The following is a 144,179-nucleotide window of genomic DNA, read 5'->3' as shown; positions in this document are numbered from 1 at the left end:
GTCCATAAAATGTGCAAATCCATGGAGAAAGACATCTTGAAATGGGAAATGGTACATTATGTCAGGCAAATCGACACAAATATACTTGCAACTGACAAAAGATTTGTGGGGTATAAATAATGCAAAATAACCTGAACAAAACAAGGGATGAGGGAATTGAAGGTGCCTCCCACTGAAGGTGAATGGAGCGGCATTGCACAAGTTCGAACGCCACTCCATTCAATCACCTCCTCAAGGCGGGGGAAGCATAAGTGATAAAATAGCTCTTCAAAATAAGACAAGTTTCACTGCATTCCACAAGGAAAATACTGAAACTATTTAGACTACAGTAGAACTTGCTGCGTACTTGGAATCTGGACCTTGTGAATCTCCTATCAAATACGAATGTAATGTACAGTCCAGTCTAATAACCCACCAACCAATCTATTACCTCCGAGGCGTGTTTACTTGTGTCTGAAGTGATATGTCATTAGTTACATTTATATGGTTTGTAGAACAGCAGTGTGGGAAAAACAAGGTATTTGTTAAACCAGTATGCAGATGTAGCAGAGCTGAATCTGTAATTTAAAGCACCCTTCTGCTTTTTCATTCATAAATTCATAAATCCCACTTCAAGGAAGCAATGGCTCTGATTCATTCTCGAGTACTGGTCAGCCAATCAATGCAGCGCTCAATGAACCAATGCGATGGCTGTAATTGGTTCATCGAGTGCTGCATTGATTGGCTGAGCAGTGGTCGAAGAACCAATCACTGTTGTGGAGGTGGGATTTATGAATTAGCTAATCAATGCCGTGGGTCAGCATGTCAGATCTCTGGAGAGCAGTGGGAGGGACCTGGACCAAGCCTGCTAGGTAAGTATAATAAGACATCCACCAAAAATAAGACCTAGCGCCTCTTTTGGGGCAAAATTTATATAAGACAGTGTCTTATTTTGGGGGAAATACAGTATGTGCACTTCATTTTTTGTAATTCTATCAATTTTAAGTTACTTTGTAAGAAAGTACAGGATCCTTCTTAAATGGTGTGGCCACAGTCGGTTGACTGAAAAGATATCAATCTGAAGTTGCTTTGGAAATCTAGGTCTTTATGTAAGTGATATGGATTTAGTAATATGTTATCGTTGGTGCTGCCACATCCAGTGCCTATGGCCCCCTGCACACGGGCTCTCAGCGAGACCCGCACAGATATGTTAGTGAAGAGCCACCGGCCCCGCTCTGTGCATGAGTCGGCTGGCCGGCAGCCGGCACATCACACAGCTTCAGAGACGCTGGGAGCGGGTGAGCCGCAGGTCTCTGCAGAGACACGGGTCTGCATCCCGCTATGAGAATTCTCACAGCAGGCTCCAACCTGGCCGTCTGAAGGCGGCCTATGTAACATATTATAAATGAGATCTGGAATCTGATTAGTCTTCTTTCCGCCAATTTGGATAAACACCAGTTTGACCACATACCATTTATAATATAGTTTGTCTCCCAGAGCGCCCTCTCAGGCACCAGAGCTCAGATGTGACTTTTTTCTATGTGGTCTATAAACTACACCCCTACCACTTGCTAGTACAGCTGTCATCTCACTTCTGTAGCTGTATACACGTAACAGTCATATAATTTGTGCCTAAACCAGCACTAGATCCATTTAAAGGAAAGCTGAACTCTTTGAGAAAAAGTTTCTCTGCTTCTCCTGAGAGTATTAAATCCTGTTTTTGGTGCAGATGATATGTCGCTTACATGGCGCCATAATGTAGAAGTGTAGATGAACACTCACATAAAGTCAGATCTGTCTCAATAGCAGGGTTATTAACAAGCCAAAAATTTTGTGGACAGTCCATAAAAATAGGCAACTTTCTTCAAGTGTCCATGAAAAAAAAAAGGTGCACCTGCGACTATTTTTGAGGCTGGTGGTCATGAGCAGGTTATCATGACTGTAATTATCGTAATTTTACAGCTCACAGTAAATGCGGGTAATGAGTTCATATCCGTGTCTAACCAATAAACATGTATCACTTATAATCTTTAGCATTTAGTGTGGTTTACCATTGTGTCTACAAAAACTGGTGGCTGACTGTAGGTTTTGAAAAAGTTACCCAAAAAAACAAGAAGAATTTAGGTTCCCAACCCTGCTCGATAGCCTTGTATTGGCATTCATGTCTACGTTCAACATGAAGAAAAGGGAATTCATCATCTTTGTGCCAACAAGTCTTCCCCTCCCTCTCTGTACTAACAATGTGGCAGATTACTGCACACTGACTCCAGGTTTACAAGCCCACAGATTGAGTCATATTTGACTTGGCACTGTATTTATACCTCACACTAACAATCTCCTGTCACTTCCAACTTAAAACTAGTCCCATAGACATGGATTCCTTAACTACGACACAACATAAACACTTTTTCATCTACGGTATGTATGGCTCTGCTCAAAGATACTGGGTACGTTCCGATAAGTGTAAATAGGGAAGTAAAGTCCTTATCTTTTTATTCATGTACAATGCATTTCAACTGCATATATTGTACCTGACAAAAACCCTTAGACGAACTTGAAATAAAAATAAAAGTACCGCATCATATCCAACCTCCTTGAGCAATGCCATGAGACCAAACTCAACATACAGAGAATTACGTTCTTAACAATGGATTTTAATTACAAACAATACCACGTCTCTTGGGACCCAATAAACAGGATGATCAGTAAGTAGTGGGGCCACCATGTTGGATGATACTGTCGTTAATGTGACCTGGCATCAATTCAGTGAGTTCTTGAATGTTGATCTATGTTAGTGTTGACCATGTGGCATAGACCATAGTCCACAGTTTGCCTTCATTCCGACAATGTGGGAGAGCATTCACTCAACATCCAAACAGCTCTCAATTAGAAGGAGATCTGGAAACTGTATTGGGCAAGGAATCACCTGGACACCTTGCAAAGCAAGCCTACTGATATTCGCTTTGTAGGGTCACATGTTATTCTGCTGGAAAATAGCATTGGGTATGCTCTGAAGACACGGTGGTACTACAGGCGGTAGCATCTCGTCAACATAACAGTGTGCAGTCAATACATGCCTGATGCATACTAGAGGGGATCAGCTGTTGATGTTGATGACACCCCAACCTGTGATTTCATATTGATGAGCTGGTTGGTGCTCCAAAATTAGCTCAATTATCACATTGCCTTCAGACCCTTTGCTAAAACGGAATATCCATTTGTCACTGAACACCACAGTATGCCAAATGTCACGCCAGATAGCTTCGAAGTGACACCACTTCAAGTGTTCATGACAATGGTGCAATGTGAGTGGCAGTCTTTGCAACTTATTGTTTAACCGCACACCTCCCTCCGCCAATCTTCCAAAAACTTTCATTGTTGATACTGGAGCATCCAAATCTGCCTGTAAACTCCACAGAATACCACCAGCTGTGGATTGTGAAACCTCTACAGTGTGACCTGTGACATTTGTCTAAGTGATCCAGTGCCATTTTTCTGACCACTGTCTCCAAATTCAACCGACAGTGGTGACATCTCGTTGAGTTTCTGTCATGATATGACGCAAAGCCCAACCAGCTGTACGTAGCCCTACAATAAGCCATTTAGGACTGTTCTATTAGGCCGCCTGCAGACGGGCGGAAATTCCGCGGCGGGATTCCCCACAGAATTTCCACCCATACACGCCTGCATAGGATTGCATTACAATACGCAATCCTATGCAGACGGGCGCGGTTTGTCTGCACGAAATCCCGCACAGAAAACAAACCGCGGCATTCTCTAATTCTGTGCGGGGCACATGAAAGAGCCGGAGCTGCGGGAAGCGGGTGAGTTCTGCGCTGCTCTCTGCAGGCGCTTGCAGGTGCTTGGATTCTCGCAGCCGGATCCGACCCGGCCGTCTGCAGGTGGCCTAGTAAAAAGTTCACAAAAACAATAACGATACCCCCTTACATAAACATACCATGCAAATTGTGTAATGTTAAGCCAAAATTTCATGGTGTCAATTTTCTCTTCTTTCACGCAGTTCCTCCTATATGAAGTATCACACGTTCAGTTGAGTGCATACAGCTTGCTTAGACCCAAAAAGAATTTACTGTCTTACAGATCACGCTGCCTGTCTTCTCTTTCCCTTTTTCATATCTACAAGGTATCAGAAGTCCAAGAAGTGGAGGAACAAATTTGACTGGGTAGAAGAATAAGAGAGCAAAAAAGTCCTTGGTGAAATTGCATCTGGTCAACCTGGACAAATATTTTAGGAAGCTCTATTAATCGACAAACCGGTTGAACACTTCTATCGTCTACTGTAATCTTTAGGTTTTTCAGCCCGATAATTACAGTCTTCCATAAGTTTAATTACATTTAGTTCTGTTGTCTTGGAACAGATCTCTTAGTCAGAGGTCAATTGCAGGTGAGCAAGTCCATATAGACATGCAACTCTGCATTCTAAGGAAGCCCAATGTAAGTCCTTGAGTTTCTAGTGAGGCTGTTTTAGTGTCCCTACTGTTTTTCTATCTTTTAGTAGCAAATGGCCTTCGTATTTCCAAAGCTTACAAAGTTCTTATCCACCATTTGTTGAGTATACGAACCGCGTAAATACACTGATCAGTCAACAATGTAAAGCTCATAAAGAGTAAATCCTTTAATAACTAGAAAGCCGTGTACACAGTATTTGAAAACCTAGTTTTGCATGATTGACTCATGCTTCAACCAAGCAAAGGATTGTGTGGGTGAGGCTATCAACTCTTAGACGTAGCTGCAGAGAGGAACACGTGCAAGGTGGCTGTGGAGTAAAAGTTACTGTCCGACAAAACTATTAGCCTTGGGAAAGGAGTTGGAGGGGAAGGCACTTTTAAATGTTCTGAAGATAAAGGCGACATTACTCGTTGAGGCTTGTCCTGGATTGAGAAAGAATCTGCTGCAACTTCCTGGTTAAAAATGCTCGCCCGTAGAGGTAAGGACTGTAATTTTAACAGGACTCTAACGAGGTAAGAAGACTTGCAAAGTTGTAAGCGTTCAGTAGGATAATCCCGAAGGGGAATGGTAAACATAGGTGGGACAGTCCATGGGTCAAACAAACAGATGGGGCCATGTAGCACTTGCCAGGTAGAGGGCATCTTTTTGAATGAGCAGTAGAATATGTATAGGGCTAATTTCTAGAGATGGTGATCGTTATACTCCTTGGTAATATCATCTATAACAAACTTACTGATGAACTGACTTTTAATCAAAGGCCATTTAGGAATACTCTAGGATAGAGGACCACCTATATCTGTAATAGCCAACGCACTGAAGCTTTTTCTGCCACCTATTGGTGATTTGAGGCTATATACTGTATGATGCTGCAAAGATTTTGTACAAAAGGCAATGCATGTATCGTAATAAGCCCATCAGCAAATTACAAAGTTATCTTACAGATTGGGACCTGTTGGCTGGTATATATTGGAGGGCAATATCTGATAGAGGGAAGGCGTGAAGCAAGTATGTGTTTTTGTACGATAATAACCAATTTTTAAGTTTTTAAGTTTTCTTATAACTGCGGTTAATACAAGATAGCAGTAGAGGATTAGATAGGAGGAAGAGGGAGCGGGACTTGGCTATGTGTTAATATATCACAGCGTCAGACATGTCATTGTGAGGCTGCATTTATATATTAACCATTTTCCATGCGATTTTCATATGTAGTTTGCATCCGTTTTACATCTGTTTTTCACTGCTCTGCATTCTGCTTTTTTTATGTGGTCCCTATAGCAATATGCGTATTAACGTTCCCATAGGAAGTAATTGAAAATTCTTGAAGAATTGTACAAAAATAGGATATGCAGTGACTTTTCCAACAACGGCTATCGATCCCAGAGAAAAATTGCTTGTGTGAATTAACCCATTCAAATGACTGGATTCTTTTTCCAGCAGGAAAATCACCCTTGTGAATACAGACTTAGGGTGCGTTCACACAAGCGTGTTTTTGTGCATACATACGCACGCACAAGAACACGCTTCTATTTGCAACAATGCATTCCCTATGGTGTGTTCACATGTCCGTACTTTGCAGGTGCGTGCCTGCAAAGATAGGACATGCGTGCCCCATAGGGAATGCACGCATTGTTTGAACGCACCCTTATGCATAAAAAAATGCAGCTCGAAACTATATGGTTTTCATGCTCTATTCAGTAGTTTGGACTTAATGTTTAATTATTGACTTTAATGGGCAAAACTGAGATGTAAAAAATCATGTAGTGCAGCAAAAAATACACGTATTTAATTGTATTCTTGCTACATGCTTACTTCATATTCTATCAGTTTGAGAACATGTGAACATGCTCTAAGACGCTTGTTCCTCGCTTTCATAAACTAATTTCAGTAACTTTTTAAATATATTACATATCTTGTACTGAACCAAAAGTTATAGCCTGTATTCTTGAGTCCAGAGCTGCATTCACAATTCTTCTCTCAAGTTAAGCAATGGAAGATATGTCTGTCAGCCATTTGCCTCCCTTTGGAGATAACGCCGATGCTGTATTCACATAGTTGATATTCCTATCCAAGTTCTTTCCGATTCCGAGATGGACAGAAGTTGCACGGGAAAAGAACCCAACCGATAGTCCGAGTTTGAAAAAAAATCACTGCCTGTCGTATTCTGGTACAATTCTCAGATAACAAAAATACATATAAACGTGCGTTGTCCCGCACAAGGACAGGGCGCTTATATGCTATCCAATGCCGGTTGTGCCCAAGAATCTTGGGCGCAACTCGCTCTCAGCTGTGTGAATATGGCCTGAGAGGGAGTTAAGTGACTGTGCGGCGAACAATTATCTTAAAGGGAACCTGTCACTAGGATTTTACCACCTAATCCGCCAATACAACTGTACTATGTGTAGGTAGGAATGTTGACAATGTATTTTTTTTATATTGTAGTACTTTATACTTCCGTAATCACAATCTAAACTTGTCCAACCAATGAGGCAAAGATGAGTCCACTTTGCCTATCCTAGCCAAGATAAGCCTGGCGTATTCAGGCGTCTCTCCTGTTCCAACTACTCTTCTCCATTATTGACAGCCACTGTAAATCATTGTGTGTGAGATGTGGCACAGGTATAACTGAGGATCCCCCAAAATTTCCTAGATCCATCATGCATTTGCTGGCTGTGACGCAGAGTGGCTTCTATAACACTGCTGAGACCTCCTCCTCCACTGAGGCATGCGTGATGGACCAAGGAAGACGGCCAGGATCGTCAGCTACTCCTATGCCACATCTCGTAAGGTGCAGGTGTGGGATTTGCAGCACTATTCTGCAGAAAGCGGGGCCAGATGTATTGATCAGACAAAAGTAAAGCATTCAAACTGATGCCATCTTGCTCATTGCCATACACGGTGAGACAATTTGGATCATGATTTATAGACAATGGAAAGGTACTACAGTATAGGAAAAAAACATTGTCAACATGCCCAACCCCCACGTAGTATGGCAGTTTAGGTGGTAAAATCCTAGTGGAAGTTTCCCTTTAAACATGGTCTATTTCTGCATCAACATTTGAAGCAGAAACAATGTCCCTCATCTAGTCAATGGCCAACTAGAGTTGTAGGATAATATAGCAATCTTGCTTTAGAAATAACGACTGTCACTCCAATTAAAAATGGACAGCCAAAGCCAAAAAGTATTAACAAATCTTGAAAAACTCAAAAAATCTGAATTTTCATGTTTTGTATATTTTCCAACTTTTTCTTCAATTTCAGGTATGCTCACAGTAAGCGAGGCCGCATCGCTTGGCGAGACCCAGGCCCATTTCAAGGCTATGAAACCTTGGTGGGATGTTCTCATGGATTATCTCCTTATAATTATGCTTATGAATTGTTTCTTCTCTGCCTCACTACTTATCATCACGGATAAAGTTGTCTGTATGCCACAAGCTAAAAAGCTTCCCAGGAATGTGTCAAATGACTTTAGTGAAGCTGGCATGGCCACACAACCTACTCCAAATAGGCCAAAAAGAATTGGCTACTTGACCAACTTAGACTACCAGCAGTATAGGTATGTGAGTGCTGTTTGCTACCACAAAGTCGTACCTTGGCAGTCCAAGTATTTTCCTTACTTAGCCCTTATCAATACTTTGATACTACTGGTGAGCAGTAATTTCTGGTTCAAGTATCCCAAAACATCTTCTAAGATTGAGCTTTTCCTATCTATCCTGGCAAAATGTTTTGACTCTCCATGGACCACTAAAACACTTGAAGAAACTAGTGACCAACCACCTCCAGAACATCACCGTCAAAAATCCAGCACTTTCCGTTCTATGGAATATTCCCCCAGGACACCATTGATAACTGAAATGCCATTTTCACATGTACCACTTGCAGTGTCGGCAATCTTGGATAAAAAGGAGGGAGAGCAAGCTAAGGCTTTATTTGAGCGGATACGTCATTTTCGAGCTCACGCGGAGGACTCAGATATTGTGCATAGAGTTTATGTCGGTCAAACTTTTTTCAAAGTGGTTGAAGTAGCAATAATCCTTGGGTACTCACTCAGTTTGGTAGGTTCATTTAGCTTCCGCCATGTTTGTAAACCAGGCATACACAATCTCATGGGATATTCTGAATTCAAGTGCACACACAACATGGCTTTCATACTAGAAAAACTTCTGTTGACCTATATTTTGCTTGTTTGTATCTATGCTTTCCTGACTGCTTATGCATCTTTTTGGTTATTTACTAATTCACTCAAGGTATACTCCTTTGAAAAAAATAGTGAAGGAGCTGGCTTTGGTGAAATCCCAGATGTGAAAAATGATTTTGCCTTCATGTTACACATGGTAGACCGCTATGACACGTTGTACTCAAGGAGATTCTCCGTGTTTCTCTCAGCTGTAAGTGAAGGAAGGCTCAGAGAGCTAGTACTTAATTCTGAGTGGCCAGCAGAGAAACTGAGACAGATGGTCCACAAGGACACCAATGGACGCTTTGAGCTTCAACTCTCCATGATCCCTGTAATACCAAAAGATGTTTACGAATTGAGTGAGATTCAGGTTCTCAAGATAGAGCTGATCTCGTCTGCAAAGCTTGTAGGAGCAGTATCTCAACTCAAATATCTCTCGGAGCTCCATATCAGTCACTGCTCAGTCAAAATGGACCGAGATGCCTTCTCTTACATTCGCGAGCGATTAAAAGTGCTCTATGTTAAATTCACAGACATGGAAGAACTTCCATCTTGGATGTACTCTTTAAAGAATTTAAATCAACTCCATCTTTCCGGCAACCTCAACTGCTCCAACAATAAGTCCATTCACCTACAATCTCTATGTGGACTGTCTGGACTTCAGTCTCTTTCTTTGACAACTAACTTGTCTCATCTACCTTCAGCAGTGGTGGATGTGGCGGGGCAGCTGACAAGTTTTAGTATACAGAATGGAGACACTGAGCTTGGGTCCCTGGGTCAACTAAAAAAGATGAACCACTTACAGGTGCTTAAACTTTGCCACTGCAAGATCTCAAAAACCCCTGGTGCACTTCTTGGCTTACCAAGTTTGCAATGTATTGATTTAACAGCCAATCATCTGAAGTATGTGGATGAACTAGGAACCCTTCACCGTCTTCGAAGCCTTAGTATCTTAAGATTATGCCACAATGCCATCTGCCGTCTTCCACCATCTATTGAGCTTCTACGTAACTTGGAAGAGCTCTCCATATCCCATAACCATCTGGAGAACTTACCAGTTTCTCTTTTTAATCTTGTTAGGTTAAGACACTTAGATGTAAGCTATAATCGCATCAGACTTATCCCCCCTGAAGTTGGTCACTTAACACGTTTAGAAACACTAGCAATGATATATAATCAAATCTCTTCCCTACCACGTCAGTTGTTCCGTTGCGCTAGACTCAGGTGCCTCTATGTTAGTTTTAACAAACTTAGCAGTCTACCACCTGAGATTGGACAGCTACCTCTCCTGTCCAGCTTGGACCTTATGGGCAACAACTTGACTGCCTTGCCAGAGGAGATTGCAAATTGTTTACAGCTGAAGAAAGGGGGGCTTAATGTGGAAGAACACATATTGGGAACATTAGCTCCAGAACTAAGGAGAACATTGTTGTAAATGATAATGATTCATCCCTTAATGGTCTTATGTCCACCACAAACATCACATAAGTGTCAACAGTATATTACCCAACTGTCAGAATTATTACAGAGAGAAAACAGATGCCCTAATTGACAGCTTTATGGGAATAAAAAAGGAACCCAGCCATAGCCTATGGACAAGGGTGGTGTTTCACGAAAAAAGAAAGCCTAATTTTTCTAACCCGTTTTAAATGGAAGATACTGAAAACAGCTCTTATTAAAAGCATGCATGGATAGGGGGTTCTCATAAACCCCCTTCCTTAATTTAGGGCAGTGTTTCCCAACTCCAGTCCTCTGGGCACCCCAACAGGTCATGTTTTCGGGATTTCCTCAGTTTTGCACAGGTGATGTAATTATTGTCGGTGCCTCAGACAATGCTACAAATGTTCTCTCTATAGGATATCCTGAAAACATGACCTATTAGGGGGTCTGTGAGGACTGGAGTTTGGGAAACACTGGTTTAGGGGAACAACATGGTAGACACTAGTAAGGCTTTATGTACAATCTCCTACATAGCAGTAATATGGCACCATACAAATTTGAGCTCTTTCTGTATGTCTGTACTCACATTTTGTTGTATGCCCCACTGGAAGTTGTATTACAGAGATATTATCCTCTATATTATTTCCAGGTGTAAATATCCAGATAATATGGTGCTGCCGGAAAGTACCATACAACCGCATAGGTAAGGATCCATATACTGCTGTACTGACTCCATGCAAACATGGCTTTGCCAGGTGCATAAAACCTAACTGTAAGAACTCTAACCCTTTCCAATCCAATTTTGGATTCAGGGTTTCCTAAAAGGCTTTCTCTTTTTGCTGTTATGCAGCAATGTCATCTGCTGGCTAAAGCCAATGTGTGTGTGCTCCAGAGAGGCTCCGACAGTGGAGTGGCTGGCAATAGATGGTGAGAATACCCAGTCAGACATCATCTGACATTGGAGCTGTACAAGCTTCAATCAGAATGAAGGAAGGCGTCAAACAGTGGATTGGAAAGGGTTAAAGGGAGTTCATCAGCTCGAAAATGCTTTCCAAACTTCAAACACCATGTGATAGAGCAGGAGGAGCTGAGCAGATTGATATAAAGCTTTACAGGGAAAGATTCAATATTACTTGTGTTTTATTCATTTATATCTCTGCACATTCTTAGCTGAACAGTCCAATAGGAGGAGCTATCAGTGACTGACAGCTGTGTATAAGTGTACATACAGTGAAGGAAGTCAATCACTGATAGGACTGCCCATTGGACTGTTCAGCTCAGAATAAGCAAAGGTTTTAATGAATAAAATACAATTTATACAGATGTTTCCCCCCATAAAACTAGACATTAATCTGCTCAGCTCCTCCTGCTCTATAACATCAGGCCAGCAGTTTGGACAGCATGCTCCAGCTGACAGATTGCCTTTAAGGCTGGGTCCACATGTAGTTGAAGAAGTCTGCCACTCATTACAGCACAAACCCAAGTGCTTCTGCAGCATTTGCTACATGCGGATTCAACACAGATTTCAATCTTGTACATTAAAGGGGTGAAATTCACAGTGAGAAATGCATGACATGTTGCGGATTTGAAAATCTGCAGCATGCTTCTATTCAGATTTTTTTTCCATACATATTTTTGGGGCAATTCTTCAGTTTTGAGATAAATGGGGAAATTGAAATACAGAAGGAAATAAGGGGTAAAATCTAAGTGCTAATGACAGTTGTAAAATGTCCATACGTATTTTTAAAATGGTCTACATATAAAGTATTGTAATTTGCTACAAATATGCATCACTTAGGTTGGAATCAGTTTTTGTTGCAGATTTTTGAGCCCAAACCGGAGGTGGATCCAGCAGATAGAAGTCCTTCCCTTATAGTTCCCATTCCGTTATAATCCACATCTGGCTTTGGCTCAAAAAACTGCATAAAAAACTGTGTGTGCAATTACAGCCACACAGGTCAATCTTCAAACATTAGTCAATGAGTGACACATTGACTTGCATGGTAGCCGTGTAGAAACACGTTAGAAGCAGTGTGTTGGTGGAAAACGGAAACTATTGACAATGGCTCTAAAGCGCGCATCTACACTTTCTGGAATGATTTTCAACACATTTTTGGCTGTATGGTTTTTATAGGTGAGACTTCCACAGTGTGTAACTGCTCTCTAAGGGACCTTTCACACCGGCGGAATAATTAGAATTTGCTGCTGTGGAATTCTGCGCCTCAATCCACAACTGCGGATTTTGATGCAAAATTGCAGACTGATTAAAGCCATTTTCTTTCAGCATCAAAATCCGCACTGAGCCGTGGGGATATTGGTGTGGAATTTATTGTGACTTGTGGTGCGCAATATTCCGCCGATACAAAAGGTCTCTAAGGCTGGCTGCTGCCATATGCTATAATATATACAGTGAATACCTTCATACATATAACATCCAATGAAGCATTTTTGATGGATACATACCAAATCTAATGTGAAAAAGGTCTGTATTAGGCCTCTTTCACACGGGCAACAGCGATAGTGCTGCGAGAAAATCGCAGTGATATCGCATCTGTGATCTGCAATATAGTGATTTTGTGTCACCACAAATAGTGCAGAGGGGCGGAGAGGAGGAAGAGAGGGGGCGGCAGCTCAGTTCCTGCTCCTGGCTCTTCCATCCTCCCCACCCTGCAACTGAGGATGACGTATACCGGCTCGGCGTGAAAACCGAGCCGATATACGTTCGTGGGAATGCACCCTCATACTGTGGAACAAATCTACAGTGGCCAACTCCACACCTAAACATCAACTAGATTGTAAGCTCCTGTGGGTAGGGACCGCTCTCCTTTTGTCTAAAGATCTCTCTCGCCTTTAAGGCCTCGTTAACACGAGCGTGGTTTTGGCGCATTATAAGCGCGTGAAAGAATTGCAGCTATACTGCACTAAAAATCGTGTGAACAGGTGATTTCCAGCAATTAAGTCTCAAGCTTAATTAGCTGTGAAATTGCCGTTCCCACGATCGAGAGCTGCGTGGTGTGTGTTATCTAGCTCCCATGGGAGTCTATGAAAATTCCTGCACATCACGCACCAAAGATAGATCAGGTCCTATCTATTCTCGCACCACGGACCTTAGATGTGAGCTTTGCAGTCGCAGGTACTATCTTTGTTAGATGCAGGTTTTTTTGCGCGTCTAAAATCTCTTCATCTGAACGGTTCTATAGGAAACCATTGGTTCTTTTAGACGCAATCTTTTCATGTGCCTATGATGCGCTAAAACCACGCTCGTGTGAATGAGGCCTCAAACACAGACAGAGCTGCGCTGATTATGGCCGGCACCTTGACTTGTCAGTTCAATCGCTATGATGAGTCCAGGTGCCGGCTGCAATCAGCGGTTCTTTGCCTGTGTTTGGCAGGGAAAGAATGTTGCCATGTATTAGTAACCTAATAGTTTGTTCATTTGTTTCAATTTTTTTTCATTTTAGTTAATTGTTACTTCCACAATTGCAAGGCATTGCTAAATATGTTGCTGCAATACAAACAACAATCATATTTGAGAACCATTTATACTTTATGGAACTCAAAGAGATTCTTTTGCAGAGGTTTCACTGTATAATCTACATTACTATCAGTCCTTTTACATGGGTGTCAATGATCGCTCCTCTACTTCCACTCACTGAATGGAGGTAGAGGGTCCCGGAGAGCTCTTCCAGCAGCCCGCTTCCTTTAAGAGTTAACAGGCAGTTGTTCATAGCTGACCGACTGCCTGTTTACATGGGCCAATTATAGACGGGCTTTTGTGCCAACATAAACTAAACGGCGAATAAATTATCATTTGCTATTGAATCGTAGGCCTTGTATACATTAAGCAATTATAAGGCGTATTAATTTTTACATTGTTGGATTACTCCCAGAGTAATCAGTGACATCATAAAGTGAATCTTGTGACCTGCTGGAGTGCGAAGTGCTCATGAGCCCTTAGAAAGGGCACCTAGAAGGTGTTTGAGCACAATTATAAGGCCATCCATGCTCCTCTGGGAAATATACATAATTCTCAGTCATTGTTACAAGGCTTGTTAAAAGCACTGACATTGGCTTGCAGTAATGCTGCCTTCCAATAGGTGGTGCTGTAGAGGCATTGTTCTGTTCTGCACTCTGAGCATGCGCAAAAAGTAAAAATGAATGTACCTATAGTTCAGTTTTATACAATCCAGCGATTAACTGATAATCAATCCGTGTAAAAGGGCCCTTAATAATATACATAAGGCAGGGTTCACACAGGGTGGATTCCCAGCCCACCACGGGAATTCCGCGGGACAGCTGCAACTTCAAAAAGAGCCACACCATTTCGCCGCAGGTTTTGGAGCGATTTGGCCGCTGGCATTCCGCTGCGGCCTTGCTTCTCTCTATGGGAAAAGAAAAAAAAAAGAATTGATATGCTGCAGCTGTCAATTCCGCACCACAGCGCCGGATCCGCCCGGATTTTCACGACGGATTGGCCGCCCCGTGTGGATGAGATTTTTGACAAATCTTGTCCAAATGGCTGGCTAATCCCGGGATTAGCGGCCGCAGGCAGATTCGCCACAGCGAAATTCCACACTGAAATTCCACGGCAAATCCGCCCCGTGTGAACCTAGCCTAGGGCTGCCTGTCCACGGACAATAGTTCATTGCGTTGCCTGCAGCGATAATGCGGCCGCGGGTAACGCAGTGAACGCTTTCCATAGCATGACTTTGGAAAGCGTAGCCCCCTGTCCACGAGCGGAGAATCTCCACTAGCGGGATTCAAATTGCAGCATGTCAGATAGGCTCACCGCAGAGAGCTGACAGCTCTCCCCCTGCGGCAGAATATGGCTAGCGATATTCCGTCACGGTCATGGACAGGGCCTAAGTGTAAAATCTACTTAACTTTGTAAAAGTATTGTGTTACTTATCTTGTACTGATCCTGCTTCACGGTTTGTATTATAACCCAGAGCTGTACTCAGAATTCTGCTGACTGCTGGTAACAGTCAGAAAGCATCTCTAAAGCGCCGTTTTCATTTGTGTTCATAGTTGTTCTGCTCCGTCATAAGGTTACAGCATCATAAATAAAGGAAGTCTCGGATGCGGCACTTTGCTGATGTGAACAGTGCTCAAAGGACCCCATTGACTAGAACGGGCCATCTAGCTTCCTTTATGTCACCTGGTAATTTACTGAATAAAATAATGCAACAGGCTGCACTATTTTGTTAGGCTTTTTGAACCAAATCCGTGGGTTGGAGGCTCCGAATGGATGCGGATGTGAACATAGCCTAACACAGTTGGACATTTAGATTTTCCTAGGCCTGTGGAGAAATCCCAGCTCTGGATGCTAACATAGGCTGTAACCTGAGTCCAGTTCAAGAGAATTAAAACAAAGTTATACAGATTATTGTACATATTGATACTATATGTAAACTGCAAAATAGTTTTCATCATGAGCGAAGGCTTTACCGTAGCAAAGGACAAAATGACTTTCTGTTAATGTTTGGCGCTATAGGCCTCATTTATCAAAGTGTCTACATGAAAAACGGACCAATAGCAACCACTCAGAGTTCAGCTTGCATTTCTGAAACTGTGCTATGATTGGTTGCTATGGGATGTAAAGACAGTTTTTTTATTCAGACACTTTTAATGAATGAAGTCCATTATATTTATTCTTGCACACACTGGGTGCACTTTTTCTTATGTTTTGTATCTATGTATATATGTCTCTTTTTTGGTATATAAAGAACCTTTTTTACTCCTTTCTGTTTGAGTTTGCAATCATTACTTCCAGGGTTATGAGAAATTAAAGAGACCATCAGCTACTTTTAGTCCTAGAAGCTAAGCGGTACTGTTGTATTATGACTCTACCGGAAATTAGGGGTGGAGACATAATACAGCTGGGTTGACATGCAGGGTGACTCCCCCAGCCTATGATTGGCTCCTTCCGCTGTCCTCTTGGCTCAGAAGTGTTGGCGGCCTTTCCATGCTGCCCTTTCATCTCTGAAGTGCCGTGCACAGCTCGATCGCTGGCCTGCTGCCGGCAATACTGTCTTCCCCCCTGCCCAACCCAGTTGCCGGCAACACTGTCCTCCCCCCTGCTGATGCACCGCTGACCGCTGTGGGACAGCCCGTGCTGCGCTCTCTGGAGCTTCAGCGGATGCCGCCGCTGACGGCTACTCCGCTCCCCTGCCTGCTCCCAGCTGTCAGGGGCGCCGATGCCGACAGGCAGCTAGAAACACTCCCAGGGGAGCGGACTATCCATGAGCGTTCACATTTCGGCAATGCAGCATCGGGGGGAGTACAGTGTGCTCGGTGGTGGTGGGGCGATCTCGTCACTTCAGCAGTGGGGAAGAACAGTGTTGCAGGCAGCGGGGTGGCCAGGGCAGACGACAGTCTGCACAGCAAATCCCAGCTGACAGGGCAGCGGGCGACAGGCAATCAGAAAAAGGGTCCGTCAACACAGCTGCATTATGTCCCCCCCCAACTTCCGGTGGAGACATAATACAATAGTACCAAGCTAAGTTTACGAGCTAAAAGTAGGTGACCTGCTGAGTCCAGGGGTGTAAGTGTTATCCTTACCTCACCCATCATTCCCCTCATGTCAGTACTGGAAGCCGCCGCTCAGTGCATTGAGTGTCGCTGCTGAGTAGTCCACAGAATTTTACAAGTTAATTCCACCTCTAAAAACTGCATCATAATCTGTGTCTTTCTGGTGCGGATCCACGGTGCATTTAGCCCTGTCAATGGGCAAAATCTGCGTGCGGAACTCCAACACGGAAAATCTTGTTTACACGTCAAGAAGTGACATGTCACTTCTTGACATGTAAATGTTTGTTTCCCTGTCAGAATTCCACATGCAGATTTTGCCCATTGATGGGGTTAAATCCCCATCCATGTGCTGTACAATGTGTGGGACACCGCACATTTCAATGCACTACTCTTGTACTACTCTTCACACGAAAATAGGACATGCTGCAATTTTTCTGTCTCACGCGAGAAAAAATGAGGTCTGTTTTCTTCTGAGTTTTCAATGTTTGCTATGCACAAAACTCATGCAAATACATCAACCGTGTAAATATGGCCTAAGGCCAGTGATATTCGAAAGTATAGGGCCAAGCGCACACTTGACATATGTGCAAATTGTGCTGAGAGGTGTGCAGCCTTTATACGGACCGCCCACACATTGACATGTATTTCCATGTGTAATTGTCTTCCGTAACAAGAATAGGTCATATGATGAGTTTTTTCACACGGTACATAAGTCCTCATGAAAAAATGGCAGTGTGCATAGCCCCATAGGCTATAACGCGTGCGTGTTCTGAACGTGAATTAACATGAACAGCACATGGACCCAAATACACTAGGACCGCTTTTACGCACCCATAATAGGTCAGGTGTCCCAGCCTGGCTGTGAGTCTCCTATCCCAAACTACAAGTATCATAGATTCCTATAATGCTCAGAAATCGGATCAGGAGACCCACGGTCAGAAAGAGACGCCCATCCATATATGGACACATAAATGTGGCCATAATACGCTTGTGTGTCACCAGCCTTATGTCAGCCAACGTTGGGAATTTGGGGCAGAATTGATAGCTTTCATTATACATGTTTCAAACAGATTTTTTGATTTTTAAGAAAACAGAAGTTATGGCACAATCTATCACAAATAAAAAAACCCATCCCACCAGGACTGCTGTTTGAGAACTGTAGAGAAAAAAAAAGTATAGAAACATAACAGAACAAGTAATAGTCACGTGTCACATGGATATACCTCCAATGACATCATAGATCATAACAGACATGAAATCTGCAGGAGAACATCCTGCACCAGTCTCCAACAAATATGCCACCTTTCGTTGTAGGTTACGGTGGTGACAGGGGCGTAACTATAGAGGATGCAGGGGATGCGGTTGCACCCGGGCCCAGGAGCCCTAGGGGGCCCATAAGGCCTCTCTTCTCCATATAGGGAGCCCAGTACTATGAGTAAAGCATTATAGTTGGGGGCCCCGTTACAGGTTTTGCATTGGGGCCCAGGAGCTTCAAGTTACGCCTCTGGGTAGTGATGTTCTCTGGTCAAAATGACTCTCTCTAGACGTCTCATTACAGGTATACATTATAAAGTAAATCAAATATATTGATGTAATTCCCTTCAGAGTCTGTTCTTATGGCATTTAGCTCCCCATTCAACATAATACAAATAATTCTGCATATTATGGCAGGAATAGAAAGAGTAGAACTTGGACTGCATTGGAGTGCACCATGAATAGAGACAGCTCTGGTTATTTACAGTAAAAGCAAAAAGTGATCTCTGGAGGTTCCCAAGACTGACCCAATTAGTCTACAGACCCTAAACAAGAATGTTTTGACAATAGACATATCTGCCGCTTGTGCAGCCTCTGAAATAGGTATCGGGCAAATTTGGAGAAAGGTTATAGGGTTGTGTGGAAAACAAAGACCAAGTCCTTTGGAGGACTTCAGAGACGTCTCTGTTAAACAGACTCGCCAGTCAGTTGTATTAAGTAGAACACTGTGGTGGTTAGCTATAGAGTGGAGAAAGAGTGCAAGGGACATTGGGGTGATCCATTGTATCCAACTCTACTGTGCGGGGATGGTTGACCAATCTAGTTAGAGAACTTAAGATAAATCGGTTTCTGTAGTGTTGAGGGATCACATGGCTACTAAAATAGAAAGAGTCTGGAAGAGGTAAAGTACATCAGGTAACTGTCACATACCTTGCAGGAGATATTGTGAATACACTTATTTGCAACCAATTTGGCTTAGGGCTAAATTCAAGAGCAGAGTCTAAGGGACTCTTTGGTTTTCACCCTTTAACTCCTAAAGCTAAACAGTTGATACTAGGACACAGTAAAAAATAGCATGCAGAGGACAAGGACAGATGGGCCAAGATCACGGCAAGCAACGGTGGATGGGAAAAGTCATGGCAAGCAGCAGATTCGTAGACAGGGTCAGAAGCTAGCAGTGTCACCAAACTACTAGAACACCAGGTTTACTCCCGCCTTATAAGCTATCTATCAGAAAACTCTCTTCTCGACCCCCTACAGTCCGGCTTCCACCCCCAATACTCAACAGAAACCGCCCTTACAAAAGTGTCAAATGACCTCCTGACAGCCAAATCAAGGGGTGACTACTCTCTATTGATCCTCCTCGATCTCTCCGCAGCATTTGACACTGTTGACCACAAACTCCTCCTCAGTATGCTTCGCTCCATCAGACTAAAGGACACTGCTCTCTCCTGGTTCTCCTCCTACCTATCTGACCACTCCTTCAGTGCCTCCCCTCCTCTTCCCCTTGCTGTTGGGGTCCCCCAGGGATCAGTCCTTGGTCCCCTCCTTTTCTCCATGTACACAGCCCCTATTGGACAAACCATCACCAGATTTGGCCTCCAATACCACCTCTACGCTGACGACACCCAGCTATACACATCTTCCCGTGACTTCTCTGCACCTTTCCTTCAAAACATCACTGACTGTCAGTCCGCTGTCTCTTAGACTGACAGTCTAATCTCTTCTCTCTACCTAAAACTGAACCTCTCAAAAATTGACCTACTGGTGTTTATACTAACCGACCTCATCCTGACATTTCCATCTCAGTGTGTGCCACCTTCATAACTGCCTCTACCTTGGGATCATATTCGACTCTGATCTCTCCTTTACCTCCGACATCCAATCTGTGGCCCGAACATGTCAGCTGCACCTTAAGAACATCACAAGAATCCGCCCTTTCCTCACCTTGAACACGATAAAAACGCTCACTGTTGCCCTCATCCACTCTCACCTTGACTTTTGCAACTTGCTGCTGATCAGCCTCCCCTGCGCCAGACTCTACCCCCTCCAATCCATTCTGAATGCGGCTGCCAGGCTAATTTTCCTGTCCAGCCGCTACTCGGACACCACTGCACTGGCTGCCTGTCAAATACAGAATTAAATTTAAACTCACTACCTTTACCCATAAAGCTCTCCATAGCACAGCAGCACTCTATATTGCCTCCATCATCTCAATCCATCACCCAGCCCAGGCCCTCCGCTCTGTTAACAAAATCAGACTGAGTGGCATTTTAATTCGAACCTCTCGTTCCCACCTCCAAGACTTTTCCAGAGCAGCACCGGTCCTGGTACGTGCTATCCAAAACTATCCGTGAAATCCCTGATTTCCTGATTCACAGAACTTCAGGCGTGCTCTAAAAACACACCTCTTTAGGGAGGCATAGCATATCCCCTAAACCAAACCCCTCTGTACTCCACCTGATAACATGCTCCCTGTCCTAGTGACTGCAACCCTGCTAGCCCCCATCAACTGCCCCCTGCAGTCACACCGATTCAGCCACCACACGGCTTAATGTCTCACCATTGTTTGTGTATAGCGTCCCACACTCTCTTCTTCACCATATTGTGCACATCTCCTGCCCCTTTACCATCTGCATCACCCCATTACTTGTAGTATGCAAGCTTGTTGGAGCAGGACCCTCACCCCTACTGTTTCCATCAACTGATTATTTAATAGAGTTGAGCGAACATACTCTGCCGAGCTTGATGCTCATTCGAGTATTAGCGTACGCGATTGTGCTCGTTACTCGAACGAGCATCAAGCTGTGTTCGACCCCGCCCCAGTTTTTGGCTCCTCCCCACTGTGACGTGCCTGTTTTGGCCCCTCCCCGCCGCGACGCAGTGCTCGTCATTGGCAAATTTTTTGTCTGGCAGGCATCTCTATTATTTAACCGTGGTTTTTGTATTTTTTTGTACTTTTGTCCTTCTGTATCCCCCTGTTTTTGTAAGCGCTGCGTAATATGTGTGGTGCTATATAAAGATTATTATTATCAGTGTCACCACCAGATTGGCAGATCACCTTTGCGCATCCTAAAGGAACTTACTGTTCAGGCAAAGGAAGGCAGAGAAGGGTCCATAAAGGGTTATTCCCAGAAATTACATTAAAAGGGTTTTCCAGGACTAAAATATTGAAATCATAGCAGGGTGGGCCCTTCTCCAAAACGCAGATGGATACACTGACGATTATCACTTTGCCCCAGATAGAATCAGGACTGGTCACTAAACACAACTGTTCTCCATTCATGTGTCCAGTTGCAACTAACAATATTCCTGGTTAGTTGTTGCTGGCAGTGAAATCAGGTTAATGGAACTGCATGGTGGTCCGAGAATGCAACCCAGCTTCAAGCCATTGGTGTACAATTGTTTGTGGTGTGCCTCTGACTTCAGCCACTGCTCGAATCTATATGGAAGTTGCCCGGCCATCAGCAACTGCCATCTACACAATTTGGTGGTCTTCGTGTTGTGTTGTCCTTCTGCGTGGACCTATGCCAAGTCTACTAGTACTGGAGCCTTCCAGCGCCCACTGAGTAACCACTCTCCATACTGACATTGCGCTATGGCTCATCCTTCCTGAGATTTCATGGTATGATGCCCCCATTTCGAACATGCCAATTATACGACCTCTCTCATTTGGGTGTACGGAGTTCAAAAACTCTACGATTTGGCAAATCTGGTCACCGGCAATCTGGAGACAAAAAAAGGATGGCAGACATTTGGATTTTGCTGCAGGCTCAGACTGGCCTACAGGTGAATCCCCTGGTGGGTCCTGAGCATGGCATGTGCACCCAACCCCTCTCATGGCATAGTATACTTGCTGCACTACATACAGATAGGTAGTATATCGGCCAGCCTGTACATTCGTGTAATAAAGCGTCTAGTTTACCTATTTATATAGATGTATGGGTTGGCTGAAATGATATCTAGATGTATAGGGAGGCCGGCCACTAGCCTCCCATCCTGGGCCCTGCCCTCCTTAGCTGTACAGTGGGCCCCCAGAATTAATTTTACTAGTGGGCCATAGGCTCCCCAGTCTAAATGCACCCTCAATAGAGCCTTAGGGCTCCTTCCCACTGGCGATCGCGGCAAAATCACGCCTTTTTTTCCTCGCAAATTTTGAGCGTCAGCACTGCTTTTTCTTGCAAAAACATCACTGTCACTTGCGATTTTCCTGCACCTTTTTTACACGTGGTTTTACGTGGATTTTTTTTACGCGATAGGCCTTTCTAATGTTAAAAACGTATCGCGCGAAAATTGCCAATTTGTGCTTTGCGATGCGATAAAAAGGAAAACATGGGAGATTAAAAAAACACAGAACGCAGAAAAATAGGACATGCTGCGATTTTTTTCCTCTCGCAATATCGCATTAGTGAAAACATTGCAAATGTGACGGGAACCATTGAAAATCATTGGTTTCCTAATTCTGCGTCTTCACTCACTCTCGCATTGCGCGATTTTATCGCCACTGTGAAGGCGCCCTTGGGGTGAACACCCACTTGCATTTTTTTAACGCTGCGATATTGCTGCATTTTTTTAACGTGATTGTCAACGGGACTTTCTAATGTTAAAAACATATCGCACGAAAATTGCAAAGCACCAACTTGCAATGCGTTTTTAACATTATAAAGTCCCATTAACAATGGTGTTAAAAACACGCTAGTCGGTGTTCACCCTACTGGGTAAAAAAAAAAAAAAACTGTGAAAATGGTGCTAATCATATTAAAAGAGTGGAGCAGTTCTATTCCCAACTTTGGCAAATTATATAAACTATTACAAGTCCCTCAGGTGCCTATGGAGCCGCAGACAGCGTGCCCATTCACGACGCATGCGCAGTACCGGTTGACCGTCTCCTTGCACTATTACACCTGGCTGGAAACGCATGCGCACTAGCTCCCGAGCGCGGCATTCTGTGCGCACGCGCATTGCCAGCTGTCAGCCTGAAACTCCGGCGATGTCAAGTTGTCGCTTGTCAGTCCGGCCACGCATGCGCAGACGCATCTGGCAGTCTTTCCCCGCGCACGCGCACTGCGCTGTTTGTTTATTATTAGTGCGCGGAGGGAAGATGGCGGCGTCCTCCCTAGAACAGAAACTCTCTCGGCTGGAGGCGAAGCTCAAGCAGGAAAACCAAGAAGCTAGGAGGGTGATCGAGCTGGATATCGTCCCGCAGCGTGCCCGGCCTAGTAAGACGGATGGGGGAGGTGGATGGGGAGAACAGAGAGTGATGGGCCTGAGTGATGGGGGAGGGGTGCTGGTTATTATAGTATGGTGGGGGGGTAGGAGGGGCTCAGTGGGTATAATGTACAGCGTAAAGGGGTCATGTGACTTTCCTGCCATTCACGTAGTCCGGCTTAAATCCGGAAATGTTGCAGTCGCTACGAATTTCCTTGTAAGACTGCGCCAATGTAGTGAATTTGGTCACTTTGAAGTACGGAATATAATACGACCGCAACGCGTCTGTCGCCAAACCTTATGGGTGCTTTCGTGTTCCGCCGTGTGAGGGCTCATTCATGTGGATTTTCTATACTGCGTGGATACGTACAGCGCCGGATCCGTAAACGGTATATTCCGGTGGGCGGCTTTCTTAATGGTCAACGATGTTGAATGTAAAAAAAAAAATTGCGTTGTGCCCCGTGTTTACGGACCAAAATCACCCATGAGTGTAAGAAAACAGCACGACCGCATTCACGTGTGCCCCTTTTTTTTTGCGCATGTCGCCAGGAGACCATGAAAACCCCCCAAAAATGACATGATTGATCGGGCCGCTGTTCGTGGTTTTTTTTGGGGGGGTGCGTGAAAAGGGTTGTCATATGAATGGCATGCAGACGCGGCCCGCGTGTACACACACGGTGAAGTGCGTCCGTGACGGCAGACGCCCGCGTGAAGGAGCCCGGAGAAACGTATGACTGCGGCAGCTTGCTGGCCACTTAAAATGGTCATGTGACAGAAAAGCGCACAAAGCGCTTGATCACGTGACTTGATTCCTGACCATAGTCGCAGCTCCAGTCTCGGGCCGGGCGCACACGGGCGGATTGGATTCCGGCTGTGACCCTCGCTAAACTGTACTGCGGAGTCTCGCCAGCGGTCATGCGCAGAACGTTTTTTTTTTTCGTGTTTGTTTTTGTATTTCCCGTGCCGTCGCTCACCGTTAACGCAGGTATCCGCAGCCCGTATACAATGTTAATTGCGCATGGGCTTCGGGTCGGAAGTGTCCACTGACGTCGCTTGAGGCCGTCCGCGCAGATTCCGCGGCAAAATGGAGCATGCTGCGGTTTTTCTTCTGCTGGTGGAATAAGCAATTTGTATCCGCAAGTGTACATGAAAATGCGTGCCTTTCCATTCCGGCATTTTACCGCCGATCCCCCGCAATACACATCCGTCGTAAGGACGGCGTTTTTGCTACGGGTTTTTACAGGAGAAACGTAAAGTTAAATGATTTTCACTTGTGAAAACTCAACCGCATTAAAAAAGCGTAAGTTCTTCTGCCACAACCCGATGGCGAATGTGTGAACACAACTACGTGCAGAAGATCCGCGGCGGTGACCGTAGCGGCACAGAGGAGGAGATGTTGCTAAATGTCGTCCACGCGCTGCGAACAAATGTGCGTCGCGTATATTGACCCGTAGTGCACGGCATGGCGGTATACACCGCTGGCTTACGTTGGAGAGTGTACCCTTGACAGCACGGCGGGGGTGACATTCACTGCGAATCGGAAACAAAAGCCGCACGTAGATTCTGCCGCACGTTTGGACCGCGTTTTTCACAGCGGAGAACCAGCAAAATATTCTACGTGAAGCGAGTAAGCTGGCGCCGAATTTTTATGCAGTCTGAAACGAAGCGACAAATGAAAAGCAAACACGTCGTGCGCCGTGGCTTTTGGACGCTGTGATTATCGCGCATTCTTGTTCTTTTAAACGAATTTTGCCGACAATCGTTTCGTGCAAACGGCCATTAGGCCTCACGCAGAAGAAGCGATTTTCAATCCACGTTGCGTGTCTGAATGGCCAGTGCTGATCACATGGACAGCTCTGGCCAATCCGAGAGAAGGTATAGTGCATTAGTAGTCTAACACTACCAGTGCTCTGTGGGGATTAGGTAGTTTGAAGATCGTCGGCCATCTTGGTTCACCCAAAACAGAACTTGTGGATCGGAGGGATGAGGGAGAAGAACTGCAGATAATATATCCCCCTCCAGTCCTGGGATGGAATTATGTTCTTAAACCGGAGGGTCGCTTTAGCTTTAACCCCTGTTGAATGGGGATAATCCTCTTAACCCTTTCCAATTCACTGTCTGACCTCTGAAGACATTGTGATTTAAGGCTGTACAGCTCCGATGTTGGAAGACGTCCGTCGGGGTTCTCTTACTGTATATTGCCAGCCTCTCTGCTGTCGGAGCCTATCCAACGTGTCACCTCATGCAGTACTGGCTTCAGCCAGCATATAGCGCCGTTGTATAACGGCAGAAAAAGAGTAAGCCCCCTAGGAAAACCAGGATACAAATTGGATTGGAAAGGGTTAAGCATCTGCAGGTCCTATATAGTAATGGCAGATCTGTCTTGTCAACATGTAGCTTCACTTTAGAAGTGTGTGTTATGGCTTCCGTGGTGGTTTTGTAGTTTCCTGATGGCACATAATGTGGGCTTCCTACAGTGATGGTGGCATTTGTTTCTTCATTGGAGTATATTGATATCCAACTGAGCAACATGCAGCTAATTTTGCCGGAGACTCGGGTGCCCATCAGTGGTACACAGGTAGGCATGTATCCATTTTGGTGCCCACATCCAGTGGCTTACCTGTGGTGTTGCTACTGGAGGGGTGCATCCTCCATGGACACATCGAATGTGGTGACCCACCTTGGTATAGGGCGTTTACAGTCATAGCCGTAACATTAGCTTGGGCAGTGGCTGGGGTCGGAGGAGAGTTTGGATAGTGAGTCTGGAGGAACATGTCCTAGACAACGCCTCTAACAGAGAGGGGTCACCGTGGCGACACCCAACCCCTATAATCCAGATATTGTTGGGGGTCCTGCTATATAGTAGTGGTCAGTTTTATTACATAGACTATGTGTTTTATCGTTTGAGCTCTGATCTTTGGTGCCTTCAAACTGTTGCCCTCTTGGTAAATAAATCCATTATACGTGCCGATGCTTTCTCACTTTCACCTGTGCGAAAAATCTTTTAGGCAGAAGAGCATGGCCTTACTGACAGCTGTAAAGTTCAGAGTAGACGGCATATTGACCAATTCTTTCGTTTTCCTTATCTGTGAAGTCATGCCCATTTCACATATCCTTCTTCTTTCTAGGTTGGTGTAGCACTTTGTCCAATATATGGCTGCACATGGAAGAACACGTAGCGAGACATCCATCCACAACCCTTTGAAGAAAGTGTTAGGAGAAACTAGCACATGCACGGTGGCGTTCTTCAGGGGTTGTGGATGGACGGCTCATCACATGTTCCACCATGTGTCGCCATATAATGTATGAAGCAATGCGCCGACCGGACTAGAAGGATATGTGAAAAAGGACAGATGAGGAAACCTGAGGAGAGCTTCTAGAACAAATGTATTGGTAAGGTGACTCTTCTGAAGCCTACAGTACAGTTGTACATCGCTCACCGAGAGCGGCCAACACCGTTAAATACAAAGATATTCGGCAAGAGGTTAGTATGAAAATGCGAGAGGTTTCTCGCTCCTTCTGATTCCATCGCGTCCAGGAAAAGGTTGACCAAAAACTGGGGTCTAAGAGTATGCCAACATCTCCAGCCTCCACCGGTCAGAAGCAAGTTCCCGTTAGCGGCAACCTCAGAGAACTTGGCAGCGATTGGACCGGATGACTGCTATAATTGTACCCCAGCTATACGGAATGGTTCAGCTAGCGACGTGGGCCGTTCACGTGTTTTTTTATAAAATCTCGGTCACAACAGTGGAACATCTGGTTGCTGTGACCATCAAAACCACGCAAATGCTTTCTGGGAATTCCCCGTTTAGTTGGAAACAAAACGCCAGAAAATGAGCGACCGCCCCAAGAATCAATATTTCAACCAGTACAGTACATGCCGCGTCTCTAGGGTTCTTGTACTGTCCGAATACTGTGCTTTTATATGCACAGAGTACGATGAGGACCTTTAGGGGTACTATGATGAGGACCTTAACTGTCAGCCAAACGGGAGGAGTTGCAAATTTGTAGCATGCCCTCAAATTGGCCCATTTATTGTATTTTTTTCCCAGAAGATCTCTTTGGTGTTTTTGCATTGTGATATGGATATTCTTCCTGTTCAGATCCATATTCTTGTCTATAGAGGGCAGTTAGTGTAGTGATGCCAGTAAAGTACCTGATCACTGCTAGTCACTTCCCTTCCCGCAATCTCGTTAGTAGTTGATATAAACTATGTGGCTAGGCGGGGTGAGAAGGGCAATGATCGTTGGAGTTTTTCTCTTTCTCGGTAAAGTAGATATGAAATCTGTACTCCGCCTTGAGCTATGATGGAGTTGGGTTGCAGAATAAAACATTGACTGCCAATAATAAGTATGAGTAAAATTGCTAGTGAAAGTTTTTTTTTTTTCCCCCAGGATTAAGATATTGATGTGCTACCCTCAGGATAGGTTATCAATTTCAGATCAGTGGGGGTCTATCTCTCTAAGCCCCCCATGATCAGCTGATTGAGCTCAGCTCAGCACCTCAGCCTCTTTTCAGGTCTGTGATGTCGCATGCATCGGTCACATGACATAAAAGGTCCTCTTACACTAGCCGATTATATCGTTTGAATGAGCCAACGACGTATCTGCCTGTGTGAACGAGAATAGTTCAGTCTTTCACGTTCACTGTACTAAGTGAATGAGAGGAACTGAATGATTGCTGTTCAAACCGAACGATGGGTCAACGAGCCAACGCTGATTTTTATGCCTGTAGAAACTGAACGATTCTTGTTCGTTACCTCGCGTTTAGATGGAATGATTATTGTTTGCTTTTGCTTGTTTGAATGATTTTGTGAACAATAATCATTCCATCTAAAAGTACCTTAACCCCTTAAGTACCAAGCGCTGTAAATTTACAGATTTTGATCCAAGGCTTTAATCCCGCCCGATTGCAGAGACAGAGGCTTTAATTTCTGCGATCAAGTAGAAGCAGATCGGGTTATCAGCTGTTGGTAACGCTGAGAACCCAAAGGAGAAGGGAGAAGCGGTTTTTAACCACTTCGGCCTACTCCTTTCCTGGGTACATAGTGCTCAATGAGTGCTATGTACTTAAAAGTAAAGATGTTTTTTCCACTATGTGACCTAGCGATCACGTCACGGCCGGGTGCCCCAATTACAGCAGAGCTGCAGGGTCCTTGCAGGCCCTGATCAGCTCTGCCAGTGACTATTGTCACAACAAGGTATGTTTTCCCCTGTAACTAGGGCTCCTATGGATGCCCCAGCTACAGTGGAAAAGTGTCAAATAATTTTTAAAAAAAGTGAATGTCCCCCAAAGGTCTTATATGATGTCATGGGTGTCATAGAGGGTGAAAAAAAAATTACAGAATAAAATAAAAATATATACCGTACATAAAGAAGAAAATAACCCAAAATCGCTGCCATATGCGCCCTGTAATCCAAAACCATGCATGCTATGTATGAAAACATCCGAAACACAGAATCCATTCCCATACTTTATTTTAGCGTAAAATTATTTAATTTATTTTTTAGGTTTTTACCCCCAATAAAACTAAAAAATGGGAAAAAGTGAAAAAAGATCCTTAAAAAAATAGCTTATGTCACAGAAAAAGCAAAAAAGCAAAAATAATTTTGACTAAAGGAAAAAAATAGGGCAGTAAAACCACCACATAGGTAAAATCCCTAAAAAGTGCCTGGTCCTTTTAGGTACAAAACAGCCGGGTCCTTAAGGGGTTAAGAGCAGCTCGCCAATATTCAAGTGAATGGGATTGAGCTGCTATGTAATGTACCATGTTGTGCCCGCCAAGCAGTTGAGTGGCTGCAGCGCTCGCCTGAGCCCCACGGCCACTGCAGCCAGCTGATTGGTCGGCGTCTGCCACTTGGGACCACCACTAATGTGATATTGATTACTTATCCTGAGAGTAGGTCAACAATATCTTGGTCTCGGAAATTCCATTTTAAAAAGTATTACATTTAGTTTTTTGATGGTGGTGGCACTACACAAGCTTATTTAGTGGAGATCTTGGGTATTATCTTAGATTTGGATTCCAGAAAATATACCCATTGCAGTCTGGCCAGTCTGACCAGAAATGCTCCTTTTGCTGTAACCAGAGCGGCCGTATAAATGAGATGACCGAGGCCATGCTAAGGAAGATACTTGCCAAACTGAATATTGACAAGCCATCTGGCCTGATTTAGGAGTGCTCTTTCATGTTTTTGACTCCTCCATGATAACCTGGTGACGTGTGATATCCTACAATGTATATAACCAGGTGGATCATGATAACACCTGAGCATCATGCAGGTCGGGAGATCCCCCAAGATATGTGGCAACCCCAACAAGCGTCTTGGATTACACCCAACGAGAGCAAACCTAAGCCTTGGAGATGTTCTTCTGCCCTGCTTCCTCCAGAGCATGCCACCTAATATCATTATCATCCATCTGGTCATCGGCCTTGTAGGATAACACATTCGTGACGTGGTGGTGTGCTCTTGAGAACCTCCGGAGTACCTACCTCTCCCGATCCCATGAAAGTAACGTATAGGGAAAGTAACGTATAGGCCAAAGGTACACAACCGGATTTCCGGTCCATGCACTTTTCGAGTCTACAACTGACTAGACTCCCAATGGCGCCCGGACCCATAGTTTTCTGTCTGCTAACTCGCATATCATTTATTTTGAGGACTCAACCTTTGGCCTTAGTGGGATTGCAGTTTCTCACCAAGGCTTTGTATAGGTTTAGTTGAGGGGGAATGTGGGATCTGGAGGGTAGGACAAGGGTTAGTATGGAGGAAGGTGGTGACTTTGAACGTGAATGAAACTTGTGTGGCATTATTGGGATGACCATCAGTATAGCCTGAAGACTTTGATCATATGTCTTCACCTCCTTCATTATCTCTGGACCTTTTCTTGCCATCAAGGCTATACTCTTATGTTCCTCATTTCATACAATGTATCCCATGTATTCACCCCTCTGTTCACCTGACCCTTCTGTTCTCTGTCCTCTTTCCCGTTGTCTCCTTTTTTTTCTTTTTCTCCTAGGTTGCTTTGTATTTTATGTTGATTTTTGTTTTTCCCGTATTTTTTCCCCCCAGTTATTCTCATCACTCTAAGCCCCACGCCCGCTCCATCCCAGAGAGCAGGTACCGGATCGTCCTTATCAGCTCTTCACTTGCTCCAGGCCCAGCTAACCTTCCCCTTCTTCATATATGTCACTCTTTAACACTGCTTTTTTTTTTTGTTTGATTTTTTTTTTTCTCCATGTTTCTCTCCTCTTTCTGCCCCTTTTTGTATACATTTGATCTGTTCTCCCCACCCCATTCCCTCCGCTGCTCAGGCTTGGCATTGCTCTACCACCTGTCTTTGTGCATGGGAGGGGGAATGTTGCATGCAGTGTGGACACAGCATGTAGGCTTTGTATGGAGCATGAGCTCAAAGAACCTAACTATCAGAGGCAAGGCGGGAAAGGGTTAATAAATGAGCAAGTATTGAGATTTATGCAGGGTACATTGCATGGGGTGTAACAGGACTAATGGGGTGCACCAGAAAAGGGGAAAGAAGGGTACACTAGGAGTGGTACACATGGGTAACAGGGACATTTTGCTGTTGCTCAATGCTTAACTCCATTGGCCAGTCTTTCTCCCTCTTCTACATACCACCCTCTACCCCTTTTTTTGTGCAGCTTTACAACTTCCTCTAGCCAATGATGGACACACTCGTCCTGACAACCCCACGCATCATCACACTTCAATGCCAGCTCGACCACGGCATATGCTGAGCCTGCCGCAAACCAACTACCTGACACAGCGGAGCTTGGAAAGGTAAGTGTGTGTTATAGTAACTTGTACATATGTCTTGCCCATGCCATAAAGAGTAACAACATTTTTGACAAACTCTTGGAATGTCAGAGTAAAGGCCCATTTAGACGGGACGAGTGTCAGGCAAACGATGCCCGACACTTGTCCCCGTGCACCTACACGGGAGCTAGTATCGCTGGCTCACAGCAGGAAAGGCTGCAGGAGATTTCTCTCCTCGCATTCCCCCGCCCCTCTGCATTGCCTTAACAAGTACTGAACGGCTGCTATTTACACTATGCTGCATAAACAATGGGCGATGAGCTGATCGCTCATCGTTCAGTGTAAATAGCGGCTGTTCAGTACTGAACGTCCGCTATGTTATGTCAGTTGAGAGGGGCGGGAGAGCACGAGGAGAGAAATCTCCTGCAGCCTCCCCACTGTGAGCCAGCGATACCAGCTCCCGTGCTGGTGCACGAGGACGATCGTTTGCCCGACACTTGTCTCGTCTAAATGGGCCTTTACATGTCAAAAGTTTTCATTAGTGGGGTCCTGCTGTTAAGACGCCTGCTGAAACTAGGGGTCTGCGTAGCTCAGCCGAGCGCAGTGCCCCTTCAGCTGTCTTCATCGTTTACCGGCGCCTCTCAGCAGCTGAAGTCGGATGCATAAAGGGCTGTAGACCTTTTAGAACCTCCTATGTGTCTGTCTTTGCTAGCTGTCTACTACTCGTGATAGCCAAAGGGTTACAGCAGTCCGGTGAGAGATGCAACCATCTTGTATCAGCAATCAGCGGTGGGTCTCAGTAGCAGGACCTCCACTAATTAAAACTTATTTGATGTGTCGATCTGACGTCTTAAAAGTTTGTCAAAAACTATTTCAGGGACCTAGGATTCAAGCTTAGGGTGAGGACCTCCAAGGTAGTTTTCTCAGAAATACTACCTGCACCACAAGCTACACTAGAAAGGCAGCAGGATCTTAAGGAGGTAAACAAGAGGCTCTGGAGTTGGTGTAGGAAGGAGGGGTTGGGTTACTGGAGAACTGGGCTGACTTTGCTGTCGGCTACAGGCTCTACCGTACTGATGGGCTGCATCTTAATGGGGAGCCTGCAGCAGTGCTGGGGGAGAAAATGGTTAGAAGGCTGGAGGATTGTTTAAATTAGGGAATGGTGGGGAGGGCAAAAAGAGAAACCGGAGGAAAGACAGTATAGATGGGGACCAAGTTATGGGAATGGAGTCGAGCAGGGGGTGGGGTTAGTACAGTTAGAACTGAAAGAACAGCTAATGGTACCATTAAATAGCACAATGAATATAAAGAACCACCGTGTAAATTGTATGGCTACGAATGCAAGAAGTCTGATCGGTAAAGTGGGTGAACTCGAAGTGAGAATGCCTGATGAAAATTACAATATAGTGGGAATACTGGAAACATGGCTTAATAATGAATGTGTCTGGGTGGTGAATTTGCAGGGCTATAATCTCTTCAGAAGAGACCATAGAAACCAGAAAGGGGGAGGGAGTGTCTGCATGTTATATCGTACTTAATGCCGAGGCTACTAAAAGATATAGGGGCAGGAGATGAACATGTAGAAATACAGGGAGAAAAAGATAACAAAATCCTGATAGGGGTCGTCTATAGACCACCAAAAGCAACAGAAGAAACTGAAAAATTAAGACAAATAGAAGAGGTGTCAAACCGCAATGAAGTAATTATTATGGGGGACTTTAATTATCCAGATAGAATATGGGAAGACGAAACCTGCGAATCTCACAAGGGTGATAAGTTCTTGAGAACAATTTAAAGACCACTACCTTACCAAACTTCTTAACTAACAAACCAGACAGAGTTATGGGGGTGCAGGTCCAGGGACACTTGGGAAATGGTGACCACAATATAATTAACTTCCAGCTGTCATTCAATAGGAAGCCTTATCAGGGAGCGACAAAAAAACGAAACTTCAGTAAAGCAAAATTTGATCAGCTCAGAGCTACTGTAAGTAACCTTAATTGGGACAACATCCTCAAAAATAACAGTACAGAGGACAAATGGGAAAAGTTTAAAAACATCCTAATTACCTCATGTGAGCAGTTCAGTCTGCAAGTAGAAGGAAACCAACGTGGCTCGACGAGATTGTAAGGGGGGGGGGCAATAAACGAAAAAAAAAGTGTTCAAGCTACTAAAATAAGGCCGCAAAGAAGCACTAGAAACATACAGGGGAAAAAACAAAATATGTAAAGAAAGATCAAAATTGCTAAAGAGGAGGCAGAAAGACTGATCACCAAAGAGAGCAAAAATAACCCTAAACTATTCTTCAGTTATATAAACAGTAAAAGGATTTGCACTGAGAGCACTGGCCCTTTAACGAATGGGGGGAAGGCAAATCTGTTAAATAGTTTTGTTCTGTTTTTTTCAAGTATAATCATGAATGAAAAAGAAATGCCACACGAGATGCACGGGAATAAAATGAACCCCCCACTAAATATTGCATGCCTAATACAGGAGGAAGTGCAGAGCCGGTTGAATGACGAGAACATTATCCTCCCACTATATAAGGCACTTGTCAGGCCCCACATGGAATACTGCGCACAGTTCTGGTCACCGGTGCTCAGGAAAGATGTTACAATGCTGGAGGGGGTTCAAAGAAGGGCAACTAAGTTAATAAACTGAATGGGAGGACTGGAATACCCAGAGAGGCATCAAAATTGTGATTATTTACTCTAGAAAAGAGGCGGCTAAGGGGCGACCAAATAACTATGTATTAATACATGAGGGGACGATACAAGGATCTCTCCCATGATCTTTTTATACCCAGGACTGTGACGGTAACGAGAGGGCATCTGCTACGTTTAGAGGAAAGCAGGTTTCATCATCAACATAGAAGGGGGTTCTTCACAGTAAGAGCAGTGAGTGAGACTGTGGAACTCTCTACCTGAGGACGGGGTGATGGCAAAATCTATAGAGGAGTTTAAGAGGGACTAGATGTCTTTCTAGAGTGCTATGACATTACAGGATATAGACAGGTGACCAGCAGGTTGTTGATCCAGGGATTACTCTGGTTGCCATTATGGAGTCAGGAGGGAATCTTTTTTTTTTTTTTCTTTTTTTTCCCTCCAAATGAGCTAAATTGGCTTTTTATTAATTTTTTTTTATGGCTTTCTCTGGACTAAGTAGGGGGGCAGGGTTGAAACAGGCTGAACTAGATGGACATTGTCTTCATTCACCCTAACATACTATGTTACTCTTCAAAGGTGTTTTCTATGCTATTTTTATTGATGACCTATCCTCAGGATAGGTCATTAGTAGTTGATTGGCTGGGGTCCACCGCTTGGGACCCCCGCCAATTAGCTGTTTGGCTCCTGCTGTCAGTCCCATGGGTATGGAGTGGAAGCAGAGCACTGGCTCCTGTGTAGTGGACAACACTGGTAATTGTATGCACAACTCTCATTGATTTTGGTAGGAGCTGAGCCTGCAATTTCCAGCAGCGGCCGCTGCAGAGGTGTCTGATGATCTGCTTTTGCTCCGTACACTGTGCGCGCAGCATGTTATAGAGCAGGAGGAGCTGAGGGGATTGATACAGACTTTTTTTGTTCAGTATAACGTGTAATTCATTATAATTCCTGTTGTTTCTGGCTATAGTAGTCCAGTGGGCGGTCCTAATCAGTTAATGCCAGTTATCTCTATGTACAGTCATACAGAGAATGTAGTCAATTACTGAAGGGGTCGCCCACTGGACTCCTAAGCCTAGAAACAGCAGGAACTACGATCCTAACATTACAATCTATGCCGCATGCACACGGGCAGATCGGACTCTGACCATATTCCTGGCTGGTGCGTACCTGTACTTTCTTCTTTTCTGTACTGCGTACGGTCCGCACAGCTCGCCGTCTGACATGCGCAGTACAGATTTTTAATTTTATTTTTGAAACCCTTGCTTTTCCCACAGGTTTTGTGGCCTGTCCGTAATTAACGATGCCTTCTGTGCGGAATCGCTGAATAATGGAACATGCTGTGATTTTTATCCGTGAGCAGAAACTGCAATTGGATTCCGCTCGTGTGCATAAAGAATTTTTTTTTTTTTTTTTTTCTTAGATTGCATGCTATGGCCGGTATTTGCTGTGGAATCCGGAGGCGGTCGCCTTGCCCGGATTCCACAATTCAAATCCTCCCGTATGCATTCACCCTTAGGCCTCATGTCCACGGGCAAAATTGAATTGCGGAATCCCCACGGGTCACCCATTCGGACAATCCGCAGTTCAATATGCCTATAGACCATCGTTGGACATCCGGAGGTAATTAAATACCTGTGGATTTCATTTTATCCCAGCGCGCCCGCACACTCCACAGTGCAGGAGAAAAGAAGATGCGACCAGGACAAAAAAAAACCTGCACCGCATCCGGACAGGTGAAAAAATGTCTGTGCCTGCGGGCACGGGTGTAATCCGATGCGGGATTCTGCACTTGGAATCCTCGTGCCTGTGGACATTAGGCCTTATAGTGATTATTTTCCTACAAGACTATATATCAATCCATGCAACTCTTCCTGCTCTATAACATGCTGTCTACAAATCGGACACCATGTTCAACGTGACAGGTTCCTGATTTTAACTTGTTCTATATCAACAGGATAGGTGATAAGTGTCTGATCGATTAGGTTCTGACTGCTAGGATACCCACCGCTCATGAGAACGGGGGTCCTGAGTCTTGCTGTATGGATGTTGCTCCATTCATCTTTATGGACCTGCCAGAGAATGCAAAGTACAACGCCTCTCCATTCAAACGGATAGCTTATTTTCCCCTACAACCGAAAGATCAGGCATGTGGAAAGCTGGCAGCTCAGCCCAGCCCAGTCCTTCTTTTCTCCCAAGATCTGTCATCGGAGGTGAAATCGGGGACTCCCGTATATACACTTTACTAGAGAAGTCAAATGTCTAACGACAGGCAGTGGATTGCAAAGGTACTGGAAGGGAGACCCCTAGTGGCTGGCACTTCAAACTTGATTTTCAGTGGTAAAACATAAGACACTGAATGCAATTATATTACAAGACTGATGATACACAGGCTCTTAGATAAGCGAACGGTGTGTGAAAAGTTAATGTCTCTTGAAGGAAATTGGACTCTAGGGTTAATTACTTTTCACTTCACTGATTTATCATAATTCCCCATGTGCTAAAGATTTCTTAGACGAAAGCGGTGATCTCTTCCTGGTATATGTTGGCCACACATTCTTCCTTTGCTGTATACACCCACCAGTTCCCATCTGTGATTTTTCAGCTGCTGCTTGATATATTTGACTTGGAGTGTGTTTTTCCTTTTGTAGCATTTTATGTGTATAGGAATCATTATGGCGTTGCAGAATCGTAATTTTTCTGCTTTTTCCAGCACTGAAATTGATCAGAAGCTGCAAGAAATTATCAAGCAGACGGGGTATCTTGTAATCGATGGGCAGGTGAGATATAATTGGTGGATATATTGTGCTGTAGATATAGGATCTTTATATGTAGACATTTAGAGAAGTATGGGGTACACACAAGTTAGTCAGTAGTAGGAGCAGTGTCAGATCGGAGCACTCGTGTTGGCAATAAATGTATTCACTGAGGAGGAATAATCCCTTATATTCACCGTAGGAGAATAGATAAGTGATAAAACATAACTTTTTTGTTTTATAGATATTAAATAGAGGTGATAATAGATCCAAAAATCCTAGGATCCATCAAACATGTGACTAACTAGTTCTGCTCCTGTTACACATGAACGGATGTCTAGTCATATTCATAACGAGACTCAGATGATCCCTGGCTATTCTATTCCTTAAATAGGACAATCACTCTCTGTATCTTCCAGACCCTAAATACTCCTAACTATAGGCCCTTTTACACGGGACACCCCTGTGTATACTCTCTCCCGTGATGTTAGACAGGAGCGAGTATCTCTGGATTGCTGACAGTGTGGCCAGCAGGGGGCCCAGGTGTCTGGAGGAGAGTTCTCTCCCAGCTCTCCCCCCGCCTCTCTCCATTCACTATAAGCTGCGGCCGTTCAGTACTGAACAGCTGCTGTTTACACTGAACGATGGACGTTCGGATTGTAAGCATGCTTAAAACTGAGTGACTGGATTATTCTCGCCTAGTCATTCAGTTTCTGCATTCTTTTACATGGGACAATTATCGTTCAATACCCCGCAGGATGCCCAATTTGAGTAAGCATCATGGGATTAATTCCCAGTGCAGGGAGGATGTGAGGCTAACTATAGCATTTCCCAGCAATGTCCACTATTATCGGTCGGATTTCTAGCAGCCAGTCCTGTGGCAGTAAGGCTGAATGCACAAGGCCGGGTCGGATTCCGCATGCGGGTGCCCGCAGCAGAATTCGGCCCTGTGCCTGGCTGGTGACACCCGCCTACCTGTCTGAATTCTTGTTATCTGTGCTGCGGATGTGCCGGCCGGCACACTTGTGCAGCACAGATAATGACGCGGATCCCGCAGCCTTTTTTTGCAAGGATGATTGGGGAAGGGCCGCGGGTTGGACTGTTTCCATTGCCTTCAATGGAAGCCATCCGAACGGAATCTGGCCCAAAATAGAGTATATCCTGGGATTTTATTTTTTTTTCCACCTGCGAGTGGAAAATCGCAATTGATTTCCACTCGTGGGCAGGAGAACCCGCTTTTGCATTGCATGCTTATGGCAGGTATTGTTAGGAAACTACTGAATGTATGATTATTTAGATTTTATTCAGCCGTTTAATTACGATTTAGAGTCTTTGACTGGAATATACTGAGTAGGTGGCTAAACCAGTTCTATGTGCAAATGAGAAGAGATGTCCCATCTTTTGATGTGCAAGGGTGAAGTCATCACAGTTAACATTAGATCTTGGTTTAAGGCCTGGTTAAAAAGATGTCTTGTGTGCATTTAGAGGGCAAGGTGATCGCGCAAACAGTAGTTTGATTGACAGTTTTGAGCGATCATTTTGCGCTCCAATCAGGGTATGCATGGCCACTTGTCTTCTGCATCCAGCTGTTCTCTGCTCAGAGTGCCTGGCAGTTATACAGCTGAGCGAGCTATGCAGAAGACGGCTGGAGCGCTGTCCTCTGTATACAGCTCTTTTGTTCTCAGAATTGTCAGCTGGTATCCCGCTGGAAAGTCCCAGCGGGATACCAGCTGAAAGAATGCTATCAGTGCCGCCCGCTGAGAAAATCAGCGCGCGGCACTGATAAGGCTCATCACTGATTTTCTAGCTTGCCAGAAATGAGCAATGAACGAACACTGCACAAACAGTGCATGATGGCAGCGCATTTAAGACAGACCAATTATCACTCAAAAGACTGCTTTTGAGCGAATTGTGAGCGATAATCGTTGTCGGCCTTTATTCTCTTTAAAGCGTAATCTGAATTTAAGTCTTGCTCCTTGCAGTATTACAGGTATTTGCTGTTGAATCCAGTGGTGGACGTCTGATCCGGATTCCGCAGTACAAATCTGGTCGTGTGCATTCACCCTTACATGCAAATGAAGCTAGTTAGCTACTAATGGGGTGATTAGCCCATTAGTACCTAATGCAAAATGATCGCTCAAAACTGTCAGTTTCATCTTTGTGTGTAAATGGACCTTTGGACTTGCCCAAATTCTTGGGAAGCTAATTTAAAGGGATCGTCCAGTTGCCAATGATTGTTCTTGATTTTAAGTGTAGGCTCAAATGTGTGAAAATAACAAAAGCAGGGGTCTGTACTTGTACCCCTTCCCCCAGCAATCCAGTGCTGTAATTGTGCAAGTCTTCCGACATTTGTGGAACAGATACTTATCTGATAACCATAGTCAGTGAGGCCGTTTTCCTGGCATCAGCACTCAGATAGTGGAAGCCATGCTGCCAGGAGAATGACACCCGACCTCTGACTGTCTGCAGCAGTGGGTTGGTATACTTTCCACAACAATGACCGGGGTAGGGGGGGACAGGCAAGTACAGCTGCTTTTAACACATTTTGAGCTTATACCTCAAAAAAATGTCCAGCAACCAAACCACCCCTTTTAACCTATTGGTGTGTTTTTGAATTGTGATTGGATATTTGACCAAGCAGCACAGTACTGGAGATGCCCATTAACCTCTGATGTTCCTTAAATCTAGAAATACCAGGCTGATATAAATGACTTGGAAAATTTGGGCGAAATTGGCAGTGGGACTTGTGGACAAGTCTGGAAGATGAGATTTAAGAAGACTGGACACGTCATTGCTGTAAAGGTAACCAATGTTCGGTGGAATGTAATATGCTATCTATATCTCTCGTTTCTCTTGTTCCCATAAATCAAACCCTTCAAACAGCCGTTTGGTTACTGACCTCAGTTAAAGGCCTCTTACAAAGGCCAGTAGTTGAACACACCTTAGTCTGATCCATTTCTCCCGATCAGTGCCCCATGCAAATGTGGCAGCAATCAGCTGACAAACAAGCAAAAGCAGGCAAAAAAAAAATCGCTTATTGGCAATATGTAAGCTGCGTGGGTACAAATGTTGACATTAAAGAGGTTGTCCAATTTAAAATTGGTTGCCTACCTGCAGGATGGGCAGTCGGTAATACATCAGCAGGTGTTTGATGCCTGAGACCCCCACTGATAAAGCTGTTCACTGTGTCATTGTGCTTGTGCATGGAGTTGATGTCTGCAAGAAGCAGACTGCTCCATTCCCACTGCAGTGGTGAAGCTTGGTATTGCAGGCAAAGTTTTCATTGAAATGAACAGGACCTTGTTCTGTAATATCAAGTCTGGCCACTGCAGTTAGAATGGAGCTGTCTGCTTCCTGCAGAAATCAACTCTGTGCACAAGCACACTGGCCCAGTGAACAGATGATTAGTCGGGGTCTCAGGTGGCAGACTCCTGACGATCTATAATTGATAGCCTATTCTAATGATAGGCCATCAATAGTTTACAACTGAACAACGCCTTTTAATGTTCGATCATCCCCATACTCACAATGGCTGGTCTATTTAAATGCACTAAACAAGTTCTTTCTTGCTTGCTATTCTCTCTAGGCGTTTGTTACTGGCAAAGGACTCTTTTGTTATTGCATAATGAGGTCTGCCTGTTGGGGCGTCACTGCTACTGTAATAAGACTGGGCTCCGGTGTGTTATTACATATTATATTACTGCTCTCATATATCTGGTTTTGGCTTTCAGCAAATGCGTCGCTCTGGTAACAAGGAAGAGAACAAAAGGATCTTGATGGACTTGGATGTAGTACTGAAGAGTCACGACTGTCCCTACATTGTCCAGTGTTACGGCACCTTCATTACAAATGTAAGTGTCTATTATAGCTGTGTCACTTGTATTACAGCTGCTTGTGTGTAACTTATCATATGATTCCATACAGTAATATCATACCTGCATGCAGTATAATATACGGTATATTATATACGTATGTTATTCTGAGTGCACAGGGCTAAAGAGGAAAGTTGGCCTGAATGGTCTGTTTGACCATCTCTGTTGATCGTTGTTTGCTGGCAGGCATATATAGCCACTTTTCTTAATATTCGTTTATTTTAAGCTAGGTTCCTCATCTGCCGGTTTATTCTGGCAGGTTGAAGTTGCATCATTCGTGTGAATGAACCTACGTCCAATTAATTAGCTACATTCAGGCTGATGCTAATTACAAAGGAGATGATGCCCTCAAAAATCTCACCTATAAACCGGATAGGTGATAAAACACATGATCTCTGGGAAACAATCGTTCAGCTATCACTTATCACTCCATTCACTAGGGTAAGCTGGTCTGATCCCTGGGTATCCCAATGGTTGGACCACCAGCGATCGTACATTTGTCAACTGTCCTTAGCCTTAGGTCATCATAAAGGGATCCTATTGGCTGTGGAGCTACTGGATCCTATTGGCTGTGGAGCTACTAAATCCTATTGGCTGTGGAGCTACTAAATCCTATTGGCTGTGGAGCTACTAAATCCTATTGGCTGTGGAGCTACTAAATCCTATTGGCTGTGGAGCTACTAAATCCTATTGGCTGTGGAGCTACTAAATCCTATTGGCTGTGGAGCTACTAAATCCTATTGGCTGTGGAGCTACTAAATCCTATTGGCTGTGGAGCTACTAAATCCTATTGGCTGTGGAGCTACTAAATCCTATTGGCTGTGGAGCTACTAAATCCTATTGGCTATGGAGCTACTAAATCACCAGCATACTGTTATGTAGCTGAGGTTCAGTTTTCTAAAGATGCCCATCCAACAATCAACTGGGTTTGTAATAGCAAAGAAAAGTTATAACTTAAAGAGACCCTCTGGAGAAAAAAGGTAATTGAACAGTTTCTCTGATTACCTGATGCACACTGTGCTGTAGTTTGCATTGGTAGTCCACAGGCCCTTTTACACTTAGCGGTTGTCGTTCAAAACCGCCAATAGTGAGCGATAATCTTTACGTCTAAACGTGGGCAGTCGTGCGCTTTTCACTCATCGCTGACTTTTAGTCCACTTTTCGCTTGCTTTAAATGACAACCCCTCCCCCAAAATTGCGGAGTGATTATCGTTTGGCGGGGCGTACTTGCACAGGAACAGAGATTGGTAGTCGAGCTAACAAAAATCTTTTCACATGCCCGTGTACTGCTCAGCCACTGACTAGGAAAATCGTCTGTTATGACGGAGCTACACATATAATAAGAGCCTCGAAAATACATTCACTACGAAGAAAACCCCACTTTAAACCGCTATATAGAAGAAACACAAGCAGAGCTCACCGTTAAAGTTGAAATAATAAGCTGCGCAAAATATTTTGCACAAAGTGGTGCTATTAGCGATTGTTTGCTGTGCAAGATGATTTTGCTAAACTAGTAGGATCCTCAGCTGTGGCATCTTGACCTTCTGAATATCACGTCAGCATTTAATACCCTTTTGCCTCTGTGCTATTCTTCAAATAAGCGCTGCGGAATAAGTTGGCGCTATACAAATAAAGATATTATATATATATATATATATATATATATATAGCCAATCGACACTATTTTTTAAAATAGCTTTATTTCTTGGTAATATAAGCCTACCACCTAAAAAAAAAACCTTTATTTTATTTTATTTTTTTTTTTCAGAAGGCCAATTCAGATAACTTCTTCTACCGCATACTACCCTCTAAGGGTTGATTTTCACAGAGGTGGTTTTAGAAAGCTTAACTTCAGCTGCATAACGGCGTGGTGGCATCTGGCCCCAAAGTGACAGACTCCTGGTTAAAGGGGCTATCTCACCATTCACGGTCATATCCATAATACAATAAAATCTGGGCCGGCTGCCTGTCGCTCTGATTTCTGCACACCTCCTACAATTGCTGGAGAGGCTGTTGATAAATGATGAAGATGTAAAATGTATATCCAGTTACTAGAAGGATTTATTGTCAGATACGATTAAAGTACAATCGTTAACTCTTGGTTATCACATTCGGCACCTAAGGCTATGTAACTAATATGTCGAAGGATGATGAGTATGGTCCAGATGATCTAAGATGGAAGCTGATGTCCTGTACCGGCTATCAGCTCTTGTCTACAAGGAGTATGGCCGAAATAATTGCAAATGCCATTTATAATCATCGTAATGTTTTATTCAGTTATGTACTACAAAATGACATTTTCAAAGAAGCTTATGGTACTGATATCTGTCGGCCTACAAGAAACTCGGTAAAGAGGTTTAAGAGAGACTTGGGGTTAGGGGGTTCTGTTATTGTATTGATGTACATGTTAGGTTTTTGGGGGAAAAAAATCATGTAATGGGAAAAAATGTCATATCCATTGTTTAAATACAAACTAGAGGCCCATTTACATGTAACGATTATCGCTCAAAATTCATTCAAACGACCGAACATGAGCGATAATTGTTACATGCAAACGTACATGGGCGTCGTGCACTTCTCGTTTTGAACTATGATTTTAAGGTGAACTTGAAATCCATTGTTCAGCTACTGACAGGTAAAGCAAACACATTATCTGTCAGTAGACTGCAGGCTGTTATCTCTACGGAAGTCGGCAGATAACATTGTAATCTGCTGTGAGCAGAACAATGCAGCTGTGTGCATCGCTGGGCGTGTGATTAATCACACTGGGCTGTGCAAACAGCTCCTGGAGACCCTTTTACATGCAAATGAAGAGGATAGTGTTAATGGCCGTTAACACTTGATGCAGATAGATCGTGAAATCTTTTAGTTGCTTTGCGTGTAAATGGGCCTTTACAAAGTGTACTTTTACATGCTGATAAAAAAAAAACATCCAGTGAAGAGTTGGAACGATTCCTTACATACAGTAGCGCCACCTGATGTTCAAAATGTATACTAATAGGCATGTCCACTGAGGCTGCCTGTCTACGGGCGTTGCGAAGTCCTGTGGCGAATCTCCGCCGTGGGAGCCACCGCCCGGGAGCGGGAACCGTTAGGCAGATCTCCCCGGTCAGCTTCAGACAGCGTGATTCGCCGGCAACTTACCACCAGCGAATCATCGCCCGTGGACAGGAGCGCTTAAGGAGCTGAGTGCTGGAGGGCAGACATGCTCAATGTGCAGTCAAGTATCTGTATAGTGATCGTCTATTGGAAATAGACTTCTGCCCCTCTTTTTGTGAAGGAGCAGAGCTTCTGCAGTACTTGGGAGGATAGCTAAGAAGATGATTCCTACAGGGCAAGTAAAAAGCTGCCAGGGGAGAAGTAGACAGATTCTGTACAGAGCCTGCTCCCATGCAACACGGATTTGCAGAAGCTTCAAGGGAACATATGAAAGCAACAAGTGATGAAACCCTGCAAATTACTTTAACCCTTTCCAATCCAATGTCGGGCCTGCGCCGACATCATCATTTTCCTCCACGGCTCCAATGTCGGGGCAGGCCCGACACTGCAGTGCAGGAGTGCATCTGCACCCGATCGGCAGACACATCGGGTGCAGATACACTCCTGCACTGGTCCTCAGCGAGGACCCCCGAGGAGAAGGCAGAAAGGGTTTTTAACCCTTTCTGCCTTCTCCTTTACACATTACATAGCGCTCAATTAGCGCTATGTAATGCAGGAGATTCCGCCCGGCGACCATGTGACTGCCGGTGTTACCTGACCCCCGGCGGTCACATGAACTCCGAGCCGGGAGCCTGCACCGTGGGGGGTTTGCTTACCTGACCGGCGTCTTGCGCATTCTCCTTCTGTCTCCCGGCCCGGCGATCATGTGACCGCCATGTGCCACCTGACCCCAGCGGTCACATGATCGCCGAGACGGGAGGCAGAAGGAGAATGCGGAAGACGTCTGACAGGTAAGCAGGTCCCTCCACGGTGCAGTGAGCACCTGCACCCTCCTGAACTCTGTCAGTTCAGGAGGGTGCAGGGAAAATGTATTTTTTCTCACCCATTTTCCCCAGCTCCAATTTATTTGGAGCTGGGGAGAATGGGTGAGAAAAAATAAATGGATTGGAAAGGGTTAAGCGTGCTTTTACAAGTAGTGTATTTGGTGCGGATCTGCTTTAAAATCCACACTATTTAGTGCAGCTTTTCATGAGGATTTACAGCAGATTTTACCCGTTCCATTAAAGGGGTGATGTCTGCTAAAAAGACGGTCACTTCAAAATCCACACAAATTGTGTGGATTATGATGCAGTTTTTGTCACGGATTGTCCACTGCAGGCAACGTACCTTAAAACGGCTATTTTAATCTTTGCTCCTCTAACATGTAACTCTTCTTGGGCTGACTCTACAGACAGATGTGTTCATAGCCATGGAGCTGATGGGGACGTGTGCAGAAAAGCTGAAGAAGAGGATTCAGGGTCCCATCCCAGAGAGCATCCTGGGAAAGATGACTGTAGCGGTGAGTGGTAATCTGCCAAAACATGGGAAATGCTTTACCCAGCACCAAATACATTATATTAGGAGCTTCTCAGTATGTGGATCTGACAGTTTTTTCTCTTCATAGATTGTGAATGCTTTGTATTATCTAAAGGAGAAGCACGGTGTTATACACAGGGACGTCAAGCCTTCCAATATATTGCTGGATGCCAGTGGACAGATTAAGCTTTGTGACTTCGGCATAAGTGGCCGCCTTGTGGATTCCAAGGCTAAAACCAGAAGTGCGGGCTGTGCTGCTTATATGGCGGTGAGAGAGAATTTGAGGGTTATATGGAGAAAGGGATGTAACTAGAACGTTTCATTTTATTTTATTTTTTTTAACCCCTTAGCGACTCAGGATGTACATGTACATCCTGGGTGCGCAAGGCTTGTATGGATTGTGAGCCGAGCCAGCACCACACATGGCCAGTGTATAGCTGGGTTTACATGGGTCAAATGTCAGGCAAACTATGCCCGACACTCGTCCCTGTGTGTCCTCGCTCCTGTGCTTCTGCAGGGAGCTGGTATCACTGGTTCTCTCTCAGAGCGGCCAGCAGGGGCGGCGGGCGGCAGGAGGAGATTTCTCTCCTCTCGCTCCCCCGCCCCTCTCCAATGCCATAACATAGCGGGCGTTCAGTACTGAACGGCCACTATTTACACTGAACGATGAGCGATCAGCTCATTGTCCATGCTGCTTAAACGATGGACGATCAACTGATCGCTCATCATTCAGTGTAAATAGCGGCCATTCAGTACTGAACGGCCGCTATGTTATGTCAATGGAGAGGGGCGGGGGAGAGCAAGGAGAGAAATCTCCTGCAGTCTCACCGCTGAGACCTAACGATACTAGCTCCCGTGCAGGTGAACAGGAGCTAGTATGTGCGGGGACGAGTGTTGGGCATTGTTTGCCCGACACGTGTCCCGTCTAAAAGGGTTCTAAGCTGTCTTTGATAGCTCACACCCAGACGCAGTCAGCGGTCACAACAATCGGGTTGTTGGAATTTACAACAGCAGTTAAAAGGTTGATGGTAATTTAAATGCCCTGATTAGCAAGATGCCAAGGCAGCTCAGAACCTACTTAAGGAAGGCAGTGCTGCCATGCCTTTATGCATATTAAGATGAGCCTTTGACCTGACTTAATAGAATGCCAGCAGAAATGTTGTGTGCTGCAATACTGAAGTATTGCAGAATGTGGGTGGGGGTGGTAAATTAATAAAAATGCAGAGTCCTTAAGTGGCTAATGAAGAAACATCCCCACACATCAGTAGTCTGCTGAAGCCACTGTGTAGCAGTCCAGCGTGCAATACCATTCTGTACCACTACACATTTTAGAGCTGTGCTTGTTCTGGTGCACAGCAGCTTCTGCAAACAGCTGATTTTCATGAATGCCTTATATCAGACCTCCACCAATGCTTATCTCCTATTTTGTAACTAGGCAGAAATGATCAGCAATACCGCAGTCAGGTCAGCTTAGCAGGTTTCTCCAGTGCTGCTATTGCGGATGCCTGTTTATCTTCAGTTCCAGCTTTACTCTTCAGCAAACCACTGATTTAATACAGGTAGCTTTATTAGTCGATTATTTATTTTTCAGCCTGAGAGAATCGATCCTCCAGATCCAACCAAACCGGACTACGACATCCGAGCAGATGTGTGGAGTCTCGGGATCTCATTGGTAAGATGAAAGTCTTGAGAATTGCAACCGGTGTTCTGGCACTTTGTTTTCATTAATATACAAGTGGAGGTCATTTTGAAGTAAGTGGTTGATGTCTCTTTGTCCATCAGTGTGCTTGTTCTTTCTTAGGTGGAGTTGGCAACAGGACAGTTCCCCTACAAGAACTGCAAAACAGACTTTGAAGTTCTCACCAAAGTTCTTCAAGAAGAACCTCCAGTTCTCCCTCACAATATGGGCTTTTCTCCTCTCTTCCAGTCTTTTGTCAAAGATTGGTAAGCAAGACCATTTCCATCGCTCTGACTGTTGGTTGACTTCACGGGTGATATAAAGACGGATGGCCTCAGAGTACAGCGTGTATTCAGATGCAGATCCTGTAATATCAGTCATTTGGTACTAACTATAGTATTTTTTTTTCCACAGTCTTACTAAAGATCACAGAAAGAGGCCAAAGTACAATAAGCTTCTGGTGAGTGTGACTCTTGGATTCTGTGCATTTGCTTAATAAATGTTGGTAAATAAGCTATTGATTAGGAGAAGTCCTGGACAATTCCTTGCTTTCACAAAAATAAAACTCAAGGTTCCAACTACTTTTAATGGCCATTTATTGTTCTCAGAGGACCCTGTTGGTCCTCTAAAAGTGAAAGCACTATGGTCCAGTGAATAAAAGCTTTCACAAATGTTAGGGAACACGGGAGGGGGGGCAGAGAATACAATTCTTGTACTAACACTTCTATCTTGCCTTGCAGGAGCACCCATTTTTGCGCCAGTATGAGACACAGGAAGTAGATGTAGCTTCCTGGTTCCAGGACGTCATGGCTCAGACAGAGTCTCCAAGAAGCAGCACTCTTCTCAGTCCCCAAAATCTACCTTTTTTTGGCAGGTAGCATCTGGCATGGGAGGGGAGGTCTGCCCCCTCCCCAATATCATCTGCAGATGTGGCTTTGAGACTCAAAAATGGATAATCGTATATTATGTGGTGTATCTGGGATTTTCTGAACATTCTTCCTGCAAGGGGAGGTCAACTCCCACTCCCTCACCATCTCTTCTGTTGGAGATATATTTTTCCCCCCCATTTCAGCCTATCCCAACACTTTGCAACCTGCGATGAGGAATCCCCCTTTATGTTATGAGATTTCATCAATCAACACATTACTGTCCTCCTTTCTTTAGGGACTCTGCATCAGAGTTGGAGGCTTCTCACAAGACCCCCACTTGTGGAAATACACATCACCTTTTATTGTGTTTTATGAGCGATGTAACTTTGCTTCAGTAACTTCTGAGATACGGAAGCCTATTTATCTTTTCCTTGATGAGGTTGTTATTTTCCATAATGGGGAAGGTCTATATTTATTTAATTATGAAATTTTTTATTTTTTTGCCATGTTTTTGAGTCTCACCATAACCATCAAGCCTCTGCTGAGATAGATGAATGGACTCGGATATTCGGACTTCGGATATTTTTATTTCTCTCCTCCTGTTCCGTTGCATCCATAATACTGTGTTGGTATGTCTTTTTTTGTTTTTTTGTTTTTGTTTTTTTTTTTTTTTTTTGTTTTTGTTTTTTTGTTTTGTGACAAAACCTCTTGGACGACCACAAGTACGTCTTAGTCGGGAGATGTTGCTTCCGACTGTAACATTAAGGCCGCGATCTAAGTTGCAGAAGGTCCTCTGTACCGTCTTGACTGGATGGTCGTCTGACTAGGTGTCCTTGCTTTTATTTATGAAGTACTTGTTAAGCTCTTCTTATCCCTGTCAGATATGGCTATGAAATTCACAGGTTTATTCAAGAAGCCTTTTGTAACGGCTTCCAGCTTTGTTCTGAAACTTTTATCTATACGAGATTTGTCTAGAGCAAGAAATTCACAGCATGTACTCGGCGGAAGCGGAGCAACCTCGGAGACTTGCTGCTGGTAGATGTGCTGCACTGTAATATGCTGTGAAGATGTCTATTTATAAGTGTATTTGCTTAAGGTAACGGTAGCGTTGAGGGAAAAGACTCTCATGGTGCTTCCACCTCAAAGACTAAGAAATGGGGTAGAGGAGCGGTACTTGCCGCAAGCCTCTGCTAGCTCAGGATGACGTGGATGAACCAACCGTGACTTTTATATGGTATTCATGCTTGCCACGTAAAGGTGAGGGAGTGGGAGAAAGCTTTGGACTTTAAAAACCATAAAGACTGACCCTCCACCATCCCTCCATCTAGATGGGCACAGGTGTAAGTTATTGGAGTATTGGGCATTTCTTTGTAAAAAGCCCCCCAAAAAGAAGATTGGAAATGTGCAAGTGAAAGGATGGACAGGAACATCATTGTTCTTTTGGCTGGTGCAACCAGAGTCGACTGCGTGTGAAAGTGAGAAAAGGGCAGAGGATGTTTATACGTGGAGGTCTCGTGCAGGAAGTTTTTGATCAATGTTCTGCGTGTCTTCAGGACTGTTCTTAAATGGGTCTATAGATGCAGTTTTATTGCATTATCCGTTAATTAAATGCCAGATCAATTTGTTACTGCCTCCTTCCTATGGGAGGGTGGAGCCAAGAGTTGAATGGGTGGGAGGGAGGGGCTTATTATGACTGTACCAAAGCTACATGGTGGATTGGGGGGCTAATTGGGTATTTCCCACCGGTTTTAATGTCTGTAATTATATTACTACAGCAGTGTGGCAGTATCGCTGTTGCACTGTTTTGTAGTGTGGGTGTGTGTATGTGTGTTTCCTCTCATATTTTTTTTTTTTTTTTCTCCTCATCCCTGAATCCTCACCCTCATTTCCCACCTTCTATCCCCCTATATATCCACTCTACTATTCCTGTTGCATGTGTCCAGCTGGCTTTTCTGCAGGGGAGGCCATGTTTGAAATAAACTCTGCTACAACACTCCATGCTATCTCTAGTTTGTGTTTTACATTTACTGCGGTTTTTAAATGAAGGGGGGGAAAAAAGTTGTTTGTTTTTTTTTTAATCAACTTTCACCTTCCAATTGTTTTACTTCTAAAATATGATTTAAATACATAATTGGTATTACCCCATTCAAAAAAGTACATATTAGCCCATATTTACCAGATTTAATACCATAAAAATATTAATATATAGATAATATGTTGTGGAATTGCTTTATTTTTCTGACCTTAGCTCCCCAAAATAATGGAATAAAAAAAAAATTCTGAAAGTGGGGTTCACCACTCATGTGAAATAGACTATAGCTTGCTGCAGAAAAACCAAGCCCTTCTACAGCTCCATCAATATAGGAATAAAGTGGCGATGGGGCATGGTTTTTTTTCAGATGACCCTGGAGGTCCCTTCCACCTCTGCCATTCTATCATTCCCCGCCAGTGATCATAAAAATTCCACGATCCAGAGAGATTTTGAACAATAAGTTGTGCACTTACGAACGACTGCCAGCTTACTATGAATGGAGGCAAGAGAGTTGGGACGATCCCCGGTCGCTCGAGCTCCAGTCAGAGATCATTGTTGTGCTCTTACACTGGGACGACCTGTTGGGCATCTGTTGCCCGACAGATGGTCCGTCTAAAAGCACCTTGCATACATGGATGCAGAACTCGCAGCCCATGCCAGCATTTTCCAGACATGTTCAATAGGGTTACAGTCCGGTGAGTTTGGGGGCCAAGACAGAGTGGAGGATTAATTGCCGTGTTCCTCCAACCACTCCTGTTAGGTTGTGCTTCTGGGACCTGTAGTACTATAGGTTTCCAGGAGCACATTTCCACAGGTGTGGAATAATTGTGCTAGCTGATACGTGCGGGCATGGAGGCATACAGGTTCTATGTGGTATCCTACGACATATCGCTCTAACTAAGCCTCTAGATCGTGCAAACTCATAGGCTGTCGAAGTTGGCGTGCCAGATGGTCTCATGAAATTTCTATTCGTGATTAATCTGCAACCAGGGAGCCACGGAAGTGTGGCAGTGTTGTGGAAGTAGTCCTGTGATACCCTGGGGGGTGCGGCCGAGCATTATCCTGTTGGAAGCCGCCATGAGAGGAACACATGTGGCTGCAGGATGTACTGAACATATCGCTGAGCTGTCATTGTCCCTCGTACCACTACTAGGGGTGACCGACTGTCATATGAGAATCACCCCCCCACCCTTCACTCCCCAGACCATCTGTCTCAGGATGGCGGATAATTAAATAGTTGGAGATGCTTGTGCTTATCGGACGATCAGACGATCCTATCTAGTGGTGGTCTGTTGAGGGCGTCCTAAGACTGGTTGCTTTGTGTGCATGCCCTCACACATCCACTGGTCCCAACACGCACTTAGCAGTCTTGTCAGAACGGGCCAGGTGGCGACAATTCGTCGATCTGACCATCCAGCTTCTCATATTCCAATAATGCGCCCCTCTCAAACTTTGTTAACTGGGTGAAATTTTTTTGATTGCATTGTAGAGGAGTCTGGTGGTCAACAAGCTCTACACAAGCAGAAGAAGAGGTCACTACTCACAAGGAGCCTCCAAGAGCCTTTTATAGGCCACGTTTGGGGCCACTTTTAGGGCTTCAGGTGACAAGACCGTTCATCTAATCACACCACAACTCTAATCATTGGTATATCTGCCTGAGATGGAACTGCATGCTGAGTTTTGTAGCAAGACGACTTCGTCTAGGTGCTTGATATTTTCTTTGTTTACGAAGTGTATATTGTACTTTTATTTTATACCACTAGGTGACTCTCGTATTTTTTTAAGCGTATTGAATATGATCGTTGCAGCGTATTAATGTATTACAACAAACGAGGTACCCCTTTCTTGAATGCGGGGCCCCTTAGTTTTTGCTATAACTGCTGCGAACCTTACGTTACAACATTCTCATTCACTTATAATTTAGTGGTGTTTAGTGACAGTTGTGTCATATCTTTATCTATATTGGAAGTACATAGGCCAGTGATGGGCAACCTTTTGAGCTCGGTGTGCCAAATTTCACCAAAAAACCGAGCATAACTCGGGTGGTGTGTCACTTCGAGAAAAAAATCCATAAATATTTATGGATTTATAGTTTAAATAACAAAAATGTATAATTGTAATATAGAACTGTATTTAGTAAACCCAAAACACCCATAGCACAGGCCCTCGCCTCTCCCAGCCTCCTCCTCACTTATCTTAGTAATGATGAGCCCCCAGCAGTGACAGTGGCCCCCCCAGTAGCGACAGCACCCCGCACAGCAGCTCCCCAGCAGTGACAGTCCCCCCCCCCCCCCACACACACACACACACACAGCAGTGACGGCGCCCGCACAGTGGCCCCCCAGCAGCGATGGCACCCCGCACAGTGGCCCCCCCAGCGGTGACAGTGCCCCCCCACAGCAGCGACAGCGCCTCCACAGTGGCCCCCCAGCAGCGACGGCAGACCCCCAGCAGTGACAGTTCCCTGCAAAGTGGCCCCCCACAGCAGCGACAGGGCCCCCCAGCAGCGACAGTTCCCCGCACAGCGGCCCCCCCAGCAGCGACAGTTCCCCGCACAGCGGCCCCCCCAGCAGCGACAGTTCCCCGCACAGCGGCCCCCCCAGCAGCGACAGTTCCCCGCACAGCGGCCCCCCCAGCAGCGACAGTTCCCCGCACAGCGGCCCCCCCAGCAGCGACAGTTCCCCGCACAGCGACCCCCACAGCGCCCCCCCCCCCCCAGCACCGACGGCCCCCCCACAGAGGCCCCCTAGCAGTGACAAGGCACCCCACAGGGCCCTCCCCCCCCCAGCAGCGACAGTTCCCCGCACAGCGGCCCCCCAGCAGCGACAGTTCCCCGCACAGCGGCCCCCCAGCAGCGACAGTTCCCTGCACAGCGGCTCCCCAGCAGCGACAGTTCCCTGCACAGCGGCCCCCCAGCAGCGACAGTTCCCCGCACAGCGGCCCCCCCCAGCAGCGACAGTTCCCCGCACAGCGGCCCCCCCAGCAGCGACCGTTCCCCGCACAGCGACCCCCACAGCGCCCCCAACCCCCCCCCCCCCAGCACCGACGGCCCCCCCACAGAGGCCCCCTAGCAGTGACAAGGCACCCCACAGGGCCCCCCCCCCCAGCAGCGACAGTGCCCCACACATGGGTCCCCCAGCAGCGAAAGTGCCCCCCCCCAGCAGCGACAGTGAGACCCACGTACTCACCCCATCCATGTCCTGGAAGCGCTGCTCCTCCTTCTGTATGAGCCATACAGAAGTTATAAACTTATACTTACCTGCTCCGTTGCTGGCGTCCTCGTCTCCATGGTGCCGACTAATTTTCGCCCTCCGATGGCCAAATTAGCCGCGCTTGCGCAGTCCGGGTCTTCTTCTTTTCTGAATGGGGCTCCGTGTAGCTCCGCCCCGTCACGTGCCGATTCCAGCCAATCAGGAGGCTGGAATCGGCAATGGACCGCACAGAAGCCCTGCGGTCCATGGAGACAGAGGATCCCGGCGGCCATCTTCAGCAGGTAAGTATGAAGACGCCGGACCGCCGGGATTCAGGTAAGCGCTGTGCGGGTTGTTTTTTTAACCCCTGCATCGGGGTTGTCTCGCGCCGAACGGGGGGGGGGGGGGTTAAAAAAAAAAAAACCCGTTTCGGCGCGGGACAACCCCTTTAAGGGCTTAAAAAAGCTTTTGAATCTACTTAAGATTCTTCGTTATTGCCTGATGAATAATCCTTAGCAGAGCAGTAGATTCAAAAGTTTGCTGTAACATCATCTCTTTGTTAGCTAAGATTAATTGTTTTTTATTCAGAACAATCACATATTTGAAGCAGGAAAAATGTAAAGCCCCATTTACACGCAACTGATGATTGCTCAAAATTTGTTCAAAAGATAGGGAGAATGACTGACTGAGCAATCATTCTGCATAAACTGCTAATGGGTATTAATGCCCATTAGTAGCTTATTAGCCTCATTTTCATGTAAATGAGCCTCCCCTCGCTGTATGCTGATAACAGCAGGTGGTCTGTTATCTGCATACGCCATCTTTGTTCTGCCGTGGGACTGGAGCTGAATACAATGTTATCAGCGCTCCCGTGGAAAATCACAGCATGCGGTCCCTGCTATCAGCTGCCCGGCCGAACAATGGATTTTAAACTTAACATAAAATCATTGTTCGGCCGAAAAGCAAACGATGGTAGCATTTACATGCAACGATTACACTCAAAAGACATAGTTTGAGCGAATTTTGAGCGATAATCGTCCCATATAAATGGGGCTAAAGGATCTGAGTAACTTTGATAAGAGCCGAATTGTAATGCCTAGACCACTCAGTTAAAATATCTCCAAAATAGCAGGTCTTGTTAGGTGTTCCAGATATGTAGTGGTTAGTACCTACAAAAAATAGTCCAAGGAAGTGCAACTGGTGAACTGGCAACAGAGACATGGATGCCCAAGGTTCATTGATGTGTGTGGGAAGCAAAGGCTACACTCCTTTGTGGCAATGGTATTCCCTAACGCCAAGATAATGCCTGCCACACTACAAATTATCCAGAAATGGTTTGGGAAATGTGACAAGGAGATGAAGGTGATGGCTACAAATTCCCCAGTTCTCAATCTGATCAAACTATTCTGGATGTGCTAGTAAAAGGTTTGATCCATGGAGGTCTCTCCTCACAGTTTACAAGGCTTACAGGATTTGCTGCTGTTGGTTTGGTGTTGGATACCATAGAGGTCTTGTGGAGTCCATGCTTCACGGGTTAGAGCTATTTTGATGACACAGAGGAGATCTATACAATATTATGGCTCATCAGTGTTTGCTGTATTTTATCCTTTTTTTTCATTTTTTTATTCTATGCAGCAGCAGGGTCTCTTGTTTTTATTAACATGTTATTGTCTTTAACCCCTTCCCTTCGTATGACGTAAGGGTACATCCTGGAGGCGAGGTACTTCCCGCAACTGGAAGTAGCCTTACGTCATAGGGATAGCGTGAGATCATAATAGATCTTGCGCTGTCTGGCAGTGGTAGCCGGCTGTCAGCGATAACCGGCCTCCCACTGCAACAGCGGGGGTGCATCGGAGATGTGCCCCCCGCTGTTAACCCCTTCCCTGCCACGATCTATGTAGATCGCGGAATGGGAGGGGGTTCACAGAGGGAGCGCGGTCCCTCTGTGACGTTGCCGGGCTCTCACGATATAATCGCAGAGAGCCTGGCTGGTTGCCATGGCAACAGGATACCTGTTTTGCCAGTGCCTCCGATCGCTGTAATAAGCGATAAGGCATTGCAGGACAGAAGTCCTGCAATGCCTCATTGCAGCGATCAGAGCTAGTATGGTGCAAGTCCCTCAGAGGGACAGAAATGGTGAAAATAGAAAATATATATTATATTGTACAAAAACAAAACCGTAAAAAAACCTTTTTAAGGGCTTTTTCTCATATTGGCATACAAAAAAAATTAATTAAAAAAACAAATCCCATATATTTAGTATCGTTGTGTCTGTAACGACACGTACAATAAATTGAACATGCTTTTTATCCTGCACGGCAAAAAGCGTAAAAAAATGTTTAGCATTTTGCCTCCCAAAAAACGCAATAAAAGTGATCAAAAAAGCCGTATGTACCCCAAAATGGTACCAATAAAAACTACAGCTTGTCTTGCAAAAAATAAGCTCTCACAGAGCTCCGTACATAGAAAAATAAAAAAGTTATAGGACTTTGAATGCAGCGATTTAGAAACATTTTTTTCCAAAAAAGGGTTTTTAGTGCAGAAAAGTGCAAAAACCTAAAAAAAAAAGAATTTTGGTATCGTTGTAACCGTACCGAACCGCAAAAAAGTATTGTCATTTATGCTGCATAATTAATGCCATACAAAAAAACTTATAAAAGTTTTACAATATAGTCTATATACCCCAAAATAGCACAGATAAAAACTACAGTTTGCGACGCAAAAAAAAGCCCTTATACGGCCGCATTGACAAAAAAATATAAAAGATATGGCTTTTAAAAAATGGAGATGAAAATCCGCCACAAATCGTTGCGTCCTTAAGGCCAAAATAGGCCATGTCCTTAAGGGGTTAATAACGTCTACAAAACAAAGCTCAATGTTGTCTGATTTATGGTATTTTCTATGGTTCTTCTAAAAAAGCAGGACAAGCAAGCTATTGACCTCTCCAACTGATCTATAAGGGAGCCGAATTAAGATTTATCTTTTTAAATTCGTATCTGAAACTATTTAGCACAAAGATGAATCTGATTGGTGGAGATACAAGATGATGCTGAGCAGGATGGATGAAGACAGAAATATGAATGATAGCTCTTTAATGCATCTAGCCTAACCCCTTAAGGACATGGCCTATTTTGGCATTGAGGACGCAACGATTTTTGGTGGATTTTCAAATGCCATAACTTTTTTTTTTTTCTGTTGATGCGGCCGTATAAGGGCTTGTTTTTTGCGTGGCCAACTGTAGTTTTTATTTGCTATTTTTGGATGCATATACTATATTGTATAACTTTTAGTAATAATTGCAGGGAGAGAAAACACATCAATTCTGCCATTGTTTTTTGTGTTTTTTTTTTTTAAATTTATTTATTTATTTATTTTTTTAATAGTGTTTAAAAAATCGCAAACAAAGTTGTTTGTTTTTACACCTTTTATGTCCCTGTGAGGGACTTGTACCATAGCAGCTATGATAAAGCATTGTCCTGCAATGCCTTATCGCTTGTCATAGTGATCATTGGCAATGCAGGACACCTGTGTCTGGCGTCCTGTTGTCACGGTAACCCGTCGGGCTCTCCGCGGTTATAGCGTAAGAGTGCGATGACCTCATAGAGGGTGCGCGCTCCCTCTGTGAACCCTTTACATGCTGCAATTTACATAGATCGCGGCGTGTAATGGATTAACAGTGGGGCTCGCTGTCCTGATGCACCCCCACTGCTGCAGCGGGAGGCCGACTATCAGTGACATTCACCTCCCCCTGCCGAATAGTGCGGGATATCTTCTGGTCTTGCGCTATCCCCAGGATGTAACTGGCCGTACTGTTGTGTTAAGTACCCCGCAGCCAGGACGTACAGTTACACTCTGTGGCATTAAAGGGGTTTTTGAAGACTTAACCCTTTCCAATCCACTGACGTCTGAAGACATTTTGATTGAAGGCTGTAGAGCTCCGATGTCGGAAGACGTCCGGCAGGGTGGTATTACTGTATATTACTGTCCGCTTTGTTGTCGGGGGCCTCTACAGCATGTCCCATACTGCAGTACTGGCTCTAGCTAGCAGATAGCGCCATTGTATAATGGGAGAAAGAGAAAACCCTCTAGGAAACCCTGGATCCAAATTGGATTGCAAAGGGTTAAAAATAAAATTTATGGCTTACAATGGTGTAAAATAAAGAAAAATGGTTACCCCCTTACACCAGCGACTCTCCATCCAGCTCTGATGCAACGGTGCCCGCCGCTTGGAACCCAAAAGAATAAAGGCACAATAGAGAGGGTTTAGAAGCCAGCAAACTATGTGATAAAAAGGGTTGTCTGATCATCGCATATGGAGCGCAAAGGAGGCTCCCCCATACAGGATCTGCTCTCTGTTAGCCATAGTAAAGATCATTGGTTTAGCCCAGTGTTCCCCAACTCCGGTCCTCAAGGCACCCCAACAGGTCATGTTTTCAGGATTTCCTCAGTGTTGCACAGGTGATGTCATTATTGTCGGTGCCTCAGACATTGCCACAGGTGTTCATACCATAGGATATCCTAAAAACATGACCTGTTGGGGTGCCTTGAGGACCGGAGTTGGGAAACACTGGTTTAGCCCATGGAGCCAATGTACCTTTGGGTAGAAAGAGCCCCTTTTACCTAGTTTTTATCCCTTCTCTTAAAGCAGATGTTGGACCAGACAAGTTGTTCATACTGTGATTAAGGACTTCTAGTCTTCACAGCATCACCTTATTTTACATTATCTTATAGGAAACAGACATTGTGGGGTGCAGAGCTAATTTAACATGTCTAAAAATGTGAGAAACAACCACAATAAGCTCTGAAATGAGGAACTATCACTCAGATGTCACCCACAGTGGCAGCTGACATTTTAGAGACTCCTTGACTGGAACCTTGATGTCTCATGTTCTGGTAATACTAAAGCCCTAATATAGAACAATTCCATGTATATTAGTACCATGTACGTGTTGTGGGCATTTAAACTTCAGTCTAGGGGGAAGTCGCCGCTAACTGCCTACCACAGTCATAATACGCTTGATCTTGTTTAATACATTATGTTTAAGCAACATTTATTGATTCTTGCCAACTAGCCCTAATGGTTAGCCCACCCCTGCCTTGAGTCCATCCAGTAGAAGCAACATTCTCTACAGGCAGTGTGATTATTCAGTAAATGCTCAAGAGACTTTGGCCGTATGCTCTATAAAGGGTTATTTTAAGCCACTCCATGGTAGCTTGTGCTTTGGGTTTTATCCCTTGCAGGAAAATACATTTCTCGTCACAATTCACTTGAAGCCTGCAGCAGGTTTTCTTCTGCGCTTTTGCTCTATTTTGTTGACTTTAATTTACCCCCCCCCCCCCCCCCCCTTTACAAACATCCAAGGTCTACAGCATGATTCTGCAAGCATGTCATCCCCATGCTCAACCATTTGGTAACATGTAGGGTTTGGCTTAAAGAAGTTCTACAAAATTAGTAAAACATGACTGTATTCTGCCCAAAACAGGACCACACCCGTTCACAGGTGGTGGGTGGCATGGAATCGTGTCCTAATACACTGCAGCAATGCACTAAGCTACAATACCAGACACAATACTTCGTAAGGTATAGCATATTGCAGTTTCCACATTGACTATATTTTAGAGGTCAATGGTTACTAATAGAGATGAGCGAACCTACTCGTTTAGGGCGATTTTGCAATCGAGCAGCGCTTTTTCCGAATAACTGACTACTCGGACGAAAAGATTCGGCGGGCGCCGGGGGTGAGCGGGGGGTTGCAGAGGGGAGGCGGGAGGGAGAAAGAGCTCCCCCCTGTTCCCCACTGCTACCCCCGGCTCCACCACGCTGCCCCCCCGCCCCCCGAATCTTTTGTCCTCGTAGTCAGTTACTCGGAAAAAGCGGCGCTCTAGTGCTAAATCGCCCTAAACGAGTAGGTTCGCTCATCTCTAGTTACTAACTTTTCAAATAACCTCTACTTATATGAGAGTCAGTGTGATAACTAGCACAACTTTTATTTACTTTTTCTACCCAAACTGATATTTTTGTGCTGAAAAATTACTCTATAGTGCTGGCCACCCGAGGTTCCCGTCCTCCTAATTTGCTGTCTATTGCTTGCTGTCAAGTGATTTACTGGAAACGGCACCATGGCAGAAGTGGAAGAGGGGACTGTGTCACCATGCTCAATAAAGTCTATGAGAGTGGAACGGAAAGGAGTAAGGAGCAACACGCACACACGCACACACACGCAATTTATTCACATCTTTACTACTCAGTCTATACACTTTTCTTCCTGTGTGTGTTAGACAGTTAAAAAAATCCAGAATCTGCGTTTCTCTGCACAGTCTATAGAACATAATGCAGTAGCCAGGCTCCTCTCACCAGTCTAGAGAGAAGTGAGGATCCTATCTGCACCATGCAGAGGGGGAAAATGGGGAAATGTACAGGATATAAGTCATATAATATCCAGAAACACTGTCATTCCTCATGGGGGGTGAGCAGGGAAGGGAACTGTAAAATTGATTAGTTATATTAGTAACGTGGTACTATAATAAGATTTCATACATGGATTATCCAAGTGGTGACTTATTATACTTATCGTTCATTATATTCTATTCATATCAGGTTTTAACAAATGACGTATAAGAAACGAAGCCGTGCTTCTACCTACATGTACTTGCTTACTATGGGTGCAGATTTGCCGTGTTTTGTCTGTACCGTCTGCCTAAATGCAGGAGCTAGGACAAGGCCATTGACTAGTACATGGTTAGTAAGTGGAGAAGAGGATGAAGGACAGGGCACAGGTAGGGAGTTGTAGGCGTGGGCTGAGCATAGACTTGAAGAGGACAGATTTAGAGTAACCAACAGTCAGACGTCTACAGCGTGAGACCACACAGAGCGATAGTCTGCAGCTCCAGTTGGTGAGGTAAGTAGCTGTACTGTGAGATATCCAGCTGCTATCATTTATTAAGGTCTAATGGAGAATCTATGGGAGCATCTGAGAAGATCACATTGATAATGTCTGATTTCGGACCACTGCTGCTTTCTAAAACGCAATGGCTCTATACTGCAAAGACCTTTGGCACTGCCTAGAGATCTCGGTTACTGGAAATGGCACACAACCTTCTATGCAAAGGTTAATCTAAAGCTATTCTATTGTAGTTTTAGTAGCAGACATTTCTGAGCAGTACCAAAGGGGTGTGAGCTCTCTATAGAGCCCTTTCATTCTGGAAATTAGGGGTGATCCGAAATCACAGACTTGTATCTATGACATTTCAGAAAATCATTTTAACTGGATATTTCCTTTAACCAGAGACCTGGAAAGGTATAATGTCAAGAAGTTTGAGAACTTCATAGTCTACTCTCAAGAAACCTAAAAGTTTTATAAAGCCCCATTTACACGCAAAGATCATCACTCAAAATTTGTTCAAAAGATAGTTTGATTGACAGTTTGAACGATCATTTTGTATAAGCTGCTAATGGGCACTAATGCTCATTAGTAACTTATTAGCATCATTTGCATGTAAATGAGGCTCTCTTCACTGTATGTAGATAACAGTGGGTGGTCTGTTATCTGCATACAGCCCCTTTGTTCTGCCACAGGACTGCAGCTGAAAACAATGTTATCAGCGCTCCCATAGAGAACTCAGAGTGCAGTCCCTGCTATCATGAACAATGGTTTTGAGGCTCATATGAAATCCATCGTTTGTCAGAAAAGCAAATGATGGGAGCATTTGCACTGCACGATTATTGTTCAAAACCCATCATTTGAACGAATTTTGAGCAAGAATCATTGCATGTAAATCAGTCTTAACTTTTGCAAGATTGTATGTGTTTTTCCTTCCAGAGACCTTTTTCCCCCAGAGGAGCAGTACTGATGCATTTCCTGATCATCATCGTGTTCTTGTTTGTCGGGCTAGTGAAAGGTATGACTGATATTTGTATTCTAATGTATATTTGTTACACCTGAAGCAGAGCTGAGTTTGTCATTACTGATGGGGATATTTTGATGTGAAATCTGTGACTGTCCATTAAACAGCGGATAAACTTAGTTAAATTTAAGGGGCTTGTCCAGTTGTAAACTATTGATGACCTATCCTCAGATGGGTCATCAATAGTAGATAGACTATGGTCTGCCGCTGTTTTCTGGATCAATGCGCTCGTTTACTGACCTCATTTCTGCAGGAAGCAGACAACTATGTTAATGTAGTGGCCTGGATTGGTATTGCAGGCCACAATCCCATTGAAATGAATGGCCTGTAATACAAAATCTGGAAACTGCAGTGAGAACAGAGCTGTCTGTTTCTTCTGAAGCCAATTAGGTGCACAAGCATAGCTGCCAAGACCACTGCTGATTGGCAGGGCTCCCAGGTGATAGACCACTACTGATCTACTATTAGGATAAGCCATCAATAGTTTAGAACTGGACAGCCCTGTTAAGAAAAGTGCTAGGAGGTAGATATAAAATCCCTTGCTGGTCCAATCTCTCTTCCCTAGGGTTTTGGTAGATTTTTTTTTCCTTCTCTTTTTTTTTAAATTATTTTTTTCTTCTTTTACCGTCTTAGTCCTTTTTCTTTTTCCTCTTTTCTTTCTTTATCCTCTTTTTTTCCTTTTTTATTTTTTTTACATTTTTTTCTCCTTTTTTCCCTTGACTTTGCCTTAAAAAAAGCTCAAAGGGTACTTAGATACACTCTTAGGTTACCTAAGACTGTTACATAGGGCTATTATGGCTCTTACACAGTGTTATATACCATTTTTAGGGGTATTTTTGAATATCTGGTTTGGTTCAAATTATTTCGAAGTAAACCAAACTTTTGGCTGAATTCAGCAAACTGTCTTAGCCAATATTTTCCAAACTTTGTTCAATCCTGAAATCGTCATCAACAGGAAAAGTCCCAAAAGTCCCAGACAACCCCTTTTGGCTGGCTGCACACGACCGGATTTGCATTGCAGGTACACAGGGTCGCTGGCTGCTGTCAGGGCCAGATTCCGCTGCGGGCTCTGCGTATGCTGGCGACCTTAAAGAACTGACTAGATCATATATGTTACCTTTTTGTTTCTGCTTTAGGCCCTCCACCTTGGCTGAATTCTGAAGTTTCCAAAGCCTTCCGTTTAAAGCATCTCTCACAGACTCCATCTCCATCTCCCATGACGTGCCGCTATCCTAATGACCAGATGGACACCATTTTGAAAGAGAGGGAAGTAGGTGACAGAGGGCTGCATTACATCTACTGTGACTGATTTGTATCATGTTTTATGGGATCATTCTATATTGCCGTTTTGGCTTAAGTGTGGGATTAGCACATACATCGGACTATTGGAAGTTAAATTTAAAAAATAGTCTCGTAATTATATGTGCACCAGCAGGCTGTCAGAAAGTTCCCTGATAATAGTGAGTAGTGAGAAGTATAAAAACTTCTGTAGTTGGTAATGTAAGGCTACATTCACACGAGCGCAAAACTTTACAGTAGGAAGTCCTACTATTTGTCCCTAAAGCTACATTTAAAAAAAAACATTACCTAACAGGCATTGTCCGCTCTGCCCCACTTCTCCTCCGGCAGTCCACCCACACTTGTTTGTAGTATTCAACCACTGCTTCCTGGTGAGGGGGTTCAAAAATTCCGCCTCTAGGAAGCGCTGGATCTGATTGGCTGAGGCACAATGCTCGAGACCCAATCACTGCAGTGCTCAATGAACCAGTCACAGCCATTGCATGTTAACTCATGTTCAGTCTATGATCTATTAGTATACCCAAGTCTTTTTCACATGTGCTGCTGCTTAGCCCAATTCCTCCCATTCTGTATGTGTTATTTTCATTTTTCTTGCCCAGATGCATTTCTCCTCGCCTTAAATACCATTCTGTTAGTCGCTGCCCACTGTTCAAGCTTTTCTAGATCATTTGAATACTCTCTCTCTCTTCCCTAGTGTTAGCTATCCCTCCTAGCTTTGTGTTATCTGCAAATTTGATCCGTTTCCCCTCAATTGCCTCCTCCAGATCATTTATAAAAATGGGCCTAGGACAGAGCCGTGTGGTACCCCACTTGCCACATTCTTCCAATTGGATGTGTAGCCATTTATGATCACTCTTTGAGTACGATCACAACAGTTGCCAAGTTTGTTCAGTAAAGTTCACAAGCATTTCAGCATGTAGCTGTCTTCTGATTTGTCAACAACCCCCGTCTACGATGTCCTTCGCGTCAACTGCCATACTGCTCAGTAACTGCTTCTCACCTTATGGACTCGAGGTAAAGATGGTTCCTCCTCACTGATCTGGTGAGCACTCTCCCACATGAGGAGATGTGAGTTATTGCGATGCCATCTTTGGTTGAGGAGGCTCTGCACCCCGATTCCTCAGGGAACTGACCTGCCAAATCTGTTGACAATTTTACAGTTACACAGCACCAAAATTCCCAGATTCACTTCACATAGCTATAAAGTATAAAGTCTACAGCCTCCACTAGTGAGAACTTACTGTATATAAGTTATATACCTCTCATTGAAGTAAATAATACCATAGTAACATAGTGTGTAACGCTGAAATCTATATATATAAAGCTGAAAGCCCTCACTGACTGACTCACTGACTGACTGACTCGCCAAAAGTTCTCCAACTTCCCGATATCGTAGAAACATGAATTTTGGCACGAGCATAGATTATCTCCAAAATAGGAAAAGTAATTGGGTCCCAACTCGATTATTCAATTCTAGCGCAAAAGAATTGGCGTCGAAATTTTACGTACGTAATCTAAATCTGTCACTTCCCAATGCCTTAGAAACTTAAAATTTGGCACGAGCATTGATTATGACATAAATAGGAAAAGTTCATAGGTCCCAACTCGATTATTCAATTCTATGCGCAAAAGAATTGGCGTCATAATTTTACGTGCGGAATGTAATTTTTTCACTTTCCGGTGTCATAGAAACAGGAAATTTGGCACGAGCATTAATTATGTCATAAATAGGAAACGCTAATGGGTCCAAACTTGATTATTCAATTCTAGCGCAAAAGAATTGGCGTCGAAATTTTACGTACGGAATATAATTTTTTCACTTTCTGGTGTCATAGGAATGTGAAATTTGGCACGAGCATTGATTATGTCATAAATAGGAAAAGCTAATGGGTCCCAACTCGATTATTCAATTCTATGCGCAAAAGAATTAGCGTCCAAATTTTACGTACGAAATGTAATTTTTTCACTTTCCGGTGTCATAGAAACGTGAAATTTGGCACAAGCATTGATTATGTCATAAATAGGAACCGCTAATGGGTCCCAACTCGATTATTCAATTGTAGCGCAAAAGAATTGGCGTCAAAATTTTACGTGCGGAATGTAATTTCTTCCCTTTCCGGTGTCATAGAAACTGGAAATTTGGCACGAGCATTGATTATGTCATAAATAGGAAAAGCTAATGGGTCCCAACTCGATTATTCAATTCTAAGCGCAAAAGAATTAGTGTTCAAATTTTACGTATGTAATCTAATTCTCTCACTTCCTGATGTCATTTTATATAAAGGAAACGTCGCATGGTTACCTCCGCGTGGTGTTTCCTGGGTAACGCAGAGAACTATGCAAAATGGTGAACATATGTTTTTCCTCAGTATCTCTAAAGAAACCACGACTTCATAAGATTTTCCGTGTGAACACCAGATAAACACCAGAACCAAATTAACTCGGGCGAAGCCGGGTATATCAGCTAGTAGACATATATGCATCAGCCTATTATCTTGCAATGTTGATCCAGAGGAAGGCAAAACCTCCATAAGGTAGACAACAATTTTCCTCATTTTAGGGGAAAAATTCCTTCCCAACTACAAATCTGGCCATCAGAATAATCCTTGGACCACTGACCCTTCTGTAGTTATTAGTGATTCTAACATGGAATATTTTTACACTCAAGTACCGTCTTAAACTCTTAGGCCTCATGTCCACGGGGAAAATCAGGCCCGCTACGGATTCTCCATGGAGAATCCGTAGCGGGTCCCTCCTGCCCCGCGGACGTGAGGCATAAAAATAAGAATAAACTTACCTCTCGCCTGCTCCGGTTCTTCCCTTCGCCGCGGCGTCATCTTCTCTGCGTCACGGCCGGATCTTCTTTCCTCGGCCCGGCAGGTGTGCGGGGCACGTCACCGACGTGCCCCGCGCACCTGCCGGGCCGAAGAAAGAAGATCCGGCCGTGACGGAGAGAAGATGGAGCCACGGCGAAGGGAAGAACCGGAGAGGGTGAGTAAATTCCGAATTTTGTCTCCCGTGGATCCGGACGGCTTCCATAGGCTTCAATAGAAGCCTGCAGGAGCTGTCCCCGCGGGAGACCCGAACGAAAATGGAGCATGGTCCAGATTTTTTCATGCTCCATTTTTTTAAAAATCACTTTTATTGATCATCAGCGGGTATTTATCTACCCGCGGGTGGTCAATGCATCCCTATGGAATGCGGATCCGCGTGCAGGAGAAGAGTTAAAATCCGCTGCGGATTTTAATTCTTCTTTTGCCCGTGGACATGAGGCCTTAGGGAGTTTGCCATCATCACTTCCTCAGGCAGAGAGTTCCATAGTCTTGCTGCTCTTATAGTGAAGAATCCCTTTCTATGCTATGTAGAAAGCTTTCCTCCAGACATAGAGAGTGGCGCTTTGTTACAGTCACAGTCCCGGGCATAAATAGATGATGGCAGAGATCTCTGTATTGTCCCAATATATTTATACATAGTTATTAGGTCGCCCCTCAGTCATCTTTTTTATAAACTAAATAAACTTCAGTTTATAAACTCTCGGACACTTTTGGATCAGCCATCTTCCCACAGTTTAGTTTTGTACTGCTTCTTTAAGTTAGTTCATTTGTATGTTGGTGTCGGCTTTGATAATATCAATCTACTGTGTTCTTTGGCAGACAAGTCTTCCTTTGCCGCTGACCACTCCAAGCATTATCGATGTTTCTAATGAATTAGCTCGCATTATGTGACTGAAGTATGAGAGCCTGTTTTTCCTAATTTTGCCCTCCAATGAAAACTTTGGTTTGATGCGGTCTAGGACTGTTTTGTTCATGATCTTGGTGGCCCAAGTAATTCGTAGGAGTTTCTACGGCGCTAAAGTTCGAAGGCATAAATCTTCCTCCAGTTTATTTACTTCTGTGTCCAATTTTCACATCCATAAGTTGTGATTGGGAAGCTGATTGAGTTGACTATCCGGCATTTTGTTGCAATGCTTATGTTTTTGTTTTTCCAGATCTTATCCATACTTAACCCCTTAATGACGGCCCCATCGGGAAACTACGTCCTCAGCAAGTGGGCTTTAATCCTAGAGGACGTAGTTTTATGCATCCTCTTAGGATTAATGCCCACTTGCCTGAGGACATGACAGCTCCATGCTGTCGGTGCTCGCAGGTAGCCGACAGCATGGAGCTGTCATCCTGGGCTGCGGGCAGTTACCCCCGGCATTGCGATCGGTGCTATCCAATGGATAGCGCTGATCGCAATAAAGTAAATAAAAGTGGTACAAAAGTCAGATTTTCAGCTGCCCTGATGGATCGGATCCATCAGGGCAGCTGAAAATACTCACCCGGCTTGTCCGCGGTGTCCCCCAGAGATCTGGTCCTCCCGGACCCGACGCCAGCCTTCTGCGCATGCGTGCCAGACGATGACGTCACACGCATGCACAGAAGCCCGGGAGTCCCCGGCAAATTTAAAATCTCCTGGCTCCCGACTCCTGAAAGTAGCTGGGAACCAGGAGGTGTTACCGGGGACTGCCTGGATAGCGGCAATCGCGAAAAAATTACAAAAGTTAAAAAAAAAAAGTAAAGTTTCACCTCCCCTCATGGATCAGACCGGTCCTCAGCGGTGTCCCGGTCTTCCGGGACCTGAGTCCCCTTCTGCGCATGCGCGTGCACAGAGGGGCTCGAGCCCCGGTAAATTTAAAATCCCTCTGTTCCTGGCTGCCATGTGTAGCCAGGAGCAGAGGGATGTAACTGGGGACATGATCACTGTCATCCAATGGATCACAGTGATCATGTAAAGTAAAAAAAAGTGTAAAAAGTAAAAAAAAAAAAAAAAGGGGGGAAAAAGTAAAAAAAAAGTTTAAAAAAACTTGCGTTTCATCTCCCCCCACGGATCATATCTGTGAGGGAGGATGAAATGACGTACCTAAGGCCCTCGGATTTATCCGCGGACCTTACCCCAGCTTCTGCGCACGCGCCTGTCGCCAAAATGGAAGGCGCATGCGCAAAAGCTGTGATAATTTAAAATCTCCCTGCTCCTGGCTACAAAACTTCGCCGAGAGCCTGGAGATTTCACGGGGGGCCGCAGTGAGCGGTTCCTGATCACGTGTTCGCCGTTATCCAATGGATAATGGTGATCACGTAAAAGTAAAAAAAGGTGAAGGTTCATCTCCCCTCACCGATGGGATGAAACTTTTTACTGGAGGCCTCCGTATTTGTACCCCAACATGATCTTCCTCCGTGAACTTTCCCGGATTCTGCACATGTGACCGCTGGCAAAACACCGGACACATGTGCAGTAGTCGGGAAACCCAGGAAACTTAAAATCTCCTTGCTCCCAGCGACCAACGGTCGCCGAGAGCCTGGAGCAGTGACGGGTGGCCTCGTTGAGTGGTCCCCGGTCACGTGATAAAAAGGTAGCAATCTACCTTTGGCCGGTCTTACGTGACCGGATAAGAATTACGGATTCCACATGCGTCTGATTCGCGGTAATACGCAGATCAATCGCATTGGATTACACAATTCCGCTCACATTAGCAGGTCGGAATTGCGTAATCCACGCGCAGAAAAGAGAACGCAGCATGTTCTATTTTACCACGGATATCCGCAACATAGAGCCCATTGTGCTCCATGGTCATGGATATACCCGCAGCCCATACGCAACTACATTGTGTACGGGCTGCAGGTACCCGCGTCATCGCTAAGCGATGGTGCGGGAAATACAAACAAAAAATATATATATACTGCGCATGACCGCCTGTGTGAGTAGGCAGTTATGCGCAGTACATTACGCGGCCGTACGCAGGGTCACAGCCGGGCTCACAGCTGGGATCCGCTGTGGGCCTCCGCAAGCAGATTCCGCCTACGGCTGTGTGAGCCCGGCGTTATTCAGACCGCTACCTGTAATCCGTAATTTACAAGAAGCCCCGGGAACGTTCGCCTTCATGCAGTTCCAGGAGCAGCTTGTTGAGCGCCTTCTGTGTGAGACCGCCGCACCTTATCAAGCTTACGGAGACTCACAGAGCGCCACTTTTTACACCCCAAACCCGCCACTGAGGTCATGAAATGACCCCCAAAAAGCATGAGAGGAGGGGGGATACACGGTTTTATTGCCCCATGTACCCATCCCAACTAGCCTCCGTAATTACCCCTGTCTTTGGAAGTACTACACAGTTCACATTATTACTTTTATCTAAGATTTGGGGAACGCCGGAAAGGGGGCAGGGGGGGGGGGGGGGATTTTTTTAAGGTGTCAATTTTTATTCCGTACAAGTGGACAATGGGGCCTGGGACTTATTCAGTTGTGCCCTGCAATCCAACGGGTGTTCCCTCCATTATAGGCCTTGCCATGTTTCCTGTAAGTAGATTAGGGCCACAAGGGGTATGTTTTTGAACATGGGACAAACGGGGGGATCCATTTTGGGGTGAACGTCCTCATTCCTACATATACTGTACAAAAAAAAACCTGTTTTTAAATTGACAAAATTGTCAAAAAAATGAAAATCGTTATTTTTTCCTTCTGCTTTGCTTAGATTTATTCAAATACTGTGGGGTCAAAATATGCAGTACACACCTAGATGAATTCGTTAAGGGGTCTAGTTTTTATAATGGGGTCATTTGTGGGGGTTCTTTATCGTTTTGGACGCTCAATGGCTCTATAAGTGTGCGATGGGGCCTGGAATTTATTCCGTTGTGCCCTGAAATCCAACGGGTGCTCCTTCCATTATAGGCCTAGCCATGTGTCCTTTAAGTAGATTAGGGCCACAAGGGGTATGGTTCTGAACACAGGACAAACAGGGGTATCCATTTGGAATGTCTTCATCCCTATGTGTGCTGTACAAAAAAAGCAGTTTTTAAATTGATACAACTGCCCAAAAAATGAAAATTGTAATTTTTTTCCTACTGCTTTGCTTAGATTTATTCAAAAATTGTAGTGTAAAAATACACAGTACACCCCTAGATAAATTCGTTAGGGGGTCTAGTTTTCAAAATGGGGTCACTTGTGGGGGTTCTCTGTCGTTTTGGCCGCTCAAGGGCTCTACAAGTGGGCAATGGGGCCTAAAACGCCTTCAAGCTAAATTTATGTTCTGAAAGACACCGACTACTCCTTTCATTTTGGGTCCCGTTGTGCATCCAGACATAAGATTAGGGCCACAATGGGTATATTTCTGAACACGGGAGAAACGGGGGTATCCATTTTGGGGTGTAAATCCTCATTTTCATGGGCACTATAGAAAAAAATATGTCTTTAAAATGACATATTTGCAAAAATATTAAATTTTATTTTTTCTCCTCTAAATTGAATTAATTCCTGAAAAAAACTGGTGGGGTCAAAATACTCATGACACCCCTCAGTGAATACATTAAGGGGTGTAGTTTTTTAAATGGGGTCATTTGTGGGGGTAGCTATTATTCTGACACTCATGAGCCTTTGCAAACTTGGCTTGGTGCAGGAAAACAAAGTGTTCCTCAAAATGCTGAAAAGTAATGTTAAATTTGTACGTCCTCTAAATGGTTAAAAAAAACACAAGTTTTTTAAACGTGCATCAAGTAAACAGATGGAAATATATATCCTATCAAAAATTTGTACAGTATGTTTGAACATATTTGAGATATTACGGTTGAAAATGTGAAAAAATGACAATTTTTTCAAAATGTTCCCAATATTGGCACTTTTAATAAATATACACAAATTCTATCGGTCTATTTTTACCACCTAAATGAAGTACAACATGTGGCGAAAAAACAATGTCAGAATCACTTGGATATGTAAAGCCTTTACGGAGTTAGGCTACGTTGAACGACGCATGTCAGATTTCCAAAATTTGGCTCCGTCACTAAGGCGCAAACAGGCTTCGTCACTAAGGGGTTAACATTGCGCTGTAACCTAGCACAATTCATTGTTTTATTTCGGGTCCTGATTCTCCATTGCAGTCGATTTTCGATCAAGTCTTGAACTGCTTTGATTTCTTCATTGTTGATTTTTCCTGTACCGTTACGACTGTCATGATCTCAAATTTTCTTGATATTCAAGTATAGGCCTGTTTTATTAAAGGGGTTGTCCCGCGCCGAAACGGGTTTTTTTTTTTTCAATAGCCCCCCCGTTCGGTGCGAGACAAACCCGATGCATGTGTTGAAAAAAAAAAACGGATAGTACTTACCCGAATCCCTGCGCTCCGGTGACTTCTTACTTACCTTGCGAAGATGGCCGCCGGGATCTTCACCCTCGGTGGACCGCAGGTCTTCTGTGCGGTCCATTGCCGATTCCAGCCTCCTGATTGGCTGGAATCGGCACACGTGACGGGGCGGAGCTACGAGGAGCAGCTCTCCAGCACGAGCAGCCCCATTCAGCACGAAGAAGACCGGACTGCGCAAGCGCGTCTAATCGGGCGATTAGACGCTGAAAATTAGACGGCACCATGGAGACGGGGACGCCAGCAACGGAACAGGTAAGTGAATAACTTCTGTATGGCTCATAATTAATGCACGATGTACATTACAAAGTGCATTAATATGGCCATACAGAAGTGTATACCCCCACTTTGTTTCGCGGGACAACCCCTTTAACTTCCTTTTTAACTTTTAGTAACAATTGTTCAAGACTCTCTGCCAGCAAAGTTGTATCATTTGCATATCTGAGATTGGTGATGTTTCTTTCACCGATCTTGACTCTGATGTTCAATTTGTCTAAATTGCATTGCCTCAAGATCGCCTTTGCATACAGGTTGAACAATGCAGGGGATAACATGCAGCCTTGGCATAGACCTTTCCCGATTCTGAACCATTCAGTGTTACTGTTTGAGGTCCTCCTGACCATAGCCTCTTTGTTTGCATGTAACGATTGTATGAGTTGCCCCACATGTCCCAGGACTCCCATTTGCCTTAGGCATGACCACAGCTTGTTGTCTTCAATGCAATTGAAGGCTTTGCTGTAATCAATACAGCATGTGTACCTCCTGCTGGTATTCCCAGGCCTTTTCCATGATCCATCTGAGATTTGCAATTTGGTCTCTTGCTCATCTTTCTTTGCAAAAAACGGCCTGTACATCAGGGAGTTCCCATTCCACTATCGCCATCATGCGTTTTTGTATAATCTTTCTTAGAATTTTGCTTGAGTTTACAGTTAATTAAAATCCCCACGTCCTTTTCTGTGTCAGTTTTGCCCAGTAGTTTCCCATTTAGTGTGTAATGGTGACATGTATTTCCCTTACCAATGTGCATAGCCTTACATTTATAAACATCAAACCTCATTTGCCACTCTTCCGCCCAATCCTCCAACTTATCCTGATCCATCTGCAATCGTATACTGTCTTCTCTTGTGTTAATTACATAGTTTTGTATCCTCTATAAATATTGATATTTTACTATATAATCCTCCTACCAGATCACTAATACATATATTTAAAAAAAATAGGGCCCAATGCTGCCCCCTGTGGTAATCCTCTAGTAACGGGGACCCAATCAGAGTATATACCATTTATAACCACCCTCTGCTTCCTATCACTGACCAGTTACTTACCCACTTACACACATTCTCCCCCAGACCAAGCATTCTCATTTTATATACCAACCTTTTACCCACCAGCGTTTTTTAAAAGGCTGCGATATCGCTGCGTTTTTTTTACTGCAGATGTCAATGGGACTTTCTAATGTTAAAATCGCATTGCACAAAAATCGCAAGTTTGCGCTTCTGGGTAAAAGCCCTTATACAGCTATTTTCCTTGAGGTACTCCAGGATAGAATCTCTTAGAAACCCTTCAAACATTTTACCCACAAGACTTACTGGTCTGCATTTTCCAGTTTCACTTTCTGAACCCTTTTTGAATATCAGCACCAAATTTGCCAAACACCAATCCAGTGGAACAGACCCCATCACTATAGAGTTCTTATATATAAGAAACAATGATCTATCACATTTCTTAAAGGAGGACTAACTTTTCAGACAACTTCTGCTCATCTACTACCCCGTTTCCCCAAAAATAAAACCTGCCCTGAAAATAAGCCCTACTCAGATTTTTGGGGAGACTTGAAATATAAGTCCTACCCAAAAAATAAGCCCTAGCTGCATTACAATAAAAAAGCACTACATTACCTAGCAGGTTCGGTCCACTTCCCTCCTGCTTCTCTTCGGAGCTCCCACAGGCTTCCTGCAGTCCTCGGCCACCCATAAAAGATCACTTCCTGGTTATCTAGGCAATCAATGCTGTGCTGGATGTAGCAATCACAGCCATCACATTGGTTAATTGAGTGCTGCAATGATTGGCTGGGCAACGCTCCAGAACTAATCAAAGCCATTGGTTCCTGAAGGTGGGATTTATGAAGCCTGTAACCAGGAAGTGATCTTCCTTGGGTGGGCGAAGGGTGCTGGAAGCCTGCCAGAACTCCAGAGAGCAGTGGGAGGGACGTAGACCGAGCCTGCTGCCAGGTGAGTATACTAAGACATCCCCAAAAATAAGACCTAGTGCCTCTTTAGAGGCAAAAATTTATATAAGACAGGGTCTTATTTTAAGGAAACACGGTAGCTTGTGTTAGTCTCATCATTTCTGTGATATAAGTGCATAAAAATTGTAGTTGTTTAACCACTGTAAATCACGTTTGAAGTGGCTGCTACTAAGAGTCTCCCTTCCAGCCCCTCTGCCATCCACTCTCTGTGGTTGGGTACAGGGCTTTTGTAGTAACAAGACAGTCAGACATTTCCATAGCAACAAGAGATGGGCTATCTTCATAGGCAGCTCCTGTGCACTTACAGGCTACAGCCTGCAGAACTACAGACACTGGGATTAGGATCTTCACATTCTCTGCCTTCCCTGCTGCTGCAGCCTGAGGGTGCATGTCTGTACACATATTACACACACATTATTATGGATTTACTAACCATTCGGCCAGCATGCCTCTGAAAGCCTGAATCATCCTGGGAAAGCAGAGGAATGGGCATTATACTCCCTCCTTGCTGATTGTACCAGAGTCAGTGCAATGCAGCATGGGATGTAAGAGCAAGGAAGTGCAGGACAGTGAACTATTGGCAGAATGCTGGGCTTGCTACTCACCCTAACCCTTTAAGTGGATGGCAGACAGAAGAACAACAGAACAATGGGGGAGACCACCTGAAAATCAGAAACCGGATCCAAAGCAGTAGACAATTAAGGGGGTAAAGAGAACCTGGTATATTTTAGAAAACTTGTTGAAAACTCAGGTACACTTTTTAGTTTCCTTAGAACCAGACATGTATGCTATTGGGACCCAGCGATTTGTCTGTTTTAATCTTTTTAAGGTGGCTCTGCACTTCTTCCTGGGTTAGACTGGTGACATTTAATTGAGAGTTTACTTTAGCAGCCTGAGTTTCACCTGATGTTTCATTTTCCTGAGTTAATACTCTGGAGAAAAAACTATTTTATAGATTTGTTCTCTCCTCATCACCCTCTACAATTCTTCTTTCATTACTTTTTAAAGGCCTAACACTTTCCATTTTAATCTTTTAACTATTTATATTGTTGAAGAACAGCTTAGGGTTAGTGTTTGCTCTCTTTAGCAATGAGTCTCTCAGTGTCCACCTTTGTTGCTTTTATCTGGTTTTTACATAATTTATTTTTTCTTATAGCTATAGAAACTATATTAATACATCTGCAGGTAGTGGCATCTGTCAGCAGCCATTGCAGGAGAAAGGACAAGGAAATTAGAATCTAGATCAGACACTGGGAACTGCCATCAGTTTCCATAATGAACATGTTCTTGTCGTCCATCACTATAGTTTCTATGCGCGTCAGAGAACAATATTTGGGACTCTGTGGTTGTCCAGTTGCTGGTTCGGGGTCCAGACAAGCAGTGTGAACATGGCAGTATGTGCAGTGTGAAAGTAGGAAGCAAGCTACAAATTGAGGTAAGGTGACCAAAATGTTCTTTCATCTCTGTATCATTCTTTTCCTTAAGGGTGCCTTTACACGCTGTGGCCAATGTACAGTAACGGAATGCAAATTATAACTATTTGCCAGGTTTCATCTAGACTTGAAACAGTGGCAAATCCAGGTGCAACCCAGCAATTAGAGACTTGTAAAAAAAAATGTAAAAGCTTTGGCAGAGACCTCTGCTCTAGTTTAACCCCAACAATAAGGTGTGGCTTTGCACATTATTTAAGCAGGTACAATTTGGTTTTGGATTCATGAAATGTCTTCATAGTAAGGCATGGGAAAGAAGTGTTTTCACGAGGATATGGAAGAAAAGACATTAAATCTCTGATGCCTTCAAAGAGGTATCTCCATCTTGGCGAGTTATCCCCTATACACAGGATAGGGCATAACTTGTCGATTGGTGGGGGTCCAACCGCTGGGAACCCTACCAATCCAGAGAACTGGAACCTGTCACATCTCTGAATATTGACAGCAATAGGCATGCATGGAAACTACCGCACCATTCACTTCAACGGGAACTGCTGGAGAAAGCTGAGTGCAAGTGCTTAGCAATCTCTGGTGGTCCTATTCACTTCATTGAGATCACTATGGATTGCTGAGAACTTGAACTGGGTTTTCTTCAGCTATCCCATTGAAGTGAATGGTGTGGTTCTGCAAACGAACAACGACTACAGTCAAAATTTCATGACCGCCGGAATGCTTTCTCGGATCAGTGGGGGCCCCAGTGGTTGGACCTTCACCGATTGACTCGTTATCCTTTATCCCGCAGATGGGGGATAACTTGCTGAGAGGGGAAAACCCCTTTACCTGTAAATTTTTAGAAACCTCTTCAGCCACCAAAAATACATCTAGTGCAAAACCTAATTAAAGACAATCTGCCATCAAGACATACAGCTTTATATTTGGGCATCTCTCTGCTAAACTAGAAGGTAATAGTGCCTTTACCCACAGATGGGATTGCAGAGCGTGACAACTGATCTGCAGACTGGATACACATTGTATCATAACCTGATGAAACAGTTAAAAACATTGTAAATAAACTGTGTACTTATATGGCCGCTTAAAAAAATGTAATTTTAAGTGCATCAAATCTTCATAAATTTTGGAATTTATATTTAACTACAAAACAAATTATAAGGGAACCGGTCAGCAGAAAAATTGTTTTTGCAGCATGACACAAGCAGAGCAAACATGCTGGACACAAAAAGAGTCTTTAAAGGGGTTGTCCCGCGCCGAAACGGTTTTTTTTTTTTTTTTAACCCCCCCCCTCCCCGTTCGGCGCGAGACAACCCCGATGCAGGGGTTAAAAAAACAAACCGGAGAGCGCTTACCTGAATCCCGGCGGTCCGGCGTCTTCATACTCACCTGCTGAAGATGGCCGCCGGGATCCTCTCTGTCTGTGGACCGCAGGGCTTCTGTGCGGTCCATTGCCGATTCCAGCCTCCTGATTGGCTGGAATCGGCACGTGACGGGGCGGAGCTACACGGAGCCGGCATTCTGCACGAGCGGCCCCATTGAAGACAGCAGAAGACCCGGACTGCGCAAGTGCGGCTAATTTGGCCATTGGAGGCCGAAAATTAGTCGGCACCATGGAGACGAGGACGCTAGCAACGGAGCAGGTAAGTGAAAAACTTTTTATAACTTCTGTATGGCTCATAATTAATGCACAATGTACATTACAAAGTGCATTATTATGGCCATACAGAAGTGTATAGACCCACTTGCTGCCGTGGGACAACCCCTTTAAGTTTCACCAGAAATCCTTACTACGAAGGCTGCATGTCCAATATGCCAATGCGCTGTATTGAGTCAAAGAGGCGGTGCTGTCACCCCTCAAAGTCTGCAACATCACAGTAGAAACCCAGCATGTCCTCCTGCTTGCCACCTCCCCCTGTGTATTAGTGTCAGTACTGGTAGCGCTGCAAACTTGCAAAAGTGCTATATGCCCCTCCATCTGCATCTCCTCCATACAAGCGCAGTGACACGCTAACTCGGAGGAATGAAAGCTCCACATCTTTCCCTCTAGACAGCGCATACTGGGCACACAACATTCAAACTGCCACCATAATGTTATTTTTCTGCTGACAGACTCCCTTTAAAGCTCCTGCCACCAATGTTAAATATGTAACATGTTCTCTCCGGTGGTAGTGACTTTGGGCCCCATCAGGTAACAGGAGCCAGGTGACACTGCTACCTCTGTACCCACTAGAACTATGCCACAGAGCAAAGGGGTTCTTGCTGAAGACATGCATTCACTCTTGTAACATCTGATGGCCTCAACGTCTTTGTCATGTATGATGGAACCGTAAAATGTACCTCCAACTATGACAATTAATTACATTTTATGTCCAAAATGTGGTCTAATCAGTGTGATAATATATCTTTATACAAGGCGGAGTTCCACGTACTCTGACTCCCTTCACTCCGCCATATTAAAATTCTGCCTACATCCACAATTAAGGGAGGGGTCTCTCTCAGTTTCTACTTAAGTTATTGTGCCAAGTTTTAAACAGGATAGAATATAAGTGTTTGATGGGTGGGACTCCCAGTAATCACAAGAACAAGGGTCCTATGACCTCCCATGTGAATGTCTGGCGACCGAGCATATGTGCACTGCTGCAGCATTCAATTCAGTGGTACTACCAGAGATAGCAGAGTTCAAGTGCTTGACTATCTCTAGCAGTCCCACTTAAACGAATGGAGCAGCACTGCACATGCTTGACCACTGCGCCATTCATGTGGGGACCTTCAGCACTCCTATGCGTATGAATGGTGAGGTATCTGGCAGTCAGACCCCCACCAGATAGTTATCCCTTACCCTGTCGATAGGGGAGGAGTTTAAAGGGGCACTAACTTTTCAGACAACTTATGCTTATCTTCTAGCTTGTATTAGTCTTAGAATTTCTGTAATATACTTGCACTAAACATTTTGTTGTTGTTACCACTGTAAATCAAGTTTGAAGTGGCTGTCATGAGGGGTCTCCCTCCAGCTTCTTTGTAGTCCACAGTCTGTCATTAAGTACAGAGCTTCTGCAGTAATAAGGACACAGGGACATTTCCTTAGCAAAACGGGGAGGAACTATCTTCACAGGTGGCTCCCGTGCACTCAGAGGCTGCAGATCTGCAGCCAGTGTGATAATCTCCACAGTCTCTACCGCTCCTGCTTGTACAGCATTTGTGTGTGTGTCTGTGCGCACATTACATGCCCAATGTAGTGGGTTTACTAACCATTTGGCCTGAATATCTCTGAATGCCTGAATCATCCTGGGAAACTAGATGGGCAGGCATTCAGATACTGGCTACCTGCTGATTGGATCACGGACTGAAATGCAGCATGGGAAGTAAGAGCAAGGAAGTGCAGGACAATGAACTATTGGCAGAATGCTTGGCTTACCACACACCGCTTCCTTAAAAGTGGATTACAAACAGCAAAACAGATAAATAGGTAAGACCACCTGAAAGTCAGAACTTACAGACAAGAAACAGAGTACAAACAACAGCAGGTGAGTGGGTAAGGAGAAAACTTGTTGAAAACACAGGTACGCTTTAAATCTTTGCACAACCCCTTAAGTTAGAATTCTAAATCAGTCTTCTGTAAGCTTGTAAACTTTTTTGTTACTCATTTTATGATGGAAAAATAGCTAATCCTTTCCAATCCAGTTTGTATCCTGGTTTTCCTAGGGGGTTTACTCTTTTTCTGCCATTATACAACGGTGCTATATGTTGGCTAGAGCCAGTACTGCAAGGGGTGACATGTTGGATAGACTCCGACAGCAGAGAGGCTGGCAATATACAGTAAGAGAACCCCGACGGACGTCGTACAACATCAGAGCTGTACAGCCTTAAATCATAATGTCTTCAGAGGTCAGACAGTGGATTGGAAAGGGTGAAGAAACATTTACTTTCTTTTTCACTTTATTATAATATTTTATGTATCTTTGTGATTTATTGCTTTAAAATATTTTCTCTATTAACCTCAGCAATGAAAATCTCACAGGTGTCTCTCTCTGCTGCTCCACCATCTCTTGGTCTATCTTTGGCCCTTTGTTTTCTCTCTCCATCTTCAAATCCTTTTAACGATTCCCGTACCATGCTTGTTGTGAATGGCTGCCCAGCTGATGTAGGCGTGTCCTTACCCATGGTCCCACCCCTGCCTTGCACCAAGGCCTTGCTGATGAAGACTTTTAACTTCCGACTTGCCCCTTTTTACAACAACTCTATACAATTCCTGCACTGTAGAGTCCAGTTGTGCTATAAGGAAAAAGCATGCAGTGGTAGTGCCAGATCAAAGAATATTCCCGAGGTAAGTACGGTCATAAAGTAGGATATTATGGCTTACTATCACTTTAAAATTTATTAAAAATATTAACTCTCTCTGCACCACAGCTGATCATTTTTGCCTCCCCTTTTCTCAGTGTCGTAATCCCGAGGACCTCTGTACCCGTATTAGTGCTGCACCCTTGCACCTGAAGCCTGGGCTCCAACGTACAGTGACTCAACCTCTGCTGGTCACCATTTCTGCTCCCACCCGTCCTCTGGTTCAGTCCAGTATTGGTCAGTATTCTCTGTTTGTAGTGAAAGCATAAGAAACCATAGTGATGCTGTCAACCAAATTTTTGTTTCTATTCTAGGCCATAAAAAAACTGCTGCATCTAAAGTTCAAGGTAAGACTACTAGGTTTCGTCAGAGAATGAAATAGATCACAAAATGAGTAAAACTTATGGAAGATTGCATAATAATGGGAATTTACTTAATTAAAGGGGTTGTCCCACGACAGTAACTTCTATCTCATTGGTGGGAGCCTGACTGCTGGGACACCCACCAATAATGAGGTACCCTGAACGTCCCCTGATGAACAGGTGGTCACACGTGCACTGCTGCTCCATTCATGTCAATGGGACTGCCTCTGCTTGGACTTGCCTATCTCCAGCAGTAAAATTAACATGAATGGAGTAGCAATGTGTACATGTGACCACTGCTCCATTCATTCAGGGACCTTCAGGATTTCTGTTCCTCGTAATCGGTGTAGATCCCAGCTGTTGCAGCACAGTTGATTATGTCCTATTATGCCCTATTCTCATTTTCACCGGGAAAGACTAGAAGCAATGGGATGAAACTGAAAGGGAGGAGACACAAATTAGATATTAGAAAAAACTTTCTAACAGTGAGGGTGATCAATGAGTGAAACAGGTTACCACAGGAGGTGGTGAGTTCTCCTTTAATGGAAGTGTTCAAACAAAGGCTGGACAAATATCTGTCTGGGATGATTTAGTGAAGTCTGAACTGAGCAGGGAGTTGGACCAGATGACCTTGGAGGTCCCTTCCAACTCTACCATTCTATGATTGTATGATCATTGCATAAAGCATCCGCTATTCCGTGGATCATGTGACCAACTGTTTACGGTGTATATATCCTAGAGATATGTCATAATGTGCTGTTTTGCATAACCCATTTAAAGGGGTTGTCCAGTTGTAAATTACTGATGGATTATCCTCAAGATAGGCCATTAATAGTAGATCATTGGTGGACCACTGCCTGGGATCCCGGATGATCAGCTGTTTGCTTCCTGCATTCATCAGCACACCGGGTCAGCGAACAACTTCAATCCCTCTGTAGTGGTCCGGCTTGGTATTACAGGCAAAGCTCCTATTCACTTTAATGTAAACTTTACATGTGATACGAAGCCTGGCCATTGCAGAGGGAAGGGAGTTGCCTGCAGAAATCAGCTCAGTTAACAAGCACTAGCCTGGTGAAAAGCTCAGCACTGGGTGGCAGACTCTTGCTGATCTACTATTGATGACCAATCCTGCAGATAAGTAGGCTATCGGTACTTTACAACTAGACAACCTAAGTGATCAAATGCTGTCCTCCTGCAGCCATCACTAGGGGGAGCTCACTGCATACAGATGTATAAGTCCTTCTACTGAGCTCTATGCGAGTTGTCTAAACTTGTAAGCAGTAAATTCCTCTTAGTGGTTTCTGCAGGAAGCCAGGATGTCCATAATTGACACAATTAACAATCTGCTCACACTTATCTGCATTCTTCCAGAATCTGCTGTACATGGGATAGGAATAGCCGGAGTGGTGAGCATCACACTCAGCTCCTTTTTCATTGGGATGATAATGACAGCTGGACTGTGGTGTATTCATAGCAAGACAGGTGACTTTGATTTATATATGTATATTGTACGGTATATAGTTTCTGTCTGCAGGTTCATAGAACTAGTATTTCTGACAAGCTCATCTCTTCTTCACAGCTCCTATCAATCAGGTGACGTAAGACTCACGAGGCGTTCGGGATTCCTGACGGTCACCCTTATGACACTCGTGTCTTCTCACCACATTTTTGATAATATCATGAAATAAGAATATAATAACTGTAGTGTTTGATGCACCCCCCCCCCCCACTCATAGCTATAGAATAAAGCAAGATGCATGAAAGTGTCCAGTAATGAGTAGAAAAAAATCTCTATACTTTGTATTTTCTTTGTTTTTAAAGTTTAAAAGGGTTTTCTGGGACATTACAAAAAAAAAAAGCTTAAGAGACAAGGAAGATGATTTCTTATGGGGCGAGGAGTACATAAAAGAAAAAAAAGCTATGCCAAATCTCAATTCTTCTTTTTTTTTTTTTTGTCTGGCGGTTCACTTCAGGACGGGGCCCTGTTTGGACCTAATGACACAAAGATTTTGGGGGATTTTTACCACCCCTTTTCAAAATCTGTAACTTTTTTGTATTCTTCTTCAGTCAACATAGCCGTAACAAGGGCTTGTTCATTCAGGGCGAGCAGTAGTTTTTATTGATATCATTTTTTTTTAATAGCATTTGCTGTGTGGGATTACAATTGTGGTTAATCTACTTAAGGAAAAGTGCACAAAGAAGGTTTTTTAACATATTTTTTTTATTTACTATTATTTTTTTATATATTTTTTATGTCCCAGTAGGGAACATGAGCTTGCAATCTCCTGATCAAGTTAATACACAGCACTACTTCTCTACTGCAGTATATCATAGTCCATGGAAGACCTGGATACCATAGACTAGTGTCTGGATGCCATAGCAACCCAGCAACCCTCTGTGATGTTATGGGGGAGAGCCAATGACATCACAGAGGGAGCCCCCTTTTCTCTGTTAATCCCATGCGTGCTGCAATCAACTTTGATAGCTACACATACGAGGTTAATGGCAGACATTGGTGTTCTCACCAAACCTGCTGTTGCAGCAGGAGGCCAGTTGTCAGTCACAGCCAGCTCCTGCTGCCCTAACATTATATGGCATTTTGCCTCAACCTTCTGCTTCCCATGATGTAGATGTACGCCATTTGGTGCAAAGGCGTTCATTATAGTTTCTAATCACAAAACAGTGCAATACACAGAGACCAATATAAAAACAACAGCAGGGTAAAGTATGAGGGATGGACTGAAGGATTTCAGACTTCATATACCACTGCAAGTTGGCATCAATGGGACATAAATGTAACAAATGTATTATGAGGCTCAAATCAAGTAAGCTAGTGTGACGTCACAACCATGTATTAAGTGAATAGCTATGGCTGTGACATCACACTTGAGTATAAGTCGGGCAAACGGCTGTGACATCACAACTTTTTGTCCCGTAAAACTACAGTGAGATTCTAGGTAGATTTCACTCAGGAATTCTGCTGTGACATTACAAATGTTCTGTATAGTAAGGGAGCAGCCCTAGGGTATAGCTGGCTAAATAAGCATAAATTTTCCAAAAACTGCCAAAGACAAAAAAAACAGCCTTATGGTTATGCCCTTCCAAAAGGGTATGATATAAAATTATATACTTTATTGACATATATGCGCTCAAAACAGACAAATACACTTTAAAATTGAGGAATAGGTGGCTGAACTAAATTCTTCCATTTTAAAGTGTCTTTGTCTGTTTTGAGGGCATATATGCCAATAAAGTATATAAATGTTATATTAGCCTGATCGTTATAGCCTCCAAAAAGAGATTTTTTTTGCCTTTGGCAATTGTTTGGAAATCACAAATGTTTTAACGGTTATGCCATCATAAGTAGGTTTAGTTAGGTGAGCTGTTGTGTCATCACCAGTGTGTCTTATTTTGGGTACCTACTATGACATCATAACCAGTTTCCATCAGGTAAGCTCTGGGTACACAGTGGGCTTGGATGCATCTAGGGGTCTGACTGTCTCTTTGCCAATCCCAATCAGCTGTATATGACTGTAGACAGTATGTAATATATATATATATATATATAGCAGGACACAGAAAGCTCATTAGTATCAATGTGAATGTATTTATTGAATAAAGTGAAGCTGTGGCCCCTTGGAGCCACTACAATAATCCCCAGCAAGACTGATTCCTCCAGCCACATGGTTCATATTAACCAGGGTAATATAGTGCAGAAGGGCTGCGTGGTGCGGCATCTTTATAACACGACAGGTAGAAGTCAAAACACCCGCAGAGCGTTCACTCCATCAGAGAACTCCGAGAATCCGTTCAGTAATACAGAGCAAAACAAGAAACGTGCAAAGTGTTAAAGCACTGGAGCCAGTGACAACCTGGCAGGGCATGACTCCAATAATACAACCCTTTCATTTGTTGCAGAACATCACTTCTCACCAACAAGTTAATGTGTGCCCGCAGAGCATCATCTAATACCAAAGTCACAGTGGTGCCTGATGAGCATCTCCCAATGTGCACAACCTGAAAATCACCCCAGTTCACCATTTCTGTGTACAGTAAGGAACCATGGTAATCCACACGAGCCTGCAGAGCGTCACTCCAATCCACTACATGTCTGCAGAAGATCACGTCAATCCCACATGACTCTGGCACGGTTATTTAAATGCATTGTAGGACATCGTGATAAATCTCACAATTCCTAAATGCCCACACACCATCACTCTTGCTTCCCTATCCCCTTTGTCTTTGCAGAGCATTACGCCAATAACGCATAGACCTGCAGCCCATCACACAAATTCTACCATCCCATATCTGCCTGTAATGTATCATTCTCAATCTCTAATGTGCACTTAGGACACTCAAATCCCTTATGTGCTTGTAGAGCATCACTTCAATCTTTCCTACATGCACACAGTATAACTCCAATTACAGTCTTGTCATATACCTTGGGGGCATTACAGGCCTTCTGAGCACCTACAACTACAGAACACTAATGTAGAGCCATTTCCAAAATGCATATGGTTATAGTTTTGGGACAAAGCATAGCTGTGCAGGAATGGTCCAGTGGGTGAGTTGGACCATCTCTGCTGCCTGGAGTCCGTTTCATAACCCTGCACCTCTATAATGGGGATTTCTCCAAAACGGATCTGGTTATAGTTCCTGGACAAAGCATAGCTTTGTAACCCGGCTTTTAAAATTTCCCACTCCGCATCATAATGTTGATCAAACGGTCCAGTGGGCGGGCCGGACCATCTCTGCTGCTCTGAGTCCGTTTTATAACCCCACCTCTTTGCCTCTATGATGTGGACGACATCTTTAAAGGTCATCCACAGATAACTCGAGATCTGAAGCGTACGGAGGGAGATTGTGGGCTGGTGCATGTGCACAAATGTGGGAGCCAGAAAAGGGCCAAGCAATCTACCCCAGTGCCAGTCTGTGATCTCCTCGCGATTATGTGAGATTTAGATGATCCTCACAGAGGCAAACAAAGGCGGCGGCATTAAATAAACTCCAGGTAGCAGAGACGGTCCAGCCCCCCCACCAGACCATTTCACCAACAGCATGCAAGGTGGGAAATTTTAAAAGACAGTTTACAAATCCATGTTTTGTCCAGGAACTATACCTGCATATGTTTTGGAATCGGCCGTACATCAGTATCCTGTATCTGTGGGTGGTTTTTGGTGCTCAGAACTGCTGATAGGTTCACTTGATACCAAATGTGCCTGCAGAGCATCATTCTAATGCCTTTTTGTTCCTGCAGAGCATTACTCCATTTTCACTATTGCCATATATCTGCAGGAGCACCGCATCCAATCACCAATGCCTCATATGGCACCAGAGCATCACTCCAATTTCACATTGACTCTTGCAAACACCAGTATAATGCCTCATATTACTGCAGAGCATCACTCCAATCTCAAAATTGCTCTTATCTGTACAAATCATCATCATCACATTCACACCATTCAGATGCCCTCACCATCCTAGTCCACAGGTAATGAATTGCACATTGCTTTGCTTTCTCCACATCGTCCGCTTTTTGTATCTCCTTGCTGCCCGCCCCTTATGCATTTGGCACTCAATAAAAAGACAAACATTTAGTACTATTTACACACTATACACATATAAACAACAGGCGTGCAAGCTGCTCCTTGCACACGACATAGTGCACTCTTCACAATAACGTCCGGTTTGGGTCCGTCCACTGCAGCGTTTCACATTGTACAAAGTTCCTTGCAGCCGGTGGACAAAATAGACAGAATTCCGTAATCTGCCCATCAGATATTATAGAAAAATGGTGGAAAATGAAGCGACGCGGTGAGCTGTGGTGTGAAGACTTATTGCACTTAAAGTCAACAATATATATATATCTGTACTGTATAGACTTTATACATTTTCAATACTTTGACTCTACAAGGCTCAAGGCCTCAGGAAACCATTGTCATGTAATTAGTGATCAGGATTCCGCTATGTAACCACAAGCTCCATATGGAGTGTTTATTTTAAAAAATTGGTAAATTTTCATGTACTGATCTGGTTATAATCCAGAGCTGCACTCATAATTCTGCTGCTCATCACTGGAAACAACCAGCAAGTTTGTTATTAGACAAGACCCCAACAGCTTAGCTGCACTCCTATAATGCAGTAGGTTTTCTTTGTGCCTGGTATATAAATGACAGTTCCCAGAATGGAAATCACCAAAACAGGCAGGGATGGGAACCATTGCAGAATTGTGAATACAGCTCTGGAATATTAAGACAGGTTGTAGATGAGAATTAGTCCAAGTTATTTTTTATATATAATATAATATATATTGATCCTTAAAACTTTTTATGAGGAATATGGGAGGAATTTGTAAAGCTAAATTTGTTGGGAAAAAAGTCACAAATATTGGTGCAAGCCCTGCTTGTGCAAAAAAAATAGTGACTGAATGTACACCACTTTCCAAAAAGTGGGTGTGGCTTGTTGGATGGGGGTATAACCACCAAGCCTGACAGATTTAGGTATAATTCGTGCCAGAAACCGGCTCGTAGCTACAGTAGGTTTCTCTGCCGGTTGATGGGCAGCCCAAGATCTGCCTAATGTATGAAAAAGTCTGCACCTTTTTCTGCATTTGAAATGCCAGTCTTAATAAATTCCCCCATATCTACATAAAATGGTAATAGGCAGATATGTATAAAGTGGATTAAGTAGCCAATATTTGTGGGATTTTGGATAATAGGTGAATGGGTCGGTCCAAGTAATATATTGCCCCTACATAGGGCAGAATACTTAGTGCCAGATCCACCTTCAATGTCTTTGCAAATCAGCTGTACTTCTACTGGTCCTGAGTTACAGTACGTCTTGTAACCCGCTCTCTATTCACATTCTGCAGACTACTGACTTCACATTTCTAGGTAGCCCCTGCTGGTTCAATGTCTGCACCGGTCAGTTGTGTGCCAACAAGAGTTTTTTTTCTTAATACTAGGCACTGTATAGTAATCTGAGGTGGGAAAAAATAAAACAGTTCAGCAATGAAATCTGGATGCTCAATATAGCCGTAAAGGGGCGTGTGTGTCCACAAGGCTGGTGCTGGTTTCCAATAGTAACCAGCAGAACTGTGATTACGGCTCTGGAGTACATACAGGCTTTAAAGCAGTTACCAAGGGAGGAAAAAAAGTTTCTTAAGGTGCTTTTAGACGGAACGATTCTCGTTCAAATGAGTGAAAATGAACGATAACAGTTTGGTCTAAATGCGAGCCAACGACCGAGAACCATTCACTTTTTGTTCGTCCCCACTCGCTTTAAACCGCAATCATTCAGTTGCTCTCATTCGCTTATACAGCAAATGTAAAAGACTGACCAATTCTCGTTTGAACGAACCAATGATAAACAGGCTGCACAAGAGCGAACGAGCTAGCGGTAACGTCACTCGCTTCTTTAAATGACCATCGGCTTATCTAAAAGGAGCCTTAAAGTTATTCCGCTGCGCTGATCTTTTTTGAAAAACTTTTTTCTCCCAAGATATCTGCTTTAAATAACTCCGGCTCAATACAAGATACTCATGTAATGTATTTTACAAATTGACTCCGGCTTTCTTTCAGTAGTGATCAGATACTGTAAATAATGACATAAAAGAACAGAGCAAAATTAATGCCAATACTTTCTCAACAAACAATTAAAGGGGCCTCTCTACATTTTATACAATACATCAGACGTCTGTAACAATGTGACTATTAACATTAAACATAAGGCTAGTGTAAATTTCAGAGATATATTAGAATTTTGCACCTTATTGGTAACGATAATGATAAAACACAAGCCGTAGATTGCCCATGTGATCGCCTTCTTCACAATAAACAAAATAGTCATATATAAGTATGTACACATTAACGCGGGTTGTTCTTTAGTGTCGGAGGTTTAGTAGTATGCAGGGGGGAGGAGGACATAAAATGGGCTGGTTAGGCAGAAGCGGGTGGAGGAAGGGCCATAAGGCTTTCTTGGCAAACTCTTAGAGGCACCCGATTCATAGGTCAGCTGCCATTTCGTTTTAGTCCGTATATTCAATATAAAAGGGGAAGTTAGTTGCTAAAATTCCACCCAAAACACTATAAAAATGGAAAGTGTCATCAAAGTTTAGACAACCCCTTGAATAAATTCCCTTTTAGTTAACCATGGACCCAGTCATGAGAACCAGTTTATAGCTCACAATCACCAAAGGTCAGACGATGGCAGGTGGGTTCCCAAAAGGGACCCCTGAGATCGGTTCTAGAGAGAGGCACGCCAGATTAAAGGGGCTTGTTCCCTGTCACTAGAATTCAAAAATCGTTCTCATTTTTGGGTAACTTTGCTATCTTTAAAGGAGGTCTCCAGGCAGAACTGCTAAACTGTCTTATATAACTAGATGGCCTATGGGTGTTGAAGTCTGACACATGGATTCAGTCTTTTGTGTTCTTGGAAGCCCTACCGCCTCATGTACCGCCTCATAGGCATAACACAGTAAATTGTTTTACCGGCAGTGGTCCTTAGGATTCCCCAAACTGCTACTAAACTGACCAGATTTAATACTGTCATATTATTACATGCTGTCCCTGAGGAGTAAGCAAACCCCATTGAACTGAATGGCAGTCACATACACAGGTACATTACCTCAATATGCCTCATTGTAGAACGTCGCTGCTTAGTACCCATAAAGTAAGTCTACCAAAAGTTTAAAAACTGTCCTACCATGTTCCTTAAAGGGAACCCGTCATCAACTATTAGCACCATAGACTAAGTTAGGGTGGTTATAGTTTAGGTGATGTGGAGTCCGGGGAGCCTCTTTTCATATTCACCCCATCTTCCATACCTGCAATGTCCTGCGGCAAATAGGCAGCAGGTGCACAGTAAGCGTGACTCTTCACAAGGATATGCATGCGCATTCCTATTCATCTCTATGGGAGTGTACATGCGTAGACTTCTGAAGACTCATGCTTGCTGTGCACCTCCTAATTTTGATTGGGCACACCGCAGGATGAGGGGACCAGGGGAGCATGTAAAGTGACAACACATCACCTAAACTGTAACTAGAAGGGCTTCTTCAGACGGCCGTACTTGCGTGCATAAAATATACGTGCGCAGAGAAAGGAACCCATTGAGGTCATTAGGTTCGTTCTCTTACTTGTGTTTTTTGCGTGGAAAAAAATAGGACCTGTGAGAGAAACACACTGCATTCGCATTGCATTTGTGATTTTTTTTTTTTCACGCATGAAGAAAAGTTTTTTGTTTTTTTTAAGCTCCCATAGGAAATAATGGGTGATCTTGCCCAAAAGTAGGACATGCTGCAATTTTCTCTTGCACCACTTTTCTCAGCACTGCGGGAGAAGAATTGCACATGTAAATGCCCCCGATAAAACCAGCGGGTTCTTTTCCTATGCAATTCCTGTGCATCTCGCAACGTACAGATATTGTGCGGGAAAATCGCCCATGTTAAATGCACCCTAAGCACCACAGCTTACCTTATGGTGCTTATAGTTGATGACAGGTTCTTTTACGTGGGTAGATAATCTGCCCATGTTACAACGCTCATTGTCAGTCAGCGCTCTTTTAAAAATAATTACAAGGCCTGGTGATCTGCAGGATGGGGACAAACAATTGTCATGTTTGGTCGTCCTCTTAAAGTTACTAGTCAGCTGAACACCTTCCCATTTGTACAGGGAGAGGTAAAACCAAATCGGCTGATGAATGGGCATTTCATTATTTGTTGGCTGATCCTTTTCACTTTTACATGGCCCAGTGCTCAGGCAAAAGAACATTTTGGACAAGCGTTCTTGCCGGATTATCAGATTCTGTAAAAAGCGAGGGATCCTCTTGTTCAAAAGAAATTCTAAATCCTGAACTTGCTTTATTTGTAAGTCGGAGTTCTGAAAGTGATCAGTCAAGTTGCATCTTGAATGCATTTGGAAAACAAGAGCCTTCACCTTCTCCATGAGCTGCACCCAAGGTTGTATGTAGAAGGAAGATGCGATCCAGAGAAAAGAATTCGGGTGCATTTAAGCGGCTTTTGTAGTGTGTGCTTGGTATATAGATTAAAAAAAGCACATACAGTATGTCAGCCATATCCATAAGCCCCCAAGGAGGTTGAAAGAGTGGCTTTATCACCTCTGTCTGTTATACACCGGTATACCCTTTATACCAATGTATTGAATAGCACAGTCCACCATACTTTTGTATGCATACAAAGGCATCCAGTAATAAAAAAATGTATACTCCGAGCAAACATTTTTTTTAAAAGGCAACTAAATTTTTTCAAAACTTTTGACAGGTTACAGCGACCTCTCAGAAGTCTTGATCAGAGCTGTCCAGGTACCGAAATCCCCACTAATTGCCAAAAATGAATAAGCAAAAGTGTTCATCTGAGTGCTGTGCCCATTTGGCTGTTTCTGTTGCTGCTCGGAGCAATGTACCAGCTCCATAGAAAGTCAATGAAGACCGTACACCATTCGTATTGAGAGCTGAACAGGGCCAGCTCTCAGCTGAGTGCTTCTGTCCTTGCACTTTTGTTGATGGGAGTCTCGGGACCCAGAACCCCACCGATCAAAACTTCTGACATGTCACCATGGCATGTCAGATGTTTTTAAAAAGTTTAGTTACACTTTAACCTGGAAACCTATGCCTGTACATCAGAGGTATACATTGTGAAACGCTCTGGACATAGAGCGCAGATGTACACCGATTTGGACGAATTCTTGAAAATGGATCTGGTTAGTTAAGGTCTTCGCTTAGTAAGGGGTTATCCAAGATTAGAAAATTGGTCACACTTAAGGAACTCTGTAAACCCTTCCCTTTAATTCACCATACCTCCCAGCAGTTTTGATCGGGCCATGCCACAGGATAATGATGGCAATAGGTTTGTTGTAGTATCAGGTTCAGCTTTGCTCACCCCCAGGGATTCTAAGTACCAGGCCAAATACAAACCATGTGGGTTGCCCTAAGAAGAGATTATGAGGTACCAGTTGAGGTTCGGTCTGATGTGTAATACTAAATTCAGTGTTTCCATAACTTATATGGAGGTATATTCTTCTTTCTCTTTACTAGTGGTCTGGAAGAAGCGTACCTGGTAGAGGCTTTGATTCATGGCAATGCAGCCAATATCACTGAAAAGGACTAGAGATAGAGATACTGACAGAGGCACTTCACAAAGCACACGGTGGAGGCGGCCATTTTTTAACTGAACCAAATTTCATATGCCTCAACTGGTCACCTACTAAAGAGGTTCTCCGGGTGCCATAAACACGTTGAACATCTATATAATCCACATAACGACTGCCTCCTGTCTTTACAAGATGCTTTAAAGACACAATGTGCTTTCTTGTGTCCTTGAAGGTGACTAGAACCCTGCTAAATACTGTATTGAGGTGTCAGAAATACTGATCCAACCCTATATAATCTACAAAAACTGTAAATAGTCTGCCAGCCATTCTTCCCAGAAGTTTGGGCCCATTATTGCCCATTGTTATTTTAGTGCAAGTATGGGATTAAATTTGGGACTATAAATTGTCCCATTTCCCTTGACTCCTTAGTGGTGCGACTGTTAGGCAGGGGTAAAGCTTGTAGATGTAACGTTGACCTCCAGATTAGAATTATAACCTACATGTGATCTCTACCGTTATAGTTTATGAGAACTGCGTCACTTTACCCCCTTATGAGAGTCTTGTCCCATTGCTCTCACTAACAAGCTTGCATCATGTGGTTTATACTCGCGTCCCCTTGAACAAACAAAAGGGTCCTCTTTGGGGTAAGTAAGAGCAGTTCAAGCACCCATTACGTACCAAAAGATTGTTAATTCTGAAAGAGAAAACTGAAGCTGTTAAGTAGTTCCGTCACAAAAGGTATGAAGAAATACTCAGTACCCCTCTGCTTCAGCCCCTCATCCCCCTGTGCTATTCCTCCTCTGCAGGCTCAGGGGGGGTATCGGATGTCGCTCCATTGGTTTCCACTCCTTCTTCACTGTCAGAGCTGGCAGAACTTCTGAGAGGTCGCAGGAAGCAAGCCTTGTGCGGGGAGTGAGGATACAGGGCATCCTGCAAGGCCCCGAGGGGTCGGGTGAGGAGCTCTTCATCTGATGACGGGAGTGAGTCTTCATCTTCATGGCCTGAACGGGAGGAGAGGTCCAGTCCATCGAAGGAGATGGGATTGGAGTAAGGTTTATGACCTCGAAGAATGAGGATCTTTGGAGAGGATAGAGAGAAAAATGTTTATTCACAGTTAGTTGCGCACCCATCGTACTGTATACCGATGTAGCAAAGTTTAACACACCGCTGATAAAATAAGATAACTTGTTGCAGTAAGTTAACACAACAAAAGCCATTGTAAAGCTATTGAAAGGGCAAGAAAAAGTTTGGGTTGCAGTTTATTTAATATGTTCAGGAAAAATTCATATGCTGTCCCTCATGGGAGTTAGGCTATCCAATCATCACCATTATAACATGACCCATAAAACACATCAGCCTGGGTTTACCCTCATAAAAGTTAACTTTTATTACATAACTTAAGACCATCTCATTTGTGTATATTAAAATTTTTATACTGCGTATGCACTATACTAAACAACCCTAAAGGTATCTGCATAATCAAAGTAAAATATATCTCTAACGGTTGACCTATATATATAGGGATGCAGTTTACTTTGGTTATGTAGATACTTTTAGGGATCTTTAGTATAGTGTATACGCAATCTGAAACTGTTAATATGCACATATGAGGTGGTCTTAACTTTTTATTATATAACTTAAGTTTTATGGAGGTAAGACCAGGCATATGTGCCTTATGGATCGTGTTATAGTGGTATTTCATACGTTAAACTTACATCTATAATTACAATTACTAAATGATACTTAGAAAACACCAGGGTGCATCCACAAATGGTAACATGCAAAATGTAGCAGAAATCATCAAGATCAGTGAAGTCTAGAATATTCTACATACATAGCCATTAAACCATTCATAGATTAACGACTTCCTGTTTTGGCAGATGAGTGATTTCTCGCTCAGTGCCCTGTCAGGTTCTGTGTGTTTATATAGGACAACAGTCAACGGTAATCGCTCTTGGGCAACTGTTGGCCCATGTAAAAGTACCCTTACATAATAGTTTCGTACTTCTCATATCTAAAGCTGCATTCAAGTTTCTGATGTTTACCAAGCATCAATGCTGTTAATCTGTGATGCGCTGCCCTGCATCATACTGGGCATGTAAACTGAACCAATGCTATGAGCAGGAAGCTCTCTGTACAAACACGAAAAGAGTCACGAGTTTATGCAGCCTCAGGGGCCATCAAGACGTCAGTAAAAATGTGAATATAGGTTTGACTGAAGAAATCAGTACAAGGTAAGTAATTTATGTGCAAAGTTACCCAACATATCCCGTAAATTTACTGTATACATTGGTTTTCCAGCCACTGGCTTACCTCCTGTCTCAGTTCTTCGATCTGATCCTTCAGTTCTCGGATATACTGGGAAGAATCAGAATCATTGAGTTTCCCTTTTATAACCCCTTCTTCTTTCTACAGATGTAAGTGGAAAAAAAAAAAAAAAGTTCAATCCAAGCAACATGACAGATCATATATAGCAGGGGTGCACAACCCATGGCTTGGGGGCTACACATGGCCCAAACAAATCTGGTCACAGACATGCTTGTCCTTGGCTGGTGCCAGCTCACATGTACTTTCCATGTCCGAGAGCAGTGGTGGGTAGTTTAGGAGCAGGGACAAGTAGCAATGATGCACTATGTGGGAACCACTCCATTTGATAGGACATACTATAAATGTCTCAGATGTTAATACCCTTTTAATTTGCATCCCTTGGAATTAGTTCAGTCTTGCGATATGGCCCTTGGACCAGAAGAGCGTTTGCACCCCTGATATAAATAAAGATTGGTGAAAAGGCACAGAAATCTACACAAGTATCTCACCTGTATCTCCAGTTCTGCTATTCTCTGACGCATTTCAGCAACAGCCGCCATACTGTCTGCTTCTCTCAGTCGCACTGCCATTACCTCTTCTTTATTCTGAGAGGATAGAAAATGATGTATCATTGTTAGGACATAAAAACTATCAGTGGCATAAAAATCCAATATTGGAACCTGAGATGGGGAATCGTATGGCCTGACAGCTTTTTCCCCCAAATAATCCAGAATTTATAGTAATATAAATACCAGACTAGAGGAGTTTTACAGAAATAATGACAATACACTGAATTGCCACTCAATTAGAGAGGCCCATCTAGTAATGTGTCGCACCTTCTTTGACCTTCCGAACTGCATCAGTTTGTATTGGCTTAGAATCCAGTAGGTGCTGAAATCGTTTTGCAGGAATATCGGCCCCTGCGGACAGGAAGCTTCTTATAGTTGCTGCATATTAGATGGAGGTGCTGACGTTCTGATCAGCTGACAAGAAGGGTTCATTGATTCAAGCTGCTTGCACCAAATTCTGACCTCCCACCAGCACAGGGCTACGGAAATCAGGATTCATCTGACGAGGTGACGTTTTTCCACTTCTTAGTGATCCAAGTTTTGAGCCCTTTTGCCCTCTGGAGTCTCGCCTTTCTGTTTCTTTTAGGCAGCAATGGCACCGGAACTGGTCATCTGCTGTTATATCCCATCTGCGCTACGGAATGACATTGTGCAATTGATTGGTCACATTAGTTGGACCACCAGCATTATATTTCACTGCAGTTTGCTTGATCACGTAGCGCCTGTTTGTCAGAACGATTCTTGACAGCCTCTATTGACCCCTTTTGTAGACAGGTTGTTTACATCCACAATAGGATTCCCTTGGGCTGGATGTTTTTTCTCGATAAAACCATTCTCTGTATACTCGCCACATTGCTGCACAAGAAAACTCCACATAGTTGGCAGTGTAAGAAATATTGGCCCTGGCTAGTCTAGCGCCAATAACCAGGCCTCGTTTGAAGTCGCTCAGATCACTGGAGTTTCCCTTTCTAATGTGGATTAACACTGAAACTGATCCATGGAAAACGTGTCACATGATTTTATGCTGCACTCCGTGGGTCACAGGTCTAATTTCGATACAGGGAAGCTTCAATTGTGAAATGGCCGGAGTCCCTAATAAAAGTAGCTAGTCTGTGTATGTGGACATCAAGCTCTTATTAAAAAAAAGCTGTGACAGTTTCCTGACGCTCACCTTACATTCAGTTACTGCACGTCTCCGCTTATCTTCACTCATCTGTGTTTGTAGGGCCTTGTACTGTGCGGTCTCGTTCTGCAGTCTGTCTCGCAGCTCCTTGCATTCTTTCTCCAGACGAGAGAGTTGCTTCTCATGCACTACTTCCTGGAAGGAACAAGGAGCTTCAATGTACTGGGTCCCCCCAAAATAGAGCAGCACATATAGGTTACACTGTTATATTTCCACCGATGTCCGTAATATTATTTGTATAACATTATCACATTCTGATGTCAGAATCAGATGACTCTGGATGTCTATTAGATGGTGCACACTGTCCTGTCACAAAAAAACAAGCAGGCAGCTATACGACTGGGTTAAACTAGTGGATAATAAAAGCCCCCCACTATAGAGCTCCCAAAAGCAGATTTTGCTGGTCTGTATATTGTTCTTGATATCCAGCTGAAAAGGACATTTGGGAGGGAAATTGTGAGCTGCTGTCTATCATCTGCTTTCAGCCAATCAGCATGGTTGAGAACTTTCCTTTCACAATTCTCCTCCCAAATATCATTTCTAGTTAAATACAAGTTGCAGCCCCTGATTCTTGGAGCTATATTGTGGGAACTTTTGGCACCCACAAATGTATCCATTTCTAAGCAACTTGAATGCCTTTGTTTGAATAGCCCTTGGTCTCATGGCAGAGGAGCAGCAAAGATGAGGCTCAGCTTCCATTGATCAGGCTGGATCTCCTCCTTCTTATGTCACACTGACAGTTTTTCTATATACACTATCCTACCAAAAATAATTGGACGCCTGAGCAAGAATTAAAAGTAGTATCTATTTACATATGTCAATATTCAGTGAAGCGTCCTTTGGTCCTAAGGACATTGGATACTCTTTGTTTCATACCAGATGAAGTGTATCAGACATACCAAGTTTGATACGCTTTGTGAAGTGTGTATCACACTTGGTATGTCTGATGCACTTCAGCCGATATTTCCCTCCATTCATCCTGTAAACGTCTGACGAGTTCTCGCAAAGAAGATGGATGCTGTTCATATTTCCTGACCTGATGTTCCAGTTCATCCCAAATATGTTCAGTAGGGTTTATGTTTGGACTCTGTGCAGTTAGTCCAATCACGGAACATCCATATCCTCAAACCCATGTAAAACAGTGTTGAATTTGTGACAAGCGAGTTGTCTTTTGGCAGTCCTCTGGAAATGAACAGCAATACTTCTAACACTGTCTGCAGCACAATATTGTCTAGAATGTCAAGGTATGCCTCTGGTTACATGGTTCTTGCCACTACAACCAATGGACCAAGACCGTATCATGTAAAACATCCCCAGACCATAATGAAACCTCTGCTGTATTTAACTGTTGGCTCAACACACTCAGGCTAAAGGTGTTCCCCGGGATCCTCCACACCCAGGTACATCTATCTGATCTGAAGACGGAGTAGCACGATTCGTCAATCCATAGAATGTTCTTTTATTACTCAACTGTCCAAGGACGACGCTCCTTGCACCAATGTAGACGGGCCATCTTCTTTGAGAGAACTTGACAGACGTTTGCAGGATGAATGGAGGGACATATCAACTGAGCCAAAGGAGGCTAAGTATTACCATATATAAATGAATACTACTTTTGATTCTTGCTCAGGTATCCAATTATTTTGGGTAGGATAGTGTTTATATAAACTGTCACATAAAGTGTGATACAAGGAGGAAGAGATCCAGTCTGATCAGGGGAAGCCTCATCTTTGCTGCCCCTGGCTTATTTAATAAGGTTTGATTCATACAACGGATAGTCCACGAGTATAGAATATACCACAATAGGGAAAAGACAATCACAGATGGAAAGTACACCTGACTTTCCAGTATAAGAACCCGCTGTCGAAGTTCACGCGTTTCACTCTGAGCCATAACTTCTCGTAACCGACAAGACATGGCCTCATCCTGTAGGTCCCCAGCTGCACTCTTACGAGGGGATTCCTTCCAAATGCCTCCACCCCGAGAAGACAAGGACTACATAATGAAAGATAGGATGAATCGTTACTACATATGCTGAAGAGACTGCATAAATAAAAGGTGAGGGAATGTACAAGACAGCTGTGGCCCTTACCTGCCAGCGGTCACTCAGCTCTGTCACTTGCTTCTGTCCTTCACGCATGACCTGCAAAGCATGAGCTTCTCTCTTCCTTAGAGATTGAAGTTCTTCCTGAAGAAGGGCAACGTTGCTTTCATCAGGGAGAGAACTGTTTCTCTAAGAAGAATAAGAAATCAGTCGATTAACCTCTTCCAGTCCAATTAAACGGGTTATCCAGCAATTAATTATTGTTGAGCTATCCTTAATTATTGATGACCTGTCGGCGGGGCTCTACTCCTGGCACCCCTGTTGATCAGTTATTTGAAGGGGCTGCAGTATTTGGGTGGGTGCTGCAGCCCTTTTCATTGTATATCAGGTGTAGTGCCATGTACTGCGTAGTGATGGTGCCTGGTATTGCAGACCAATCCTATTCAATAAAAGGTAACTGAGGGGCAGAAAGACCATGTGACCAAGGAACATGATGTCTCAGGCCAAAAAAAAAGAGGCCTGAAAGCCATGGCTGCAACTCCTATAAATAGCTGATTAGCAATGTTGCAGGTAGTCAGACCCCCAACAATTTGATGACCGATTAGTGTCTAAGTCCTGGAAAAAAAAACACTATAAAAGGCCTAATGGTACAGTCCTTACTTTAAATGCTATGTGTGATTTCACATCTCTGATCAGTGCATGATGCCATCAACCCTATTCTCCTTAAGGTCCTGTTTACATTTGAACCTTCAGTTGGAGTTATACATTGGCATAGCTGGTTACCTACAACTTCGTCCGAGTGGAATTTGTATTTTTTTATCTAATCTGCATTTTGCTATATATTGAAATGTAAAAAGTTGAAATAGTGAAAAGAATGTAACTGCAATATGCTGCCAGTACAGTTCTGTACATTTTTGGTCTTGTCATCTTTTGCCAGGATATACAGGTTTTGTGGGCTGTATACAGGTGAGCACTCCACATACAGTTGCCCATGGGAAAAACATGTTTTTTCTAAATGTACACCTGCTACTTTAAGTGTTTGCCCTTGAGCCTTATTGATCATCATCACAAGTGCTATTTTTAGAGGGAATCGCAGCCTTTTGAATTGAAAAGGCAAATCCGGCCGTATTATCGGAATGCGTAGATTTAAAACTCCTTCTCCTTTTGCTATTCCATTCATAATAAGGGTATGAGGCGACTTGTTCAGTGTCCATAACATTATCCACTGACAGATACTCTACAATTTCTCCTTCGACTTGTTTAATAAATTTTTTCATTCATCTGTTCTACAGTTTCATTAGTTGGTGCCAAAATTGTCCTTTGGTACAACCATTCTTTATTCGCATATTAGGTTGCAGTTGAGAATAAACCTTTCAAAATCTGTTTGTGTCTGCCTTCACTTGTCTCCCCGTTTGTGTAGGCATAGCTTATAATGTGCACCCTCTTCCCCTACACATTGCCGCACAGTGCAGTGCCAGCAGCGGAGCGGAGGTGCGCCTGCACATCACCAACTAAATCTGTCTTGTCGTGCTCCCTAAAGAACTATATAAATTTTCAGGATAAAATGTAGCCTATGTCCTTCTAGGTCAGTGAAGAAACCTTCTTTCCTCTAGACATAGAGGGCGCCCCCTTGAAGAGATCTCTGTATTGTCTCCGGATATATTTATGCATTATTATTAGAGCGTCCAACCACAATTTTGATACCCTCTCTGGGTATTGTAGTTTACCCATTCCATTTATTACTTTAGTTGCCCGCCTTTGAACCCGCTCAAGCTCTCATATGTCCTTCTTGAGTACCGGTGACCAAAACTGTACATAATATTCCATGTGTGATCTGACCAGTGACTTGTAAAGAGGAGGAACAATGTTCTAGTCATGTGCCCCTAGACCTCTTTTGATGCACCCCATGATCCTTTTGCCTTGGCAACAGCTGCCTGACAACTTAACAGATTTGCTTTCTCCTCATCACCCCCAACAATTCTTCCGTCATTACTTTTTTAAAGGGCCAACACTTTCCATTTTAATCTTTTTACTATTTATAGATTTGAAGAACAGTTTAGGGTTCGTTTTACTCTTTATGGCAATAACTCTCTCTTTCTCCACCATTGTTGCTTCTATTTGCTTTTTATATACCGGTAATTTATTTTTTTCCTTATAGGTTTTTAGTGCTTCTTCAGTGCCTTCTTGTTTTAGTAGTTTAAATGCTTTCTTTTTGTTGTTTATTGTCCCCTTGACAAGCTGAATATGCAGTATATGTGCGCAGTGACGTCCATTCATCTCCATAGATTGATATGAGGAAAGGAATGACTATTACTTTGCATTTGCCAAAGCCAGAAATGCCGCACATGTACAGTAAGTGAATTACATATGGCATCTTCAGCATCAATCAGCAGTTTTAAAGGGTGTGGAACCACCCGTTGGACGGACTGGGACTGATTCAAATGATGTGCATGAATCACGGAAAAGAGAATTTTTGACAATTAGAGGCATGGAGGATAAAAAGAGGTACTGTTACATTCATCTATTTTGAGCACATTACATGTAATTAATATGTGAATATGTTAATAAAGGTTACAGACTTCTTTTAATAGAAAAAAAAAAGATAGCTACAATTTTACACTGCAGCAATTGTTACTAACTCGGCTCATATTATCATATTCTATGTACCAGTCATATCCCATAGTCTTTTCTGCAAGCCTGAAGGTCTAAACTGTTCAAGGGGTAATCTGTGATTAGAAAAATAGGGTCTATTTTTTCCCTAGAAGCAGTAATACTCTTGGCCATGGGCTGTATCTGGTATTACAGCTCATCCCCACTGATGGCCCAAAGGTCACCCAATTTCTGGAAAAAATGGACAACTCCTTAAATTGTCTCCATCTGTTTATTACATCTTCTTCCCCATTTGCTCTCACCTTTTCTAGCTCAACTACTTTTTCTTGCATTTCCTTTAAGGCTCCCAATGTCTCAGCTTCTCTAAGCCGTGATTGTTCTAGTTCGGACTCAAGGTGAGAGACTAGTTCTTCTGAAACACGTGGGTCATTCTGTAAGAAAAGAAAAGACTGACTTATCCTTTAAATACAGGACGCATGTTAGACTTCCAAGTCCTGTGAAATGACATACTAGGTTTTACACGAGGTATTTCTCAAGTTTGGGACCGCACTCCATAATACCTGTTAGGGAACTACAAAGACCGAATAGAAAGTTTCATCATGTTGTAGAGCTCCTCCTACCTGTTTATCCTGTAGCTTTTGGATGAGATTTTGGGCGCTCTGTAGGTTCTCGGCAGCGGTGTAGTATTGCTGTTTTACTACAGCCAGTTCTCTTTTTATGGCGTAATTTTCTTCAGCTTCTTGAGCCCGTGTCACCTGACCCTGAATGTGAAGAGCCAAGGTAAAAAAGTGTTGTATCATCTCATTATTCTGCTTGGGTGAAAGTCCCTTTCTATCTAGGAGAAACCTGAATTTTGGTGCCAGGTGAAAAGCAACATAGATCTGAATTTTGGGCTATGAAAAGGGCATTTAGCAGCCAACTTCAGCCCGGTATAAATTTAAGAGGACCTCTCAGTTCTCCTAAAATTGCCTGAAGAAATAACAATGCTGGGTCATCTTCTGTGGATTGTACTCCTCCTCTGTTACTTTTCCTGGATATTTAGGAATAAATTGACACCTGGGCTTCACCATTCCTTGTTGAGAGGGAGCGTCCATATATAGCCTGACCCTGTGACACTGTTTGGCCATATCAGATTATGTACGGACTGTGTATGGACTCATCTAAATCGGCAAGGACAATGGTAACACCCAGTTGTTAATGTATTCATACATTTCCAGAAGGACTAAAAAGAGGAACGGCAAATCACAGAGTTCTAAGAAAAGAAACTCATGATTTTTTATGGATAATACAAATTTTTATTAAAACAAACAGCTCTACTTTAACCCTTTAAGGGGTATTCCGCCCTTTTTTCACCTGAAGACCTATCCTCTGGATAGGCCATCTGCAGTTACTGCTCCATCAGATAATCCTCCGTACCGCTGTCAGTGTAGTGGGCCAGACGTTGTCATCAGCGGACAGAGCTGGAAGTGGGAGTGCTGGCTTCACTAACATTGATATCAATGGAAGCAAAGCGCTTCTATTACACCATAACGAGAAACAGGAAGTGCAATAGAAGCTTAGCACTTCCATTGATTTCAATGGGACTGCAGCTGGGCGCTCCCACATCCTGCCCTGAGCACTGAGGACAATGTCAGGCACATCTGCAATAACAGCAGTTTGGACAATCAGCTGATGGCAGATCCCTCAACTACGGATTACTTATCCAGAGTATAGGTCATCAGTTGAAAAAAAAGGCAGTAATACCCCTTTAATGACTTGCAATTCTATTTTTAATCTCCGTATTTCAAAAGCTATAACTTTTATTTTTTTCCGTCAATAGAGCTATATGAGGGATTTTTTTTTGCAGAACTAGTTATGTTTTTAATGGCACCATTTTGGGGTACATATAATGTATTGTATAACTTTATGTATTTTTATCCTCTCCCTTCAAAAAAAAGTAATAAAATTCTGCCCTTGTTTTGGGGATTTTGTTTTTACATCGTTCACCATGTGGTATAAATAGAGAGATAACGTTATTCCACAGATTGTTAGGATTATGACCATACCAAAACTATCTAGATGTATATAGTTATTTTAGATTTTTATATTTCTACACAATAAATACAGATTTGCAGCGTGGGGTGGGGGTGACAGAGGGAGCCTCTCCCTCTGTTAGCCACTTAGATGCAATAGTCAGTATTTTCAGCGGCATCTAAATGGCTAAACAGCAAGAATCCTAGTTCTCTCCAATCCTAGTTGTTAGTGTGGGTTGCTAGCTGTGTAACATAGCTAGAACCTGCAAGTTATGGTATGGGACAGCTTTGGAGCCTGCGCTATCACACTGCATACAGCTGTGTTGTACTATTACAGCATGGATGGGACAGGATTTATCTATATCATTGGTGGTGAACCTATGGCACGCAGAGCCTGCCCTGCTGGGATGCGCTGCCGGCAGCTCCCCTGCCGGTATTCACTCAATGCGCTGCTAGCGGTCGCTGATCCCGGCGCACACTGCGACGTCAGTGTGCAACCGGGATCCGCCTCCCCCGACATCTCATCTTAGGTTCCATGAGAGTAGGGGGAGGAGGCGTCCGGAAACACACTGACGTCACAGTGTGCACCTGCGATCAGCGCTGCTGGCGGGGCGCCGAGCAGAGGAACAGCAGAGCTTCTACGAGGAGGAGGTGGTAAGTATTTGGGTCTCATGGGGGCACTGTGACTGCTGGGGGCCGCTGTGGGGGGCACAATTACTACTGGGGGCTGCTTTGGAATGTCACTATTATTGTGGGGGGCCACTGTGGGATGTCACTATTATACTGGGGGCCGCTGTGGGGGGGGAGGTCACAATTATACTGGGGGCCGCTGTGGGGGGGGGTCACTATTATACCGGGGGCCGCTGTGGGCGTCACTATTATACTGGGGGCCGCTGTGGGGGGGGGGGGGTGTCACTATTACCGCGGGGGCTGATGTGGGATGTCACTATTACCGCGGGGGCTGCTCTGGGGGATGTCACTATTACCGCTGGGGTATGTTTACATGTGGCGGAAATGGGCAGGGCTGTTTCAAGATAGACAGCGTGCAGATTTTGACTGCTTTCTGGATGCGGAAATGCTGCAGAATTTGCGACAGACATTTCCAATGAGGACATTCTGCAGCATTTCCGCATCCAAAAAGCGGTCAAAATTTGCACCCTGTCTATTTTGAAGTGGCTCTTTCCGATTTAGAACGGGGGTAAAATCATACGCCGTGATAAGCCCCGCCCCCTGACGTGTTGGCACTTTGAGATAAATAAGTGGGTTTTGGGTTGCAGTTTGGGCACTCAGTTTCTAAAAGGGTTCGCCATCACTGATCTATGAATTGGTATTACTGTTAGTTATATTATAATGAGGTCAGGAAAAGTACATGACCTTGTACGGTTTAGGAGAACTAGTTTATCAAAAGAAGGATTGGGATTGCAACCATATTTGGCAGACCGTTAAACCAGCTCTACAAAAAGTGCTAAAGAACCTGACATCTTCCTTCATGTCCTAATTTCTTTACACGTCTTACTGTCTTCACCCTACTACTTCTCATGTTCAACGTGATAGGAAAAATACAACAGGAAAAAGCAGGAACAATTCTGTAGACAAGTAAGACAAGAAGATAGGTGACCGTACCTGGATGAGTCTGTCCGCTAACGCAGCGCTTTCCTATGAGGTAGTCCACAAAGACGAGGGGACAGGACGAGATAAAGAGACATTGCGAGAGAAACAAAGACAGAGCAGGAGGGGGGGAGAGAGAAAGAAAAAGGTAACCACCACCGCACTACAGAGACAGGACAGAAAATGGCAGGTTTAGTTTAAACCAGTTATTAAATGACATAACTCCATAGCTAGAAATTACCCAAGGAGAATGAAAAATGGCTGCCAAGGGTATACACTTAGTATCCGCTACTGCACTCTCATGTATAGTTTGTACTGTAAGTGAGTTCAGCGACTCAGCATAGTTTTGGTTACTAAATTCATTTTGGTTATATTATGTGTAATGAAAGCAAGGCAGCCATCTTTATACCTCCTGCATAGGAAAGACGGGAATGGAAGAAGATTGGCATACGATAGATGGGAGGATGGGACATGATGACTCTGGGAAGTAGTGTAGCGCATGTCTTACCTTTTCTAGAGTTTCAATACGTTGCTTTAGAAGTCTGTTCTCTGTTCGTAATCGCTGTATAAACGGTCGTGAGAAAAGTCAGATACAATAAACCTTCCAGACTCTGTAGAGTAGTTGTGTCTTACATAAGGCTACTCACAATAATGAGTTACATCTGTATTCCCCAATGTGTCCCATATGCACATTAATACGACTCCTTGGTTTTCGGCATGGTTCAGCGATGTTCAGAAGAGGCAGGGTTTAAATACGTAGAGTGGGCAGGCATGCTTTATGTGACCACCCTATTTTCACATACTGTACACTTAACCCTTTCCAATCTAATTTGTATCCTGGTTTTCCTAGGGGGCTTACTCTTTTTCTGCCATTATACAACGGCGCTATCTGCTGGCTAAAGTCAGTACTGCATGAGGTGACACGTTGGATAGGCTCCGACAGCAGAGAAGCTGACAATATACAGTAAGAGAACCCCGACGGATGTCTTCCAACATCAGAGCTGTACAGCATTAAATGATAATGTCTTCAAAGGTCAGACAGTGGATTGGAAAGGGTTAAAGAGGACCTGTCGCCATTCCCAACAAGTCTGTTTTAGCAAACAAATTCTTCATGAAATAACAATTCTAGAGCATCTTTTCATAAAACTCTGCATTCCTCTGTTATTTTCCTAGAAATGTATAAATACATTGAAAACTGGGTGTTACTATTACCATAGGGGTATGTGCCTACAGTGTTTGACACTATCAGCACTGATTGAACAGTGTCAGTATGTAGAGACACCCCCAACTGGTAACACCCATCTGTCAATTTATTCATTAACTTCTAAGAAACAAGAGGGATGGCACAACAAACAGTTCTAAGGATACATGCTCTTGAATATCTCCGCCACACTGCTCAGTGCAGGGCACAGTGGAGTGAGTGTGGATGAGACAGCTTCCTTCTTTCTTCCACTTGGCACTGCCCACATGGCGCTGACTGAGTGTAGCAGGAGCTGCTCTCCACTAAACTGGTAAGTGGGTGGTGAAGAAATGTTCTCCTACAACCCCCACCCCCAGGCTAGTGAGTGCGGGCCACAGTGTCCTCTACAGTAGAAACAATTAGGTGTCACATCCCCCTGTATTGGCCCACATATGAATGCCTTAGTGGGTCATGTTGTCATCCACCCACATGGTGGCAGTATTTTGGTTAAAAACTGACACAGGATACGCTAAGGCATATATTTATATTATACTAGATCTGATCTTTCAGTTTCATCTGAATAGGTACAAAAATATTGCGCGGTTCTATACAAAAATGTCGAAATTTGCACCAAATCGTGTATATTTTGACGCAAATTGGTTCGGATTTTTCCAGCGGATCTGCACCGAAATCCGAATCAAATCAGCTGTGTGAGAACGCACCCTTACAGAAAGATTTCTAAGAATAAAGAGTGATATTTTTGAAAAGTTATTGTTTCCATACCAAAAACATGAGAATTATCAGCTCCATGTCAATACTTCTAGAACACTTCTCTTCCTTTACTTATCTGTGCAGCGCAGGCTAAAAGCAGCTGTACCCTGTAGATAGTGGTTGGCTGACAGTTATTCCTCTTGACCCCCTCATATACATGCATGCTTGGCACAACAAGAGGTTCCCAATAAGTACAGGGGAGTAAACTGCTACCAGACACCCCTGACTGTGGGTTATCAAAATGATCAGGCATGTTGCAAGCTAACTGTCTTCTTTCCCCTGATATGAATGGCCATTTTTAGTGAATTATCAGGATGCAACAATGAGCCCAGCAGAAAGCTCTATCCAGGGTAAAAGTGAAATCTGTGCTGCATACAGGGTATTTTGTTCATAGGATTTAGAGCCCGGTTCGTCAAACCTGTCTAATAGTAAGGCTGTCTTTGTTGCCCAAAGCAGCCAATCACGGCTTCTCTAAGGGTACGCTTACACAGCGCTGCCTGTCAGGTGATGCGGAAGTGGCATCACTTGGTCAGCGGCGCTGTACTCACTACAGGCCACCAGATGCCGGGGAGCTCTGACAGTGCAAGATCAAGGGAGTGCCGTATCTTACTAAATCAGCTGCGGATATGTTTTGGATGTGGAATTTGCCACGGAATGTTCCCTTGCGGAAATTCCACAGAATTTTCTCTACTTGTAAACGTACCCTTAGAGAAGCTGTGCTGTGATTGGTTGCTTTAGACAATAAAGACAGTTTTACTATTAGACAGGTTTGATAAACCGGGCCTAAAATTCTGTTTAGGATGCAGAGTTTTTCTTTCATCTAGTGCCAATTACAATCCGTCATTCGTCAGAATGTAATTATATTGATTGACTGAAATGTGGGAGGTTTGAAAGGAACACCTTGTATCACAACTAAATATAAGTGCCTAGACTTGAAAACAACTTCAAGGTTACCACCTGATTTCTAAATCTGCTTGTTTTCATCTAAAAGCTTTTTTCAACTTTCCACTTCAATTTCCTTACAAGAACATAAATCATTAGTTTAAATGTCTGCAGAATCTCAGATTACTTTACTTTGTTATCTCCTGTTGGAATTTAGAGGGACAAAATTATTGCATATATTTAACAACTGACGACCCCTTCTCCAGATAATCCACTGATTGCCGGGCGCTCAGCAGCTGAAACCTGTGGCGATCAGCTGTTATTGCTGGGGGAAGTCACAGCTTTCTCCTGCAGCAGCCACTAAAGGAGAAATGTGGTATTGTTGTTCTGAGTCCTCCAGAGCAAGAGCTCTGCACACTGTAGAGGAGGACCCCCTTCTATGGCATTGATATGTCCTAATAAGCATAGGGATAGAAGTTGAAATCTCCTTTAAAACGTCTTTACTTTTATGTTCACTTTTTACCTTGCCATAGAAGGACATCGTTGCAAGACATCATAAATGGTGCTCACCTTGATTTCAATTTGTTCTTCCATCTCCTTGCTTTTTATGGCAGCATATTCTTTCTCCAATCTAGAGAGAATCCAACAAAATATCTCAGCATGAAGGTAATACAGTAAGCCTTCTTAATCGGGAAGAGTTTCTTCATACCGTTTCATCCTCTTAGGGTTGTACTTGACTTGGTATGCCTTATGTATGAGCTTATCTGGGCAGCTGTCAAACTGGTGAGGGATCACCTTCTGAAAGTACTGAGAAATACCAAAACAACAACATATTACTAGACAGAGATCTCACCTCGTTCTCCTGCCGTCTGTATTCATGATCTGACATATATTACTATGCGGTAATACCCTGAGCACATGAATCATTAACATGCTTGTATCATTACTTCTACTTACTCTTATAGACTTGGCAGACCTACTCTAGTGACCTCTTAGCTCATTTTCTCCCAACTGCATAAGTTAAAAGAAGTTAACTCACCCTGACAACTCCTTTGTAGATACACAATTTGGACATATAGGCGTGACAGAGGGGAGTCACGCTTGGGACATCCCTGTATGAATCAATGTTGAGAATTTCTAACATAGGGCATTTAAATACTACATGTTCTATGTAGCTGAGGTGGCCTTAAAGGGGTTTTCCAGGACTTTACTATTGCTAACCTATTCTCAGGATCAGTCATCAATAGTTGATTGAAGGGAGTCCACTGATCGAAATCCCCACCAATCAACAGATTGAAGTGATAGCAGTGCACAGTGAGCACCACTGTCATTTCAATGCATAGCAGGCACATCGCCATACATTGTATAGTGGCTGTGCCTGGTACTGCAGCTCAGCCCTATCCACTTGAATGGGAGTAAGCTTTTCTCAGGCCATTTGACTGATGAAGGGGACATCACATGCCTGAGAGGCGGTCGCAACGCTCACCCAAGCATCGCAGCCTCTTCAAATCAATTGACTTGTGTGGATCCTCTGCAGTGGACCCCATCGATCGATTTTCGTTGGGGCCTCACTCCTCTCTATGGGAGAGCCGGCCGTAACTGAAAAGCATGCGTTGCAGCATGTGCTCTTAGCCGCGTTTTCAAGTTGCACTTATCCCACAGAAATCATACGGTTTTTCGCTGTGGCAAAACCGCAAGATTTCCGCGTTGAAACAGTCCCGTGGGAACCCAGCATTAGGGTTTGTGCACAATGCCATGCGGTATTACATACAATGGTACCACTGACAGAGAAAACACAATTACAAGGTTTGCAAAAATAGGTTATAAGTTACAATGCCACATGTGGTGACGTCAAGATGGACATGGGACGTCGCAATACATACACTGTGTCGCAGGTAGAAAACGTGGAAGACCCAAGACACAGATGATCAGGAAACACAAGGGTATGCACCCCATGGAAACAGCAGTCACCATCAGTCAATAAGTTTAAAAACACAACATAAAGGAATAACACAGAATAGAGCTGCTAAAGATACACCATATTTTAACCCCTTAATGACCAAATACATTTTTCCACTTCTTCATTTCAACTGCTATAACTTTACTTTTTCCAGAGACGTGACTGTATGAGGTCTTGTTTTATGCATGAAGTAATAGCAAAAAGTAGGTCCAGTTGGTTCTAGAATTTCATGTTTCACCTGAAATCTGGCTTAGTGCATGTTCGTGCATCAACATACTCTCTCTGGATGAGTGCTGTATTGGAAACAAGGGGCGAGTGGCATATCTTTTTACCTTCCCTTGTTCTGTGCAGCAGAAATTGTGGGGGTTTTAGGCGCTGTTTAAGCGTACCTACCGTAAGCATTAGAATGTAATCTATATTATAAACATTTTTTTCTCGTCACATTCATAGGTGCTGTTAAGGGTTTAAGGGAAAAGCGATTTTCATCATAAAAAAAAAAAAAATTATACTATTTCGCATACATGATTCATACTAAATAACCTAATAAATGTGGATACCTAATAAGTGTAGGTTTTATGTTTTTATTCAATGTCTTGTGACAAGCAGGTAGGCGAGGTAATAGAGGGGAGATACATTACTCTCAGTTGCCTCTCCTATATGGAATAATAGTATCACCTGCTGTCTGATGAATGAAGTAAGCAAGTGGGTGCAAATTTAAGAAGCCGCTAAGAGACCGGTAGTTGCTCAAACTGGGGACACAGAAAGCTGGTCTGTGGGACTCTTGGACTTGGGACTGTAAGAACGGTTGCTAAAGCCTATCGTTGTAAGCTGGTTCTACTGTGAGAGGGGTCTACTGTGTATAAGGGCCATTTTACATGAAACATCTTATCGGGTAAAGATGCCCAACAGGTCGTTCCAGCGATGATCGTTCCTGTGTTTTTACACGGAAACGATCATCGCTCAGTGATTGGAGGCGGAGCAAGCCAGGGATTGTTCCGGCCCCAATGGTACTGTTGTACCTTGACACCACCGGAAGCTAGGGGCTGAGAGGGCTTTGGTAGAATGAACGCCCCCTGTCCGTCCCCTAGCTTCCGATTGGTTGTTAGTGCGGCAGGGAGGACACTAAGAGCGGGGCCAGATTCTTAGGGAATGAGAGTGGACGTGCCAGTCCGCTGGGGAGAGCAGTAGGGAGGTGAGTGACAGCAGTCCTGGCTGCAGCGCCCGTAGGCTGTGCGGGACCGGAGCCACAGGGGAAAACACCCGGGAGGTGAGTGACAGCGGTCCCAGCTGCAGGGCCCACAGGCTGCGCGGGACCGGAGCTACAGGGGGAAACCGGAGCGGAGCACTTCTCCGATCTGCTGGGAGATGGAGGCCCGCAGTACATCCTGCTCTAGACAGCCATACAGTTACCACAGCTGAGCAGTGACGGCTACTCTGCTCCCTTGCTTCCTCTCCCTTCAGCAGCTGTCACCGGCACCGCTGCTGAGAGGAAGATGGGAAGTGGAGTAGCCCTAAGCGGCTGCATCTAGCACGGGGAAGAACAGTGTCGGTACCGGCGGGGTCCAGCAACGGCAGGGGGTATGTTCCCTGGCCGAAGAAGTTTATTTCTGGCCAGCCACCCGGACAGCTATGTAGCCAATCGTGAGCTAGGGGCATGACAGGGACGTTCTTCAATGCAAGCCCTGTCAAACCCCTAGCTTCTGGTGGCATCAAGGTAGAGTAGTACCAGGCTTCAATGCCCGTTCACACGGGCATATAGCAATTCAGTCTTACGCATGCATAAAATGAATGATAAGGGAACGAATTATCGTTCTGTCACTGCATGCATTTAGACTGAATGATAATCGTTAAGATTCTCACTGGATTGCGTGAATCTGAACAATTTATCTGCCCATGTAAAAGGACCCTTATTTAGTGCTGGACAGGCCAGGTATTGTTTTGTGTTCCTACTGTGCTCTGATTTGTTTATTTTGCACCTGTGGTATTAAAACTGGCCAAGTGTCATTTTAAAACCTACTCCCGACTGCTGACTTCGTATATGATGGAAGACATACGTGTCCTTTGACCACAGCAAAGGGATCCCAAGCTAATTTCCTCACAGTATGCTCAGTAAACAGTTTTTGTACTCCTGTATAGTAACACATTATGAGTTGTGTCATTATGGTACAGAACATTGTTAGAGCAACACTTAGTGTACAGACAGCCCCGTCGGTTCTTCTTAGGCCCCAGGGCCAAGTAAACAGGGGTTCTCAATCACTTCACAGGGAAACCTGATGATCTGATTGAAGGTGATGAGCGCTCTTTGAACAAGATGGTCACTCTTGACTGGAACGATCAAAGGGTTAATGGGTCAACACTGGAGCTTCCTCCTATCCCAGCCATTAGAATAGGAGCTCAGCTGTCATTACATGGCCAAGCACCCTCTCTAGGGTGGCACGGGGCACTGATACAGGACTTATGAAAGCACATACTGATCAAGAAAAAAGTTACTAAATAATCACTGTACACAATAGCTATGAATGCCTTACCTGAGACATGCCTTCCATGTCAAGCTGCATCAGCTCAGTTTGATTTACAGTCAGCAAGGCCATCCCTACTCGGAATATAACCTCCAGTCCCTGTAAAGTGACACCAGAGCTAAGCGATAAGATAAAATCAAAACTATACCAATAGGTAGTATGCAGGCAGTGGCCACAGCCACAACTCACCTCATAAATGAAGATATCAAACACACGAGTGGCTATAGACAATGGGAACGTCGTGAGGAATAGGGTCAAAAACCAGGATGAAGCGTACATTGATGTGTGAAAGCAGTGAGAGCGAAAGTGGAGATTTAATTCTGGAAGCTGGTCCTGAAGAAAGAACAAAGATACTACTAAGAGCTTATGTACAACTTCTCTCCTTCTTAAATATAGTGGAGTAAGCCATCTTTGGTTATCAGCAACTGAAGATACAGACTGCAGCATTTACACGCCTGCATCCACATGGCAACACTTCCTGCCTAGTCAGCCTTGTCATAAGAGCATTATATGGATCTAAACTACCAATCACACCCTAACTAACCTTGATGAATAGTAATGGAGGACATCATACAACAGTACTGAGCATCTATGTAAACCCAGCAATAGATCAGATAAAAAACACTTACTAGAAGCTGCAGCAAGCATATCTGTGTGAGTCTTTTTGCTTCTGTCTCCCTCTTCCTCCCCTTCTACAGACCTCTATGAGCAGAATTAGACAGCAGCAAGCAAAAACCCACCCCCACTTCCTGTAATCTGCCTCTGTGTCTCTGTTACTGCAAACTGATTTCACATAACAACAGGCAGTGGACAGCAAGTTAGAAGGACACGAGACCCTGAGTGGCCAGCACTTCAAAGTAATTTTCTGCATAAACGATTACTACAAGACGTCTACAAGATTACTTGGTTTCTCTTACTGGGAACAATAGCATTTCAACACAAAAACATAATTTTAAAAGGACCCTCCAGTTTTGGGCAAAAATCTGTCCCATGACAAAAGGTGGGAGGGGGTTATATCACCTGCAGTTGTTGTTCTCAGCTTTCTCTCCATACCGCCAGTTCTGTGTCCTGACTTTGGCTGTCCAAGATGGCCAATGCAGTCTTCTAACTTACCTAATGCACACTGCACTACAATCGGATTGGGCATCACTGATCTTGTGAACAGCCCGGGCCAATCGGACAGCACGGAGGTCTAATAGTACCAATGCATTGTACAGATTAGGTAGTCTGAAGATTGCATTGGCCATCGTGGCCAGCTGAAAACAGAATCCGGTAGAACAGAGGCCTGGCGGAGAAGAAGAACTGCAGGTAATATACCACTCACTGCCTCCAGTCCCGGAACAGAGTCTTGCCCCGAAACTGGGGGGAGGGGGGGGGGGTCACTTTTAGTAAATACAGCGATTTGCACTTTTGCTAATCATCACATAAGCAAAAGTTTTTTGAATGTACGGTGTCTATTTAATCGTACAGAGATTAGAAAACGCAGAGGAGTACCAAATACCTGTAACATATATTCCAGCTGGTATATACATAAGCCAAGCTCAGCCATACTGGGCTTGAAGAGCTCCCGTAATCGGTACTCCTGCATTAGCCGAACAAACACACAGAAGGCTTCTTCCTCTGGCATCTGATGAGGCAAAAAGCAATGGAAGAAAACAATGGGTTTATTAGGTAATAAATCTGAGTGTATATGAGAAGATCCATGTAAGTTGATGAGATGGATGCACAGGAGGGAACCGTACAGTACATACAATGACTTACCTGCATAAGAAGAAGGCCTACAATGAATGCACTGCCCTGACAGTAGCCCACTTCTCGGTCTATCAGTGAGTATGCCTGAGGAGAAAAAGCTCTATATGATACAAGGTCTCTACTCTTTGTATGGGCAATTCAGCACACAGCACTATCAACTTATGTGGAATTTCTTTTGGCACCCACCCCGTAATAATAAATAAAAAAAAGAAGAAGAGGTATATATTGCATTGATAGGCAGTTTGCTTGTGCAGAAAGCAGCAGGATAGCAGAACACCCACACACCTTGGTTCTGGTACAGTGAAATAAATACTGTACCAGAGCCAAGCTCATAGCATAAATACAGCAACCGAACAGCTCACTGACTAAATACTGTACTAAAACCAAGCTCATAACATACAGTAGCATAACTAAGCAATTGTGTTGTGGAGGCGCCAAAAGGTTGACAGCGGTACCTTGGAATATCAGAGGGGGAAAAAGACAGAGCCAGGGGAAGGGCAATTGAAACAGCCCCACAAGATGATTTAGTATGCAGGAAGATCCTCATAGGCCTGGGAGGATCGCCTCCAGCCTACATCCATCTGGTTCCCCCCACCACAAGCTGCTGGCAATCGCAATGTGTTCTGCATGTATTCCAGATCATGGGCAGTTTTTTCCAATTGAAATACAGTCATATCCCATACAAAGGAGTCCTTAAAGGAGTTGTAAACTATTGACTGCCTACACGTAAGATACGTCATAATTAGTAGATCAACGGGGTCTGCCAAATCGAACCCAAAAGATCAGCTGTTCTCCAAGCAAGTATGCTTGTCCACTGAGACGATTTCTGTAGGAAGCAGACAGCTCTGTTCTCACAGTAGTTGTCAGGCTTGGCATTACAGGCAAAACTCCCAGTAAAGTGAATGGGCACTTTGCCTATAATACCAAGCCTGACCACTGCAGTGAAAATGGAGCCGTCTGCTACCTGCATAAATGAGCTTAGTGGATACACTGGCTTACGGCTCTTTTACACAGGCCAACAGTCTTTTAAACGATTGCACGAGCATTGAAGTCACCACTAAGGCCGTTAGCGCTCATGCAGTGCATTTAAACTGCAAGTTTTGACGCCATCTCGTGGGCTTCTCGTTTGCTTCTTGTTCAGCACTTCACCTCCTATGGGAAGCGCAGAACAGGGAACATTTACACAAAACAAGAAGCCAGTGAGCCAACTAGGTTTTTGCAGCTGACTGAAAAGTCAGCTTAAACAACCGCGAACGACGAGTGATTTTTTCATTTGAACGAATTTTGAGCGATAAGCATTACGAGTAAATGCGTCTTTAGTAGAGATGACGCTCGGTTAAAGGGGTTCTGACGCGAATAATGTTTTTATGCTTTAACAGCCATTGTTCCCTGGTCTGCCTAATGGACACAGGGAACCCATGATTTATGGCTTGTTAAAGCATAAAAACCTTATACTTACCTTTTTCTTCTCTTGATATTGTGCAGCGGGGGTCATGTCCCAGCAGGCAGTCTTCTTCCGCAGACGAGTCAGGACAGGCCACCCCCTTCCAGAATTGCGCGCAGGTGCAGTAGACAGGTGCCCTCTGACAGGAGTTAGGACGGGCCACCTCTCCACTGCACACGCGAAGCACTCGGGAGCAAGCACTGCTTGTGACGTGGCACCCGTCAGTTCACCCCGGAAGTGGCTCACGGACGGAGCAGAGCAGGAAGCGGTCATTTTGACTGCTCCAGCTCTGCTTCTAGAAGCCACAGAAGAGGATGCCCGATGGAGGGGACAGGCCTGGCGATTGGTCCTGGCCAAGCAAGTTAAGTAAAAAATTTTTTCTCATGTCAGAACTCTTTAAGGCAGTTACTCGAGCGAACATCACTCAAGTAACTGCATACTCTACTCGTCCGATAAAATTCGGCGGGCAGCGGGGTGGAGAGTAAGAGATCTCTCTCTCCCCCCACAACCCCCCGCTCACCCCTGCCACCCCCCCCCCCGCATTTTCTCAGACGAGTATGCAGATACTCGAGAAGAGCGATGCTTGCTCGAGTAACTGCCTTAAACAAGTGTGCTCACTCATCTCTAGTCTTTCGTTAAAAGCTGATCAGTGGGGTCCCAGTTGGCAGACCCTGCTGACCTACTATAGATGGCCTATGCTTAGGACACGCCATCAATAGTTTACAACTGGACAGTCCATTTAATGAGAATATCCAGCAATGAATATAATTGTGTTTGCTTTTTAGAAAGGAGTTCACAATTCTGTGCTGGTTAATTTTCTCAATATATCTATCAGTGTTTCAGGCTCCATTTTTCTGATCTAGAGCTCTAAACCCCCTGAATAGATTAGAGTTAAACAACACAATAACTGCTGCCTGCAGCCTTTATGCATATTGGTTATGCAATTAACTCCATAATATAAAAGTAAGCAGGCTGAGGTTATTTAGCCATTTCTTTAGAACTCTGTATCAGAAAAGTGTAGCTCCAATCATTACTACATACTAAGGGCCCTTTTACACGGAATGATATCGGTCAAAAACTGTTGGATCCTGCGAATTTGAATGATAATCATTCAGTGCAAACATACCGGTAACCAAAGATATCATTTGTCATTCATTTTATGCAGGCAAAAAAATCATCGCTCGTTACGGGTAAACCTAGATTATTCAGTCGTTCGCATTCACTGGTACGGTAAATGTGAACGACTAAACGATCAAGCAAACAGAGTTTAAAGAATTTATCTGCATGGCTTTTCCTGGCTGCACAAAAGAACTCTGTCATCAAATCGCTTGTGCAAATGACTTCTCGCTCCGTGCAAAAAGAGCCTAAGAGTCCTTTTAGATGAGCCGATCCTCATTTGAACAAGCTAGTGACATCACCGCTAACTCGTTCGCACTTGTGCTACCTGCTTAAACAGACAAATGTGTTGTTGGCAAGTTGAAACGAAAATCGTTCAGTCCCTGTATAAATGAATGAGAGGGAATGAACAAGCGCTGTTTAAACCGAACGATACGTGAACGAGCAAACAATGATGTTTAACCCTTTCCAATCCAATTTGTATCCTGGTTTTCCTAGGGGGGCTTGCTCTTTTTCTGCTGTTATACAACGGCGCTATCTGCTGGCTAAAGCCAGTACTGCATGAGGTGACACGTTGAATAGGCTCCGACAGCAGAGAGGCTGGCAATATACAGTAAGAGAACCCCAACGGACGTCGTACAACATCGGAGTGGTACAGCTTTAAATCATAATGTCTTCAGACGTCAGACAGTGGATTGGAAAGGGTTAAGCCTGCAGAAAATGGATGAATGAGAAGCAAACGATTCTTGTTCGTCGTTTGCTCATTTGAACAATTTTTTTAATCATTGCATCTAAACGCAGCATAAAAAAAGAATTAACAAAGAATGTAGGCTCTATAAACAAAGACAATAAAAAAAGATAGATATTTACTTTAAGGGCATGTCCACCTTTCAACATGCAGAGAGCGACTCCCTGACCCAATATTGCCAAGGATACAGCCACATGCAGGTGAGGGAAAGCACAGAAATCCACAACTGGCTCTTTCGGGCTATATCTTTCTGCGTATGTGTTCATGTGTATATTTACCTGCAGTATATGCATGGTGATTTATTTGTATATGTGCATTTAGACCAATATATACTGCACATGCATGGATGTCTGGTACAAATTTATATCTGTACACCTATAAGCCAAGACATTAAAACCACTTTTTTTCCAGCAACTTGTGCTATAGTAGCTCTTCTGCGAGATCAGACCGGACGGACTAGACTTCTCTCCTTGCTTGCATCAATGAGGCTTGGGCTCCCATAACCCTGTCTCTAGTTTACCAGTTAATCTCCCTTGGACTACTTTTGGTAGGTACTAATAACTGCTTACCAGGAACAGCCTACAAGACCCGTAATTTTGGGGATGCTCTGTACAAGTCATCTAGAGACCACAATTTGGCCCTTGCTAAAGTCACCAAGATCCTTACCCTATTTTTCAGTTTCCAACACATTAACTTTGAGAACTGACTGATCACTTTCTACCAAATATATCCCACCCTGACAGGGGTGTCCCCTGTGCCCCATACTATTTGCTCTGGCCATTGAGCCGCTAGCTATGATGCTACAAGAAATCCATCTATACAGGGGTGTCGCGGTGGGGGATAGGGAAGATCAGGTGGCTTTACACACCGACGATCTCTTGTTTTTCTTGGCAGACCCTGAGGCAACCCTCCCCCACGTGATAAACCTTAGTAATGTATTCAGCGATTTTTGGGGGGCCTGCAAATCTACTGGGCTAAGTCGGCATTGATGCCTGTTTCCGGCAGGAGTCGCTTGGGTGAGATTGATTTGCTCTGCGGCCTCCGGATCTCAAGTCAGTTTAACCCCTTAACGACCGGGCCATAGTGTTTTTACGTCCTGCAGCTGCAGGACGTGTATGGAGGGAGGTAGCGCCGCTATCTCCCTCCATACAGCGCGGGCGTCAGCTGTTTATTACAGCTGACACCCGCGGGCAATAACCGCGCTCGGCTGTTCGCGGCTATTAACCCTTTAAATGCCGCTGTCAATTCTGACAGCGGCATTTAAATCCCCCGAACGCTGTTTGGAGGTCCCGCACGCCCCCCCCCCCCCCCCCCCCCCGTGGTGAGATCGGGGGATCCGTGCAGGTGTCATGGCAGCCAGGGGCCTAATGAATGGCCTCAGGGCTGCCTTAGCAGACTGCCTATCAAGCCATCCACACAGGGTGACTTCATAGACTGCCTGTAAAAAAGCAGTATGACGTAATGCTATAGCATTACGTCATACTGCAGGAGCGATCAAAGCATCGCATGTTAAAGTCCCCCAGGGGGACTTCAAAGTAAAGTAAAAAAAGAAGATCAATAAAGTTTTTTAAATTGTAAAAAAAAAAAAAAAAAAAGTTATAAAAGTTTAAATCACCCCCCTTTTGCCACTACTATTAATAAAAAATTTAAATCATAAAATAAAAATATGTATTTGATATCGCCGCGTCTGTAAAAGTCCGATCTATCAAAGTAGTGCATTATTTTTTCTGCACGGTGAACGTCGTCCGAAAAAAAAAATAAAGAACGCCAGAAATGCATTTTTTTAGTTACCCTGTCTCCCAGAAAAAACGCAATAAAAAGCAATCAAAAATTCGTATCTATTCCAAATTGATACTATTGGAAACTACAGGACATCCCGCAAAAAATGAGCCCTTGCTCAACTACGTCGACAGAAAAATAAAAAAGTTATCGCACGCACAAAATGACCGCAGAAAATAATTGAAAAAAATTTAATATCTTAAAAAAAAAATACAAGTACTACAGCAAAAACAATACTATATAAGTTTGGTATCGTAGTAATCGTACTGACCCATAGAATAAAAATATCAGGTCGTTTTTGTTGCAGTTTGTGCGTCGGAGAAACAGGACGCACCGAAAGATGGTGGAATGTCGTTTTTTTTTTCCATTTCTCTCCGCTAAGAATTTTTAAAAAGTTTTTCAGTACATTATATGGTACAATAAATAGTGCCATTGAAAAATACAACTCATCCCGCAAAAAACAAGCCCTCATACAGCGACGTCGATGGATAAATAAAGGAGCTACGATTTTTTAAAAGGGAGTAGGAAAAAACAAAAATGGAAAAAAGCAAAAAAGACTGGTCACTAAGGGGTTAAATACCCGGGGCTACAGATAACCATTGATATGGAAAAGTCTCTGGAGCTAAACATATTCACCCTAATTGATTTATTCAAATCTAAGTTTAAGATATGGAGCTCCCTACGGCTTCCAATAGCAGCGCGTATTAATCTTATCAAACTCATAGTACTCCCAAAGTGTCTCTGTATTATGCAGCATGTGTCAGTATGTATCCCAACCCGCTTCTTTAAATCTCTGCAATCCCTGATGTCTTCCTTAATATGGGGAAATTCCCGTTCCAAATAACAACTCTCTACGCTCCAGAGACCAAAGCAAGACATAGGTGCTGCCCTGCCAGATCTGTCCGTTCACTATGTGGCCAGCCAGCTAATACATCTGAGGAGCTGGTTGAGTGATGACCCCCTCCCCAATTCGGAGGCTCACTTGGCATATCATCTAAAAATCCCTAGATTGTGGCCCCTGCTGGAATCTCCTTCTGCACCAACAGGCAAAATGTTACCAATTCATAGGTTGGCCTCACAGGTCTGCTGGCAGGCCAAGTGAATTAGCCGTTTCATGGACATAGTAGCTGAAACTCCCCTAGGGCGTAACCCTGGACCTCCGGAAGAGCTAAGACTGGAGGATGTCCAGGTTTGGGAGCAATATGGCATCCGAACCCTGACAGACCTCCATCCACAGAAAACCCTGTCCTCATTTGAACGGTTACAGAACAAATATGACCTTCCCCACACCCACTTCTATAGATTCCTCAAGGTCAGACACGCTTTGGAAGCGCAGTTCCCACCGTCCAGACCTGCTATTTCCCATTATCCCATAATAGGTATGCTTTGCTACCAGGGCCCCCAAGGCCTCATTTCGGCACTGTACTTCCTTCCCCCTTATCTCACTACGAGCCCTTCAAGATATACCCTCTGCCCTGTTAAAATGGAGGACACTGATACAGACAATAACTGAGGATACATTCCAAGAGCTCTTGGAATCCCCTCTATATGTATCCCCAGCAGCCAATAATAAAATGATCCAGCTGTATATAGTGTATCAGTGTTACTTCACTCCAGCTAGGTTATACAAAATGGGCAGAACGCAGTCTACAAAATTGCATTAGGTGTCCTTGTGAGTATTCCGATTTTTGGCGGGAGTGCGGGAGTGCCCCGTTATTGAAAGTTTTTGGGGGAAGGTCACCGGTCTCCTCTCTGAACTTGTAGGAGTCCCTAACCCCCCCCCCGAGCCCAAAGATTTGTCTTATTGGAATATTGGATGAAGAAGACTGGCAACACCGCATAAAATTTTTTTTGAGAGAGTCCTTATTTCTTCCCAGAAAGATGATTGCATTACGGTGGATGGATCGTAAGAACCCCTCACTCTCAATGTGGAGGAAGTTAGTCAACCCAGTGGTGTCATACAAGTATATAGTCTACAAGGGATGCAAGTGTCCTGGAAAATTTGATAAAGTGTGGGGACTGTGGTGTACTTCTCCCTTCATGTTATATTCACCACAATAAATTTTTACATCTATCCGGGAGTTTCAACATACTCTCTAGTAGACCCATGATCTGGAGACGGGACCTGTGACCTCTAAGACTTACCTTGATTTTCTGACCAGATTTTATGGATTTGTTTTCCCATTCATGATGTGTTGTGGAGGTTAAATCTTCCTAACGCCCTAATTGTATAGTAATGTGAATTACTTATATGCTGCATTTGTTTACGTTTATGCTTGTATGCTTTTATGCTACTTAAACTTCAATAAAGCGAGTTAAAAAAATAAAATAAAAAAATTCTATATATGTAGAGATAGATAGATTATATATATATATATATATATATATATACACACACACATATACATACACACACACACACACACACACACACACACACAAACCCTTTAAAGGTGCCATTGTCACAAGATAAGGTTATTGACTTCACCTCTCTGGGCAGGTAATACTGCCCTTTCATTGGCAAAATCATACACCCATTGGCCACCGCGAGTAGGTGGGGGTATGGCTGCATGTAGCTACTGCAGTGTGGTGTCCCGGCCCTAATGTTAAGGCCGATTGGTTCTTAAATGCTATGTACACCTTTGCACGCTTTTTTTTAATCAATGTAATTTTGGAAATGAACATGTAATTAGTTTTTATTAAAAATGTCTGATTGATTGATTTCTATGCTTGTATTGTTTTCCAAGGCACTGCAGACTGGAGGATGGAAATCTCAGCAAATTCTGCTCTTGTCAGCAGTGAGGAGGAACAGACCAGTAGCTACTCAGAAAGAGGATGAGACAGACGGAGAGATAGTTGTGTAGTATTGGGTGGGCTTGGTTATGCTACACAGCCTCTGAAAGAGGGGAGGGAAGGTGAAGCAGAGCTTGTGCAGATTCATAAGAGGGACCAGCTGATCAGTGCTGGGAACCTCCACCAGCCAGAAACTTGAATGTAGGAGAAACTGCAAACCATGTAAGAGGTTACTTAAGGTTATGAGAAGGAAAACTCAATGCAAAACAGATAAGTGCATCATTTTTTTTTCTGCAGGGACATAGTAAGATATGTGTGCATTGCTTTTTCATGCACAAAAGGCTTTCATAGCTTTTAAGACTTTTATGGGGGCACTATATTGTGGGTTGGCATTAATTGAACATGAAATATAAAGATTAATGTGACACTTATTAATGGATCAGTGAGTGGCAGAATCTCATTTCTCATAGAAACTCCATACTGCTATCATTGCAATTTTTATTTTGCTTTGGAGAATTCCCATTTGTCCATGACTACGCAATCTTCCCATGTCATCTTTCTCTTTACCTTCATGACATTAAACAGTCCCTCCTGCCCCATGCTGTCCTGACCCCTGAAGAAGTCGTGTTCGGGGTAAGTTCGAGCAATGTCCCTCCGGATCAGCTTCTCACACGGAGAGGACATCTTTAGAAGATCGGCATATTGCTTTTTCACTGGCATGTCTGTTGCGTTGCACAGCATCTGCCATACTATGGCTCGAAAGTGATGAGGGATTCCCTTCCGTATAAGCTCCTGTGAGAGACACAAGTAAAAAGGTGACAAATAGGAGAGGTTTTTTAATAACCACGCAAACTCGGACTGTGGATAGCCAAGTGATGCAAGCAACATGGCAAAACCTGAGCCTGTAACCATTAACGCTGGAAGAGGCAGATAGTATTACAGCTGATGGAGAGTATGTGCAATGATCCATCTGCACAATAACAAGACAATCAGCGTTAATGATTACCAGCAGTGTAAAACATTGTCCTTTAATGTAATATATCCCGAGAACAGAACATCATGGAACTTTCTTCCTCTAGAGGATTGTAACCTAATCCAGCGTGGTCCAACATAAGCTCTTCTCAATCACCTGTGTTCTCACTAACCTTCAAAAGCTTCTCCTTCCTCCTGGTCCATTCCTCCCAGTGAGTGACAATGCGTCCCCAAAGCTCCCAGCTGTCCTGGTCCAGAGGTGGTGGCCCCGGGGAGGTGACGCTGTTTCTGCAGGATCCGGAAACACTGCGTAGGGATTTGGAGTCTGCTTCCAGGAGCCTGAGATGCAGAAAAGAAGATCGCATACATCAGTAGAACCAGGATTGTCTTAAAACAAATACTAAAGGAGAACTTATACATTGTGTTATGCCAGCTGTGGAGACCAAAGACTCTTTTACCTCGTCCTAACGAACGCTTATTCACAACGAGCCGGTGGATGAGCAAATGATTGTTCGTTGGCTGATCAGCTCATTTATTTGAACATGAAAACGCTGCTTATGGGCTGCACATCTCCTTGTTTTTGGGGGAAGACGTACAGCCGATGAGCAAGCTTTATCATGTGTGCATAAAAGAGCTGATCAGCCGATGAACGCGTATTTGCTCATCCATAGGCTGATCGCTGGCCTGTTTTCCCCGTCTAATGAATGATAGCTGGAGATGAACAATTGAATTAACGATTAATAGAGATGAGCGAGCACCAAAATGCTCGGGTGCTCGTTACTCGAGTCGAACTTCCCGCGATGCTGGAGGGTTCGTTTCGAGTAACAAACCCCATTAAAGTCAATGGGCGACTTGAGCATTTTTGTATATCGCCGATGCTCGCTAAGGTTTTCATTTGTGAAAATCTGGGAAATTCACGAAAGTGATGGGAACGACACAGAAACAGATAGGGCAGGCGAGGGGCAACATGCTGGGCTGCATCTCAAGTTCCCAGGTCCCACTATTAAGCCACAATAGCGGCAAGAGTGCCCCCCCCCCCCCGCACTGTCAGCATAAAGATCGTTCTCCTCTGCCACAGCTGTAACAGCTGTGGCAGAGAAGAATGATGTTAGCCCATTGAATTCAATGGAGCCGGCAATACAGCCGGCTCCATTGAAAGCAATGGGCTGCCGGCGAGTGCGGGATGAATTTTCGGGAAGGGCTTAAAAATATAGGCCCTTACCTGAAAATCATCCTAAAATGTGTAAAAATAAAAAAATACATTTATGTCAGCATAAAGATCGTTCTCCTCTGCCATAGCTGTAACAGCTGTGGCAGAGAAGAACGATGTTAGCCCATTGAATTCAATGGAGCCGGCAATACAGCCAGCTCCATTGAAAGCAATGGGCTTCCGGCGAGCGCGGGATGAATTTTCGGGAAGGGCTTAAAAATATAAGCCCTTACCTGAAAATCATCCTAAAATGTGTAAAAATAAAAAAATATATATATAATTACCTTTCCGCTGAAGCCGGAGTTCAGCCGCGTCTGGCCGGCAGTTCTCCTGAACTGCTCTCTGTAGTATTCAGCAACCGGGGATTTAAAATCCCCACCTGCTGAATGGGTGTGAGTGAGAGCTGCCTCTGATTGGTGAGGCTGTGACCAATCAGAGGCAGCTCATTCAGCAGGCGGGGATTTTAAATCCCCACCTGCTGAATACTACAGAAAGCAGTTCAGGAGAACTGCCGGCCAGACGCGGCTGAACTCCGGCTGCAGCGGAAAGGTGAGTATACATTTTTTTTTTATTTTTACACATTTTAGGATGATTTTCAGGTAAGGGCTTATATTTTTAAGCCCTTCCCGAAAATTCATCCCGCGCTCGCCGGCAGTCCATTGCTTTCAATGGAGCCGGCTGTATTGCCGGCTCCATTGAATTCAATGGTCAGTGCTCGTTTAATCGAGACGAGTACCGCGTGGTGCTCGTCTCGAGTAACGAGCATCTCGAGCACCCTAATACTCGAACGAGCATCAAGCTCGGACGAGTATGCTCTCTCATCTCTAACGATTAACATTCATCCCCGTCCCAGCGATCCTCTGTGTGTGTGAACAGCCATAAGTAAGAACCGATCGATATGCTTTGTCGACTGCTCAGATGGTAGTGTATATCGTCCGGCCGTGAAAACGCTGGCTGATATACGCTCGTGGGAATAAGCCCCTAGGGCTCTTTCACACGAGCGTATATCGGCCGCCGTTTTCACAGATGACTGATATACGCTACCATCTGAGGCGTAAAAACCCGTGAATGGGCGCAGAAATGTAACGTTTGTGCAGCCGTTCAGACGGCATGGGCCCTGGTGCATATGTGCCAAGGCCATTATCCCTTCCCTCCCCCTCGCCAGCTCACCTCCGCTCTCCTCCCCTCTGGCTGTTTGCAATGGGAAGTGGCGGGACGGGGTCAGGGGCGGAGCTAAGCTCCCGCCCCCCCAGCAGCCAGCAATCAGAGAAGGCGGGGTAGCGATCAGGTCCACCCCTGTCCCGCCCCCTCCCATTGCAATCAGTGGAAGGGGAGGAGAGAAGAGGGAGGGAGTTTACCAGTCACACTGCTAAACTCCCTCTCACCTCCCTTCTCCAGCCACTGTCACTGGCTCCCATAGGAGCTCATGCAGCGGCCGACGTATTCTGGCTAGAAAGATAGTTCCAGGACTATCTTTTGGGCCCGACGTAAAAGCGCCTAGCGCTATATTGGCCGGACGGGCGCTTTTACGTCGCGGGAATATGGCCATGTGATCTGATGCATTGGAATCCAATGCATCAGATCGTAGCGTATATCGGACGACCGTGAAAACGGCGGGCTGATATATGCTCGCGTGAATGAGCCCTTAGGATGAATAGAGACGTCTCATAAAGTGTCCCAGCGATTAGCTGATCGCTATTGGTCCAACATCTCTAACGCCAGGTGATGAACTGCTATTGCCAGGGAATTAAACATGTGGCTCCTTGCAATGGCAATGTAGTATCACATACTAGCCATTAACGTCTGGCTATGTAATACATTGACAGGATGAGTCTGCAGGAGCTCTCCACCTTGGATCCTAAGGGGTAGTCCCAAATTAGGGACCCCTCCTCTCTCTCATATCCATATGCCATTATAGGGCATATAGATCGAGGCAGTCTTCGAGAGACAACTCTTAACACAAACGGGGGAAAATTTTATTAAGACCGCCATTTCAATCCTGGTCTTAATATACTTTTCCCCGGCGAATGATGCATCTAATATATGAAGAGGCCAATGCCTCTTCATATATTAGGTGCATCTTAGCTCCTCTGTGTGACTACAAAGAAACGTATGCCAGATAGTTGTACATTTCTGGAATAATTTACACCAGTTTCTGTCCCACAGACAGTAATTATGCGGTGGTCATGCATGAACGCCATTGCTCCATTCACTAAGGAAAACTCGGGGTGCACTGTTGTCATGATCCCTGGAGGTCCCAGCGATCAGACCCCCAGAAATCAAACATTGATCTCCTAACCTGTGGATAAGGGATGACAGATTTTGGTTGGATAACCCCTGTAATATAAAATTATCTTGTCTGCAGACCCAAACGTGATATATGGAACTTTATGCACCTATAAACCCACATAAATGGTTTTCCAATACCGGGGTCCCTATATTGCAGTACTTCTATTTACCCCCTGAGAGCAGACCTGAGCAAGGGGCATTAGCATTTTTAGGATCATAATCAATATTTGCACTGTAGAAGTAGTAATGAGCATCCCCTGCCTTGTTTTGTGATATGTTTAGAATCTACGTACTTTATATACCGCTGATGGAATTCTATTCCCTATTCTGCCTCATACATGGTAATGAATGCTAGATTTAATTGGTAAGAATTAAATCGGAAAAGAAGCCAGCCTGTGCTATTCACCCGGCCCCATGTGTCTGAAAGAGGACATTGTGCAGAGGATGAAAGCCGCCTGGCTTCACCATCTATGCAGCATTGTCCTGCTGTGAGAATTGCAGCTGACTTTCCCAGACGCACGCAGCCATGGAAGGTTTCAGCACAAGGTCTCGGCACATTTTAATGAGCTCTGTACAGAAGTGATCAAAACGTAACACTCATACCAGCTACGGGTAAGCTCATCGGAGTGTGCCAGCTTCATGCCACACGGGTAATTTCCTACAAGCATGTATCATATGGCACAAGGTTTACCTACTGTATATTAAAGATTCACATATCTATAGTTCATCTCCTTCCATTCAATCAACACCCAACCGCCCAATCAGTTGTAGGTAGGAATCTGGGGTCTCTCAGATAAGGAACAAACCAATTATACTCTTATTAGAGACCATTAACTCACATCCAGGTATCAATTCCTGGTGACCAGGGCTCGAAAACTCCAAGGGGGCCTGATGAAATCTGCTAAAAACTTTTTGAGAAGCTGTTCCAGTGATGTCTATGAAGGGTCCAATTGTAAAAGAAGGCCCGATCACCCAGTGTAGAGTACAGTGCAATTCACTCACTGCAATCAATAAACTCTGTAGTAAAATTCATGGTATTTCCACAATAGAGCACGCTCCGGATTTAGAAGCCCGCACCAAGATTATCATCCACTGCAGATTTTGTTCACTGTAAGACCTCCTGTCCACGGGTGATTCTGCATTGCGTTATCCGCGGCGATAATCCGCACGCAGCTAACGCAATGAACGCTTTCCATAGGATAACTATGGAAAGCACAGCCCAATGTACACAAACAGAAATCAGACGCGATTTTCTGACCGTGTATAAAAATCGTAATGGTAGGTTCATCATGTAAAATTGCGGTGACTTTAATGTTCTCCCACAGCGGAAATCTGTGGCGCTAAAATGCAACACCCGTAGACAGGTGGCCTTCGACAATGGATTTGTTAGGAGAGAAAAAATATATATATATATCTACCCTGTTTCCCTGAAAATAAGACATAGCATGATTTTCCAGAATTTTTGAGGATGCAAAATGATTTTTCAGGCTTTTTGAGGAGGCTTGAAATATAAGCCCTACTCCAAAATTAAGCCCTGCTAACAGTTAATTAAAAAAGTCAATTTAAATAGTGTCCAGGCCAGCTATACATGTAAAAAAGTTAAACCTTTTTGAACAAAAATTAATATAAGACACTGTCTTATTTTCGGGGAAACACGGTATTACACTTAGATTGTACTGCATTGTACATCGTTGTAGAATTTTGCTTCCCATTTCGCAATCGATGTTCTGCAGTAATTCCACTGTGTGTGCACTCACCCTAAGGCCCTGATCCAATGGTGGAAAATTTGCAGCAGATTTGACCCGGAATCCTTGTGAAATTCAAGCCATTTCCGCGTCAAATCCATATCCCATTACTTTCAATGGCACTACGTTCTGTAGTTCATATGGTATGGCTTTTTTTCTACATACAGAAAAAAAAAAAGTACTGACATGGATTCCATACCATTTCCGTGCAGAATCTTCATTGGCAAATCCATATGCAGAATTGCCCATTGAAAAGGGTTAAAGCTGCAGCTTTGTTTTTAGAGGCAGAATCTGTGCAAGAAAATCTGCATCGGATTCTGCCATGTGAACGTACCCCAAGACCACTAAGAAAAGTTTTCTGACTGGCCCCAGGGCCGCTTCCAAACAGAAGTTTTCTGCATAAAACTTCTGTAGAGTACAATGTTAGTGAAAGAAGGTTTAACAATCCCCATTTACTAATTGCAGAAAAATACTGCTGCAGATTCACATTATATTGCCGATTTTCAAACTTGCTGCATGTTTTTCATATACCCATTAGGGTATTCGCATATCCTAATAGGGGTTCTTTACGTTGTAAGAGGAGCAAGCAGTGCCCCGCTCCCCTCTTACTGAAGCAGCTCAGTCGCTCAAACAAGCTTTCTTCTGGCTGTCTTGCCATCACATACCATCCACCAATTACATTCTTGACGTAGTTGGCAGGCTGGCACAAGCAATAGCAGGCAGAATGCAACAGCAGAACCCTCCCTCCCAGGGAATGTGTACGTATTTTGCGGGTTGCCAAAGACAGCAACAGAAAAATTAGGGGGACATGTATGAGGGGTGAGTAGTGCCCCGTTCCACTCTTACTGAAATGGCTCAGCCACCCAGACAAGAGAATACTCAGGCTGCCACGGCATCATGTACCATCTCGAGTTCCCCTCTATAAGGCCCCCTTCACACGGGCGACTAAGTCGTGCGATTTTTTAGCGTTGCTACACTGCTACATATCACATGTATAGGAAGTCCATGCATTTCTATGGGTTACTTCACACATGCAATGTTTTGTAACATGCAACAACCCGACACAAAAACCTCACAGGCCCGGCGATATGCCTGCGACTCGCGAAGTTTTGTAGCTCATGTTTCCCTATTGAGCCTTCCTCCCTGTTGCATTGCATAAAAAAGCGGTTTTCGCGTGATGCAACTTTGACAGTAGCAAATGCTACTGTCAAAGCTAAAATCTAAGCCCTAACTGCAGAAAAAAAAATAAATACACAAACATCACCTTGGATGCGTTGTCAGCCCAGCCACATCATCTTCCTGGGTCCCGGCACTGATCATCTTCTCTTTTCGCCGGGGATTCAAAAATCCCTGCCTCCTGGAAGCGCTGGCTGTGATTGGCTAACGCTTAGCCAATCACAGCCAGTGCTTGATGAATGGCTGTGATTGGTTCAATCACTGCCACTCATCAAGTACTGGCTGTGATTGGCTAAGCGTTAGCCAATCACAGCCAGCACTTCCAGGAGGCGGGAATTTTTGAATCATGGGCCAGAAGATGAAGAAGAGAAAAAGTGCTGGGATCCGGGGAGAAGCTGTGGCGGTGTCCTGGACAACGTGGGAGAGGTGATGTATAGATATTTTTTCTTTTCTTCAGCTACAGCTTATTTTTAGGGTGGGGTTTGTATTTCGCTGTGATTTTCGCAGCAATATTGCTGCGATTTTCTTGCGGCAATGCCATGTCGCCCGTGTGAAGGAGGCCTAAGTCAGAACAGAGAGCTATTTAGTGGGGATTCTGCACTGGCTGATCTGGCCCAGCCGTGTATCATGTGGCTGCCGCGCAATACGAGATTTCTCCAACAGTGGACGCTGGCTAGGCGGAGCAACAGCAAAACAGGAACGTGCGGCTAACCTTAGAGAAGAGATTGTCTTCCTGAGTCAAACACATCAGTAACTTAACATAAGAGAGCGACTAAAAAACTTACAGTTACTGGAGATTTTAGGGTGAAGAGCGCTTTAAAATGTCACCGAATTTACATTCCATCTACTTCACACAAGTGGAGATTATTATTTCCTCTACAGTATAAACTGAGATACATGAGACGAAGCATGAAACAGAGCGTTGGCTTAATTATTGATTTCCTAAAGATTTCTCTCCCAGCTGTAAATCATTTAGCTTCTTTTCCCAGGGAATGAATAACTTCCTTCAAATGATGAACCTTTCCAGCACTTCAAGATACCGGAAAGAAACCTCGGCACAAACAGCGGCAGCGTTGCAAGTAGCAAATAATCATGTTCAAACAGACATTTTTTATTGCTGTGGGCAACACCTCCACATTATTTCGTTAGTCACTGACAAGGGTAACGACTAATCATCGCTGCTCACTTAGGGTATGTTCACATGGCGGAATCAGACGTGCAGCAGAAATCCAGATTTCTGCCATGGCTATGCAAAGACCTGGTGCAGATAAAAACACGGATATAGGCCGCCTGCACACGAGCGGAAATCCCGCCGCGGGATTTCCCGCGGGATTTCCGCCGCTGAAAGTTTGCATAGGAGTGCATTAAAATACGCACTCCTGTGCAGACGGCCGCGGTTTGGCCGCGCGAAATCTCGCGCGGCAAACAAACCGCGGCATGTCCTAATTTTCTGCGGGGCACGCACTCACCCGGCCGCCGGCTCCGGTCTGCGCATGCGCCGGCTGCGCGGCAGCCGGCACATGAAAGAGCCGGGGCCGCCAGGCGCGGGTGAGTACGCGCTCGTCTCTGCAGGCGCTCGGGTCGGATCGCGCGGCGAGAATTCTCGCTGCCGGAATCCGACCCGCTCGTCTGCAGGCGGCCATAGACTTTTTTAAGGGGCAAATCCGCATGTAGAGTTCCCATTGTGGATTGTGCAAGGATTGACATGTCACTACTTTTTTGTGATTGTTCTCAGTAAGAGAAACCAAGTAATCTTGTAGATATGATACCTTTTAATGGCAAACAAAAATACATGATGTTAATGCGAGCTTTCGGATCTTCTGGCTAACAAGTTACCAAACCTTTTTTTCGTTTTACTACTTTTTTTTCCCCCCACACGCAGATTTCGAATCCATGTATGGGAAAAATCTGCGCCACAAAGACTACAATATAGATGCCCAATAAAAGTAATGAAATGTGGATTTGGCATGGATTTTGCAGCAAATTCCACAGCAAAAATCCACTGTGTGAACATAACCTTAAGGGCGGCTTCAGACGACCGTATATCGGCTGGGTTTTCATGCCCGGCCAATATACGGTGTCCCTCGCTGCAGGAGGAGGAGGCTGGAAGAGCCAAGAGCAGTGCACTGAACTCCCGCCCCCTCTCTGCCCCTCGCCACTATTTGCAATGGGAGGGGGCGGAGCTAAGTTCAGAGATTTGGCTCCGCCCCTGTCGTCTGAATAAGCTCTAACGATGCCTTCACACAGTATGTAAATGCAGTGGAATTTGCTGTAGAAAATGCTCAGCATTTACGGTACAAGCCAGATGAATTTGTCCACACGGAGTTGAAAAATTCTGCGCAAAATCTGCGGTGTACGTGAAATATGCTGCGGGATCTAAGTCCGCAGAATGTCAATTTTTTGCTGAAGATTTCAACCTTTGAAATGCAGATCTGCAATAAAATTTTCATTATTTAGCTGTGATTTTGTTGCCGAGTTTCCACTGTGGAAAGTCAACAGCAAATACTGTGTCAAGGCTCCCTAAATGGTTGGAATCCGCTGCAAAACTCCACAGTGTAAGTTGAGAGGCCTGTGGGTTTAATATCTGTACCCCAGATACATTACACTGGATGAGTATTCTTTACACTTCTTGCACCGGGTCTGTACTGTACGCTGTGCATTTTCTGCATGCAAATCCACAATGGAAAATACGCTACCAAAAAGCACTGCGTGATTATATTTCTTAACCCTTTCCAATCCAATTTCCCTGCCACCCTCACACTCCCCAGCTCTTATTTATTTTGGTCTGGAAAGCGCATTGTGGATTCCTCAAGAGAAAAACATAAAACTGAACTGTCAGGATGATTTTAATTAGCCATTTTTGAAAATTAATAATTTCCAATCCAGTGTCGACCCTCATCCGACTAAGATTTCCATCGGAGCGCTGTCCTGCAGAGTGTTTTTTTTATACGTATGTCGAGCAGCCTGCGACTTCAGAGCGCCGTTCTGCATAGTGTTGCATATGTATGCCGAGCAGCCTCTAACATCAGAGCGCCGTCCTGCAGTGTTGTATACGTATGCCGAGCAGCCTCCGACATTGAAGCGCCATCCTGCATAGTGTTGCATACGTATGCCGAGCAGCCTTCAATATTGGAGCGCTATCCTGCATAGTGTTGCATACGTATGCCGAGCAGCCTCCGACATTGGAGCGCCATCCTGCATACGTATGCAGAGCAGCCTCCGACATCGGAGTGCTATCCTGAATAGTATAATATACATATGATGAACAGCCTCCGACATCGGAGCGCCGTCCTCTATAATGTATCATACATATGCCGAACAGCCTCCGACATCGGAGCGCCGGCCTCCATACAGTTAGAAACGTGCCTGACCTTGTCTGAATTCGGAGCCATGCTGGTGGACAGGGGCCGACACTGGATCTCAAAGGGTTTAAGGGATATTTTCCATTACTTGATCACTCTCTCTTCTTCCATGTATTATATAGACTATATATGCTACATTGACAGGAGCTGTGCGGCCCCCTAGACTCACCTGTTCTTGAGATGAGTAGAGGTACTAGGATTTCTGCCATGCCTTTGCCGCAATTGACAATAACAATTTCTTTACAAAATCAATTTTGGGCAATAATCCTAAAACCACAGGTATCGGGGTTCGCACCTTTTAGAGCTGCTTCTTATACCCCCTGAAGTCTATGGACAGTATACACACCTATGTACCCAGCTCTATATATCCCCCATGTACCTGTTCTGTTCCTCCAGTTTGCTGAGCAGCTCCAGTTCATCGGGGCTGAGATTCTCAGAGTCTGAGGGCGAGACGCTGACCGCCGCCGACAGGGATGAATCGTCAGGGCTGAGAGCCGGGCTGGCCATGTCTGTGAGATGGAGGGGGGCCAGAGTGCTCATCTGCAACAGTAAAAGATTAGTCACTTACAGTGGAATATGTAGATACCATAGTGTGAGCCATCAGCTTCAGGGAATAACAGGAAAGAGATCTGTGCTCGCAGAGGATTGCCCAGACTGGACACACTGTAACAAACCCTCAGCTGTGTAAGCAGGACAACATGTGGATCAGTTTTCAACGTATTCATGTAAACAAGAAGTTCTGCACTAACAACTCAGAGATCTTGAAAATGGTGACTGACTGATACACAATATATGGGGTTATCTGCTCATGAGCGGTGATACAGTGTGGTGTACATACTGTAGTATATTCAGTAAAGTACAAGGTGGGCAGCAGAAAAGTACCCCAACACCACACTCTTATAAGGGCTGTCAAAAAGAAAATCAGTCTGTGTTGCCCATGGCAACAAATCACAGTCCAGGTCTTATTTTATCTCAGCAGTATAAGAAATGGCAACCAATCACAGCACAGCTTTCATTTTACCTCAGCGGTATAAGAAATGCAACCAATCACAGTCCAGGTCTTATTTTACCTCAGCAGTATAAGAAATGGCAACCAATCACAGTGCAGCTTTCATTTTACCTCAGTAATATAAGAAATGGCAACCAATCACAGCACAGCTTTTATGTTACCTCAGCAGTGTAAGCAATGGCAACCAATCACAGCGCAGCTTTCATGTTACCTCAGCAGTGTAAGCAATGGCAACCAATCACAGCGCAGCTTTCATGTTACCTGAGCAGTGTAAGCAATGGCAACCAATCACAGCGCAGCTTTCAATTTACCTCAGCAGTGTAAGCAATGGCAACCAATCACAGCGCAGCTTTCAATTTACCTCAGCAGTGTAAGCAATGGCAACCAATCACAGCTCAGCTTTCAATTTACCTCAGCAGTGTAAGCAATGGCAACCAATCACAGCGCAGCTTTCAATTTACCTCAGCAGTGTAAGCAATGGCAACCAATCACAGCGCAGCTTTCAATTTACCTCAGCAGTGTAAGCAATGGCAACCAATCACAGCGCAGCTTTCAATTTACCTCAGCAGTGTAAGAAATCGTAACCAATCACAGCGCAGCTTTCAATTTACCTCAGCAGTGTAAGCAATAGCAACCAATCACAGAGCAGCTTTCGTTTTACCTCAGCAGTGTAAGAAATTGAATCCAATCACAGCGCAGCTTTAATTTTACCTCTCAACCCCCACCCCCACCCCCCACCCCCACCGCCGCCCCCTGCTCACCCCCTAAGCCTGCTCGGACAAGAATGCAGTTACTTGAGAAGAGCGATGCTTACTCAAGTATCTGCCTTACCTGAGCGTGCTCGCTCATCGCTAATCGGTGCGTATTTTTTGCATTCGCATTAAATGCACATGGTTTGCGTACGCAAAAGGTACAGTAAAATACGCTGATGCGCATGCAAATACACGCTTAGGCTCGTGTGACTCCGGGCTTAATGGGGGGCTAAAATAGATGGATGCGATAGGACGCTAGACTGTGCTATTCTATCCAGATAGATCTGGTTAAAGAAACATTACCAGGTAATTGGCTACCATCACCGCCTATGGAGGGCGGATGTGTTCTGCTGGGGGCTTAATAAATTTGGGGAGTGTTTTGCTTCACTGTTCCGTTTTAAACGTCTCATTAATGGCTTCTATTCAGTATACCAATGTGCCATTCGCCAAACGAATACTCAGCTTGCTAGGATAATTATGTAGCAAGTCGAACGTTTGTACTGTATTTGCGTAGTGCGATTGTTGCGGATCACTTTGAATGGTTGGCGCGCTACGCAAATAACGTAGGTATTCACTTAGTGCGCCAATGTGGTACGCGATAGTGCTGCCGCATCTGTATGCTGAAGACCCCATTAACCACCTATAGAGTGGTCCCAGCAACTTGTGCATATTCAGTAAAGTACCGCGTAGGTCACAGAAAAGTACCCCAACACCACACTCCTAGGGACCGTTCACACGGGACGGAATATACCGCAACAGCGTTACGGAATACGCCGCCCCTGAATTCTACACCAAAATCTGCGGATTTTGATGTGGAATTGCCAGCAGAATTCTGCCGTTTTCAATTCCGCACGTTAGCGGACAGATCATCTTTTAAGGAACGCACACATTTCGCTGATTTATCGCAGATTGTGGCGCAGATCTGCAGCAGATTTCGCCCTTTCAGTTGTATTCAAATGGAAGGAATAGAAGATGCTGCAGATCTGCGCCAAAATCCACAACAAAATCTGTAGCAAGTAATCAACGTATGAACGTACCCGTAGGGCCCCTGCACACTAGCGGGGTTTTTAAACGCAAAAGTCAATGAGACTTTCCAAAGTCAAAACCACATTGCACAAAAATCGCAAAACATCGCAGCGTTAAAAAAAAAAAAAAAAGGCTAGTGTGCAGGGGCCCTAAGGGCGCCTTCAAACTGGCGATAAAATTGCGCGATTTTTGCACGATGCGAGAGTAAAAACGCAGAATTGTAAAACCAATGATTTTCAATGGTTTCCTTCACATTTCCGATGTTTTAAAAAAAATCGCAGCATGTCCTTTCTTTCTGCGATGTGCGATTTTTTTTTTTTACTCCATCTCCAATGTTTCCCTATGGAGCCACTTTTTTATTGCATCGCAAAGCACAAACTTGCGATTTTAGTAAGATGCGATACGTTTTTAACATTAGAAAGTCCTTTTGACTTTCACGCAAAAAAACCCCAAAAACGCGCAGTAGCGATGTTGCCACTATTTTCTCGCAATGATATCGTGATCGGCAGTGTGAAGGGGGCCCTTAGACAGCTTTCACAAGAGTCCAATGCCGGACTAGTTTTCCATGGCCCACCCTATATGTGGTTAACCCTTTACATTATTATTGTAACATCATATTAAACAGGCCTTCAGACACCCAGAGATCAGACCCGTCAGATGGTCATCACAACGTCATGGCATATTCTAGCGATGTTACATTACATTACTGCAATATCCCTTAAAACGCTTCTATTACCTCCAGTTATAAGTGAAAGCAAGTCAGGAGAATGTGAAAAAAAGAAAGCATGGCCAGAAGGATGGAGTTCCCCTTTAAATGCAGTAAGCGCAGATGCAGCAGTGGTGCAGGACACGGGAGGCCTGACCCACTTTAACTAGTATGGTAATGTGAAATGTTGGCAGGTATGCAGTGAGCAGGAGTCGTGTGCGCCCGAGGGAAGTTCTATTCTATCGCTGGGCTTTTATGTTGTTTTAATGAGAAAAAAAAAGATTTTATTTGCTTTTACCGCAACAAAATGTCCTTCTGCTGATGAATTATGAAAGCTAGTGTGAGATTCTGACACTATAGTTGCAAGAAGAAGTGAAACCCTTTTTTTAAATACCTGGATTTCTGCATTGATTACATGAAATGTGGTCTGATTGTTATCCAAGTCAATTACTGACAAATACAATCTAAACTAATAAAGGCCCATTTACACGGAACGATGATTGCTCAAAATACGCTCAAACAACAGTTTGAGTGACAGTTTTGAAGATCATCCAAGTAGCTACTTAAGAGTTAATGCAGGCGGAGCGGGATACTGCCACAATAGCTCAGAGAACAAAGCAGCTGTATATGCAAACAGCTGCATTGTTCTCGGAGCTTTCAGCTGGTGTCCCGCTAAGAACTACCAGCGGGATACCAGCTGAAAGAATATTATCAGCGCCGCCTGCTGAGAAAATCAGCATGCGGCGCTGATAAGAGTCATTGGTGATTTCTAGCTCGCTAGAAATCAGTAATGAACGAATAGTGCACAATGGCCGCGGTTTTAGGCGCAATGGTTTTTGCTCAAAAGCCTCAATTTTGAGCGATAATCGTTGTGTCTAAATGGGCCTTAACATACAACACTAGCACATGGAGTACCATCCACAGTGCAGGGAGAAAAAGTAAGTGAACCCCTTGAATTTAATAACCTGTAGATACCCCTCACCAAATGTTTCCTACAGCTGAAAATATGATTTGCATAACACTGAAGTGGAATTTTGGAACATTGCTCCCTACACATGTACTTCAGTTCATCAATACTTCTGGGATGCCTTGCGGGAATAGCCTTATTCAGGTCAGCCACAGCATCTCAATAGGGTAAAAGTAGTTTTGCAATTAAAAGTACATTGGTGGCAGTGGGGGCGGGGAATACATATTAAATATATACATATATTATATAAAATAATAGTAAAACTCCCCTCTCTGCTGCCACACTGCTCCCCCACTAACACACCGCTTGGTCTATTTACCCATGAGACCGCTGCAGTCAATAGGAGGCCCTAACACAGGGTGTCATCAATGACATCCCTTAAACAAGCCTGGATTCTACATTAGAAGCCTATGTGAGCTCTTTACAGGATGTTACCTAGACTAATAGACCTGGTGACATCACAGGTCAGATGCTGGGGTGCCAAAACAGCATTTCGGTGCCACAGTGAATACATTGATAAAATAGAGTTTTAGGCAGGAGTGGGTTCAAAACTGAAAAAAAAAAATTTAAGTAAGACAACTAGAGATGAGCGAGTATACTCGCTAAGGACAATAACTCGATCGAGCATTGTCCTTAGCGAGTATCTCCCTGCTCGGCAGAGAAGGTTCGGCTGCCGGCGCGGGTGAGAGGTGAGTTGCAGCAGTCAGCAGTGGGGAGCGGGGGGGAGGGAGGGAGAGAGAGATCTCCCCTCTGTTCCTCCCCGCTCTCTCCCGCAGCTCCCCTCCTGCTGCCGGCAGCCAAATCTTTGCTCCCGAGCGGGCAGGTACTCGCTAAGGGCAATGCTCGATCGAGTAATTGCCCTTAGCGAGAATACTCGCTCATCTCTACAGACAACCCCTCTAGGCCCCATGTCCACGGGCGTAATTGAATTGCAGAATCCACGTGGTTCTCCCATGCGGATGATCCGCAGTTCAATATGCCCATAGACTATCATTGGGCATCCGCAGGTATAACTGCGGATGTAATTTTTCCCAGCGTGCAGATCGCGTGGGAAAAAACGCAGCATGCTCCATTTTCTGCGGTTTTCCCACACGGACGGCTTCCACTGAAGTCAATGAAAGTTGTCCAGATCGACGACACATCCGGAGCTGACACCGCGGGAAAGCAGGAGTTTGAAAGGAAAATTGAAGAAGGCACGCCACATGTCCCGACCGCATCCGCCATACAGAAGAAAAAAGATCTATCTGCGACGGATGAGAGCCCCGCAGCGTCCAGACAGGTGCGTAAAATGTATTTTTTGGCCTCATGTCTGCGGGCCGGGTGGAATCCGCTGCGGGATTCTGCATGGGTAAACCATGCCGGCCCATGGACATGAGGCCTAAGGCCGCTTTCATACGGCCGAGAAAATCGTGTGAGTTGTGCATTGCAAGATGCACAAATATGAACCCCAAATATGAACCCCATTCTTTGAATACACATGAGCGATTTTTTTTTCCCGTGGCATGTCCTAACTTTGGGCGTTCCCACGAAACGCCTCGTATGGCCAATGGGGCCGACACAAGTTTCATTGCCCGATATCGAACTCGCCTGTGTGAAATTAGTGTTAAAGGGAACCTGTCTCATCCCCACACCACTATAAACTAAGTTAAGGTGCTGTTAGTTGGACAGGACAGGGAGCCGGATTATATATTTTGTTATATTTACCAGGTCCCGCAATCTAGCGGTGTCCCCCTCCGAAGTCAGTGCAGCATGAAAATCTGGCTCTTTTTATAGTGCCTGCTCTCACCTAGATTGGTATAGGAGAGCATGCCCATGGAGCCTTATTTTCATGCTGCGTGCCGACTTCAAAGGGGGACACAGCTGGATCGTGGGAGCGGGTAAGTACAAAAAAAATAAAAAATACTTCACCCAGCTCCCCATCAAGTCCCCTAACAGCAACCTAACTCCCTTTAAGATCAGGACTTTCACAATTCCAAAATGTCTTCTTTTTCAACCACTATTTATTAGATCATTACATCACCCAAGGTCTAACCTTTCTTGGAAAATAAAAAACAGATTTGTCATTAACCAGGCGTTGTGTGCCTTTATTTAATGGACAATGCTCTTGTGAAGCTTACACTTCTAATCTCTCCGTAAAACACTTGTCAATTAGCTTTCGAAGAAGCCATTAAAGCAGAGGTTTGTTTGTTTCCTCATGGATACTCAATATGCTCAATAAAAGACATGAATGGTACAACTGTGTGTTATTAGTTATGTCTATAGTTGTGTTTCTCTAGAACTATGACATATGTAACAATTAGACCACATTGTGTTAGTGATCAATGCAGAAATCCGGGGAATTCCAAAGGGTTCGCTGACTTTCTTTGTAACTGTATACAAGCACTTCACTTTTAATGAAGCATTCCTGAACACAATTGTTTTTGAAAGTAGTCTGGGAAATATATATATATATATACACACACACACACACACACACACACACACACACACACACACACTTTTTTTTTGGCCACCTGATAAGCCCTTTACTGATATTGGATCCTTATCTACAGAGGCAGCAAAATGTAACTTGATTGTAATAATTTTCTGCAACAAGTTATCTAAACTTAAGCCATTAAAAAGCTATTGTTATCTTAATGCAACAAGACTCATTGTAAAGCTTTAAAAGGGTAAACAAGCTGTGGCACAGAAAGTCATCATGAGTTAAAAGTCAAGTAAAACTTTGCTACATCTGTGCTGTAATTAGGAATATTATCACATCTCCAAGTACAGATGTAGCAAACGCTATACTTGGGGTCGTACGGGAATGACAAGTCATTCTCTATCCACAGGGTTGGGGAAAACTTGCCGATTGGTGGAGGTCATACTGCTGAGACCACCACTGATCACGCACAGGGGTCCCTGTCACTGCAGGGTCGCTTCACCCGCTGTGGTGATATCAAAATTAATAAAGTGCTGGCTGAGTTTGTGAAACCGCTACTCCATTAATTTCTCTGAAGCTGATGGAAATACTGAAGCTCTTGCCACACCGGCTATCTCTGCAGTCCCAGCACTCCATTCAGTCTCCTCCTTATTGTAGGGGGTGTGATAAGCCTGTAGTGCGGAGGACGGGGTACCCCCATTCTCAGGATCGATGGGGGTCTCTACGATAAGACTCCCACTGCTCAGCATGTATTTCCCATCTTGTGGATGCGGGAAGCTTGTAATCTTGGCACAACCCCATTCATGTTACATTGAGTTATCATGATGTACTTATTATGCTAACGATTGCCATATCTGTACGTGAGATATCCACAGAAGAGCATGGAGACTACAATAAAGCCTCCCGAGGTATTATAGCTGCTTTGTAAGGAGCCACGATCGGTTTGCCATGGAGATGAATGAGGCCTCCGCCGTTTACCTCTGATTTTTCTGTCAGATTCTGTAGGAATCATTGCCTGTCTCATTGAGTCCCCGCGGACGGAGGGATTCTCCCCTGCAGGCACTGAATCATGTTCACAAAGTACAAGAAGAAAGATATATGGAGACCTGCAGCAGCCACAGAGCACTAAAATAATGACACTAGTATTAAGTAACAGGGCATGTCAACCTTTGCAACCATATTTTTTTCTCTTGCTCCAATGCATCTACACTACAAAAAAGAAAAAAAAGAGCAACTTTTTAATAATTAATTTTACATTGTGTACACAGCTCATATGCAAACCTATGTGTCTGCATGGTGACAGACTTCAAAAATATAGCTTTTTTTCCATTTCATCTTGCAGTTATGTGCTACCATCTACTTTAGGTTAATGAGAGGAGGGTAGGAAGCAGTCGAGTAACGCATGAGTGCATCATCAGACTACACAGGGTTTGTTTGTAGTCTGTTACCATAGAGACACATAGAACTGCAAAGGAGCTGTAGACCCTGAACTGTACGAGACTATTGGAAAAGTGGCTTCATTCTTTTAAACATTTTAAATGCATTGAACAATAAAAAAAAAGATACAAAGATATAACATGATTGTTATTTATCAATTTGCTAAATTTATCAACGGCCATTTTCTGATTAGACCCAAGAGGAGCGTTCAAACTTAAAAGTTGGGCAACTGGGACAAAATAGGGGACGGTCCCTTAGAAAAGACAAACGGGGGATAAACCTATATTGGAAACAGTCATCTGGGAAATTCTATCTTCCACCTTGAATCTATCATTATCTTGAGAGTCTGTTGCGCTGGTCATGATCTTCGTGTATTTATCGCTGCGCACGCACGTTATCTGCAGTCTCAATTAGATATTGAGTAGTGGGGCGCGGACGTGAACGGCTAGTTACCTGTAGGCAGTAGGTTAGGTACGTTATCTCTAGTTCAGATTTCCTGATGACTAACAAGCGGCGATCAAGGTTAACACAAGTCAATTGGCGCTTATTTAGTATACTTAAAAGCAGCAATAATCGCAAGTATCGGTCCAATGGTTAGCATTATCATTCGTGACCATCCAGTTTACATGACTATCGGCAGCACAGCCGCTGTTTATACAAGGAGATGTACTGCTGACAGATGGCGGTTTTCTTGCCTGCATAAGAGATGCATTATCTGTAAGGCCGCCTGCAGACGGGCGGAAATTCCGCGACGGGATTTCCCGTGGAATTTCCGCCCTTGGAATCTGCCATAGGATTGCATTAGCAAACGCAATCCTAGGTAGACGTCCGCGCAAAATCTTGCGCAGCAAACAAACCGCAGCATGTTCTATTTCTCTGATAGGCTCGCGTCGGGTCCCGCAGCGAGAATTCTCGCAGCCGGATCTGACACGCCCGTCTGCAGGTGGCCTAAAAGGCCCATAATCGGGAACCATCTCATTTAGAGGGAAAACACTACCATATTTTGGCTGACTTTTTTTTGCATAATACGGAAGTGCATCCCAGCCTGACCCAAAAAGTCAGGTCGGAGACACTTCTGCATTATGGACGCAAAACGTTGGCCTGGTATATACCTGTCGCCTACCATCAGAGCCACAGGCGCTACCATTTCTTTTTTATTTTCTGCTCACTGGCAATCTACTCTCTAGACATTAGACTTCTCCTGGGGTCATTGTACCCACAGCTAGGGTCGGCTATGAACAGATAAGACAGTAGGGTCCAAATTATTGATGGATCCTCCCTCTGATATCAATTAAAACAGATATCTTGCAGGGGATTAATGTTCTGAGCAGGGTATTATAACTCCTACTCCCTTCGAACTCCGGATAGAGTGGGCAATCAGTGCCCTTTTCTCTACCACAGCCATTCTTAGGAGTATGGACACTGCCGACATCTAGGATAGTGCCAGTGATTCTGTGAAGTTAACATAGCGGGCATACTGCTGTGACATCTCTCAGCGCTAGCACCTATTCATCTCGTGCAAGCCCTCTATAACAGCATGATGCCAAGCTATGATTATTGAAGAAATGACAAGAATAGAGAGTAATTGACATATTTTATTTCAGTTACAGTATCTTGAATCAATACTGGAGAGATTCATATGTTCAAAACATCTGAAACACATAGTTATTTCTGAGATGAGCTCCTGGTGAACTGTCCGCAGTAGGACAGGGAAACGCGTTGAGCAACCATCCAGTTCCAAAATCAATAGGGGACTAACTTGTATGTCCTCAAATCTATGAACAAAAAGTTCCTCATCTCATATTAACAATATCCTCTTTTCCTCGCTTAACAACGGGCTACAAAACCTCCAGAGATTCTGTCTGGTCTGATGAGATCTCTCTCGTAATCTCTCTGGTCATAGAATGGTAGAGTTGGAAGGGACCTCCAGGGTCATCGGGTCCAACCCCCTGCTCAGTGCAGGATTCACTAAGTCACCCCAGACAGATGTCTGTCCAGCCTTTGTTTGAACACTTCCATTGAAGGAGAACTCCCCACCTCCTGTGGCAACCTGTTCTCACCTGGTAACCTACTGTCGCACTCTGATACATTGGCGTATTGATGTCATAATGTATGCAGGAGTACTAGAGTGACATTACTTAATGGCCTTATGTCTTCTATTTTGCTATAAATAAATATATTGTAAGAGAATCTATATATTTTACTCTTAAGACGCATAAACCTGGTGATGTCACATTCCATCACATATATTCGGGACACTTGATATTGATCGTCCCCTCTATCCTATAGGCTGTCAGCCCAGCACAATCTATTAATCTCTCTCTTATCATTATCTATGTTTGTCAGCCCAGTATTTTAGTAATATTTAATAAAGTATCTTATTTAGTCTATACCTGTGAAGGGCTGTGTTCCCGACCTTAGTTAGAACTGCATCTAGAAAGGTTCTTGGTTCTGGAAGAACAGAAGATGTTACCCAAAGGGTTGTACCAAGATTGACTTTTATCACCTATTCATAGGATGGGTGATAAATGCCTGATCAGTGGGGGTCTCACCCCTTAGTCCCCCAACGATCCCAGGAACAGGGGTCCAGTGTCCCTCTCTTCTTGTCACTGCACCCATCGGCGGTGACGTAGAGATTGAATGGAGCGGTGGTCAAACATGCGCGGTGCTGCTCCATTCACCTCAGTGAGGCTGACAGAAATAGCAAGAACAGGATGAATGAAGCGACACTGCGCATGTGTGACCATGGCGCCATTCAATCTCCTCCTTACTGTGGCGGGTGCAATAAGCTCACAGTGAGGAGAGGGCACATGGGACCCCCGTTCACGGGATCAGTGGTTATTCTATGGATAAGTGATAAAAGTCAATCTAGGTACAACCCCCTTTGGTTTTCCCAGAAATCAACAAAAAAAGTTATATGGGCTTAAAATGAAGAAACAATGAATACTCCCCTATTCCAGTGGTTCCCCATCCAGCGCTGCAGCTCACCACACTGAACCCGGAACAAGCGGTCACGTGCCATTCATGGTGCATGTGACCACTCAGTCAGTCACTAGCTTCAGCTGGGATTCTTTCATGGCCACTGAAGTCTATGACAGGCTGAGCGGTTACGGGCACAATGAAAGGCATGTGCCCACCTGCTGCTTCTTCCGGCTTCCGTGTGGCAGCCATCGGGGCTGAGGTGCTGGACAAGGAGTCGCCAGGGTAAGGGAATATTCAATTTCTCTTCATTTTAAGTACTTCTAACTTTTTTTTCCATGTTCCAGAAAACCCCTTTAAAGGCGTCGGATTATCAGAGACAACCCCAATCACATAGGAGATCAGCTGATTGGCTTCAGGGCAAACCGTGCATTTTGCCACCTCCATCTAGACATGGCTGATGAATGGCAGTCCATCTAATACAAGGTGGCTTTAACTCTACCACAGTGCCTGTTCTGAGAAGCCCTTCTATTACAAGCATACACTGTAATAAGGAAGGGGCTTGATAGGACAATCCCTTTAAAATGATTAACCCCACTGTTGGGCTACTGAGCTGCTGGGAAAAGGGACATTTCCATTTCAGTTGACCAGCGTTATCAGCTGGTTGCGTCAGGCCCATGCCCATCAGCCATTACACAGATTACCCAGCATCTGTGCCAAGAAGGCAACTCTTCTATGGCAAGTTGACGTCCAATTGAAGGGTGTTGGCACAGTGCACCAATGAAGCCAAAGCGTGCAGACCTCGGCTGACCGCACATGCCTGGAGCGTACGGCCTCGTTCACACAGCAGAATTTAACGCATAATCTGCATCTCATTTACGTGATTGGGAATCCCCATCAGTTTATACGGAGGCGGATTTTTCCATGCGCAAAAAAGTCACAACTTGATGCGGAGTCCGCACTGGGTTATCCGCAAGCTGATTAACCCCACTAAAACGGGCAAATCCGTGGCAACTAGAAATGCAAATCCAGAAATTCGAGAGTCGGTCTCACGCTTCGACTGTGGACTACGTGGAAGCAGAGCAGATAGCGCGGATGTCAAGCATCAAGGAGGATGTAAGCCACGGAGGAATAGTAGTGATAACAATAATGACCCCACAGCACTTCCACGCCTCCACAAGGACCCCGCAGCACTGCCACACCGCCACAATGACCCCGCAGCGCTGCCACACCGCCACAATGACCCCGCAGCACTGCCACACCGCCACAATGACCCCGCAGCACTGCCACACCGCCACAATGACCCCGCAGCACTGCCACACCGCCACAATGATCCCGCAGCACCGCCACAATGACCCCGCAGCGCTTCCACACCGCCACAATGACCCCGCAGCGCTTCCACACCGCCACAATGACCCCGCAGCGCTTCCACACCGCCACAATGACCCCGCAGCGCTACCACCCACCACTATGACACCGCAGCGCACGTTAATATCAAAGTCCTGTTCCTGCAAAAATGCCAACCTAACAATTCGAACAGCTCGTTCACGTCAGCGCTTATGTTTGCCGTCTAAACTTATCCGGTGTTTTTTTCTTAATGAAACGGATAGCAAAATGGAATTAAAACAGAACCGAGCGGAAACTGTAACTTCGTTTATTTTATTTTGTTGTTTTTTTTAAATGGATCCAGGAGACAGATTTGTCCAAAAAAGGACCATTTCTAACAGTTTACTTCAGTTCCGCTCCGTTTGCATCCGTTTTTAATAGCATAATTCTGTCTTCTTCTGTCTTTCCTCCCTCGCGCGCTTATTTAAAAAACGGATCCGTTTATACAGACAACAAAAAAAAGCAACCAAACGGAAATCCTTCCATTCAGATCCGTCCCCCATAGAGTATAACGTAAGAGAGACCCTGGAGGACTCCTTTCTGTTCACTCGCCATTTTTAATTAAAAAAATTTAAAAAAAGAAGAGCATCAGTTTGCGCTTTTTTCTCCCATTAAAAAAGGAAAACAGACGGAAGAGAACCGTACTAAGCGTAACTAAATCCGGTCTCACACAGCTGGAGGCGCACTTGCGCAACGGGTGTTGCGTAATTGCATGCGCATATGTGTTTAACCGCACGTTTTACACTCAAATCGTGCGCATTTTTATGCACACAAAAAAAATCATACAACCACTCATTGTAATGGGTGTAATTAGTTCACTACGCGCTCCATCACTGCGCAAATGTGCAGGAAAAAAAGGAGCCTGGTGCGTATGTTTTTGGCGATGCAAAATTCACGTGCTTCTGTGAACAAACCCGTTGAAATCAACGGGTACCATTCACTTTGTATAGTGCGCAAATTTTGCACCAGCCAATCGTGCAAAAATACGCTCGTCTGACACCGGCCACCATGCTTAGTGCGCAAAAGTCACACCGGTGCGGTCCTACTGCGATCCATTTCTACACAGCCCATCGACTTAATAAAAAAGAAGTTCCGGGCTCTAAGCGGAGATCAGCGACCCCAATATTCGGTTCCAAGCTGTCCAACATTTACACCACCGCCAACCACGACTGTCGGACGCCCTCGCCGATTAGTTTACGTGACTCGTGCGCTGATACAGTCAACAAGTCATAAAGGGAGAATAAAAACGTAAAGCAAGGAGTCCAATGAGGACACGATGACGGATGACTGTGATGCGACAGACGCAGTCACATGATACGATAAACCGCTTTACGGTCAGCAATGGCGGTTTTAGGAGAGCGAATAGGAAGCAGGACTGGAGGATGATGATGAAGGATGGACTAGGAGAGGTGGGCTGAGGACAATGGGTGGGATACAGGCAGGTGGGGAAGATGCTAGATGCAGCAGCAGGTGATGGAGAGAAGCAGGGGGAGGGGTTAATGACGTCAAAAGGGTGCTCCGTGACCTCATTAATTGGTGGACAAATGACGTCACAAGGCAGTCTCCTCTCTGCATGCAGCACCTTAAAGCCACCGATGATGTCACTAAACCCCGTGACACGCCCTCCACAGGGACACCCTGCCACCCGGAAAGCCCTATCACATATGGCTACTCAATGACGTTCTATAAACCGTCACCTACAGCGGCATGCACCGTAAGACGAGCGCTCGTGTCTGCTCACCTCAGGCCCCAGGCCCCCGGCTGTCCAGCAGCTCCTCCCTCCCCGGGGCTCTACGGCACCGAGCGGCGGCGAAGTCAGACACACGGCATCGCCCCGCCCTCTTTCTACGCCAACACAGACCCAGTCAATGGGGTTGCGACCTTCAGAAGATTGATACATGTATTGGCCAATCAGTGACTAAGCCGGTGACAGCGGGGCGGGACTAGCAACAGCATCTATGGAGAGAGAGGGCAGCCAATTACAGAAGCAAACTCTGAGAGACTAACCAATCAGCTAGTCGGAAAATGACAGCTGGGTGGGACTTGATAAGTGTGTTACTGGCCGCTTGGCTTACTGGAGTAGGCGGGGCTAGTAGGGATGTCTCTGGCCAATAGTATGAAGGCTTTTATCTGAGTGACAGTATAGTTGGCCAATAGAGAAGTGAGAGTGAAATGTTTCCCTTCAGCTATAATAATCAGTGTGAGACAAGTGTATGTTAGATGAAGGTTGTTGGCCTGTTGTGTCATG

At 44.2% G+C, this 144,179-nt stretch overlaps 4 protein-coding genes across 8 annotated transcripts; 3 read left to right on the top strand and 1 right to left on the bottom strand.

The window, feature by feature from the left end:
- The first annotated feature begins 4,846 nt into the window (after positions 1 to 4,846).
- LOC136612683 (volume-regulated anion channel subunit LRRC8D-like) lies at positions 4,847 to 15,803 on the top strand. Of its 2 annotated transcripts, none has more exons than XM_066593196.1 (2): positions 4,847 to 4,927; positions 7,708 to 15,803. In XM_066593196.1, exons 1-2 carry the CDS (start codon positions 4,912 to 4,914, stop codon positions 10,056 to 10,058), a joined length of 2,367 nt encoding a protein of 788 aa, XP_066449293.1. In that variant the 5' UTR covers positions 4,847 to 4,911; the 3' UTR covers positions 10,059 to 15,803. The 2 variants fall into 2 exon arrangements, with proteins under 2 accessions (XP_066449293.1, XP_066449294.1); XM_066593197.1 differs by having other exon boundaries at positions 4,921 to 4,961.
- A 7,128-nt stretch (positions 15,804 to 22,931) lies between these two features.
- MAP2K7 (mitogen-activated protein kinase kinase 7) lies at positions 22,932 to 49,177 on the top strand. Of its 2 annotated transcripts, XM_066593194.1 has the most exons (12): positions 22,932 to 23,067; positions 30,130 to 30,177; positions 30,717 to 30,855; positions 36,205 to 36,271; positions 38,936 to 39,049; positions 39,979 to 40,098; positions 44,510 to 44,617; positions 44,723 to 44,902; positions 46,226 to 46,306; positions 46,436 to 46,578; positions 46,727 to 46,772; positions 47,053 to 49,177. In XM_066593194.1, the coding sequence occupies exons 1-12, from the start codon at positions 22,950 to 22,952 to the stop codon at positions 47,188 to 47,190; spliced, it is 1,302 nt and encodes a 433-aa protein (XP_066449291.1). In that variant the 5' UTR covers positions 22,932 to 22,949; the 3' UTR covers positions 47,191 to 49,177. The 2 variants fall into 2 exon arrangements, with proteins under 2 accessions (XP_066449291.1, XP_066449292.1); XM_066593195.1 differs by lacking the exon at positions 30,130 to 30,177.
- A 4,505-nt stretch (positions 49,178 to 53,682) lies between these two features.
- On the top strand, positions 53,683 to 79,770 carry TGFBR3L (transforming growth factor beta receptor 3 like). Its single transcript, XM_066589433.1, has 9 exons — positions 53,683 to 53,766; positions 60,225 to 60,303; positions 61,446 to 61,579; positions 73,333 to 73,461; positions 77,487 to 77,792; positions 77,905 to 78,043; positions 78,121 to 78,153; positions 79,540 to 79,650; positions 79,748 to 79,770. Exons 1-9 carry the CDS (start codon positions 53,683 to 53,685, stop codon positions 79,768 to 79,770), a joined length of 1,038 nt encoding a protein of 345 aa, XP_066445530.1.
- Positions 79,771 to 81,754: 1,984 nt separating this feature from the next.
- EVI5L (ecotropic viral integration site 5 like) lies at positions 81,755 to 143,767 on the bottom strand. 3 transcript variants are annotated; one of them, XM_066593191.1, is made up of 20 exons: positions 143,673 to 143,767; positions 129,687 to 129,847; positions 119,699 to 119,864; positions 119,121 to 119,345; positions 110,683 to 110,757; positions 110,423 to 110,548; positions 109,111 to 109,254; positions 108,931 to 109,020; positions 105,152 to 105,249; positions 105,013 to 105,073; positions 102,118 to 102,171; positions 101,625 to 101,657; positions 98,610 to 98,750; positions 98,292 to 98,420; positions 95,428 to 95,568; positions 95,172 to 95,330; positions 93,324 to 93,470; positions 92,093 to 92,188; positions 91,590 to 91,685; positions 81,755 to 90,353 (listed from the first exon to the last, which is right to left on the bottom strand). In XM_066593191.1, exons 2-20 carry the CDS (start codon positions 129,845 to 129,847, stop codon positions 90,066 to 90,068), a joined length of 2,430 nt encoding a protein of 809 aa, XP_066449288.1. In that variant the 5' UTR covers positions 143,673 to 143,767; the 3' UTR covers positions 81,755 to 90,065. The 3 variants fall into 3 exon arrangements, with proteins under 3 accessions (XP_066449288.1, XP_066449289.1, XP_066449290.1); XM_066593192.1 differs by lacking the exon at positions 101,625 to 101,657; XM_066593193.1 differs by lacking the exon at positions 102,118 to 102,171.
- Positions 143,768 to 144,179: the final 412 nt, after the last annotated feature.

Source organism: Eleutherodactylus coqui, chromosome 2 (genome assembly GCF_035609145.1).
Source record: "Eleutherodactylus coqui strain aEleCoq1 chromosome 2, aEleCoq1.hap1, whole genome shotgun sequence".
NCBI lineage: Eukaryota > Metazoa > Chordata > Amphibia > Anura > Eleutherodactylidae > Eleutherodactylus > Eleutherodactylus coqui.
Note: the sequence above shows the minus strand (reverse complement) of the source record. Positions and strands in the feature narration are given on the sequence as shown.

Coding starts and splice junctions, on each gene's coding strand:
- MAP2K7 (XM_066593194.1), top strand. CDS start 22,950: ATGGCGGCGTCCTCCCTAGAACAGAAACTCTCTCGGCTGGAGGCGAAG. Junction 30,856..36,204: donor ACACAGCGGAGCTTGGAAAG/GTAAGTGTGTGT, acceptor TGCTTTTTCCAG/CACTGAAATTGATCAGAAGC. Junction 46,307..46,435: donor GGAGTCTCGGGATCTCATTG/GTAAGATGAAAG, acceptor GTTCTTTCTTAG/GTGGAGTTGGCAACAGGACA.
- TGFBR3L (XM_066589433.1), top strand. CDS start 53,683: ATGGTATTCCCTAACGCCAAGATAATGCCTGCCACACTACAAATTATC. Junction 73,462..77,486: donor GAAGCAAGCTACAAATTGAG/GTAAGGTGACCA, acceptor AAAATCTCACAG/GTGTCTCTCTCTGCTGCTCC. Junction 78,154..79,539: donor TGCTGCATCTAAAGTTCAAG/GTAAGACTACTA, acceptor GCATTCTTCCAG/AATCTGCTGTACATGGGATA.
- EVI5L (XM_066593191.1), bottom strand. CDS start 129,847: ATGAGCACTCTGGCCCCCCTCCATCTCACAGACATGGCCAGCCCGGCT. Junction 95,331..95,427: donor AGCTGAGTGACCGCTGGCAG/GTAAGGGCCACA, acceptor TTCATTATGTAG/TCCTTGTCTTCTCGGGGTGG. Junction 91,686..92,092: donor TAGCAGAACTGGAGATACAG/GTGAGATACTTG, acceptor TTACATCTGTAG/AAAGAAGAAGGGGTTATAAA.